Genomic DNA, 142308 nt, shown 5'->3' with positions numbered 1-142308 from the left:
GGGGCCGGCAGCTGGTCTACTGTGTGCCCAGCATCTGCCCTGGGCATGGAGCAGGGCTCGATGCTGTTTGCTGCACCAATGCTTGGACAAAGAAAGTGGGGGTAGGGGCAGGTGAGCCGCGGGATGACACCGCCTACACTGTCCACACGTCAGCCCTGAGAGCATCGACGAGAGACAATATACAGAAAGCCTACCATGAGTGGGGGCAGTATCTCACACACACACACTACGCGCACATAGCCACCATATACACACTTGACATACACATCACACACACACCCCCATACCCATAAACTCCCAATCGAGTACACATCCCACACACACCACACAATTGCACACACACTGCACCGACACACGACACCCATACCACATACACACTACACACACACACACACACACACACATTTCATTACATACTATATACACAACCCACACACACCACACCTCACCTACCACACACATAGAGGGCTGGGAAGGAGCCAGGAGGGCTGCCATGCCTGGCCATACCCTTTCCCACCCACAGCCCGGGAGATGGGCGCAGGAAGCCAGGCAGAGGAAGGCTTAGCCCAAGACCCCAAGGCTGTGCAGAGCCATCGGACTCCCTGTACCCACATCATCCCTGAAAGGCCTTCCATGCCCTCGGTCCTCCAGGAACCCCTCACACCCAGAGGTGGCAGGTCCCCAAGGAGGAAAAGGAGGAAGAGGTGGGAGCTACTGACACCTCCTCGCCTGCAGCCACACCTCGGCTTTGAGGATTGGAGCTGGAGATCAGGAACAAAACTAAGTAAATCTAGTAAGAAGCCAGGCATTGGGGCTCAAGCCTGTAATCCTAGCTACTCAGGAGGCTGAGATCTGAGGATCTCAGTTCAAAGCCAGCCCAGGGAGGAAAGTCCCTGAGACTCTTTTCTCCAATTAACCACCAGAAAACCGGAAGTGGTGCCGTGGCTCAAGCGGTAGAGTTCTCACCTCGAGCTGAAGAACTCAGGGACAGTGCCCAGGCCCAGAGTTCAAGCCCCATAACCAACCAAAAAAAAAAAAAATCCTAGTAAGAGCCCAAGGCTGGAGGCATCCCCCTTCCCCACCCCCAACCCAGAGGAACATGGAGAGGCTCAAGGTCACCAGCTGACCTGTTGCTGGGTTTATATCTTCCTGCATGGACACCAAAGTCCCCTAAGTTCTCACTCAACATGTATGCAGCCTCTGTCCTCAGACATACAGTGGAGCTGGACGAGGCACCCCTCTCCAGCTCAGCTATAGGCCTCACACATGGAAAGCACAGGTGGCCGAGGGCCTGGAAGCCAACTTCACCCCCCAGTCCCAATCCAGGAGCCCCCCAGAGCCATCTCAATGAAGCCGCCCAGCCAGCGCATGACCCAGTCCCTTACAACACATGCCACCCAATTCAGATACCAGAACCAGAGGACCCACAGGACCCTGGCACGATGCACTTCCAGCCAGGCATCTGCCCCCAGGGGATCTGGAGTCCAGGCAATGCCAGGGCTGAGCAGCAGCCGGGGGAAGCAGGCAGGCAGGCAGGCAGGCAGCTGGCGGTGGTGGGAAGAGCCTTCCCCCTGTCTTTGGCAAACCCAGATCCCAGTCTCCAAGCTGTGCTCCAGAGTCCTCCGGGCTGCGTCACCACCACCGCGCCCAGTCAGCCCACAGTGGGTGGGAGGAAAGGCCCATCTCCCTCCCTCCCCTCCTGCAGGGCCTCCCAGTGACAGAGGGCCATGGGAGCCAGGCAGCCATCAAGAGCGAGGACAGAAGGCGAGCCTGTTCTCCCCTGGGGTCCCCAAAGGCTGAGCCGGTAGAGGTTTGGGGAACACCATCTATTTCTACCGCCCCAAAGAGAGGGAGACCATGAACCCCAGAGAAAGGCAGGCATCAGTCTGAGACATCCCACCTACCACCCCAGAAGAAAGCCAGTACAATACCCCAAATACCCAGATTCCCATCCCCCATCGCCCGACAGCAGCAGAAAGAAAACTGTCAGTGAAGAAAGAAAACTATCTGAGCCCAGAGGTTGAGTGCTGGCCCCAGCCCCACCACCTGGGGTGCCCTCAGAGCAATCAGCATGTGCTCTGCAGCCCAGGACAGTGCCAAGTACACAGGTGACATTCAATGAATGCCTTGAGAAATCTCATGGTCTGTGCACATGCCCTGCTACCTGCCCCCTCCGACCTCTGGTCTCCCCCCCCCCTAAACCCCCCCTCCCCGAGCAACAGGGCTCCTTCAAGCCATTCCTGGGTCTGTCTCCAGGTCTGTGGCACTGTGCAGGAAGCACCCTGCCCTAAGACCCCCCAGAAGCACACACCTTGTCTTTCCCTCCCCAGTGGGTTGCCTGATGTGGCTACTTCTTGTCACCTCCTTGCATCCCTGGCAAGTTGAGAAATGGGCCAGGCCAGCTGACCAGAACTGTGTGCTATGTGAACAGGGCTGGAGAGAGGCTGTCCCCCCTAACATCCATGTGCTGGTGACCATGACCCACCCAGCTCGGGTGAGGCCTTGGGAGGGGCCAGCAGGTGTGGTTGCTGACAGTGGACAGGGTGCATGAGATGCTTTGAGCTGCTTGCTCAACCAGGCAGAGCTCCCCTCCTCTGCAACCCAGGGCATATGCCCTGGTGCTGCCATGTTTGACTTCCAAGAGCCTCACATCCACTCTCCATCCCCTCCACCACCACTGGCTGGTGAACAAACGAGAATACAGTGCTAAGGCAGGGTGCCTGAAGCAACTCTGATTCCTGGTACCACAGCTGCACCAGGTGTGTGGCCTTGGACAACTTTCTGCTTCTGGCCCAGTTTCCTCATCTGTAAAGTGGGACTAACAGATCAGGTGCTATGGGGACTGGAACAGAGGCCAGGCCTAAGTGCGTGGAGTCAGGGCTCAGTAAACAAGAAGGCCTAGCAGGATGTCTAGCCTGACTGAAGGTCTAGCATGCTTCCCTGAACACATGGATCAAAACTGTGCCCAGCAACAAGGCTATAACCATCATCATCATCAACAACAACACCATCGTCATCAGCAGCAGCAGGGATCCCCAAGCCTGGTTTTGCAACCAGCCCTGGTGAGGGGTGTAGCAAGATTCTCCAAACAAAATGTGCTTCCATTCATTTTGGGTTTTTGAAAAGGCCACGTCAGACAGCTCGGCGGGGAGGAGGCGGTTGCGAAACCCAGCACAGAAGGATCTGGGCTGCTCCTCAGCTCAGGAAGTGATGTGCTATCTGCAACAGAGGCCTCCACAGGACGGCTGCCCCTAGGACCCAGTGACTGGGGCTCCTGTACTGTGTGAGCTCATCCTCTGGCTCTGAGTGACCTTGGGCAGACCCTAACCTTTCTGAGTCTCAATTTCCCCATCTGTCAAATGGCAACAACATCCTTATCATTCCTATCCCCCAAGGGCTGGCTAGAAACAGCGAGCACTAAATGTGCTCCATGCACTATAGAGTGCTGAGCATACCCTAAGGGTTTCTGCCTTGGCCTCCGGGTCACTAACAGGAGACTGTGGAGAGGGTATGGGAACAGAATGGGCAACCCCAACTCCCACAGGCCATCACAAAGGAAAGCTAGTTATGTGACTCTTTTTTTTTTTTTTTTTTTGGTTGGTCGTGGGGCCTGAACTCTGGGCCTGGGCGCTGTCCCTCAGCTCTTCAGCTCTTCAGGTCAAGGCTAGCGCTCTACCACTTGAGCCTCAGCCCCACTTCTGGCTTTTTCTGCTTATGTGGTGCTAAGGAATCGAACCCAGGGCCTCATGCATGCAAGGCAAGCGCTCTACCCCTGAGCCACCTTCCCAGCCCCTCATGTGACTCTTGAAGCTCCCTCCAGCCTAGAGTCTGATGAAAGCCCCTCGGGGACAGCCTGTCCCAAAAGGTGCCCAGGGAGAATCTGTTTAACAGGATGCTTTCCACCTGGTCAACCTCTTAGCAGATGGGATCATCTATCTGTTAGAAGCTTCTGAGTTTATCGGCCCCCTGTGGATCCTGTGGGCACTTAAGACTCTGCATGTTGCCATCCAGGCCCACCTGGGCAATCCCGAGTCCCCTTCTGTGACAGCTGCCCTCAATATCCCCAGAGGTTTCCCTTTCTGGCTGGCAGAGTCACAAACTCCAGACAGTGGAAGCCAGGGATCCTTGAGCTCTCCAAAGCCCAGGATGGGAGCCCAAAGAGGGAACAGTTTCATCTATGGGTTCGCAGCAAGTCCCACGTGTTGTGGCACCACATGGCCACCCAACCAAAACTACACACTGCTCGCCACCAAGACCACCTTCCGTGACACATGTCCCCCCATCATTCTTGAGCCACTCAGCAGCCTTCCCACCTTTGTCCATATAGGGTCCTCGGCCAGCAGAGTCGTCCTCCATCCACCCAAATCTCCGAGGCCTCCAATCCACACCAAGTGCCCATCCTTCAGGATGCTCCTTCAGCACCAGGCAGCACTGGTCCCCCAGCACTAGGGAGGACCTGGCAGAGGGATGTAGTTTACAGAACAGCCCCCACCCCTCACTGGTTTGGCACTGTATCCCCAAGCCTGGCATAGGGCTGGAGAAAACACTTGTGGCACAAAGAAAGAATGGAGGAGGGAAACTGGAGAGAGAAAGAGCTAGACAGGGACCAGGCAAGCAAAGATCTGACGCGGGAGAGGTACTCGGCCAGACAGGCACAGACACATCCAAACATGCAGGGCCACCTGCAAGCTCCTCACCTTCTTGCAGAGCTTCTGGGGGTCCGAGAGATACCCGAGGATTCTCACTGATTCTGGCCAAAAGCCTCTTGGGCTTGCAAAGCCAGCTGAAGGCGGGAAGCCACAGGGACAGTCATGTGGGCTACTGGGCCTGGCAGAGACTTCACCGTGCGAGTGGTGCAGCGTTCATTCTGAATGTCCGCTGTAAGCCTGGGGGGTAAGGAACAGCAAGAGAGTGTGACCCTGGCTCTCTCACCTACCTCAACCATAACCGGGAGCCATACCTGGCACTGCAGGGGCAGAGAGAGGACCTGGCTGTGGAGAATGTGCCAGGGGCACAGCCCGGCCTGGGCAGCAAGGAAGGCTTTTTTTCTGGGGGGGGGGGATAATGCTTAGGTTGAGACCTGGCCCCAGAACAAGAGTTAAGCAGGCAACATAGGAGGAGGGACGGGGGTGATTTAGGCAGAGCACCCAGCATGTTCAAAGACCCTCAAGGCTGGAGGGAATATGAAAGAAGTCCTTTCCAGGAACTGAAAGCAGGCCCCAGCGACCAGAGCCAGAGAAGGAGGGGGTGGGGAGCAAGACACTAGCAAGGGAGTGGGGGTGGGGGACTCCCCCAGAGGAGGGGGGCATTGATTGAGTACCAACCATGTGCTTTCTAAAATCTGAAAATGTGAAGTTGAGGTTCCATTCATTCACATTTCAGAATGTTCAAGCAGGAGTCGTAGAATGTTGTTTTTTAACGTTTTTCTTTTTTGAACAAATGAACCTCTACCAGTTACAGATGTGTGGGAGCATACAGATCACCAGACCTGCTCTCTGTCCTGTACAGTGCCCCGGAACCATCCCTCGGTATGTAGAAACACTGACATTTAGGAAAGCCAGCAGCCCGTAAACTGCCAGAGAACCTAGCAATATGTCAGTGGGTACCCCCAGACAAACAGATACGTCACCGAGTCCTCTGGGAGCTCCGAAGTACATGTTATGTTCTGTCCCCTGTTTCTTAGTGCTACGCAACCATCCTTTTAAAAACACCAGCTCAGCTGCCAGGCGGCCTCCCGCCTCAGGCTCAGCCCTCAAACCTCCAGCTCGGTCTCCAGGCTGGCAGCGGCCGGATGCTTTCTGGGCTCCACATAACTCAGCCGTCAGGCCCTGTCTATCCTGTACTTTCTCTTCAGGCTGGGTCCTGCCCGGCTCCCAGCACCCAGCACTGCCTGGCCTGGCCTCTCGGATGGATGGAGGAAGGAGAGTACCATGGACACTACACATGGGCAGACTTGCCTAAGTTGACTGCCATTAAACCACCGCCTGGAGGCCCCAGAGCCTCCCCCACCCCTGCACACACACACACACACACACACACACACACAGAGGCACCGACGCCTGCCTGCCCCACGTGCACAGCCAGCACCTCCAGAAGCTCCGGGGGCACACTCGGAGCCTGCTGCGGAGTGGCTGCCAACCAACAGCCAGCTCTGGGGCCTGGTGGTGGTTTCCCAACGCTCCGGCCACTAACCGGCCAGGGCATCAGCTCCGCAGCCCCACCCAGGAGCCTGGCTCAGGCCACCCTGGGTCTACCGTGGGGACCCGGGGGTCCACAGTTCAGGGAAGGGAAGAGCGAGGTGACCACCGGAGGAAGGGACAGGATTCTGCCTCCTGCCGCCGCCTCCAGCCCGGCAGCAAACGCCGCCCGCTTCCACAAGTGAAGGCGGCCGGGACCCTCCCCCGGCCCAGCCCCCAGCGCGCCCCCGGCCCCGCGGCCGCGTCCCGGCCCCGCAGGTGGAGGTGCGGGGCGCCCCCTCCCCCCTCGGCTCGGCCCTCCGGGCTTCCCATCCTCCCCCCGACACACACACACAGCTGGCCTTCGCCAGCCCAACCACCCCTCCTCCTCCATTGCATTTTCCTTTTCCTCCACCACAGCAACAGTCGGTGACAACCCCGTCCCTGCAACACCCAGGCCGCGTGGAGGGAGGCGAGCGCCGGGGGTGGGGGGCGACGGATGGAGGGGCGGCCGGGGGCTCCCGCGCGCCCCGGGCGCACACGTCCCCTCCCAGCGGGCCCCGCACATCTGGACCCGGCCGGCCGCGGGGCCGCCGCACGCCGGAGCGCGAACCCCTTCCTTCCCCGCGGGCGCCGCACGTGGGGGCCGCCGCTGGCCATGTGAGCGAGCGCCCCGGCCCGGGAGCCCGGGTCAGCCCGGCCGCTCCGGGGCGCGCAGACGCGGAGGGGCGCCCGGGAGGGGGCAGGGCCGCCCCCGCCCCGGCGCCGGGTCCCGGGAAGAGCTCGGGGAGGGGGAGCCGGCGGCGCCCGGGGCTGGGAGGAGCAGCAGCCCGGCCGGCTGGCGGCGCGTCCGCGGGGCCGGGCTCCGGGCCGGCGGGCAGGGGAGGGGTCTGCCCGCGCCCCCCTCCCCGGCCGCCCTGCGGATGGAGGGCGGGCCTGAGAAGGGGGGCCGCCCCGCCCCGAAGCCCCCCGACGGGGGACAGCCGGGGAGCCCGGGGTCGGGGTCCGGTCTGGGCAGGGGCTCCAGGCCCCGGGCCGCCGCCCCCGGCCGAGGGTCCGGACGACGCGGATGGGGCGATGGCGCTCAGGCAAGGGGGGGGGGGGGGGGTCGGCGGCCGCCCCGCTGCCCCCGGGCCCGGCCGGGGGTGAGGAAGGCCCGGCCGGTGGGGGGGGGCTCCGTCCGAGGGGCCCAGCGCGCCCGCCCCGGATCGGGGGTCGGCGCCACGGCGCGCGCCCCCGCGTCCTCACCTGCGCTCCGCGCCCGCCGCCTCCGGCCGCTCCGCCGCGCGCCGCCCGGCCCGCTGCGCTGGCAGGTCCGCCCGCCTAGGCCCCGGCTCCGGCCCCGGCCCCAGCCCCGGCCCGCCGGCGCCCCATGCCGCTCCTCCGGCCGGCGCGGCGCCCCAGATGCGGCTGCGGGAGGAGGAGCCGCGCGGCCCCGGCTCCCCGAGAGCGGCGGGGAGGGGGCGGGGGGCGGGGAGACGCGCGCGGGGGAGGGGGCCGCGCGGCTGCGCCCAAAACCAGGCGTGGATCCGGCCCCGGGCCCGGGGCTGCGGCGGGGGGCGCGCGGGGGGTGCAGGGGGGCGGGGAGCGGGGAACGCGCGGATCCCTGCGCCCCGGCAACGCAGGGGCAGCGGGAGGGTCTCCGGGGCTGGCCAAGCTCGATCGCGAGCCGGAAGAGCGCTTGGGAATCTGCGGGAGGGGTCCAGAGAAGGCAGGCTACTGGAACAAGGTCACACAGCGCCCGCCGCGGGGCTGGCACGGGGACTTGGAACCCCAGGCTTTCAAGCGGGCCGGCGGGAAACTGAGGCGCAGGGATGATGAGCCTGGCCTAGGTCACACCGTGGAGTCAGCGGTCTCTGACCTCCTAGTGACCGGGTGGCCCCTCCCGATTCCTGCACAACCCTTCCCACCCACCCCCACCCGCCGGGACCCTCCTGCCTCAGGCCGCACTGGGGACCTGGGTGCCCGTCCTACCTCTCCGGGGACTCTGAGTGTGGCCTAGAGCCCACCTCTCTCTGAGCTCTGGTTCTGCCACCCACACAGTGGGGCGATGCGGGGTAGGGGAGCGCCTGGCTGGTGGCATCCGTGGGTGTCAGTGAACACCTCCTCCGGGCTCCCATCCCGCACAGCCTTTGGGGAATGCCACTTGAGCGCAGGAGAGTTGGAACAATGGGCAAAGGGGGCCAGTCAAGTCTCCTCACAGCTCCTTTTCCAATCTTTTCCACTGTCTGCCCTCCTCCCTCAAACTCAGATCCCCACCTGGAAACTGTTCCAGTGTCCAGCCGCTGCCTTTCCCTGTGCCCGCAGTGCCCTCCCACCATCTTCACCTGACAAACTCCTACTCATCCTTCAAAACCCAGAGCAATCACGCTGCCTACTAATCTTACTCCATGCATACCTCCTTCTCAAGATCAAGAACATCCGCCCCTGTGCCTGGCGTCTGTGTTGGGTTTGTCTCTGTCTTCCTGGGCTCTGACAGCTGGAAGAGAGAATGGCTCAGAAGAGATGATACCCGCAATATACTGGAGGCCTTCCTGGCGCAGCTTGGAAGGAGAAGTAGGGGATGAGAGACAGGTGTGTATCAGGGCCGGTGTGAGTGGATATGGGTTAGGGCAGGTTAGGGAGAAACAGCTGGAGGGATCTGGGCTGATCCAGGATTCAGGGAGCCAGCCAACCCAGGGAGCCAGGCTCTGGACAGCCACCAGGCTCTGGGTCCGGCTGGAAGGGGCTGCTCTTCCCCTCAGAGCAGGGGACCCCAAGACAGGTGCACTGGCTACTAGTTCACAACGGCACCTTTTATCAGAGTGAAAAGCTGGACACAGACAACCACCCATCTTCTGGAACCTGGATCGATACAAATGGATTTGGGCTGTAGGAGAAAAAAAAAGTCTTCCTGCCACTGTCCTCTGGCCAGCAGCATCCTTGAAGATACAGCTCAAAAATCACACTGCTGATGCCGAGTGTAGACATTCAGAGGTGTACACTAAGGATGTGTGCACCCTTTGTCCACATTTTATACTTCAATATATTAAAAAAAAGTAAGAAGTAGAGATCACTGAACTAGAAAGACACACTGCGGACAGTAAACACAGTTTGATGCCAGATGGATAAAGCTTGAAAACAACACAATACTATATATCATTTGAGGGACCTATGCGTTTGTAATACAAATGTAAAAACACTCCTGGGAGTGATAAATAGCAAATTCAGTGAACCAACCCCTCTGCCCCCACCCTGCGCCCCCTACCCCCCATGGGAAGGGGGCCTCAAATATAATTAAAATGGTTTATTTCTTAAGCTGGATGGTGGCTACCTGGGTATTTGTTTTGTCATGCTCTAGATTTTTTTTTTAATAAATGGACAATACTTATAGTCTGATAACAACCTGGAAAGGCGATGGGGAGCCATCACGGGGTCATGAGCAGAGGTATGACATGGCCAGTAGTCTGGAAGAGTCAGGACTAAAGAAGGTCAGAGAGGGTGGAATGGGCGTCCAGGGACGCGGGATGAAGGCATAAGTGGGAGGTAGGACAGGGTTTGGGGAAGAGGGAAACGTGGGAGAGATTCACAGGAATAAAGAGCAAGTAGGCGAGGGTCGCAGACCTCAGCACTGCCCGCAGGGCCTGCACAGGACATGAGCAGGAAGTTGCGGTGCCCGGGGCACAGCACCGAGGCTGCCGTGCGGGGAAGAGGGCTTCATGGTGCCACTCTTCTCATTTTTTTCCTAAGAGAAACCAGCAATTCAGACTTTGCAAAAAAAAAAAACAAAAAACAAACAAACCTAGGGGCACGGCTCAAGGAGTAGAACACCTGTCTAGCAAGTACAAGGTCCTAAATTCAAGCCCCCAAATGAATAAAAGGACAAGTAAATAAATGATCACAGAAATTTCCCAAAAAGTATTGCAACAAAACTAGAAACTTGTAAGCTGCTCAGTTCTGCCACATCCTCAGCAAGGGTGAGACTCCTAAATATGGAAATAAAATAAAATAAAAAGGGACAATGACACTGGGTTTTCCAGCCTGTGGGGCTCCCTCATAGCCTGAGGAGCAGTCCCGGGGCGCTTCCTGGAGGAAGGGGCAAGGGCAGTGAAGGAGAAGGCGCTTCTGGCTGAAAGAACAGCTTATGCGAAGGCAGGGATGAGTTGAGTGAAAGATAAAGAAGCAGAAAACAGAAGCTGGTGATTCATAGCAGAGGACAAATCCACAGCCAGTAAACTTGACCACCAAGCAACCAGAAACCAGAAATGGACATGATGTGACCCCATTGGAACAGCAAAAATGATGGAAATGTAGGTCCAGGCCAGGAGACTCTGCATTTCTAATGAGTTTCTGAGAAGCCAGGGCTGCCATCCCGCACCTCACAGGGCGCTGATAATGCTGCAGGGGAGAGTGTGGAAAACAATTCCGTTATCAATTGACAGGGGTATAAAGGGAGAAGTAAATCACAGTACAGTCACGCGTGGCGATTAGAAGAATTAAAGCACAATTACACAACCGCACAAATTCTCATCAACATACCACTGAGTTTTTAAAAAAAAAGGCCTGTATACAATATGGTAGCTTTTGACAAATTCAACAGACAGCACATTATTTAGGTATTCATATGCGTAATAAAACTAAAAGCAAGAAAACCAAGCAAAGATAACACCCAGAATCAACTGGGCATGGTAGCTCACACTTGTCATCCTAACTACTCAGGAGGTTGAGACCTGGAGGATCCTAGTTCAAAGCCAGCTTGGGAAGAAAAGCCCCTGAGATTCTTATCTCCCATTAACCAGAAAAAGCCAGAAGTGGAACTGTGGCTCCACTAGCACTAGTCTTGAGTAAAAAAGCTCAGGGACAGTGTCCAGGCCCTGAGTTCAAGCCCCAGGACTGGTACCAAAAATTAAAAATGAAAAAAAAAAAAAAAGAACATGAGTGACCTTTAGGAGAGTACTGTGGGGTGGGGGGCACCTGCTGGGTCCGTCTGTTGTAGCTTGTTGGGTGGGCAGAGCTCACAGGCATGCACATCTGTCATGGTCTATGTTGTACTGTGTTATATCAAACACTTTGGGCCATCCACAGAGTCCATCATGAATCAAGGGTTCTGTCCAGCTCAGTAGTGTGTAGCTGAGATCTGGAGATGGAGGCTCAAAGAGAAGAGAGGGCTGAGAGAGGTGGGAAGAGTGTGGTATGACAACAGGGAAAGGGTGTTAAACCTCAGCACTGCCCGGTGACCAGGGGCGATCAAGGTTCTTCCAGGAGGAGGAGACACAGCGGGAGCCAGAAGGCAGCAGGGAACCAGCGTGGTGGGAAAGAAACCACAGAGTCCTGGGCCTCCAACCAGTCTCCCACTCCTGCCAAGGGGCCTACAAGCGTCTACATGCTGGTGCCTGAGCTGTGGACTTCAGAAGGGGCCTGAGAAGATGGAGGAGTGGTTGGCCTGAATAGAAGTTTCCTAGTGGAGAAGCCCACTTGGCATCGGGTACCATCCAGCCTTGGTACTGCCCAATTCCAGGTGGCAATCTGGGTAATGAGGACACCAGGAGTAGAGAAGATGGAGACAGAGAGGGTGCCAGCCCCAGCTGGGTTTCCAGGTCAGAGAGACACCTGGACAGGGTGAGCCTGCCCCTCAGGCTCACAAGGAGGGAGGGGCCTCGCAGGGGTCCTCCCCCTGCCCCATGCATCTCTACGCCAGCCCCAGGAGAGCTTCCTGCGAACAGGCTGACTTCCCGCTCAGTCCTCCATTGGCCCCCTAGCACCTGAGGGAAAAGTCTGAACTTGGGCTGAAATTTAACGCCCTTGACTGGTTGGCTTGTGCAACCTTACCAAACTGAATCCCAGCAAAACCCAGGTCACTTTTCCTGGAAATTCCTCTTCCCCCATTGCACACTTGGTTTGTTGATGCTGTTGTTATTTGTTTGTTTGTGCCAGTCCTGGGGCTTGAACTCAGGACCTGGGCATTGCCCCTGAGCTTATTTTGCTCAAGGCTAGCACTCTACCCACTCGAACCACAGCTCCACTTCCAGCTTTTTGGTTTTTAATTAGAGCTAAGAATCTCATGGACTTTCCTGCCTAGGTTAGCTTTGAACTTTGATCCTCAGACTCAGCCTCCAGAGTAGCTAGGACTACAGGCATGAGCCACTGCAACCAAGGCTCTCCACCACACATTTGCTTTTCCAAGTTCAATTTTGATGTCACCTACCCAGAGAAAAGCTCCCCTTGACTTCCCTGTCGCACGCCATCCCCAGGTTTTCACCCCAGATGCTTTATGATAACAAAGATACACCAGGTCTCCAATACTAGGTAGCCTACATTGCTGGTGGCCACCTTCACTTCAGCTCCAAACACTGCCCAACACAAGAGCCACCAGATCATGTCACATTTCCCTGCTGGTGTTTCCTGAAGTTGCAAGAGCTACTCAGCCAGGCACAGGGCGGATGGGAGATGGATGCAGGAGAGTTAATGCCTCTGAGAAATCTTTCCCTCCCTCTCTCTCCCTCCCTCCTTCCTTCTATTCCTTGCAGTCCCAGAAGTCTTGGGTGGATGCCTAGCCTTCAGAAGCCAATTTGGGGGTGTTCCTACCATTGCTCAGAGGGCGGGCAGCGGGATGGAGTGCAGGGTCTCACAGCGGTCGCCTGCTCACCTGTGTACACTGTGCCAGCTTTGTCCTGTCTCAACCCTGGCCCTCTCTCTCTTCTTGCCTCTTTGAATCACCTCTTCAATGGGGCTATCACCTTTGGGGGACCCAAATATAAACGTACTGTTTCCTTCCATCTCTCCCACAACCTGGAGGGTCAGGGTCACTTGGAGCTCTTCTCAAATTGTGGTGCTCCACACATTGGGGTCCTTGTGTCTTTGTGCCCATAAGCTTGGCCAGAGCAAGCGGGAGATTCCCACATAGCCGGTGGGATCTGTCCTGGGGCACAGGGCTCCACGGGCAGGATTTACCCTCTCACTTCTTTTCTGTCCTTTCCAAATAGTGTGTTCAGGAACATTCTTCTGGCTTTTGTTTGGTTGGGTTGTTTTGTTTTCATAGAACGGAAGGAGTGGGGATTCTAGAGTGAAGAGGCCTAGATTTGAATCCTGGCTCCACCACAGCTGGGTTGTGACTGCTACCTGCTCCACTGGGCCTCAGTTTCCACCTGTGGGAAATGGACATGGACACAAACACCTACTCGAAATGGTGATTGTGGATTCCACAGTGGAAGCGTTTGGTAAACCATGAAGTGGGTTGCGAGGCTGAGCTATCTTATCCCTGGGCTGGCACCAGGCCTGGCATGGAGGAGGTGACTGAGAAATGTTTGCAGAACAAACTGAAGCCAGGAGTGGAAATCCCCGCGATCCTCCCTCATTCATGCACTCACGCGCTCATTCATCCACCAGGGCTCACGGAGGCCCATGGGCACAGAAGCACCTGGCATGTGGGATGAGGTGCAGTGCGAAATGGGCAGAATCTGGCCTGGACCACAGGGGAGGGCGGGGAGGCTGGGGAGGCTGGGGAGGACGGGGAGGACTGGGCGGACGGACCCTCACGAGGGAGTGCAGAGCTGGAGGCCAGGCTGGTCACGTGGGCCACAACCTGGAGCTCCTGAAGGCAAAGGCTGGAAGGTGGGCCGGGCTGGGTCATGTTGGCCTGGAGATCCTCTCCAGGAGTCAGAACACCTGTGGGGGGATGAGGACCTAGAGGAAATAGAGAGGACACTGGGAAAAAATCTTTTGCCTTTTAGTGTGCATTTGGGCAATTCAATTTGCCTTTAAGTGTTTTGGTTTCCTCATCTGTACAATGGTGGGGGGGGTGGGGGGGAAGATCCTACAACAAGGGTGGCCTGAGAAGGATGTGTATTTGCTGCTTAGTGGGGAAGGAGGCTCAGTGGACTGTGTTGAATGCAGAAGTGAACGATTAGGTGGATTTCTGCTGCTTGTGAGCACCCTGGGCCTTTGCTCAACTTGTTCTGTGGAGATCTGGGGCTCCCAGTCCCTGGTCCTCCCTGTTCCCTGCCCCCCTTTTGCATTAGGATCTCTCATGTGCCCACGGATCACCAAGCTAGAGGGCTGGCCCCTCTGCAGGGCCACCTGGGAGGCACATGGCCCCAGAGGCCCACCGCGGTCCCCGCTCTCTGTGATGTTAGAAGGTTTTCTCTCTGTCTGGAATTTCTCTGTGGCCTGGCTTTGGTGCTTGCTGGGATAGGGAGGTCTCCAGGTCCCCTCATCTCCTTCAAGGGCCAAAGCAGCCTGCCTCTGCCTCCCAGATGCCCGAGCCACCATCTGCTCCTCTCCAAGCCCTCGGCTCTTTCTTAAAATAATTCTTCCTGTTTCCTTGGAGACATCTCTCACATGGAAGAAAGGAAAGGGGGGAGGAGGGGGAAAAAACAGGACAGGTTGGGTGCTGGTTGTCGTACCCCTACTATGTGTCAGCCTGACCACATGCCCTCTGAGCTAGAGGTCGCGGTTCCGCTTTCAGATCTACCATTCCCTGTCTGCTATCTTAGCAAGTGACAGCAAGTGCAGGATCTGAACCCAGATCTGTAGGACTCAAAGACGAAGCCCAGGTGAGTGGGTGCAGGAAGGTGTTGGGGATGGTGAGGGAGGGTCCTTCCCTTCTCCCCAGGTCCCGGCATCCTGGCCTAGACACTGCCTCTTCTCTGCAGACTCTCCTGCTTTGAAGGAGTCCACGCGACAGCGATGAGTACAGCAGTATGTCAGGCCCTGGACAGGGGGGGATGGGAAAAGGGTCTCAGATTGGAATGAGATGAGGTCTCTCTCCTTCCTTGAGACACTCAGTGGGCAGTGGGAGGGTGAGGACAGGAGTGAGTGTAGCCGGGGTATTTCCTTCATAGCAACAAAGGCTATGGGGGACAATCTTGGCTGCTTCTTCCAGGGCCCCAGCTAGCTTTTAAGAAGTGAATTCATTTCTGGAAGGACACAGGAAGTAGTGGAGTCAGATTAAGCTAAAACGGGCAGAGGAGGACTCCCCGGAGTTGCCCTCTGAACTTTAGAAAGTGCTGTCATGGGGCAGGGGAGGGGATGGTAGCCACAGCTCGAGGACCCTTAGGTGGAGAGAGAGGACGGGGACAGATAGATGGCAGCGCTTCCTGGCCTCAGCTTCTCCTGCCAGATGAAAAGCCAGCATCACCCCAGTACTTGGCACCACCCAGCCAAGCAGAGGGACAACCAAATCCCGCTGGCTTGAATAGCGTATGAATTCCATCTCATAGTACACATGTGATCACCCCAAAGCCCACGCACCCTCTGGCTCCCCAGCCACCTTGCCTGGTCCAAATCTTACATTTAGAGCAGCTATCCCATTGTTTGACTGGGCCTAGGAGCCGAGTGCTTTTTCTTTTGCAAAGGTATTAAGTAGAGGAGGTGGGTTCGGCACACATCCACACGAGTGTGTGCTGTGAGTGTCTAGTTACACCAGGCTGCAGGGCCACGTGCCAATTCCTGTTAGTCTGGAGCGATCCTCAGCAGGCAGGGAAAGAAGGAAGGGAATGAATGAAAGGGAGAGGCGCAGGGTGCTCAGGAGGAGCCAGCAGCCTAGGTGCAGGTGCAGGAGTTGCTGCAGAGACCAGTTCTGTGCAGGGTTTTTTTAAAAATTTGTTTATTTGTTTTGTCATTTGTGGGGCTTGAACTCAGGGCTTGGGCACTGTCCCTGAGTTCATTTTTTTGGTTTGTTTGTTAGGCCAGTGCTTTACCACTTTGAGACAAAGCACCACTTCCGGTTTTCTGATAGTTAATTGGAGATAAGAGTCTCAGAGACTTTCCTGCCTGGGCTGGAGAGAGAGAGACAAGAAAACTACTAGCTGGGCATGAATTTAAAAAGAAAAAAGAAATCTGCCGAGCTGAGCTCTGAGGAGCAGCTAGCTTCAGGGTTGAGCAGCAGAGGCTGAAAGGGCATGGGCAGAGGAGGGGGCAAGCAGCGCGTGGGGCCACGGCCAGGGAGGACCAAGCTTCCAGGAGAATGTGTCCGGCGGCACTGTGACATGCGACTCTTGGGCCTCTCTTCCCTGGACATTGCAGGAAACTGCCTGATTCCGAGCACACAGTGAGCACACTAACTGGAAAGTGCTGGACAGAGGTCCCGGTGATTGCTCATGACTCCGCCACCCTTCCCCGGGACCATGGACAGATCTCTTCCTTCTCAGCTTCTGCCTATCTCCAGTCCAACAGGAGGACTCAGGTCCTGAGGGAAAATATTTAACTGATCTGACAGTGTGTGTGTGTGTGTGTGTGTGTGTGTGTGTGTGTGTGTGTGTGTGTGTGTGTGCTCTGTCCCTAAGCTTCTTTTGCTCGAGGTAAGCACTCTACTTGAGCCACAGTGCCACTTTTGGTAGTTTAGTAAAGGTAAGAGTTTCACAGCGTGGTACTACTGGTGTGGCTCACACCTGTAATCCTAGCTACTCAGGAAGCTGAGATTTGAGGATCATGGTTCAAAGCCAGTCCAGGCAGGAGGGTCCCTGAGAATCTTATCTCCAATAAACCACCAGAAAACATGAAGTGGTGCTGTGTCTCAAAGTAGAGCACTAGTCTTGAGCAAAAGAGCTCAGGGACAGCATCTAGGCCATGAGTTCAAGCACCACAACTGAAAAAAAGGAAAAAGAAAAAAAGGAAAAAGAAATGTCCTCTCATGCCAGAAACAAGGAAGGAATGTGGGAGGAGAGACAAGCCTGAGCTGCAAACGCCATGTGAGGCAAACCCAGTCTCTAGCCATGGAGACAGAGAGCCAAACACGTCGGAGATTAAATACGCAGAATTGGAGAAACTCTCATCTCCAATTAACCAGGAAAAGAAGCCCACATTTTTTTCCAACAACAAAAAAAATGTTGGAAGTAGATGTGTGGCTCAAGTGGCAGAGTGGCAGCCTTGACCAAAATAGCTAAGCAAAAGCTCAAGGTTCTGAGTTCAACAGAACTAGCACACACACACACACACACACACACACACACACACACACACACACACGCACACACGACTCAAGAAAGGCTATACTACTGATGAAAGGTATAAAATATTGTGCCCCACAGAGGTGTACATGTCTTTCCCAGGTTTGGATTTTGTGGAACAAAGAAAAATATTTTCTGGGCTGGGAAGGTGGCTCAGTGGTAGAGCGCTTGTCTTGCATGCATGAGGTTCTGGGTTCAATTCCTCAGCACCACATAAGCAGAAAAAGCCAGAAGGGGCGCTGTGGCTCAAGTGGCAGAACTCTAGCTTTGAGCTGAAGAGCTGAGGGACAGTGCTCAGGCCCAGAGTTCAGGCCCCACGACTGGCAAAAAAATATTTTTTTTTCTAAGAAATGATGGATTGCACTAGCCCTCAGATGGATTCAAGGCCTGAGGTATTTTTATTTCTTTTTTGTGCTGGCACTGGGGCCAGGCCTTGGGTGCTGTCCTTGAGCTTTTTTGTTCAAGGCTAGTATTCAACACCTCCATTTCCAGCTTTCTGGTGATTAATTGGAGATAAGGGTCTCATGGATTTTCCTGCCTAGGCTGGCTTTGAACACTGATCTTCTAAACCTCAGCTTCCTGAGTAGCTAGGAGTACAAACATGAGCCAGTGGTGCTTGGCTAAGGGCTGAGTTTTGAGTACTGATATGGCACCAAAATATTCAAGCTAAGAATTTCTATCAAAAATGGAGCTGAAAACACATAGAAAATAAAACAAAATGTACTTGAAAGTTAATGAAGATTGGTTCTGAAGATGGGCTGGGGTAGGAAGGAGGGGAAGAGAGAGAGACAAAGAAACAGAGACATAGACAGAGAGATTATAAATCTATCAAATGAAGGACATCCTTATAGCTGCTATAGACTTTTTTTTGTCAGTCATGGGGTCTGAACTCTGGGCCTGGTCGCTGTCCCTCAGCTCTTCAGCGCAAGGCTAGTGCTCTACCACTTGAGCCACAGCACCACTTCTGGCTTTTTCAGCTTATGTGGTGCTGAGGAATTGAACCCAGGGCCTCATGCATACAAGGCAAGCACTCTACCACTGAGCCACCTTCCCAGCTCTACTATAGACTTTTAAAAGGTAGTAAGAAAAATATAGCCAGGTGCTGATGGCTCTCACCTCTAATCCTAGCTACTCAGGAGGCTGAGATCTGGAGGATCACAGTCCAAGGCCAATGTAGGCAGGAAAGTTTACTAGATTCCATCTCCAATTAACCAACAAAAGATGGGGACTGGAGGGGTGGCTTAAGTAGAACACTAGCATGATACCCTGCGCTCAAATCCCAATACCACCAGAAAAAGAAAGTATTATGACTATTATAAGCATCTTTCTGCCAAATCTTGAAATTTTTAATGAAATGGACATATTCTTTTAGAATATTACTTACCAAAATAGATACAAGGATAAATTTTAAAAACTGAATAGTCCTGTATCTATTAAAGAAATTAAATTTGTAAATAAAAGCCTTCCTGCAAAAATAAAGCTCTTAATCCAGAAAACCTCACTGATGATTTCTCCCAAGCATTTAGAGAATAAAAATATGAATCCTGCAAATTTTTCTAAAGAATATAAAAGGAAGAAGTATTTTCTGAGTCAGTTTATAGATTCTGTCAAACTTTGTTATCAAGTTTTGAGAAGGAAATCATAAGAAAAGAAAATTATAAGCCTGCAGCCCTATGACTGAAAATGCAAAAATACTAAAGAGAATATTCACATAACAGATCCAGTGATATACAAAAAAGCAAGTAAAGTACATCATGGCCAAATGTGATTTATGTCATGAATGCAAAGCTTGTTTGCCATTCAAAAATCAATACAATTCATCACTTTAACAGAATGCTCTAAAAATGATAATTGCAAAAGATGTTGAAATTTTATTTGGTACATTCGACATCCATTCATGATTTTAAAAAATAATTCTCAGCACACTAGGAATTGAAGGAGTTTTTCTTAATCTTCAGGACATCTATAAAACCTTGCTGCTAGCATCATCCTTATCAGTGAAAAATGAAAAGCTCTTTTCTCTTTTCACTACTTCTGTCTTCACCTGACATGGAAGAAGAGCTCCCCTCCCCTGGACATGTACAGCATCTAGCCCTGGGGCCATACAAAGCCCACAAAGTCACTGGGTACATAATGGGACAGAGTCATGTGCTTTTGACTGGCTCTTGGCCATCTTCCTAGATTCTTAATTTTGTATGGCCTGCAAATGATGTTATAAATATCCAAGTGGCCTTTGGCTGACAAAGATTTTCTACTTCTGTGCCTAGTCAGTGCAAAAAAAGGGAAAGAACAGAAATTGGAAAAGAAGCAAAGGTATCATTATACACAGATGACATACTGTGCATGTGGAAAATTCAAAATAATCTATGATGAGCTATTAAAATAAATTTTAAGTAGCTGGGCGCCGGTGGCTCATGCCTGTAATCCTAGCTACTCAGAAGGCTAAGATCTGAGGATCACAGTTCAAAGCTAGCCTGGGCAGGAAATTCTGTGAGACTCTTTTTTTTTTTTTAAAACAGTTTTTTTTTTTTTTGGGGGGGGGGTCCAGTTGTGGGGCCTGAACTCTGAGCCTGGGCTCTGTCCCTCAGCTCTTCAGCTCAAGGCTAGCGCTCTACCACTTGAGCCACAGCGCCACTTCCGGCTTTTTTCTTTTTTGCTTATGTGGTGCTGGGAATCGAACCCAGGGCCTCAGGCATGCAAGGCAAGCGCTCTACCACTGAGCCACCTTCCCAGACCTCTGTGAGACTCTTATCTCCAATAAACCACCAGAAAACTGGAAGTGGCACTGTGGCCCAAGCTCACGTTGAACTGAAGAGCTCAGAGACAGTGCTCAAGTGCAGAGTTCAAACCCACAACGATGACCACCACCAACAACAAAAAAGTAAATTAAGTGCCAGGTACAGGGCATACTCCTGTAATCCCTGTACTCAGGAGGCTGAGGTAGCAGGATTAAGAGTTTGAGCCTTGGGCTGGAAATGTGGCTCCATGGTAGAGCGCTTGCCTAGCATGCAGGAAGCCCTGGGTTTGATTCTTCAGCACCATAGCCACAGAAAAAGCTAGAAGTGGCACTGTGGCTCAAGTGGTAGAGTGCTAGCCTTGAGCAAAAGAAGCCGAGGGACAGTGTCCAGGCCCTGAGTTCAAGCCCCACAACCAGAAAAAAAAAAATCAGTCCAGCCTACCTGAAACTACAAGTCTCAATCTCAATCAAACTTTCATAGGATTTTGGTAATTTTTTTCTAAAATGTACATGAAAATTCAAAGGATCCCCCTTCTACTCTATCTTTTCTCCCTGGGTCAGGTTCTCTCAATGTAGCCCAGCTTGAATGCTAGGATTGAAGGCATAGGCTACCACACCCGCTTCGAAGGACTTTTTTTTTTTTTTTTGACGGTCATGGGGCTTGAACTCTGGGCCTGGGCGCTGTCCCTCAGCTCTTCAGCTCAAGGCGAGTGCTCTACCACTTGAGCTACAGCGCCACTTCCGGTTTTCTGGTGGTTTTACTGGAGATAAGAGTCTCTCGGTCTCTCCTGCCCGGGCTGGCTTTGAACCGCGATCCTCAGATCTCAGCCTCCTGAGTAGCTAGGATTACAGGCATGAGCCACCAGCGCCCGGCTCCGCTTCGAAGGACTTTCAAGTGCAGAGACTCTATTGAAGAAGTGGCTGACAGCTATAGAACAGTAATACTATATTTAGGAATATATTTTAAAACCCCATTTAAAAAGCCCCATGACCAACAAAAAAAGATACATCTAATAAAGGACGTTTATCAACAAATAAAGAATTGGGAAGTATGGAAAGAGAAGAATGAAATGTCTTGGAGTTATATTAGAAAGAGGAGGGGCAAGGGAGAGTGATAGAAGGTGGGCGTTCATTGGAACACTATACATGCCTGGAAATGCTACAGTGAAGTTCCCCTCATCTAGTTAATAGATGCTAATACAAAAATCAACAGAACAGGACTGGAGGGGTAATTCAGAGGGCAGAGTGACTACCTAGCAAACCCAAGACCCTGAGTTCAAATTCCAGTACTTCCAAAAAATAAATAAAATAAAATATTTACTGTGCAGAAGATAAAGAAAGAACTCCTATCCTAGCTACTCAGAAAGATGAATGAGTTCAGGAACAGGAAAGTCAGTGAGACTCTAGTTCCCAGTTAAACACTAAAAAGCCAGAAGTGGATCTGTGACTCAAGTTGTGGAGCATCAGCCTTGAGTAATAAAACTGGGGCTTTTGAGTTCAAACCCCAGATCCGGAAAACAAAACACTGACAAAAAATAAATGCTCCTCAAACTCAACAACAATAAAAACTGATTTTTTTACTTAACAAGCAAAAGATCTTTACAGACCCTTAGTCAAAAATAAACAGATAGCCGGCACTGGTAGCTCATGCCTATAATCCTAGCTACTCATGAGGCTGAGATCTGAGGATCATGGTTCAAAGCCAACCTGGGCAGGAAAGTCTGCGAGACTCTTCAATTAACCACCAGAAAACCAGAAGTGGTACTGTGGCTCAAGTGGTAGAGTGCTAGCCTTGAGCTGAAGAGCTCAGGGATAGTGCTCAGGCCCAGAGTTCAAGCCCCATGACCGACAAACAAACAAACAAACAAACAAAACACAGATAGCAAGGAGGCATGATGCCAGATATCATGAAACTGGCACAGTGAAACCCACCAAACACTGAGCAGGGTCATGTCATGAAGCAAGGGTGCAGCCTGGGGAACCAGCCCTGAGCCATCTACAGTGGCAGATCTCAAGCTCAGCTCAGGGCTGGGGGAGGTCTTGATGAGCTATCTGCTCAGGTGGACATAGGATTTTCAGGAGAGGATCAGCCTAGGGCCTGAGCACTGCTGGCTAAAAAGTTAAACATGACCCTAATCTCTGACCTACCACTGTGAACACAGATCAACAAGGTAGAAAGAGGAGACACCTGGGTACTCAGCCATAGGGTGACTGCTACAGACTGTTCCTCTACACCAATCAGGGCTGACTGCCTCGTGATCTCCATATACCTGCAGTCCAGATATGAGGACAATTTAGTAGGCAGCTTTGAGATTGTCCAGGAGTATCTTTTTAAAAAAGGCAGAGTGGGGGCTGAGGGAGGGCTGGGAAGGTGGCTTAGTGGTAGAGTGCTTGCCTAGCATGCTTGAAGCCCTGGGTTCATTTCCTCAGTACCACATAAACAGAAAAGGCTGGAAGTGGTACTGGGGCTCAAGTGGTAGAGTGCTAACCTTGTACAAAAGAAGCTCAGAGACAGTACCCAGGCCTAGAGTTTAAGCCCCAAGATCGGCAGAAAAAAAAAAAAGCAGCTTCGCTTTTTACAGTCATATGAAGAAACTGAGGCAAAGAAGAATTTGCTATAACTTGAAACCAAAGAGCAGATTTTTGGTACAGATTTTGGGGATTTTGTTTTGTTTTTTGTTTTTTTTTTTTTTGGTTCTGGTTGTTGGGCTTGAACTCAGGGCCTGGATGCTGTCTCTGAGCTTTTATGTTTAAGGCTAGCACTCCACCAATAGGGACATAGCTCCACTTCTGGCTTTTTGGTGGTTTATTGGAGATAAAAAGCCTCACCAACTTTACTGCCCAGATTTTGAAGTGTGATCCTCAGATCTCAGCCTCCTGAATAGCGAGGATTACAGGAATGAATCTCCCAGGCCTGGCATAGTGGTACAGATTTGAATCTAGGCAGTTTCTATTCCAGAACCATGTATTGGAGAAAAGTCATGTGATTTCTGGGTTGACTGGTTCCAGAAGCCATGTTTTGAAAGACTGCGTTCTGCAGCAGTGTAAAATAAATCAAGGTGTCTATTTAGCGAAACGTTCCTTGAATTTTGGGCTATAGACTAGTTGAACTAGGTTACCTTGGCAAACATTTGTGTTTAGTGATTCCTACTATGCACTAAAGTTTGACAGGATTTCCTGGAACACCCCAAATCTGCAAGAAGGGGGACCCAAGCTGATACAGACCCCCCCATCTTTTCCACGCATGGCAAAAACCCAAGGAACCCTGTGAATGGAGAATTATTTTGCAGTTAATTGGTGGTTGACTCATTTGTGGGCAAAAATCTGACCTCAATGGATATGAGGCTGTTTTATACCAATTAATGTGAATATTTACATGTTTTGCTGCAGAACTATCAATTAGCTCCATTAGAGGTGCTGCCCCAGACTGGTTAGTATCCTGGACCCAATCCATGCTTAGGCTCATGGGAGTCATTTAAGACATATTCAAGGATGTTTTGAGCCTTTCAGTCGGTAGCTTCTGATTGGCTATGGCTGGAGTATTTATATCACAGAGATGAGAAACTGCTACAAATCAGATCCTTTTTAAATTTTTTTCTTTCTGAGAACCAGTTTGCCAGCACGCCACTGCCCTAGACTATGCCGGCAGTGCTGTAGAAGTAATGAACCGCTTCTCTTTTTCTGGCAAATTGCAATTAATTCTACTTTCAGGAAAAGGACTTGAACATATATCAAACAGGTCAAAATAGCTAATCGACATGAAAGGGTATTCCCTATCATTAACGATCAGGAAAATATGAAGTAAAACCACCATGAAATGCTATTACATCTGAATCCAAATGGCAAGAATTAAAGACTGGCAATGCTGAGTGCTGGTGAGGCTGTGAGCTGCTAGCGTGTGCAGGTGGGAGGGTCATCTGGCACAGCCAATGTTACCTGCATCCACAAAGCCACTCCTCCACGCATGCCCTCTCACTCCTAGGTACTTACATACCCAAAATAAGCAAGTGCTATGTTCAGCAAAAGTATTATAGAAGAATGCAGGGAAAAGTGAAGGAAGAGTTAATATTGTTCAAAAAAGAAATAGACTCATGACCTGACATAAAATGGTAACCCCTCTGTACAACACCTTAATACTAACAACAATAAAATTATATTAAAAATATTTCAGGGCTGGGAATGTGGCTTAGTGGTCGACTGCTTGCCTAGCAGGCATGAAGCCCTGGGTTCAATTCCTCAGGACCACATAAACAGAAAAGGCCAGAAGTGGTGCTGTGACTCAAGTGGTAGAGCACTAGCCTTGAGCAAAGAGGCTCAGGGACAGTGCCCAGGCCCTGAGCTCAAGCCCCGGAACTGGCAATATATATATGTATTTCATTGCCAGATGCTGGGGGCTCACACCTGTAATCCTAGCTACACAGGAGGCTGAGATCTGAGAATCGAGGTTCAAAGCTAGACCAGGCAGCAAAGTCTGTGAGACTCTCATTATCTCCCATTAATCACCAGAAAACTAGACGTGGAGCTGTGGCGCAGAGTGGTAGAACAGTAGCCTTGAGCACAAAGAGCTCCAGGACCATCCCCAGGCCCTGAGTTCAAGCCCCACAACAGACCAAAAAAAAAAAAAAAGATTTCATAAAATTGCCAAACTGAAATTATCCAAGTAACTTTCAATGAGAGAACATAGAAATGGACTGGGGTATCTCCATGCAAGAGGGTCCTATACGGAAACTAGAATGGACAAATTATCACCACACATGATTAAAAAAAACAAAAAGCATGAGGGAATCTTCTAGGATCTTCTAGATACACACCAGGCTAAGGATTCAATGTCTTCCATTTAGATAGCATTTTGCAACATTTGCAATATTTGAGCAACAGTTTCCTGTCCAGTAGAGATGATGGATGAGAACAGATAGAAACTCTCTATAGTGTCCAGAATGTTCTGAATCTCAATTCAGATGAAAATGTCCACCTAATATAAATGCATTTTATTATAGGTATGTTTCCCTCAAGTTGTGCTCTGAAGACTTAAGGACTTTACTCTCTATAAGATATAAAGATATAGGTGTAAAAAAAAAAAAGAACATTAAATCTGTGGTGCACCCAGGTACTCAACAGAAGCAAAATCAAATCTCCTGGGGAGGAAGCACCAAGGTGTAGCTTGGTTGGTAGAGCACTAACCAGTAAGCAAAAGTATCAGGTACTGAGTTTGAGTCCTGATCTCTCTCTCTCTCTCTTTTTTTTTTTTTTGTCACTCATGGGACTTGAACTCTGGGCCTGGTCACTATCCCTCAGCTCTTCAGCTCAAGGATAGCTCTCTACCACTTGAGCCACAGCGCCACTTCCGGTTTTCTGGTGGTTTATTGGAGATAATAGTTTCACGGACTTCCCTGCCCAGGCTGACTTTGAACTGTGATCCTCAGATCTCAGCCTCCTCCTAAGTAGCTAGGATTACAGGCGTGAGTACCAACGCCCAGCTAGAGCCCTGATCTCTTGGACCAAAAACAAAAAATAAATCTGCCAGGGGAGGGGAACAGATCTTCATTTCAGTCTTTACAATAAATTCCCACAGACACACGTCCAACTAGGGATTAAAATAAAACTCAAAGCACCCAAGAAATATGCTACCCACAGCTACACAGAAGAGACCAACAGACAACAGAGTTGAATCCCCCAGGAAATTAGATGTTTAGAGAAATATTAAAGGAAAATAAAGGAGTAGCAAGAGAGAATAGAAAGAACGGGCAGAGTTGAAGATAAAGTAAGCCAAAAAGGTAAACATAAGCCAGATTGCTCCCCCAATTCAACGCTGTTTCCCCTCGCCACTATGAGGCAGATGCTCATTCAAATAGTTGAATTTTGAAGGCAATGTCCACTAATGTCTTCAGTAGTTAATTGTGTTCATAGAAAATGATGTGGCCTAAGCCATCCAAGCAATAGCTCTCCTATCACAGTGGCGAGGTTGATGGCCATCTTACATTTGGGTCAGCTTGTGACTGCTGCAAAAAAAGATGCAAGGCTCTGTGAGTTCTAAGGCTAGGTCTTAAAAGGTGATATACTAGGACTAAAAATTTGGCTTAGTGGTAGAGTGATTGCCTAGTATGCATGAAGCCCTCGGTTCAATTCCTCAGTACTGTGTAAACAGAAAAAAGCTGGAAGTGGTACTGTGGCTCAAGTAGAGTGCTCTGAGTTCAAGCCCCAGGACTGGCAGGAAAAAAAAAAAAGGTGATATACTGAACTAGGCACTGATAGCTCACATCTGTAATCTGAGCTCTGAAGATGATGGTTCTAAGCCAGCCTGGGCAGGAAAGGCTTTGAGACTTATGTCCAATTAACCACCAGAAAACTGGAAGTGAGCCGGGCATCGGTGGCTCTTGCCTGTAATCCTAACTACTCAGGAGGCTGAGATCTGAGGATCGCGGTTCAAAGCCAGCCGAGGCAGCAAAGTCTGTGAGACTCTTATATCCAATAAACCACTAGAAAACCGGAAGTAGCGATGTGGCTCAAGTGGTAGAGCGCTCACCTTGAGCTGAAGAGCACAAGGACAGCACCCAGGCCCAGAGTTCAAGATCCACGACCGACCAAAAGAAAACTGGAAGTGGTGCTGTGGCTCCAAATGGTAGAGCACTAGCCTTGAGCAGAAAGAGATCAGGGACAGTGTCCAGGCCATGAGTTCAAGCCCCACAACCAACAATAAATAAATAGTGAGATATACTTTCCCTCAGTCCCCTTGCGATGCTTGCTGTAGGAATCCAGACGCCATGCTGTGAGGAAGCCCAAGAGAGCTTGCAGTATGGAGGGTCACACATGGTTTTAGGCTACCAGCCCAGCTGAGGCTCAGCACCATCAGCTGCCAGTCACTTAAGGGAAGAAACGCCAGGCAATTAGTTGCTGACTTACCCCCAGCTATTGAGCCTGCATAGGTGAGACTCCAGACATGATCAAACACACGTCCACAATATAACTTAAATGTGAGAATTCTTGACCCACAGTCTGTGAATATATTAAATGGTTATTTTAGACCATGAAACTTTAGGGTGACTTGAGGCGGGGGAGAGTCACAGGAACAAGAACGTCCTCTCATTATCGATCAAACCCTGCCTTGGCGACAGCTGGGGGGGGTGAACTCCAGCTCAGTCCACATCTGAGGCCAGGGGTAACAAGGAGCCAGCCCCACTTCCCTGGCTCTTCGGGGTGAAATGAGGTCAGTGCCAGGTGACCTGGATTCCCTATAGACAGGGTCCCAAGCCAGGCTGGACCCCTTCCAAGGAGGCAGGACCTGTGAGCAGGAGGTTGACCCCAGCAAAAGCTTGTTCTGGATCCATCTAAGCCTGGCCTGGTTTGCTTCCAGGTTTTTGTTCTTTTAAAAACTGGTTCACCCAGTGGGTATTTAAGACAAAAGCCACAGCCCTTGGTCTGATTCGAGGGGAAAAAATAGTATTGGGGGTTGGGAATGCCACAGATCTAGGTTGAGCCCAGGCCTGTCACTCACCATGCATGTGGTCTGGGCAGCTGGTGCCATCCTCTGGGTCTCGAAGACCTCACGGCATAGGGTCTTTCTGAGACCAGCAGAGGTAATCCATACAAAATGCCTACTCAGCCTGCTGTTCATGAGGACCTTAACAAGTGTCAGGTGTGGCCTTGGCTCTGCGTGTGTGTGTGTGTGTGTGTGTGTGTGTGTGTGTGTGTGTGTGTGTGTGTGCGCGTGTGTGTGTGTGTGTGTGTGCCAGCAGTGGGGCTTGAACTCAGGGTCCCTTACTCTCACTTGACTTTTCCACTCTAGGCTGGAACTCTTACCACTTGAGCTCCACCTCCACTTCCTGCTTCTTGGTGGTTAATTGGAAATAAGAGTCTCATGGATTTATCTGCCTGGGCTGGCTTGGAACTGGGGATCCTCAGATCTCAGCTTTCTGGGCAGCCAGGATCACAGGCATGAGCTGCCAGCATCTGGCGTACCTTTGCTCTTTTCTTAATAGAGTTTGATTATAACTTATCTCTCTTTATACACAATGCCTCGTATGCCATAAGTGCTTAATGAGTGCATCTGTAATGATGGATGACTGAGTCCTGTCCATTTCTGAGCACACCTCAGATCTCCATCCACATGTCGACACATCTCTCTTTCTCTCCAGGGCAAGCACGCTCACCCATGGCAAACCTTGTTCCTCAGCATACAGCGGGTCCTTCGTCAGTGCCTATTAAGATAAATCGATGTTTCCGCACATAGTCCTCAGCTTGGGGTTTGGTCTTCCCAGTTTCCTTCGGCTTCTGCTTCCAGGGTTGCCTGCTGACCAGCTTCTCGCTCAGCTAGGCTCCCCCATGTCGTCTGGGACCTCACAGTGCTGCAAGGTACTCCTGTAGCAGCTGACACTTCTGAGGAATGGCTGTCACTTGGAGCACTCATCGTCTAGGGAAGGGTCTTAGTTTGGGTTTCCTAAATGCAGGTCCTAGAGTGAGGACCTGGGTGCTGGTGGTTCATTGGAGCGAGGGGACTGAGCCAGGAAAGAGGGGGAGAAACATGTGAGTCACCACCGTGGGTGCCCATCCCTCCAGGGCCCTTGGCTGAGGGGGCTCTTGGGGCTTAAGCTGCTGGCACGCTTGTCTGAATGGGGCAGAGTTATAGAGGGCGCTGAGCAGGGTGGACAGACATGGCCTCGGGGGGAGTGGGGGAGCGGTGGACCCTTGCTGCCCTGTCCAAGGGGACTGTTGGCAGCCGTTAGTTTCTTTGCAGTGTGGGGCCCAGTTCTGTGAGCTGGGGAGTCTCTCCCTTTATCTTCTACTCCAGAATTCAAGTGTGTGAGGGGAGTACTGGAATCCACTCAAACGGATTATACTTAAAAGCAACTCATTTGGAGACTGTTAGGACTATGATAGGAAGTTCAGGTGTAAGAAATCTCGGAAGCCTGGCGCTGGTGGCTCACACCCTAAGGAGGTTTTTTTGTTTGTTTTTCTTTCTTGTGCCAGTCCTGGGGCTTGAACTCAGCACCTGAGAGCTGTCTCTCAGCTTTTTCCACTAAAAGCTGATGCTTTATTATTTCAGCCATAGCTCCATTCCTGCTTTGTGGTGGGTAGGTGGAGATAAGAGTTTCATGGACTTTCCTGCCTGGCCTGACTTTGAACTATGATCCTCATATCTAGTCTCTTCTAGAAAGAAAGAGGAAGAAAAACACAAGCACTCCCTCAGGGGAGCAGTCGTGTCAAGTCAGCATGTGCAAAACAGTAAGTGGTATGCGCATTGTCCCAGTCACTCTTCACAGCCATACTTTAAAGGCTTTTTTCTTAATGTACGGTTGAAGAAGCTGAGGCACAGAGAAGGTAAGCCATCTGCCTGAGGCCACACAGCTGATCACAGGCATGGCCGGAAATTTACGCCCAAAATGTTCCAAAATCCATGTGCTAAAAGCGGGCTGGCTCAAGCCAGTGTGGTCATCTGTGAAATGAGAACTGCCCCTCACTGCCACCCCCCTGCACTGTCCTGAGGATTACCCAGTAGCCTGGTGGAAACCTTGTACATGGCCAAGGGTGAGCTGCTGGCTCTGAGTTCTGGCTCAAGACCACCCAGTGGGTGGGTGGGTGGGTGCAGGCCTCTGGGTTCACAGGGAAGTTGTTCACCCTCAGCAGCTCACTGATGACAGTGCGGCTCTGTCTAAATCTATCTGATTTAATTACAGATGACTCAGGAGGCCCGGGCATGTGCGCTCCTCTGCTCCCGCAGACACACATGCATGTGTGGGGCCGGGGTGAGACCTCTGGCTTCTCTGCCTCTGATTGGCTGAAGCAAGTTGGACCATCCCCCTGGGGCTCCTCATCTCTCAGCCTGCACCTGGACCACGTCTCCCCTCACAGGCCTTACTTCCTGTCCCTCAGACTCCCAGGGCCTGTTTGCTCCCATCCCATCTTTCTACCACTTCCTTTCCTCCTTTCTTTTTCCTTCCTTCCTTCCTTCCTTTCCTTCTCTCTCTTTTCCTTTTTTTGAGCTCTTTTTGCTCAAAGCCTGTGTTCTACACCTTTGAGTCTCAGTATCACTTCCAGTTTTCTGGGGGTTAATTGGAGATAAGACTGGGGATAAGAATCTCTGGGACTTTCCTGCCCAGGCTGGCTTTGAGCCATGATCCTCAGATCTCAGCCTCCTGAGTAGCTAGGATTACAGGCGTGAGCCACCTGTGCCCGGCTACTGTTTCATTTTCAAACTTCACCCTAAACACCACCTCCTCCCGGAAGCCTTCCTTGATACCCTGCTGGCTCACTTTCTCTTCTTCCAAAAACTTGCACAAAAGTTGATCTAGCCTCATCTGAAGGCCCTGACCACCTCCTACCCTGAGATCTCCTCCGTTTTGGATAAGAGCTCCTTGAGAACAAGGCATGTGCCATGTGTCCCCAGAACCCAAATGAAGTTGGCCAAAGGAATGGACCCAGAGCCACAAGCCCAGCCCCCTTCAGTGCCCGGCTGTGCACTGCTGGCCCACAGCAAGGCTGTGCACACCCAGATGAGCCCAGTGGCCCTCTCTGAGAGACTGCATGGCTTCCTGGGGCATCTCCAGCTGTCCAGGCCAGCTTGAATGGAGCTTGGATCTGTTTGCTTTAACACACGCTGGGGAGAGATAGCCCCACCTCCTTCTCTACCAGGCCAGACCTGGTGCCATGCTAGACTTGCTTTCTCCCCCACGAATAGGACCCAAGGAAGTCTTGGCCAACGGTGCCTGTGATGGTGACAGACAGACAGATGTGAAGTGACCGCTGTGACTATTTACAACAAATACGTCAGCAGCTCCTCAAGTGACCCAGGGCAGAGGCCACACTGACCCCTTCGGCAACTGAGTCAGTGGGGCGGTGAAGTGGTTTCCTCAGTGATCGCAGGGAAGGGGTGAACTCCACTTTGGTTCCAGAGCCTTGGCCCTGTGACCCCCATCTCTACGCACTGCCTCGCTGGCCGGCTGTGGCCTGGGCGCCCGTGCAGCTGAGATCCACAGCCTGGGGCTCTGTCCACCACCGTCCACCCCACACCCCTGGCAGCATGAATGAACCCGCTCATGATTATGCAGGCGGACCCAGCGTGCTGAGCGCTTGGCTAAATCTGATCAAAATGCGGGATAAATTAAGCGGCAGGGTAAATGCATTAAAAATAACGGTCGGAGGAACATGCTGTTCAAGGACGGGTCTGGGGGAGGGGAGGCAGTTGTGGGTGGGGGGCTCTGCCAGCCGCCCCCAAGCAACCCCAGCTGAAGTTCCCTTCGCTGGGGGAGGCCCCCCCACCTCCCCAGCAGCACGCCCCCTCCCCCACCCCCGTTCCTATGGAGACAGAGCAGGTTTAGGAGGGAAAATGTGAGCAGGGAGGGACTGAGAACAGCAGGCAGGGCTAGGACTGGGGACAGGTATCAGCTGGGTCTCTTCCTAGATACAGGCTAAAAGAGGACCAGGCCCTCAGGATGCAGGGACACAGAGAGGAAAGGGGGAAAAAAAAAAGAAAAACCACTTCTGACCATGTCCAGGGTCAAACCCTCTGATGTCACCGAGTGATTTCACAACAGTTAAATAAGCACTGAGCACTTTGGTCTGTGCCACAGCGGGGAACTTGAAACTGAGGGAACTTGTCCAGAGTCACTTCAACGCTGCAAGCGCTTGCAGCACAAAGGACACCAGGATGGGCTTGGGGGGGAAGGGGGATGGAGGGCGGGGAAGGGGAGATGTTACCCTCAGAGAGAATGTTCCAGAAGCTCCCCACCAATACCTCTTCTGTCAGCCTATGGCACAGTTTAGGGAGTTCCAGAGGGCAGGCGAGGGAAGGAAAGGATTTGGAAAAGTAAAGATGGCTTGGCAAAACTTCTGTGATGTGAAGAAAGCCTGGTTAGAACTGGGGCTCTGTGTGACCATCACTAGCTCTAAATCCAGCTCTGCCCCCTGCTGGCTGTGCCGGGTAACTTCCTCCACCTCATTATCTCCATCTACAAAATGGGGTGATGGTGACACAGCTCCAGTAACTGGCGGTGAGAGGCCACCAAGTCACACAGGTATGGAGAATTCTCAGATAATCAGCTATTTATTTTTGTGCCTGTATTGGGGCTTGAACTCAGGGGTTGGGCATTCTCACTTAGCTTTTTCACTCAAAGTTGATGCTCTACTACTTGAGTCACAGCTCTACTTCTAGCTTCTTTGGTGATTAATTGGAAATCAGAATCTCATAGACCTTCTGGTCCAGGCTCTTTGAACCTCAATCCTCCGATTTCAGCCTGCTGAGAAGCTGGGATTACAGGTGTGAGCCACCAGCACCCAGACACAGCTAATTTTTATTATTACTGAAGTATTATATGCTCATTACAGAAAATGAGAAAAGTAATATAATTTTGCTTGTTATGATATTCTTTAAATGTGAAGCTTTTCACCACTAATTCCAGCCCCAGGAAGTTGTATGAAGGACTGTTTAGGAAGAGGACAAAGATGACACTACAAGAATGAAGAGGTCATGTGGGAAATGACACACAGCCATAGGGATTCACTGAATAAAGGATGGCAGAGTCCTGTGCAGGCTGCCAAGCAGCCTCTGAAAATCATGCAGTTGTTGCCAGAGAAAGATGTGTGTGACTATGATTGGAAGGAGAAGTCGGGCTTCAGAACACTATGTACAGAATCAGCCCTGGTCTAAAACATGTGTTTGGTCCAAAGACTGAAAGCTGATTGCGATATTTAAATAAAGTCAGGCACTGGTGGATCAGATCTGTAATCCTAGTTACTTAAGAGGCTAAGATCTGAGAATTACAGTTCAAAGTTTAAAGTTCGAAGCCAGTCTCAAATAAGATTCTTTCTTTCTTTCTTTATTTTTTTTGGTCCAGTCGTGGGCCTGAACTCTGGGCCTGGGCGCTGTCCCTCAGCTCTTCAGCTCAAGGCTAGCGCTCTACCACTTGAGCCACAGCGCCACTTCTGGCTTTTTTCTTTTTGCTTATGTGGTGCTGAGGAATCGAACCTAGGGCCTCAAGCATGCAAGGCAAGCGCTCTACCACTGAGCCACCTTCCCAGCCCCTCAAATAAGATTCTTGATCTCTACTTAACCAGCAAAAAGCTGAAAGTAGAGCTGTGGCTCAAGAAGTAGAGCACCACTAGCCTTGAGTGCAGAAAAAAGCTAAGGAACAGCTCCTGAGCCATGAGTTCAAACCTAAATATCAGAACCCCCCCTCCTACCTCCTCCCTCCAAAAAAAGTTTAGATTACATGGACTTACATCTTTATACTTTCCTATTATTTTACAATAAATATGTATTCATACTTTCATAAATTATTTTCTTAAGGAGAAATACTAATTAACCTATCCTACAAGGTCAGGTCATGGGAAGCAGGAACTGGCTCTCCTACTCCCCTCCAGGCTAGGGGAGGCCAAAGCACCCAGAGAGAGGTCCCGATGGGGGACGGGGCAGGCAGCCCCGCAGTGCCGCGCAGACTGCGTAAGCATGCGCCAGTCCGCACAGCACAGTCCCCACAGCGCCCCTCCCCACAGGCAGGCACTCTTTGCCATTCACCCTCTGGAATTAGCTCGCAGAGACGATTTTAGGAAGCCCGTGGGTGGAGGGAAGCGGCTTATGAGCAGAGCTGGAGGCCGCAAGGAGCTGCACAGAGTGAGTGCCCAGAAGAAAGCAGGCAGAGAATAAGAAGTCAGCGCTTTTCCTATTTTTCTTTTTCTTTTTTTTTCCCTTCCAAAAACAGTTCCTCAAAAAATCTTTGTTTGGGCCTAAACACTTCCCCCTCCACCTCCCATTTCCTCCAGGCCTCCATGGAGGATCTGAGGCAAAGCCTGGGAAGCCACGTTCTGGTCTCAGATTTGCCAATAACAACTTGGCACTTATCATTCACTCTTGAGCCTTGGTTTTCCCTCTCATGGAACTGGACTGGCGTGGTCTGCAAGTGTCACTCTTGAGGCTTTTGGGATTCCATCTCAGGAGCAAGGCAGCTGGGCCAGATGTCTCTAAGGCCTCTTTATAGCTCTGAGATTCCAGTATTTGTGCTTTGAGGCTTTGGGAGTCTCACACACACTGGCAAGAACTTGCTTTTGCATTCTGGGGCTCTAGAATGTAATGGTATTTAGTTGCTAAGATTCTAGGCCAGGGTGTAGCTAGCATCTGCTCACTGATCCATGTCAACTGAACATATTCAGAGTGTAATATGGCAGTATACACCTCTAATCTCAGAACTCAGGAGGCAGAAGCAGACTTGTACATTCAAGGCCAACCTGGGCAATTGAACAAGGCCCTTTTTCAAAATACCATTATCACCCAAACCAATCAAAACCATCAAAGGTTGGACCCTGCCTTTGACAGAGGGATGGGGCAGTCTCCATCAGCATAAACAGAGAGGCCTGTCGACCTGGGGCCATGAGGGGAGGGCCAGGCTTCAGAGGAAGATATGAAAAGGGCAGTTCACCAATATAGTGAGCTGCCAGGCACTGGTGGCTCACGCCTGTCATCCTAGCTACTCAGGAGGCTGAGATCTGAGGATCACAGTTCAAAGGCAGCCTGGGCAGGAAAGTCTATGAGACTCTTATCCCCAATTAACCACCAGAAAACCAGACGTGGTGCTGTGGCTCAAGTGGTAGAGGGCTAGCCTTGAGCTGAAGAGACGAGGGACAGCGCCCAGGCCCAGAGTTCAAGCCCCACGACCAACATCAACAAAAACAACAAACAAATATGGTAAGCTGATCACATGCCAGGCTGTGACATGTCTGTGGCCATTTGTCAGCAGCAAGCCTCTGTTTACTGAGTCCTACTAAGGGCCCAGGGGCCCGTGAGAGGATAGGGTGCAGGGGTGCTACTATGTTTATGTCTACTTTCTCCATGAAGAACTGAGGCTTCCTGAGGTCCAGTGGCTCACCCGAGTCACAGATCTAGAAGTCAGTGGAGCTAAAACCAGTGCCTGCTTAGCCGACCAGAGCCAGGCTGATCTGGCTCTGCTACCCTGAAAACGCCAGTCCCACTGATACTGATGGCCAGGACCACTTGTGGGGAGAGTAGGAAATGGCTTGCAGACAACCAGAACTTCCAGAACAAGGGGAGTGGCCCAATGCACCCACCTTGCATGGCTGAGCTGGGGGGAGAGGACTTTCGTTTGTGGCAGTATGGCTCCGAGGGTGTGGCTCTGTGTGGGTGTCTCTGCACATCACACGCTCATCTGTTGCCTGTGAGCGCGTTGCATGTGGGTGTGGATTGTGTGTGAGCTGGGTCTCTTCAGGAGCAGGTGAGAGAGACAGACGGAGCCCCACAGAGCCTGTGCTCTGCTTCCCCTCCCTTCCCATGGCTGGGTGGGGTAGAGGCCTTCCGAGTCACTGCCATTGGTCTCTATAGAGCCGCTTGCCCCTCGGCCATCGTTTACCTGGTTCTCGCTCTCACCCCAATTATCTAGGACGACTGTGGGAACCTTGTGGATGAGTTAAAGGACTCACTAGCCTTGGCCTTGGTCCCTGGAGGACTGGTAAGCCTCTGGGAGAAGGCAGCTGGGTTCCAGGATTCCTGATCCTGAGGATTGTTCAAAGCCAGCCCAGGCAGGAAAGTCCGTGAGACTCTTATCTCCTATTAACTACCAGAAAACTGGAAGAGGAGCTATGGCCCAAAATGGTAGAACACTAGCTTTGAACAAAGGAGCTCAAAGACAGTGCCCAGGCCCTGAATCCAAGCCCCATGACTAACATTAAAAAGAAAAAAAAAAAATAGCCGGGCGCCAGTGACTCACGCCTGTAATCCTAGCTACTCAGGAGGCTGAGATCTGAGGATCACGGTTCAAAGCCAGCTGGGGCAGGCAAGTCTGTGAGACTCTTATCTCCAATGAACCACCAGAACACCGGAAGTGGTGCTATGGCTCAAGTGGTAGAGCACTAGCCTTGTGCTGAAGAGCTGAGGGACAGCGCCCAGGCCCCGAGTTCAAGGCCCACAACCGACCAAAAAAAAGAAAAGAAAAAGAAAAAAAATTACCAGCCTCTATCTCCTGGACTCCCCCCTTTCTTCTTCCCTGAGTCAGGTCTGCTAATGCTATGACTGTCTTAGCAGTGGCTCAGGAAGAAAACCCTAGAAAGATCTGTGACCTAAGAACCAGAAGGAAATTTCAGTCTTTTAGTGAGCCCAGTAGGCTCCAGGTTTTACTTGCATACCTCTGAGAACAGAGAACTCACTAGTTGTAAAGAGCCCTTTCCATTCTGACTAGAAATTTTATTTTATCCTAAGGGTTAGACCTGCTCCCCCGTCTCTGGCATCCGTAAGGTTCAACCCTGACCATTCCTCCTGAGGTTGGGAAAGGTCAGCAAAATGCCTTGTGGGGATCCTACACAGATGCCAGGCTGAGGCTGGACCATCTGCTGGGGGGGAGGGGGTGGCCTTCTGACTGGAGCCCCCAGAACCTTTCAGGTCAAGGATGCCTGAGAGCCCCAGGGAAACCTAGGGGCTGATGGTCCTGGCTGGGCCAGGATGAGGGAGGGTTGACAATCAATGTGTGTAGATAAAGAGACAACAAGGAGGGTATGGCTCCCTCCTCAGCCCAGCGCTGTCACTGAGGTGAAGGATGACTCATGCCCACAGCCTGGTACGTGGAAGAGCCTGAGGGGGACGCTCCCTTAGGACTTACTCCTCCCGCCATTCGCTGCTTCTCCCAACCCGCCCCTGCAGTCCTGGACAGCTGTAGATAGGTATGGTTGCCTCCATCACTCAGTACACCAGGCGCACAGAAATGGCCTTGGGGACGACACAAGAGTCCCTTTAGAGACACTGAGGCTGTGTCCCAGGGCTGTGGCGGGCTCAGGCTCCCAACATGCTCGTGGGGCTGCGGCTTCCGGATGAGTGCAGGGTCCAGGTTCCCAGGCTGTGCCCCAAGCGCTTAGCTTGGCACAGGGTCCCTGGCCCCCTGGGTGCATACTCCAGGCCGATGCATGCTTGGCAGCGGTTGTGGTCTCGGTGTGGAATAGGTTGGATGGAAATGAGCATGCTGGCTGGTCTAAGCTAAAGCCTGTGCCCTCTTGGAACCTGGCTCACTTCGGAGGCAAGTACTTGATCAGGGTTGGGACGGGCATCAGATTGTCTGTCAGGGACAGCTCCATGCAGCTGGCCATGGCTACCTGGGGCATGGCACTGACACCGAAGGGCAGTGTGGGCATGCAGTAAGCATGTACACTGGCTGGGTCTTCCTGGCCCACTGGAGGCAGGAGACACATGGAGCCTCTTTTTGGGCTGAGCTAGCTCTGTCACCTTGGGTCTATCTCAGGCACACAGCATTTTGCTGGCAAGCTCCCCATCCCCTTCCCCCAGCTTCTGACAGAGGGCCAAGGCTCTGTGTGAGTAGAGGCAGAAAAGGCTGAACTGTAAGTGCAGAGCAGCGCCAGGCCTCCCTGCCTTCCTGGCTCTCAGCTGTGTCCAGAAGGAGAGGCAGCAAGCCCTGGCCTACTATGCACCCGGCCCACTGCGCGCCTTGCAGCCTACTTTCTGCATGGAGCTGGCTCATGATGCATGTCCTGAGCGCTGGCTACAAGCTTCCCTGCACAGAGGACGAAACGAAGGTCAGGGACTGTGACTCCCTGCTGCTAGCATCAGCACCTGGCAGCCCCTCCTCAGCCAATGGCCAGCAGCACTTCCCTGGGTCTCTATTCCCTCACCTGGGAAACTAGAAGTAGTCTCCCTCTATTCTCTGGGCACCACTGGCAGCAAGTGCCCTTCCTTCTGGTGTTCTGGCGCCTGAGGAACAGGCAGAAGTGGAGGAGTGCTAGGGTGGGGCAGGGGCGGGACCCCCAACCACATCAAGGTAGGTCTCCTCCACTGTGAACTGCAGCCCCTGCCTCCAGCCCCTCGAGGAGGGGGGGGGGAGTTGCAGTCCGCTGGCTGCGAACGTGGCTTTGGTTGGCTTGCACAGTTCTTAAAAAAAAAAGTCTAAATTGGTTGCCAACATTTAAAAATAGAGAAGTTTCACATAAAAACCCAGATTTCCGGCTCTTGGAAAACTGGAGGCTCCGAGACATCTGCCTTGAATGAGGAGCACAGGGTGCGGGAGGCCTCCCCCCCCCCCTCCCGGCCTGCCTGACCCTCCCTTCCTGCTCCTCCCCCCTTCCCGGCATGCCTGACCCTCCCTTCCTGCTCCCCCCACCCTCCAGGTCTGCCTGACCCTCCATGGCTGTCTCCCCTGTGCAGTGGCAAGCTGGACACCGGCAGCTCACGTCTGTAATCCTAACTACTCAGGGGGCTGAGGTGTGAGGATCGCAATTCAAAGCCGGCCCAGGCAGCAAAAGTCTGAGACTTTCATCTCCAACTCACCAGCAAAAAAACAAAAACAAAAACACAGAAGTGGAGCTATGGCCCAAGTGGTAGAGTGCTAGCTTTGACCAAAAGAAATCAGGGGCAGTGCCCAGGCCCCAAGTTCAAGCCCTAGCACCACCACCACCACCACCACAAAACTATGGACAAGAGTCAGGCTGACCTGGGTTAGTCCAAGTACATGATCAAATTGCTGTGCGACCACTGAAAAGTTCCCTAACTACCCTGGTCTGCTTCCTAGCTGGCAAATGGGATCCCCACAATCCCTGCTTCATATGGAGGCTGCAAAACTACAAAGAGTGAATGTAGCCCATAGTTCGGCTTGCTGCCTGGCATGTGCTCAGCAAGCTCCAGCCTGGTGTGGACCGCCATGGAGGCCAATAAGGCTGGGGAAGCAGCTGCCGCCACCCTGCTCTCTCCCATCCGAGTACTCCCTCAACTGCACACGCACCTCGATTGCTCCTACTCCAGCTACTATCCTGTCTGAGTGGCACAGCCAAAATCAACAGATCAATAGGACACCGAGCACTCCAGTGCCATCCCTGAGGTCTGCACAACTACCAGGGCTGCTGGCACCGAGTTCAAGCTCATTTTCTCTTGGATGGGGAACAACTCACCAGGGCACATTGGATGAGTTTTGTTCCTTCTTTCCTGGGAACTGGGTTTCACCAGCCCCAGGATGAGGCTGGTTTCAATCTGTCTCCTTAAATTTGGACACCTTAGGAGCTTGCAGGCAATGAGGGCCCAAGCCTTATGATACAGAAATGCATTATTTGTGTCTGCAGTGGTAGAAGACAAAAGGTACTATATTTGCTTCATATAGAGGCAGTCTGGGACTGTGGGCTGTAGGTAAGGATAGATCCAGTGCTCCAGCAATGCTGTCAGCTCAGCGTCCTTTGGTATTGGCCTCATGGTCTCCTCAGGTATAGGGTTTTCTGGGATGGAATGATGAGATCTGTATATGTGCTGTAACGCATTCTGTAGCTTGTAAAGTAAGTACCTCAGGGAAGAGGCCATGAAGCATGCTACCCTGGTGGTGGAAGGACAGGGTGTGATCAACACCCCCATCAGAGAGGACGTGGGGAAGAAAGTCTTCCCTACAGCCAAGGAGCCCTGACACGGGCAGAGTCAACTAGGATGAATGGTGCAGTCTGAGGCGGCAGCGGCCACTGGCCCTCACAGGCCTCAAAGGAGAGGCAGGGAGAGGAGGGGATTCTTCCAATCGATGAGGTTTTGCACATGTAGTTCTGCCTGGAGTCTGGGAGAAGATTCTGAGCAAATGATTCTGAGAAGCAGAGGGGAAACATCACACGTCCGCACTGTGGGTCCCAGGGCTGGCTGTGCGCAGCCCAGCTGTGCGAGCCGTGAGAGAACTGAGGCCGGGGAGAGGCCTTGGGTGGCTAAACGAAGGACAAGGCTAGAGACGTGAGGCAGTGTGTTCAGACTTAAAATGTGCACAGGAAAACCTGAAAAAGAATAGATCTGCAGTATGGAGGGAGCAGTGGAGCTTCAACAAGCAGAGGAAAACAGGAATTTGACCATGGGAAATTAAAAAAATGTAAAGAGAAATACCAGGAAAACTGGAACTGGGGTGGGAGGAGTATACCTTTCCTCTTGATTGGACTCCCCTGCCCCCCTAGTCCTGGGGCTTGAACTCAGGGCCTGGGCACTGTCCCTGAGCAGCTTTTGCTCAAGGCTAGTACGCTACCACTTGAGCCACAGCCCCACTTCTGGCTTTTTTTTTCTTCTGTGTATGTGGTACTGAGGAATCAAACCCAGGGCTTCATGCATGCTAGGTGAGCACTCTACCACTAAGCCACCTTCCCAGCCCTTGACTGAACTTTTAAGAATTAAAGTACAGGTCTGCAGAGCCACCTTAGTGAACTACACATTACACTGTGACCCATGCAGGCCTGAGATGAAATGCTTTTTGTTTAGTCTTCATTTTCTAGAAACCATTGATTCATATTATTGTTTCCTGAGATACTACTTAATAAGTCATCATTTTAGAGGTTTAAAAAAAGAAAGCAGCCGGGCACCGATAGATCACACCTATAATCCTAGCTACTCAGGGGGCTGAGATCTGAGAATCATGGTTCAAAGCCAGCCCATGCTGGAAACTCCATGAGACTCTTATCTCCAATAAACTACCAGAAAACCAGAAGTGGTGCTGTGGCTTAAGTGGTAGAGTGCTTGCCTTGAGCTGAAGAACGCAGGGACAGTGCCCAGGCCCAGAGTTCAAGCTCCATGACTGACAAAAGAAAAAAAAAAGCAATGGAAAAAAATTAGGTAAAAAAGAACAAGTGTGTCACATGTAACAGAAAAGTCAAACATACATTTCCAAACATCATAAAATTCAACGGCAAATGGCCAAGCTGGGAGAAGTACTTATACTATTTTTAAGAGATCTATAAGAACCAAGCAGTAATGGCTCACACCTGTAATCCTAGCTGCTCAAGAAGATGAGATCTGCAGGTCAGTTTGAAGCCAGCTTGGGAAGGAAAGCCTGTGAGATTCTGATCTCCAATTAACCACCAAAAAGTCAGAAGTGGAGCAGTGGCTCAAAGTGGTAGAGCAGGAAAGCCTGTGAGATTCTGATCTCCAACTAACCACCAAAAAGCCAGAAGTGGAGCAGTGGCCACACACACACACACACACACACACACACACACACACACACACACACACACACACACACACACACACACACACACACACACACACACACACACACACACACACACACACACACACACACACACACACACACACAGCAGCAGCAGCAGCAGCAGCAGCAGGCTCAAAGTGGTAGAGCAGCAGCCTTTACACACACACGGTATTGCTTTTCTGGGATTTTGGGGATCCTATCACTCTACTGGGGTTTGAACTCAGGGCTTTCACACTTGCTAGGCAGACACTCTGCCACTTGAGCCTCACCTCCAGTTCATAAGCCTTAGACAGCTGGGACCCACTGAAGCCTCTGATGTCCTCTACTACCACTTTGACCATGACATTCTTTACTATACTGACCCTTGGTAATCCTTTTTTAACATACCAGACATGCTTCTGCCCCAGGGCCTTTGCATTTGCTGCTCCTCTGCCTGGAATACTCTGCCAACCCCAGACAATGACAGGGCTCACTTGCTCACCTCTTTCAAATCTTTGGTCAAATACCACTCCCCTAGAATGGAAACTCCCAGGAGTAGGGATGTGCACCTGGTTGTGGCAAGCCCTCAAGGAAGACTAGGTGACCCATGGGGATGCCCTCCGCCTCTCTGTAACTTCTCCTTGCCCCCACCCTGCTCTGGGCATGCAGAGACCTCCTTCTGGGCAGAACGCCCCATCCTTTGGTGAAGTTCCTGCAGTTTTCTCTGGCACACTCTGATGGAATGCTATCAGCTTCCCTTAGAATGCGTAAACACCTGGGGAAGTGGTCAGAGGGGGAACAGACGTTTGGGAAGGAAAGAAGCTGAACAAAGACCCAAGGAAAGGGGACATGTAGTTTCTTACAGGCCACTGGTCATCAGGCAACTCCACAGAGAAACCTCTGACTTCTATATCCCCAGAGTAGCTTAAGAGACAGCCTGGCTACCCTGAGGTCTGCTCTCAGGAGAATCCAGAGTCTACCCAGCTGAGGGCCAGATTGGAAATGTGGTAGCAGGCCTGGCCAGGAGGGAAGGGTCTGAAGCACTTCTTCCCAAGCAGTGAACAGCTGGCTTGGTTTCTGACTCTCCTCCTGTATCCCAGAGGGAGGCCGGGCCTCGGCAGGAGCCCAGGGCTGGAGGGAGAACGCTCCAGCCCCAGAGGTGTGGAGGCTAGCAGAGACAAGTCCAATCAAAACCAAGCCTTCCCAGGCAAGACACAGGATCTGAGAGGAGGAAGTGCCATCTGCATTCAGCAGAGGACTAGAGAAAAAAAAGGCAGGATCTCATAGGCTCCCAGGACTCCAGGGTGGCTCAGGGGAGCAGCCCCACTCTTGTTCCACTTCCAGTTTGGTGGCTGTGACTCAGTGCTGGCTCTGACCGTGGAGTGTCTCTGCGTCTCCAGCCCCCGTTTCAGCAGGGGATGGCATCTTGGTCAAGCCAAAGTTTGATCAGCTAAGGAGAGCAGCATGTCACAGTGCCCTGGGAATATTAAATAATATTTACAAGGGATGACGCTAGGGACATAATTACTGACGGTAAGAGGCAATCAACGGCAGGGAACTCCTCCATTGCTCTAGTGGTGAGAAATTAGATACAGTGAGTCTCGGAGCTGTGAGGGTTTGTCACAGGGACAGCGGAAGGGGCTGGCAAGTCACTACCTCTGCTGATGCTGTTAATAGGATAAACCAGCCTTGCAAATAAGAGCCAGACCCCAGGAGGCCTGCATTTGAGGAGGCTTTTAAAACCAGGCCAGGTCCTGCCAATAGCTTCACTTTCAGACGCATTAGCACTAGAAGGGAGCTCAGAGAACAGCCACACTCACAGCTTGGCTTAGAGGGCTTCTGCCTTCCAAAAATACGGCAAGTGTTAAGTAATAATTAATTTGTTTTCACATTTCTTATTCATCAAAGGCATAGAGGACTGCCAACTGGGACAAGCAGAAGACCTGAAGTTATCACTTCCGCCTCAGATGGAGGAGCTATTGTTTTATGTCAACACATATTATCTTGCTTTCATACAGTTTCCCTTTTGAAAAACATCAGAAACCTCAAAGCCAAGCCAAATCCTTTTTTTTCCCCCCCTGGTCCTAGGGCTTGAACTCTGGGCCTGGACGCTGTCCCTGAGCTTTTCTGCTCAAGGCTAGCACTCTACCACTTCAGTCACAGCTCCACTTCTGTCTTTTTGTGTCGTCTTGATTTGTGTCTTTTACTTGACACATGGTTTTTAGGGTTCATCCACACTGTAGCTTGCCTCAGGACCTACACTTTTAACAAGCTCCCCAGGTAGTCCTCATGGGCGGGCTTTGGGGAGCTCCAGGGTACATGTGTCCCCAATACCTGCCCCTCCAGAGATGGAGGGCTGGGTGTCCCGAGCACTCTGCAGGGAAATGTGTATCCATAGACAGAAGGCTGGCTGCTCTCGGGACCGGGCGGATTAACTGCAAGAGAGACTCACAGAGAGGATTAGTTTCATCTCCAAGACTTTAATGCACACTATGCTCTTGGAAAAACATCTCCAAGGAAACAAGAGGAAATGAAGTCTTAACCAGCGGGACTCTCGTCCACAGACATGCTGAGAGCCCAGCCTTGGAGAAGGATGGCACCATTTTCAGGAGTGCCATACAAAGTGTGAGGCCAGAGTGGCAGGCCTATGTGCCCATCTAGAGACAACTCCACCCACATGGCGTGATGGGCAGGCCCTCAGGCCCCCAACGACGGCTAGTTCCGCAGCAGGGCAGGATTCTGGCTAATTAGGTCATCTCTGTGGCTTGGAACAGCAGGCACAAAACTTCCGCAGGGCCTAAGAAGCTTGCTTCCCGGGCAAGAACCTTCTGTCATATCTCAGTTATCCGAAACAGTTGTGGTGGGTCTGGTGAGAAACAGGACACGTGGGAGGGCTGCCGAGTCTCACTGCTGAGCAAGGCCTGGGATGGGATGGACAGGGTAGGAGGGGGATAGCACCTAAGGGAAAAGCACCTGAGGACTTACTGGCCCTGCTTTCTGTCATGGACACCCACCTAACAGGCAGGCACACGCTCTAGCTCTGCCTTCCACAACCCCGTATTTAACTGAAAAATTGGCCAACTAACTCTTCAGACTCCAGGGCATCTTTTTTTTTTTTTTAATCATACTATGGAATAAGTGACCAGTCCTCTTGGACTTGGGTTCAGTTTCTCATCAGCAGGAATCAGGCTGCTGAGGCAGGTCTCATCTGGGCCCTCTGAAGGAGAGAAATTTGGTTCCATGTGAGCCATAGCTGGCAGGATCTCTGGTCCCGGCACAGGTCAGGGTGAGTGGAGGGGCCTGGCTGCCGCTGTACAGGAAGGGGTTTCTCATGGCCTGAGCACCCCAGAATTAGCTGGTCTCCACCCCCTCAGGGAGCTCCACCACCACTGGGGCACAGTCCTCAGGCTCCGAGGCAAAATCCCATCGAAACTTCTTGGTCAGGTGGGCTTGGAACTTTTCAGCTTTCTTCCTCAGGGTGGCATCCACAGCAATGCTACAGGCAGAGGAAAAGAAAACCTACAAAGAACAGAAGGTAAGTCACTCCTGAGAACAGAGAGGCCAAGAAAGGTGTGGAAATTTCCTCCTGGTGTTCAGCTATCTAGGGTGCTGGATCAGCTGCTGTTGGCATAAACCCAGACACCTGCGGTGCCCCCCAAACCACAGAAGAAGGCCCAAACTCAGCTGAGACACTGGAACATGACTGGAATGGAAAATTACTATGCTGGGCAGAGAAGCCCCACAGAGAGTAGGTCCAGTGGGGCCACCACCACAGCCTTGCCCCTAGGGGGAAATCTACGAGGGACCTGGGCAGTTAACAGAGGAAGAGACAGTAACTAAACTAGTTAGGAACTAAGAAAGGTTTGAAGGGTGGCACACAAGCCCTTGTACCCTACAAGGTCCCAGAGCCCTTGCCAATGAGACTGAATTGCTGCTCTAGTCTTCTTTTCCCCTTACATATACACCTTAAAAGCTACCTCTGGTGTTCTTTTTTGGGATGTGTGTGCTGGTTGTGGGGCTTGAACTCAGGGCCTGTGTACTGTCCCCGAGCTTCTTTTGATCAAGGGTAGCACTCTACCACTTGAGCCACAGCTCAAACTTTCTTGGTAGTTTATTCGTGGACATTTCTGCCCAGGCTGGCTTTTTTTTTTTTAGTTGGTTGTGGGGCTTGAACTCTGGACCTGGGCGCTGTCCCTCAGCTCTTCAGCTCAAGGCTAGTGTTCTACCACTTGAGCCACAGTGGCTTTTTCCTTCTGTTTATATGGTGCTGAGGAATCGAACCCAGGGCCTCATGCATGAGAGACAAGCACTCTACCACTAAGCCACCTTCCCAGCCCCCCAGGCTGGCTTTAAACCACAATCCTCAGATCTCAGCATCCTCAGTAGCTGAATTCAAGGCACTAGCCACAGGCATCTGGCTGATGTTCATTTTTGGAATTGTGACAAAATATAAAACATTCTTACCATTTAATCCACTTTTTGGTGGGTAAGTTTTCAGGTTCTCGAGCTCTGCTTGGCTTTTTCAGTCATGCCTGGCACTCTAACTCTTGACCCACTCTTCTACTTCCAGTGCTCACTGGTTAATTGAAGAGTTTGGTGTATTTGTTCACTGGGGCTAGCTTGGAATTGCAACTCTCTTAGATCTCAGCCTCCTGAGTGGCTGAGATTACAGGCATGATCGTAGGCTGGGCTTTAATTCACTTTTAAATGTACAGCTAAGTGGCATAAAGTACATTCACACTGCTAAGGAACCATCACCACTATCTACTTCTAGACAGTTTTCTCTTCCCCAACTGATACTGTCCCCATAGAACACAATTTCCTCATACTTTCTTTCCCTCAGCCCCTGTCTCTATGAGTTTGACTGTGCTATGAATCTCATAGACAAGAATCATATACTATTTGTCATTTGTCAAGATTCATCCCCATTTGCCAGGTAGCTGCTGGTGGCTCACACCTGTAATCCTGTAATACTCAGATATGAGGATCACAGTTTGAAGCCAGCCTGGGCAGGAAACTCTGTGAGACTCTTATCTCCAATAAACTACTCAAAAAAGCCTGAAGTGGCACTGTGTCTCAAGTGGTAGAGCACTTGCCTTGAGCAAAAGAAGCTCAGGGACAGCGCCCGTGGGCTTAGAGTTCAAGCCCCAGAACTGGCCAAAAAAAAGATTCCTCCTTATTTTAACACATGCCAGAATGTCCTTCCTTTTCAGAAATGAACAGGCACACTCCTGTAATCTCAGCACTCAGGAGAAGGAGGCAGGAAGGTCCTGAGTCTGAGGCCAGCCTACGTTAACAAATAAACAACAAACCTGAATAATCTGCCACTGCATATACATGTCCCACGTTTTGTTTATCTGTTCATCTGTTGCTGGCCACTGGGGTTGTTTGTTCTTCTTAAATACTGCGAACACAGGAACAGGGCTTACAAATACTTGTTGCAGTCCCTGCTCTTAGTCCTTTTGTGTGTCAACTCAGCAGTGGAACTGCTCTGTGTGGTGGCTCTGTGTCATTGTTCAGGAGGTGCTGTGTGCTGCTTCACAGTACTCCACTGCAACGGCATCACCCTCTCCAGCATACGCAGGGCTCCTGCCACCACACCTTGATCACAAACATTGTAGTCTTCTGCTTTTGTAAACAACAGCCACTCAAGAAAATGTGACACGATTCCTGTTTATAGGCTTCATATGCATTTTCTCTGGCCAGGTGTCCGCTCCAGTCCATTGCCTACCCCCACTCCCTTTTCCTCAGGGGAATGGGGTCAAATCCAGAGCTTTATGTACACTAGGCACGCACTCTCCCACTCTTGGCCTGCTACTTAAGTTGGCTTGTTTTGCTGTTGACTTATAGCAGTTCTTTATAATCTAGACACTGATTCTTTGTTTTGTTTTTTGGTGCTCATCCTGGGACTTGAACTCAGGGCCTGGGCACTGTCCCTAAGCTTTTGTGCTGAAGACGAACACTATACCACTTGAGCCACAGCTCCACTTCCAACCTTTTTGGTGATTAATTAGAGAAAAGAGTCTTGTGGACTTTTCTGCCCAGGTTAACTTTGAACCATGATCCTCAGATCTCAGCCTCCTGAGTAGTTAGATGACAGGTGTAAGCACATCAGCACCTGGCTATCCTTTATTTTGATGTTCTCACATATTGTTTCATCTAATACAAACCTAGAGTGAGGAACAGAACAGCAATCTTCTCCACATCTGAAAGGCACTCCAGATTGTCCTAGTTCCCGACTCACTCTAAGAATAACAGCGCTGAAGAAGTTACACAGAGGATCCTCAGCATGCTCTGGGAAAATACGCCAGAATGTGTGTCTTACGGACATAGATAGAGGCTGAAAGGAGTTAAATGAATGCACTGAAGTTATCCAGAAGAGAAGGAACAGGTTTTCCCAGACTACCACCTGTTATCCTACAGGCCTGTCCCAAAAGATATAGGGTAGAGGGGCTGGGAAGGTGGCTCCGTGGTAGAGAGCTTGCCTTGCATGCCTAAGGCCCTGGGTTCGATTCCTCAGCACCACATAAGCAAAAAGAAAAAAAGCCGGAAGTGGCACTGTGGCTCAAGTGGTAGAGCGCTAGCCTTGAGCTGAAGAGCTGAGGGACAGCGCCCAGGCCCAGAGTTCAGGCCCCACGACCAGAACAAAAAAAAAAAAAAAAAAAAAGATATAGGGTAGAAGCAACTCTTTGGCCCACATTCCCCTCCGGCCATGCAGCAGACCTGTAAACCATGGAAAGGCCTGCCAGGGTTGCATGGAGGGACCCTAGTGAAGGCAAGAGGTTTCCTTTAGCAGCAGATTCCATGCACAATGCTCCTCCCACCCTGCTCTCCACGGTCCTAGTGCTGGCAGGAGGAGTGAGACACAGGCTCCTTTGCAGGGTCTGTGTGAAGCCATCCTGTCACAGCAGTAGCAGTGGCAGGAGGGACAGAGTCAGAGAGTGGGTGAGAGAGTGGGTATACAGAATTAGGGCTTCATTAACTGGGAATCGATTAAATACAGGAATGCAGCCATAATAGAATGCCAGATCAATAACTAATTAGAGGGGCTGTGTGATCTTCATGGCAAAAGGGTGGTGGGGAAAGCCAGGTTGTCCACAACTAATGAAGCCTGCCCTGGAGCACAACTGAACCCTGAATTGGCCTGTAACAAGCAGCAGAGACACCTCCTTCCCATTGCATTAGCTCCGGAAGCCCTAAGCACCGATGGGTCTGTCCTTACAAGTTGTAGGGAGCTTGCTGGGATGAATAAACAAAAGCAAAAAAAGCCTAGGGACAGCACCAATGCCCTGAGTTCAAGGCCCATGACTGACAAAAAATAAGCTTTTTTTTTGGGGGGGGGGGGGGGGCGTTGGTCGTGGGACTTGAACTCTGGGCCTGCATGCTGTCCCTCAGCTCTTCAGCTCAAGGATAGCACTCTACCACTTGAGCTACTTCCAGTCTTCTGGTGGTTTGTTGGAGATATGAGTCTCATGGACTTTCCTACACAGGCTGGCTTTGAATTGTAATCCTCAAATGTCAGCCTCCTGAGTAGCTAGGATTATAGGCATGAGCCACTGGTGCCTGGCAAAAAAAGCTTTCTTCTGTACCTTTTTTTACTCAATAAACTGAATACAATCCTTCTGCTCCAGCCACAATGAGCAGAGCTTCCCAAGCACAGAGGATACTCAACTGTCTCCTCTGATCACACATGCCTTTCTTTCTGCTTTAGACAACTTTCCACCTCCTGCTTTCTCCTCCATAACCCAGCCAACTTTTACCAGTGATTCAGGCTCAGCTCAGGCTCCTCAGACCAAGATGAGAAGGTGCTCCTCTGTGCTTCTCCTTGACCAGTGTTATCTGGCCATGGTCTCATACTCAGTTAGGTAAGAGGTCATTGAGGGCTGAGCTCACCCAAGAAAGAGGAAGCAACTCAAGGCAGTAATTCCCACACTCCTGGTAGTCTGACCTAACATGTTCAATCAACAGAAGACTAAAAAGAACCATAGGTCAAGGGAAATCTATTTTTTGTTCATTTGCACAGGCACTGCCTGCCACCAAATTACTGCTCAATAGCTATATGATGGTGCTGGGAGAAGAGACATATCCTGGGGAGGTGACTTGTACATGCTGCTGGCTCTCAGGCCACCCCTTGGGACAAGCCCTTGTTAAAGCCCAGGATGAAATGAACCTCTGATCCTCTAATGCCACACTAAGGCCTCCCTAAGGACTTCATACTGTGCCGGTACTGTAGTGGTCTACACCACAGAGAACCAGTCCAATTACCAATGGCTCGCCCAGGACTGGTATAGCGTTTGGGCCCACAAGAGGCTCACTGAGTTGGTAGGAACACGACAGAAGGGTGCCCTGTACTTGGTAACAGCCAGAGGTGAGAGGATGGGATAAGACAGATTCACCGTCATCACCCACTCCCCACCCACTCTCCAATATGCCTGAGAGTAAAATCAGAGGCAGGTCCAAAAGGAGCATTTGGTCTAAAAAATAAGGTTTCTAATTTGAAAAGTGCTTTATCTTCTTAAAAGTATCTGTCAACTGAATCTTTACTACAAACCTCACAGGTAGGACAGGAAATTACTACTCCCATTGTACAGACAAGGACACTGGGCATGCTGTACCACACAGGCAGAAATGCTGAGCAAGCTCCAGTACAAGGTATCTCAATTTAATTCCATTTCTCCACCAACACCAAAGTGTCCCACATACTTCATTTCCATCACCGCCTTGTGGGCACCGATAAGTACTTGTGGAGCTGTGACCTCTGTAGGACTCTAGAACCCAGGGCACAAGCCAGAATGGATTTTTTAAATTGATCAACTTTATCAGGGCACAATTTGAACACAAATTCAACCACTCTAAGTGTTTAATTCATTTGGACAAATGTACATAGCCACGTGACCATCCTGAGAGACATTTTCAATTTTTATTCTGGAACTCAGTTGCATGTATGGAAGCCCAGACCACCGTAAGGGCTTTGGGCAGTGCTGTCCTTTGGGTCGAACCTTCCCTCACTCCAGGAATCTATTTTTGACTCTCTTTCACAAAGTTGATATTTTTTAAAGCAAATCAGGAAAAATCTTTGAAGATTTGTACTTAGTTTTCAAGCAATAATTTATTCTGATTCTTTTATTTTCAGAGTAATTTTATGTCTTCTTTAGAAAATTTAGTAATGATCTGGCTATTTTATTCATTAAGGTGAAACCAAGTAAACATTTTCTAACATCACTGAGAAATGAATCATCTTCATTTTAGCAGATGAATCCTAGATATTTAAAAAAATACTTTTGAAAAAGGATGACCACATTTGGCAAACACATTTATCTAAAATAAAAACCATACCTACTGGTATTCTTAATATTAAATATTTTAAAAAGTACCAGCTATTAAGTCTATTATAAAAATTTAAATTAGTCATAAACGTGAAAGCTCTTTTTGTTTGTTTGTTTTTTAACCAAAGTTAAATAAATTGAGTAAGGTTACCTTGAAAAATTAGAAATATTCAGGTAGCGTCACTAAGTATCTCTATCTTATCCTATTTTTGGTTATATCAAAAAGAAGAAACTTCTCCATTCTTTCAATACCCAAATGGTTATTTGACTCAAAATCAAACTGGTCACTCAAAATCAAACTGGTCAGAAGTAGGCCATTTTATTTTTTTATTTTTTGTTGGTCATGGGGCTTGAACTCTGGGCCTGGGCTCTGTCCCTCGGCTCTTCAGGTCAAGGCCTGCATTCTACCACTGGAGCCACAGCACCACTTCCCGTTTTCTGGTGGTTTATTGAAGATAAGAGTCTCACAGACTTTCCTGCCTGGGCTGGCTTTGAACTGTGATCCTCAGATCTCAGCTTCCTGAGTAGCTAGGATTATAGGCATGAACCACCAGCACCTGGCTACAAAGGAATATTTCTTTTTTTCTTTTTTTTGTCATGTAGGCCATTTTATTACTAGAAAGTGGTACTAAAAGCAAGATGATCACTTTCCAGTACTAACAAACCAGCTAGGTGATAAGCAGATAAGCAGGGATTGTGAGATGATTCCCACAATCTTCTGAGGTCAGTTAGAGAATCTGGGATGGTTCATCTGGCGCTCTAGTCATATGGGGCGGCCCACACCAGCTTCAGAATCCAAAGTTCAGCCCTTCATCCACTAGCTCAGTAATTGCGGACAAAATAATGTAAACTCTCTGAGTCTCTTTCCTTACCTGTTCAGGGGATTATATACCCAACTTCCCACACTGCTGAGAGGGCTAAAAGAAAAAAGGCACACTGAACAAATACAGGGCACAGCTGATGGCAGAAGTCAGGTAAATGCACTAGTTTGTGCTGTGATAAAATAGCACAGAAATTATTGGCAGAGTCAATGTTTTCCTTAAAGTTAGAGATGGACACTAGCATCCAGCATACTGACAAGACAGGAAGCTAGAAAGCATCTATGGCCTACAGTGACTAGCAAAGAAACCAAGTTATATGACTATCTGAATAAATGCTATGTAATCAGCAGTAAGAATTCCTTTTTTTTTTTTTTTTCTGGTCCTGGAGCTTGAACTCAGGCCCTGGGAGCTATCCTTGAGCCTCAAGCTCAAGGCTGGTGCTCTACCACTTGATCCACAGCACCACTTCCAGCTGTTTTGAGTAATCTATTGGAGATAAGGGTCCTTACGGACCTCTCTGCCCAAGCTGGTTTCGAACTGTGATCCTCAGATCTGAGCCTCCTGAGTGACTAGGATTACAGGCATGAACCACCAGTGCCCAGCTAGCAGTAAGAATTCTTATTCTGTACATAACTCTAACATACTATTAAATTCAGATTATCCTATCATAGGCTTTAAACAAATTATGATGATTTAAGTTACTTTAAGTAGAAGAAAAAACTATAAATTTATAAAACAAAGAGTTTTTTCAAGTTAATTAGAGTTTTTATTCATGCTAAATCCAAAGGATTTGTAAAAATCAGTGACATCTACTCAAAAGTACCCCGTATAGGAAAGCTTGAAGAAAAAAAAAAAGGCCAAAGCCATTACAGGGCTGATTTTCCCCACGTGAATACGACAGTTTTTAATGTCTTTAAGTGCTTACCCATACAAACACAAAGCCCAGTCCGTAGGCAGTAGCCATTTTCACTCCTCAGTAAGGAAGCCAGCTGCACTTAGTTGACTACCTGGGGCCAGAGCACGAAGCTTTAAGGGCTCAATCATTCATTTACAAACACCCTGAGTGAATGCCTCTGGGAGGGGGTGGGAGTGGGGGAAAACTGGACTCTCTATCAGATGGCATCATGTAGCTCTCCATTTTAAAACAAAACAAAAAACACCTTTATAATATCCTTGTCCACACTATGCCTTTTGACACTTCAGTCACCCCTTAAGTTCATGGCCAAATGCCTCCCTTGACATAAGGCCTGTCCTAAATACCCTCAAATCTCAACCAGTCAGAATCCATTACTCCCGCTTTGGTGCTCCTAATATCGTTTGATGAGACTTCACAACTGACACTTAGCATACTCACATTGCCATATAACTATAAAATCTTTCCATCTGAAAACAACCAATAACACAAAGTGCGATAAGTGCTAGCCCTTAACAAGCTGTTGAAAATAACCAGATAAGCAAATAATTGTTCTTGTGTATAAAGAGCCCATAGTTCAATGGGCAAATCAGGGAGAAACTACATTAACTCAGGAAGCAAAACTGTTCAATATGCTAGTGGTGAGTACAAAGCAGGTAAGAGAAAAGAAGGTGGCATGAAAAAGCATGGCCTGTGTGCAACCCAACAGGGGGCTACCGACATTGACTCAATGGGATGAACAAGGGGAGGAAGGGAAGCTGGAGAAGAGGGTAAGAGCCAGGACGCTGAGGCCTTGGAACCAAATGTTTGGGCTTTTAAATCCTAGGCAATGGGAAGCCAAGAGAAAGGGTCAGAACCACATTTTGAAGCAACTCAGGTGGCAATGTGGGAGATGGATGGATGTGCTAAGGGCCTAAGTGTGGAGGCTGACAAATTCTGATGCCTTGTAAAGGAGGTGGAAACACCAGGGCCAGGGCAGGGACCATGCTGCCTTCTAAACATTTACTGCTCTCTGGAGTTATTTAGTTAATTCATTTGTTCACTTCCCCCTGTGGGGCCTCTGTATGACTTGCTCACAGTTTCTTTTCCACTTCTATAACACAGCCTTGCATACAGCTGGTGCTTAGTCAACAACAAATCCCTTGAGGGCAGAAACCCTAGTTAATTCTACATGCACTCCTTAACACTTTCAGAACATTCTATATAAATGATGCTCAACTTTTTGTTGATGTATTTTTTAAAGGCATGAGTTCTTAAGGTTTCTAAACATAGTATCAAATTTTCTTGGTGAAAAGCTCAAAAAGAATTTTTCTAACTACAAGCTTTGTACAATCCATCTGAGCACCTAGAAATCTGGCTGGGTCTTTCTGCTTTTAAAATCCCTGCTGGTAACAAAGAATCAGCAAAGAATGCTCAGGACAGTGGCCAGGATAACCATGGACAAGGTAGATCTCCTGTTTGTGTGACAGCACTCACTCCTTCTCTTCCTTAGGCTGTAGCCACTGACTGAGGCAAGTCAGGTGATGCTTCTCACACTACCCCACAACCCACAAACAGTATCTTTGTGGAAAGGTCTCACTGAGGAAGAATGAGGAGATTAAGTTTCTTTGTTCAATTAAGAATCAATTAAAGGGTAGTTTTATAACTCTTCTAGATTATGCCATGTTCAAGTCATTAGCTGATAGATTCATCATCACAATCTGTAAAAGTCTTTCTAGTGCCAGTTTCCAGCTAACTGCCTACTCAAAGGGACTCTTCCAACAGCAAGTTCATTTTAGAAAACTGCTTTGCACTTCTGAGAAACAGGCTACTGGTGGTGTCTCCATCCACTTCCACCAGGAATCCTTCCTGGGAGGTTCCTATATTCAGTATTTCAGGCCATCAGCACAAACACTCAATCAAATCTCAAGACTGTGTATGCTTAACAGACTGTGAGTTTAAGTAAATGACTTAACTTTCCTGAGTCTGTTTTTCCATTCGTAAATCCGGAACAATCTGCTCTGAGAACCCATATAGTGTGGTGAGCACAGTGTGTGAAACCGAACATCATTTACTGAATGCTACTGGTTGTGGGGGGGTGGGCGGGTGGGGAGGGGGGGATAAGGGAGGGGAAGGAACTACGTTGCATGGAGTAGGCCTCTGGGGTCTCTTACAGGGAAAGAAAGTTACAAAATGTAAGTGACAAAGGCTGTCCCAAGTACAGAAAGGGAACTAATCTGTTCGCAAAGGGAGGAAATAGCACAGGATGAAGAATCTAAGTTGTTTGAAGCTCCTTCCCTAATTACCACTCATAATGAAAATTTAATTGCTAAGTTAAAAGCAAATTTCACTTTTTCTGTCAGAGAATCTCTGTAGAAACTGGCACATTTTGTTTGAACAGGAAATCAAAGTTACTTTAATGCTTAAATGAGATCTAAGGAGCTGCAGATGTTTCTGTGGGAATAACAAGCTTCAAAATTCTGCTCTACTGGGTTGTAGCAGCTCAGAGAGGTGGAAGGGAGGGAAAAAGAGGGGGAAAGAAGGGGAGAGAGGGGGAGAGATGCTGCTTTGAGCTGAGGCTCTGGCTTGGTTGTGATCTGTTCCCCAAGGGTTCATGTACTAGAAGTTTTGTCCCCAGTGTGGTGATATTAAGAGGTGGAGCCTGGTGGGGGGTCCTTAGGCCACTGGGTGGTACCCCTGTAGAGGATTAATGTGGTTCTCACAGGACCTCTGTTAGCTCTACAAGGACTGAACTGGATTCCTGTATGCATCTCCTCCTGCAAAGATGCTCTTGGTACTAACCAAAGGCCAAACTGATTAGTCCACCTGACCTTGGACTTCCAGCATCCAGAACTGTGAAACTGCTTTTCACTATTAGTCTGTCTCATATTTGATTATGGTAATAAAAAAACGACAGGGGCTGGGGATGTGGGTTAGTGGTAGAGTGACAGCCTTGCAGGTATGAAGCCCTGGGTTTGATTCCTCAGTACCACATACACAGAAAAGGCTAGAACTAGAGTAGTGACTCAAGTGGGAGAGTGCTACCCTTAAGCAAAAGCAGTTCAGGGACAGTGCCCAAGCTCAGAGTTCAAGCCCCAGGACTGGCAAAAAACAAAAACAAAAACAAAAAAAACAAAAAACAAAACAAAAAAAAAAAACCCGACAATACTGAGTAACCCAAAGAAATAGAAAAGATGCAAATTCTAAGTCTCACAGTGCATGGGATGTCTGGGGAAAGAAGAGGAGAGGGCTTGCGACGGGCAGGGGGTGGCGTGGCAAGGGCTATCCCCCCAAAAGGCTCCTTGATAGAAACTTTCAACAAAGGAGAAAACAAGGAAACATCTCAAGATCAGGAACGGCAATCAAGAAACGTCAGGGTCTGGGGCGCTTTAAACCTTTGCTATCATTCTGACCCACCTGGGCATCAGCTAACAGAATGCTCACCTGTAATGTACTGGTGAGGAAGTTGTCTTGAGAGACAATGTCCACGAAGAAGTCAGCAGGGATCTCGCCAAGCTGGTGGTAGAGGATGGAGATAAGGTTGATGTAGAGTGTGTGGTGCTTCACCATAGCTGCTTCTGACCGGCACAGAAGGTTCAGGAGCCGCTTCCAGTGCTCAAATGCCTCATACACATTGCCCAGGAGGAAGCATACAAAGGCAAACTGGAGTTCACCTGCAAGATACAGAGGAGAGGTATGACCCCAAAGGCAAGAACTTCCAGTGGGCTTACATGGCTCAGAAGACCACCAGTTCCACTGACCTCAGCAATGGGAATGTCTGTCCTTGTCATTCTAGCATAGGCTAACATGGACTTTGGACCTAGCAGGTGCTTAGTTCATGTTTGTTAAACTGCCATAAATTCAAATTGTGGGGGTTCAAACTGTGGTTCTGGATTTATGTAAAGTCAGCCTGCAGAGGAGCAAGTCCTAGTATTTGTCTGGCACTTTAAAAGGTGGACACAAACTCGGCTATTCATCAGAATTACTGGAGAAGCTTGTTAGAAGTAGAAGCTTGCTTCAGTCTCAGAGATTTGGGTTGAGGAGAGATGATGGTTCGAGGATTTATAACCCTAATAAGCTCCCCAGGCGATTCGTTGCAGATGACCCACCTCAAGGTCAAGGAAACATTGCATTATACCACCACACAGCCCTCAACCCAACTCCCCAGTGAGACCACGGAAGGTGGTATTGACCCCCTTTTATAGAGGAGGTCAGGGGCTTGCTCGAGATTGCATATTTAATGCTTTGCAAGGTGAACGACGGGCAGGCAGAACAACTCCCTGCTGGGCAGAAACACTCCTAGAGCCTCCCAGAACAGGAAAATTCATGAGCTCTTATTTCAGGGCTAGCCTGTTTATTTAATCACAGGACTTTGATTTAATCTCTATGAGCAGCCTGGGGACTAAGAGCCTGAGCTCTGGAGCCAAACTACCTGGATTCAAATCTTAGCTCTACCACTTAGCAGCTGTGCAACCTTGGGCAAGTTGTATAATGAATTTATGCTTCCATTTTCTTATTTGAGAGTTGTACTGAAGATTATAGAACTGATACATAGCATGTAAAGCATTTAGAATAATACCTGGCATAAAGCAGCACTGAAAAACATTAGTTACTATTCCCAATTTCACTGAACGCCTGGCTCAAATGACAAGAAAACCTGATGACCCAGAAGCCACAATTCATTGGACAACCAAGTAGGTCTTGGCCTGCTACAGATATGCTAGGTGACTACAGACATTCTCACCTGACTTCAAAAGCAGCTATAAATTCAATGAAATGTACTATCACATGTGCTATAAAAAGAATGGATTAGCACAGCACCATATATCTCCTTAAATGTATGGCATTTGATCTTTCACCACCAGGGATCTGGGAAAACTAGTTCCCTGTCCTCAAACTTTTGGAACCAAGCCTGATTTGTGAGAATAGTCACCTGGCCCATGTATTTAGACACCTGACCAATCATTTCAAAATACAATCCAACTTTCTTTCTAAATGACTTATTTCTCAGGAAGGCTTTACCTAGTGAATTTCAGAAACTAAATATCACCCCATGTTTTGCATTTGGAATATGTACTTAAAATTTATGCACTTCTGACCTTGTCTGAAATTAAATTATAAGAAATAATTTCAAGGAGCCGTTATATAGATTCAGGTATTGGTGAACCCAGGGCCTTTTGAGCTTGACCCCAAGCTCCTATCAATTTTAAACACGTTTCAAGTGTTACTTAAAATACTATATAATACATTGAGATTTGCCTTTCAGCACAGGCATGGTGGCTCACCCCTATAATCCTAGCTACTCTGGAGATAGGAAGATTAGGAAGATCATGGTTTAAGGCCAGCCCAGGTAAAAGGTTATGGAAACCTTCAACTCAATGAGTGGGAATGGTGGAACAAACCTATCATACCAGCTAAGCAGGAGGCCACTGGTAAGAGGATCAAGGTCTAATGCCAGCTAGGCAAAAATTCTACCTCAAAAATAACTAAAGCAAGGTGTGAGGGGGTACGGCTCTGCTGGTAGAACACCTGCCTAGCAAGCCCTGAGTTCAAAGCCTTGTACTTCCAAGAAAAAAAGAGAAAAGGAAAGGAAAGGAAAAGGTTCCTGTACCCTTGTATCATCAGCTAAGCCAGCGATTTTTTTTAAATCTTATATTCAAATTTCTCACCAATCTTCCAATAGGAAGCTATACAAATTACTTGAACTACACAGAAACAAAACAAAGCAAAACAACCATTCACCACAAAAACAAAACCAATAGTTACTAAAGAGGTGACAAATGTTTGCTGTCTCTAGAATAAAAGAAATGTAAATAAAAATGAGATGCCTCTTTTCATCTAGTCAACTGAAGAGGCTCTAGCTAGGAAACCAAGCCTACTGCAGTAAAAGGGTAGGAAAGGGCTTCTACCAGTCATCAAGGATGAGCAAACCCTTCTGGCAACACAACCCAATTCAACAATTCTAAGCCTAAATGTCTGCACAAGTACACTCATGGATGCTCATGATATTTATAACGGGGAAAAGCAGGAACCTCTTTAAGGCCCAGAAAACTGGTTCAATAACTGAAAATGCTAAACAGCCACTAAAAATGGGGTGACCATTAGTGACACAGACATGTCTATATTAGAGAAGACTATAAAATAATATACTTTAGTCCTGTTTTTTTTAAAGTCAAATATACAACTAGACTCCTAACTGAATTCTTTTTTTTAAACATAACTGAATCCTTAAAAGATTAAAATAGAAAAGGTTGAAATAAAAAAATAAATTAAATTTAAAAAAGAAAAGAAAGTACACCAAAATATAAAAATGGTTATTTCCAGTTAATAGGATATGAAGTGGATTTATTTTTGTTTTCCCTATATAATGCATATATTTTATAACAAGAAGGGGAAAAAAACAAAATACTACAAAAACAAAATAAAAACCACTGTCCAAGCCGGGCGCCGGTGGCTCATGCCTGTAATCCTAGCTACTCAGGAGGCCGAGATCTGAGGATCACAGTTCAAAGCCAGCAAGGGCAGGAGTGAGACTCTTATCTCCAACAAACCACTAGAAAACCGGAAGTGGTGCTGTGACTCAAGCGGTAGAGCACTCGCCTTGAGCTGAAGAGCACAGGGACAGTGCCCAAGCCGAGTTCAAGCCCCACAACCGACAAAAAAAAAATCACTGCCCAGTCTAAAGTAGTAGAGACCAACACCTTGGGAAACCTAGGGATAAGCAGGTGGCAGGAATACTATTTGGCCAAAGCGAGCTCCGGGCTCTGGTCTCAGTTCAACCACTCTGTTGGCCAAATCCTTTCCCTCTATAGAGCTGGGCCACATCAGTGGTTCCCAAAAACAAGTTACCTGCACAGATTTACCTAGGATGCTTGATTATTACAAGATAGCCAGCCAAATTGCTGGAGCCCTGAAGCAGATCTCCTGATTCAAAACCTCTAGCATAAGGGTAAAAATATACCTGTATCTTTTACAAGTATACCGAATGACTCTACCTCCTACCAGGTTTAGGAAACTGAATTAGATAACCCAAGACGTGCCCCTTCTTCTAAAACACTCCTTTTAACATCATTCCCTTGGCCCACTCCCAAAGAGCCTTTTGCTTCTCACCAAGCACATCCTGGGGGCTGCTGGGGAACTGCTTGCTGAGCACAGTTCCCAGGGCATAGCTCAGGTCCATGCTGTGTCTAGTTATCTCTGCTGGTGTAGCTCCAGCTGGGAACATCTGAGTGGGCAACTCTGAGAAACGGATCTCTGTCCCAGCTCTGGGCTTCATCTCAGGCAGGCGGGCCAAGCCCTCTTGGTAGCTTTTGCACTCAGTGCCACAATGAGGCAGATTCTGCCCCACCCGGTCCTTGGTATGCTTCATGGAGAGTACAGGCAGCACGTCTGAGAAGGCACAGATCTGCCGGCTCTCGGGTTGCAACTTCTCCATTGTGGCCTCACTAATGAAGTTAGTGAGTGAGATCCATTTCTTGAGTGTATTATATGGGTAAGGTCCCAAAAACTGGTCCAGCTCTTGGAGATTGGCCCTCATGGCTTCTACTTCAGCTTCTGGTGCTGGGGACAAGTCTATCTCTTCCCGGATGGCGTTCCAGCGCAGGACTGTCAACCCTCGTTGCTGCAGGTTAAGGAAGAAGCCCATCCGAGGACCCACCTCTCTGGGATTAGCCTTGTCCACGCTGCTATAGTGGAGGAAATGGATGCCTGGTGGGATCATCTTCACACCTCGGAACTTGGGCCCCACTTCCCAGGAGTTGTAGTCGATGCCAAACTCAGTTCCCTTGGGCATGTTCAGAATGACCACAGTGGCCCCTTCAAAGAAGAGGTGCTTGGCCAGCTCAGGATCCATCTGCACGGCAGCCATGGGGCTAGTAGTTGGAACCCAAAAAGAGAACCCTTCTTGCTGACCTTCTACAATAGCTGCAGAAAAGAACAAGAGTTAAATAGACCTTGGGGAAAAGTGCTTTATGTGCTGAGCATTGTGTGTATGCAAGAAACTGAAATGACCCTTTCACAGAATTAGTCCCTTAATCCAAATCAACCCTGTTCTACAGAAGAAGAAAATCAGGGCCAGAGAAGACTTTTGTGTTTTGGGTTTTTTGGGTCAGTCATGGAGCTTGAACTCAGAGCCTGGGCACTGTCCCTCAGCTTTTTTTGCTCAATGCTAGAGCTCTACCACTTGGAAACAAGACTCTCACTTACTTTCCTGCCTGGGCTGGCCATGAACTGCAATCCTCAGATCTCATGCTCCTAAATAGCTAGGATTACAGGAGTGAGCCACCAGTGCCCAGCTGTGTTTTGGTTTAAAGAGCAACATTACTACACAGCCAGAAAGCCAAAGAAGAGTGTTTAGATCTGAGGTCACATGGGGGCCCAAATTAAAATCTGGGTTCTGGTGTCACAGGCTAGTGGTTTTTTCATTGCCCAGTCTTATCTGCTCTCAGTTGCATCTCTCCTAAGAGAGAAGAGGATAAGAAAACCTAATAACTATGTCAAGATCATCTTAAGCTATAATTCTGCCCCAAATCTGTTACTAGAGAATTCTAGATGCCTTGGAAAGGATGATTAAATCAAGTTATAACTGTACATACAATTTTCCATCAGCATCTAAAATTCACAAAAGGTCTGGGCACTGGAGAGCTTTTCAACCACTCCTTTTTAAAAAAAATCCTTCAGCGCTACAGACTGAACCCAAGCTACATCCCAGGCCTTCACTTTTCACTCTTTCACAAGCTGTAATCCTAGCTACTCAGAAGGCTGACATCTGAGGATTGTGGTTCAAAGCTAGCCCAGGAAGGAAAGTTCCTGAGACTCTATTTCCTATTAACCACCAGAAAACCGGAAGTGGCACTGTGGTTCAAGTGGTAGAGTGCTTGCTCACCTTGAGCTGAAGAGCTCAGGGACAGGGCCCAAGCCAGAGTTCAAGCCCCACAACTGACCCTTCCCCTCCAACCCCTCCCCCCCAAAAAAGCAAGCTTCAGGGAATGAAGCAACTTCCTGATGAGCCACCATCAGTTGCAGGTCTGGTTCACAATGGATTTTTAGGTGGCAGGGTTGGTTCTAAGTATTTGCAGGATGAAAAACTGTAAAATGCTTACTTTGCCGACCTCTAAACTTCCTATGAGAGCATACTGACAGGAAAACCTCTATAAGCAGGTACTACCTCTGTGGTATTTGTAAGAATGGTTGTAACATGAACTAACTCAAACCAGTTATCTTACCTTTTAATCCTAAATCATCTACCAATACAATTTAATAAATGTTCAGGGCTTGGAATGTGGCTCAGCAGTAGAGTACTTGCCTAGCATGCATGAAGCCCTGGGTTCCTCAGTACCACATAAGCAGAAAAAGCTGGAAGTGGTACTATAGCTCAAATGGTAGAGCATTAACTTTGAGCAAAAGAAGCAGGGACAGTGCCCAGGCCCTGAGTTCAAACCCTAGGACGGACAAAACAACAACAATAACAACAACAACAAATTCCGTTAATTATCTGCACTGTGCCAAGATCTATGCTGGGCCTCGAAAGAAACATCCACAGAGTAAGTCAAAGAGTAAATATTTACCTGGTAGCCCATACTTGTCATCCCAAGTACATGGGAAGCATAAAGAAGAGGATTGTAGACCAAAAAACACGATACCCTATTAAAATAGTGAAAGCAAAAAGGGCTAAAGACATAGCTCAAATGGTAGTGTGCCTACCTAGCAAGCACAAGATTCTGAGCTCTTATTACAGTTCTTAAAGAAAAAGAATTCATGCCGGGCGCTGGTGGCTCACGCCTGTAATCCTAGCTACTCAGGAGGCTGAGATCTGAGGATCGCGGTTCAAAGCCAGCCCCAGCAGGAGAGACCGTGAGACTCCTATCTCCAATAAAAACCACCAGAAAACCGGAAGTGGCGCTGTAGCTCAAGTGGTAGAGGGTTCGCCTTGAGCTGAAGAGCTGAGGGACAGCGCCCAGGCCCAGAGTTCAAGCCCCACGACCGACAAAAAAAAAAAAGAAAAAGAAAAAGAATTCACAAGCAGAAAAAAACAATTGCTGTTTAATTGTTTACTTCTTGCTTTTTTTTTTTTTTTTTTGGTGCTGGTCCTGGGGCCCTGTCCATAAACTCCTTTTTGCTCAAGGCTAGTATTCTACCATTTGAGCCACAGCACCACTTCTGGCTTTTTCTGGGCAGTTTATTGGAGATAAGAGTCTCACAAGCCAGAACCACTGATGGCTCATGCCTGTATTCCTAAATACTCAGGGAGCTGGTATTTGAGAATCATGGTTTGAAGCCAGCCTGGGCAGGAAAGTCCATGAGACTCAATCTCCAATTAACCACCAGAAAACCAGAAGTGGCATTGTGGCTCAAAGTGAAAGAGCACTAGCTCTGAGTGAAAAAGCTCAGGGACAGGGCTCAGGCCCTGTTCAAGTCCCACAACTGACAAAAAAGCCTCATGGGTTTTATTGCCCAGGCTAGCTTTGAGCTGTGACCCTCATATATTAGCCTCTGAGTAGTTAGGATTACAGGCATGAGCCAACAGTGCCTGGAATTACTTCTCACATTTTAACCAACCAAACAAACAAACCATAAAGTGTAGGAAGATCAGTCTTTTTACAAAAATTCAAAAGTATATTTTATTATTTGTACCTAAAAAAACACTACAAATGATTCTTATTCTGGGGCTGGGAATGTGGCTTAGTGATAGATTGCTTGCCTAGCATGCATGAAGCCCTGGGTTCAATTCCTCAGTACTACATATACAGAAAAAGCCCTAAGTGGTGCTATGGCTCAGTGGTAGAGTGCAAGCCTTGAGCAAAAAGAAGCTCAGGGAGAGTGCCCAGGCCTGGAGTTCAAGCTCCACACAAACACACACAAAGTTTGAAAGGCACTACTTGACATATTTATATCTTCCCCTTCCTAATCATAATCTAGAATTCAGAAAGTGCTTAATAGCTGTGGAATGAACAGAAATTCCATTTAGAGTAATTGCTCATCTATTAGCCATCTTCCCTGTGGCATTCCCTTCACTCTAATTCTGCCATCCTTCAATTCTCTTCATTGTATCTCCAGCAGCTGGCACACGGTCTGGCACAGAGCGGAGGCTGGGAAAGGTTTACTGAGTATGCACAGTACTCTGCAGCATACCAGCCTGACTGGCCTCAGGGTCTGTAAGTTCCTCACAGTCCTGGTGTACAACTATCTCCTTCCACTCTCCACTACCTCTCCAATCCATCCTCCCTTACACACAACGCTGGCTTGACCTTCAATCCTTTCTCCATCCAACCGCCAGAATGACCATTTCAAAATGCCTATCTTATACCATCCCACTCATTTGCCTTCTAGAGTGCCTCTAAGGTAACCACAAAGGCTGAACTACAAAGCCCCACGACACACACCCTTCAAGTCGGAGTGCACTCTCCCCACCGAGCACTCGGTCAAATCATTTTTTTTTTCTTCTGATCTCAGCTCAATATTCACTTCCAAGGTCAAGCTTCCTTGACCCTGGGATAGAACGGGGGAGCTGGACAGGGGAAGGAGTTGTGATTACACCTGGGAGCTTCCTGACTTTTCCACGACCACTTACACGGTTGTGATTTTGATTGAGAGCTGTCATCCCCACAAGATTTGAGTCCTTCGAAATCCCTAGCACCTGCCCGATGCTTAGAAAGCAGTTACTTAGTAAAATACAGTAGCCACTGTGCAGACCAGAAATAAAGGCTCGTTACTGGGGAGACTTCACCCCCCGGGTCGCGCAGAGTGAGTCGGGTACGACTAAGTTTCCTCGGCTGTGACTCGGTGCGCAGCAGGGCGCCGGGACGGCCACCACGCCCGCGGTCCCCGGGACGGCCTCGACGCCCGCGGTCCCCGGGACGGCCTCGACGCCCGCGGTCCCCGGGACGGCCTCGACGCCCGCGGTCCCCGGGACGGCCCACCGAGACGGTCCCCGGGACGGCCTCGACGCCCGCGGTCCCCGGGACGGCCCACCGAGACGGTCTCCGGGACGGCCTCGACGCCCGCGGTCCCCGGGACGGCCCACCGAGACGGTCCCCGGGACGGCCTCGACGCCCGCGGTCCCCGGGACGGCCTCGACGCCCGCGGTCCCCGGGACGGCCTCGACGCCCGCGGTCCCCGGGACGGCCACCACACCCGCGGTCCCCGGGACGGCCTCGACGCCCGCGGTCCCCGGGACGGCCCACCGAGACGGTCTCCGGGACGGCCTCGACGCCCGCGGTCCCCGGGACGGCCTCGACGCCCGCGGTCCCCGGGACGGCCCACCGAGACGGTCTCCGGGACACCCGCCGCGTTCCCACCCCGGCCCGCGGCCCGCACGCGGCCGCCCGGGCCACAGAGGCCTCGTTCGCCGCAACCCGCGGGCCCGAGTCGTGAGGAGCAGCGGCCTGCTCACACAGACCACGGAACGAGGAAAAAGAAAAGAAAAGAACGGCGGGAGACGCCACTCACCTTCCTCACTTCTCGCTCCCGTACCGCGGAAACGGACCGGAAGTTTGGCCGTTGGGGGGGCGGGGGAGGAAGCGCCCGGTGAGAGCGACGGAAAAAGCCGTCCGGCCGAGCGCTCGGTCACAGAAGGAAAGGCCCGGGGCCGCAGGTTCCGCCTGGTCAAGCAATGCATTTTAACTATTCCTAGGCTTTCGTTTTGCCTGAATTGTGGGATAACAACGTTTGTTACTAAACGATGCATAACATAGCCACTGCTTTGGTCTCAAGCAGTCAAGATCATTGAAGAACGGTCCCGGTCACGGCTCCCCAACAAGCTTCCACACTCAGATTCTCTTCAGCCAATCTGTCAGAGCTGGCCCATTGCCACCCAGTTTCCGCTTTGTAGTCACACTCAGCTCTAGGGGAGAGAGAGCCTCCGAAACTCAGGCCCTAGCCCAGGGAAAACCAGTCTCAGCAGCTGTGGTAGCCACTACATAAGCCACTGGTGGTCACCAAGTCTCCTGAAAGCCTAGCCTGACATTTCTGGTTGAGGAAGGAAATTTGCCTGTCTTATGCTACACTGTTTCCTTGGGTCCTAGGGCAAAGCTATTTCAAAACATGTGTTATGCACTTAATTAATAATGATACTAACTTGGTATCGGTGAGCAGCTTCTATTCATGAGTCTAGCCCTGTGCTAGGTGGTTTTATTCTTTGGGCTCCTCTAAAGAAGCAGAGTGGGCTGAGCACCAGTGGCTAATGCCTGTACTCCTATCTACTCAGGAAGCTGAGATCTGAGGATGGCCGTTAAAGGTATCTTGGGCAGGACAAGTACATGAGACTCTATCTTCAATTGACCACCAGAAAACTTGAAGTGGAGCTGTAGCTCAAAGTGGTAGAGTGAAAAAGCTCATGGACAGCCCTCCAGGCACTGAGTTCAAGACCCACGGCCCTCCCCCCCCCAAAAAAAAGAAAAAACAGAAAAAGAAAAAAGAGGCAGTGGATAGGAGATATATCTTAAGCAATTCATTACCAAGGAATTGGTTTATGTGATAGTGATGTTTGGCTATATAATGCCAGAATCATAGGGCAGGCTACTTGGATATTATTTCAAATCCTTACACTATTCCTTTTCACTTTTCAGTCAACAAGAGAGAAAATTGAAGTTCCAGAGAGGCAGAGTTAGGATGCAAATCACGGTCTAACTGGCTGTTCTCCACCTTGTGTTCCTGCTTTTTAGCTTGTCTGTCACACTTCCTCAGTGACAGCTAGACACATCAATGTGTCTCAGTAACAAGTCGTCTCTAAAGAGGATGCAGACTAGGCTGGCACTGCAATCATGCTAATCACAGTGGGCTCCTGCAGGGCTAACCAGAAGTGACCTCTGAAGTTAAGCACATCAATCTCAGCCTGTCAGTCCCATTTCCTGCCTGATGTAGCTCAGCTTCCCACTTCTAGTCTTAGTCTCACAGCTCCCTGTTATAGATGGGTTCACCATCACCTCAGAGACTCCAGAACACTTAACACTGGACATAAAAGAAGTAGCCTGATGGCCCAGGAAGCCCTGCCTTTGGCTTGCAATCTTTATTCAAATCAGGGTTTCTGATCCTTGGTATATTTGGGGCCAGATAATTCTTTGTTGTAGATAGCTGTCCTAAGTATTATAGGATGTAGTAGCAACCCAGAGCTGCGGCCTCACATGCCAGGAGCACCCCTCAGTTGGGACAACAAACGTCTCCAGGCAGTGCTCCATCATCCTCCCTCCAATCCTAGTTCAGAAACACTGATTTAGATGAACCAATCATTCCCAAGAAGCTGAGGCTGGTCATACAGATCCAGGGAGCATATGACCCTGAGTTGTGTGGGGACCCAGTGTTTGCAAACCAAGCCCTATTCCAGAATCTCAGTAGTGACCAATCATTAAAGGAAACCTACCGGGAAAATTCTGGGAAGAATTCACAAAGCACCTCACAGCAATTATCTTTAACAATAATGGGAATCCAGAGACAGCTGGAGAACTACTTTTTATCACACAGCCTTTGCATTATTTAGTAAATTACCTTTATAAGAAAATGATATTTAATATCTGAAATTATGAGTAAATGCTCTGGATAAAAGTATTTAGAACCAGGTTCTGGCTATCATCCTAGCTACTCAAAAGGCTGAGATCTGAGGATCACAGTTCAAAGTCCATGAGACTTTCCTGAAAACCAGAATGTACCTAGGGCTCAAGCGTTAGAACCCTAGCCTTGAGCAAGAGAAGTTCAAGGACAGCACCTAGATTCTGAATTCAAGCTTCAGGACTGGTTTAAAAAAATATTTTTAAAAATATGTAAAATGGTATGTACAACAAGGTTTCAACTCTGAAAAAAATACATATGTGTGGAATAAAAGACTCATTGGTTTGCTTTTGGGCAATATAGAAAGGTGGCCTGGGGCAAGTCACTGATAGAATAAAGGAGAAAATGTAGTATATGTACCTCAAATGGTCCAAGGAACGAGTCTAGATTTTATATGTTTGGGTTTTTTGGAGGTTTTTTTTTTGGTAATACCTTTGCATTCATTTTTATGGAGAGTCTTTCCTTTGGCAAATAACACTAATTTTTCATTTATGGAAACAGTAATAATATAGCTTCTTTTAAAACAATCATTCAAGTTAGCCAATTTAAAGAAAAAAAGGTCAATCATGGAGCAGGTGATAGGCTATGGCAACATGTATGAAGGTTATGGTCAAAGGCTGGAGTGGAGGCCTGAGTACCTGACTTATCCACAAGGCTCCCACTGTGGGGGAGGGGGTACAGGAGGGATAGCATGGTCTTCCCTCACCACATCCCTCCGGGCATTGGAACTAGTCTGCTTACTGCTCCTATGTGCTTGTTCTCACCCAAGTTTGTTACCTTACTTGATCTTTCTCTTCATTCAGCTCACACTACCTCCTCAGGGAGGCCCTTAACTGGCTGTTTTTTTTTTTTCCTGTTGGAGGGAGACATGCTGGGGATCAAACCTGAGACCTTACATATGCTAAGCACACATTCTACCAGTAAGCTGCCCTCTCAACCCTGACCACTTTGTTGAAGCACATCTCCCTCTCTGCATTTCTTTCCTGGTGCTGATCACTCTGTCATTGTCATTGCCTTTAAACAGGGAGCTGCCTGTTTGGTTGTTCATTTCTCTCAAGAGCCTCTCAGCTCCTGCACAGTAAGGACTTTTGCCCTATTTGCTGCTGACCTACTACAGAGCCCAGCCACTGTCTTGGGCTTCATTGGGAGTTCTGAACATTTGTTGAATAAAAGTATTCTAAGTTGGGAGGTTTCTAATCTAGTTTTATACCAACGTACCAGTAGCCAAGGTTCGAGAGAAGGAAAGACAGAGAGGGAGTGGGGAGGGAGGAGAGGGAGAGAGGGAGGCAGAGGAAGTCTGTGGTTCAGCATCAAACACATTTATTTCACTTTTATTGAGTATACAAGAACAGAGAGCACACGCATACAGCACGGAGCACTGAGGTGGGGAGCATGGGGACGAGAGAGGAGAGAGGGGTGTGAGTTAAAAAGAACAGGACAGCATTGCAGTTGGTTGGTAAGGTGCTTTTGAAAAAAATATATCTATTTAGAATGATGTTTCTCATGCAATTTCAGGCCAGTCTTGAAATGTGCTTGCAGGATTCAAAAACTGACACTTCTGACACTTCCCTTACCCTCAGATGGAAAAGATCCAGAGAGAGCAAAATAAGCAAAAATAAAAGTTGGTAAGATGGCACTGTGGGGAAAAAAAACAAAACAGAAACAAAATCCCTGGAGACCATCTCTTTTACTCTGCTCATTTTGAAGGCAGGGAAACTGAGGTCCAAAGAGAATGGGACTAGCCCAACTGTCACATACTGAGTTAGAGGCTGAGCCAGGAGCGTCACTCAGAACCCTGACCGCTCTCCAGGACATTTCCTGCTATGTTACCTGGCCTCCTGGATCATAGAGGCAGCACAGAGATGAGAAGCATTTGAAAAAAAGGAAAATAGGTTGAAGACAGACAAGACGAACGTCCCTATTCTCTATGGGGAGGGAACAGTGCCCCTGTATTTCAGCTTTGCAGGGCCCCTCCTCCCTGGTGGCATTGCCTGCCTCTCTGCAGAAGGTCAGAGCATCATCCAATGGGGTCGGGGTTGTTCCAAATCCTAGCAGCCCTCAAGCTAAGCTGGGATAGGTCATCTCTGTCCTAGAGCCACACCCCCAAGGTCTAGAGACAGGTGCAAAAGCCACAACAAAGATCCTCCCTCTTGCTCTGAAGTGTGTGTAGGGTGCTCAGGAAGGGTGGTGCCTGGGAAAGCCAGGGGCAGCTGAGCCAAATTCTTAGCAACCTAAAGAGGATCATGCCATTCCAGCTGTTGGCCCAGAATGGGTGGGAGATCTTACGTTGAGAAGGGCAGGAAGAAGGTTCTGTAGCTTTTTCAGCGTGATTATACATAGAACTTGGTGCAGGGAAAGTATGCTGCTGTACCCCAGTGTGTGTGTGTGTTTGTGTGTATGTGTGTGTGTGTGTGTGTGTGTGTGTGTGTGTGTGTGGTGGGACCATCAGTCTGTCATCTGACAACCCTGTTCTACTTCCCGTTTGCTTACCGAGATAAAAACTATTCTAGTTTCTTATCCTGCTTTAAGCCAGCACCATGGGAGTAGCTAAGGTGTATGGCAAGCAAAAATGGAGGCACATCTAGACGGGGGCCTTTGGGGTTATCCCCAAGCTAGGTCCAAAAAGTTGGAGGAGAGGAAGAAAGTTCTCAGATGAGCCAGCCATGGCTAGAGATACAAAGTGGCTTCTTAGATTCCTTCTCTCCCTTCACACTTCTCTTCAGCCTGACAATAATGCCTGGCACACACAGATACTCAACACATATTTGTTGAGTGAATTTATTAAGTGTTTAGAAGCAGGACTAGACTAAGAAAGTAAAAGGGCCACGGAGCGCTGTCTCTCAGAAAGGGCTATTCCTTGAGCGCAGGCAAGCTGGAGCAAGCCCAGCCCCTGTGTGCTTGTGACAGGGTTTTCTCCGAGGGCTCCTGTGGTTTAAGGCCATGTCTGGGACTCTGAGGGCGCAGACTCAGATGCTGACTGCCGCAGAGGCTCCCAAGCCGCGCTCTAAGGCAGAGACTGCCCCGTGAGTGACAGGGCCCTTCATTTTTCATTGTTCTGGGCAGGTGAGGCCTTTAGAAATGCAGTTTTGACCCATCAGAACCTGACATGCTCTGGTCTCTTTATTATGGCTATTTTGGCTCAGGAAGAAGAGAATGATTCCAAAATGGAAGAGGAGCAGGAGACTGAGCTGGACATTTTTGGGAAGCCCAATGAAAGCCACCATAGTCTACCTTGATCAGAGGCACCCTCTTCCCTTGGGTATGGCGCTAGTTACTACAGTGTGGTCAGAAAAGGGCAAGATGTGGCAAAAGTAATAATAAAATAAAGAGAGGACTAGAAAACAAGGCAAGCCCCTAAGGAGGTAGGAAGGGCGAGCCGGGGGACCTGTACTGTCAGTCTTGGTCCTGACTCCAGACTCTGTCTGCGCACAGACCAAGTCCTGGCTTCAACTGCTAGAGAAGGCATCTCAGACTGGCTTGCTGGGAACTATTTGTGTTGCTTCTCCCTTGCTGAACCCCCATCTCTCCTTGTAGGTGGGGGGCAACTCTCCCCACCAATCACCCAGTTACAAATACCACATACAGTTTTACTACACTGAACTGTCAGCCCATCAAGGGAACTGGCCACACTCAGGGTCCAGTCTCAGCTGGGCCAGTTCAGCAAGATCTAGGAACCTTGAGATACATCAATCACGTCAGATAATTATAACTTGAAAATGTCAGCATCATACTTACCAGCACTGTTTATTTTAATATGTTTCCTGCTATATATAATATACATAACTTAAAAGCACATCCATACAAATCTCCTACGAGCTGCACCTTTGTCATGAGAAACCAGAAACATACAATGTCTACTTCTCTTCCAGAGGCTTCTGTTTTCTGTTCTTGCTTTTTTTTCTCTCTCTCTCTCTCATTTCAAATAAATGTTATCTGCAGTGGCCCTCAGCAGGACCAGGACACAGAGAGGGAGGGGCCAGGGGCAGAGGGAAACAGACAACAAGACATGGGAGCTGAGGGGAAGGGAGGCAGAAGAAGGTAGATTTTGCAGCCCAGTGTCAAGACCCCAAAAAACAATAATCCAGTGTTCCTCTTCCTCTTTTCCAAATGGGAGGTCTTTCCTGCTTGCTTGCTTGCTTTCTCTCTCTTTCTTTTCTTTCTCTTCCTTCCTTCCTTTTCTTTCTTCCTCTTTCTTTCTTGCTTTTCTTTTCTTGTTTTCCTTGCTTTCTCAGAAAACAGATGACCTGTGTGTGTGTGTCTTGCCGCTGCGACCTCTCTTGCTTGGCTGTATGATCATTTTCCTTTGCACTCTAGGGGGCAGCAGACTGGAGAACACAGCGCTGTCCACTGAACTGGACCGTGTACACCCTGGGTTGAATGGGATTTCTACCATCATTGTGGTCTGCTTTTGTGGTTCAGCAGGGGAAAGGGGGAGCAAAGGGAGTATGGTTGCTATATATATATTTTTTTTCCTGAAAAACAAAACAAAAACAAAAACAAAACCCCACCAATTCTTCAATTTGTCTGCAAAGGAAATGTAGGTTGTGGCAGATGTTGGGTGATGCCGTCAGCTGACTGCTCCGCCAGCCCCAGCAGCAAGTGCAAGGACGCGGTGTTTCCTGTATATATATCTATATCTATATATATCTATATATATATGCTTTTCCCTTCCCAGTCTCTCATCTGTGACAGTATGTCGCAGCTGGGACAGCAGTGTTGTGTTGGAGAATCCAGAACGAAGGCCCCTTCTTAATGGTTCTCTGGCTTGGGTTGACCAAGACACACCAGCATCTCTTCACAGAGGTCAGGATTCCTGGGAGACACAGGGTAAAAGGGGATACAAAGGAAGGAGGGCAAGGAGAATTTAGTAGGTTTTGTTGTTTATATTTAAAGACATGTCAAGTTCTAGATACCCTTGACCGTATGCCCTTTATTGTGACTCAGAGAGACAGTGACCTATGCAAAGCCACACAGCTGGTGTGCAGCTAACTGGCCAGAGCCCAGAGCCCAGGTGTATTTGCTAGATTGTTTCCAGGGAGGTAATGTCTTTCCCTTCAGCCTGACATTTTATTAAAATACCCTCTAATACTGAGAAGCTAACATCTCAATTTACTTTTCCTTTTTGTTTTCCATGGGACTTCTGTGACCTGGGGAGTAAACTCGAGTTTAAGAAACTGGAGCTGAAGCCAAGTTTATGAGACTCTTATCTCCAATTAACACCAGAAAGCTATAAATGGCACTGTGGCTCAAGTGGTAGAGTGCTTGCCTTGAGCTGAAGAGCTCAGGGGCCCTGTCCAGGCCCAGAGTTCAAGCCCCACGACCAAAAAAAAAAATCTTATGGACACTTTTCTGTCCTGGTTGGCTTTGAACTGCAGTCCTCAGATCCCAGCCTCCTGAGTAGCTAGGATTACAGACACCCAGACCCCTGCATGAGACTCTGATCTCCGACTAACCACTCAAAAACTGGAAATGGTGTTGTGTCTTAATTGGTAGAGCGCTAGCCTTGAGCACAAAGAGGCTCAGGGATAGGCCCAAGCCCTGAGTTTAAACCCCACAATCAACAACAACAACAACAAAAACAACCCTGGAGGCTCAGATTGTATGCTAGTACTCAAAGTAAGGGGTGTGGCTCTGAAATCAGACTCTGAGTTTAAATCTCACTCCTTGGCCATCATTGCAATCATGGGCAGATTTCTTCACCTTTCTGAGCTTCCGTTTCTTCTAAAACATGGGTCTTGTCTCATGCAGTTATAGAGGAGTGTCAGCAAAGCCAGAATACAGGAAGTGCTGAGCAACAATCAGCTGTTATTATTACTGTGGTTGATGCTGATGATTTAACCACAGTTCTTGCCCTGATCTCTGAAGGGAAAGGTTGTTTTTCTGTTTTTGTTTTTTTTTGCTGGTCCTGGGGCTTGAATAGAGGGCCTAAGTGCTGTCCCTGAGCCTCTTTGTCCTCAAGGCTAGAACTCTACCACTTGAGCCACAGCAAAACTTTCGATTATTTTCTTATTAGTTTACTGGAGGTAAAAGTCTCACAGAGGCCAGACGCTGGTGGCTCACACCTGTAATCCTAGTTAATCAGGAGGCTGAGGTCTGGGATCATAGGTCAAAGCCAGCCCAAGAAGGAAAGTCCATGAGACTCTTATCTCCAATTAACAACCAGAAGAACAGAAGTGGTGCTGTGGCTCAAGTGGTAGAGTGCTCACTTGCCTTGAGCTGAAGAGCTCAGATACAGGGCCCAGGCCCAGTCCCAGAGTTCAAGCCCCATGACCAAAAAAAAAAAAAAAGTCTCACAGACTTTCCTGCCCAGGCTGACTTCTGACCATGATCCTTAGATTTCAGCCTCCTGAGAGGCTAAGTTTCCAGGCATGAATCACCAGTGCCCAGCAGAGTAAAGCCTTTTATCTATCACCAGCGCCCAACACTGTGCCTGCACTCAACAACTACTCAAAACCACTGAGCAGGGCTGGGAAGGTGGCTCAGTGGTAGAGCGCTTGCCTTGCATGCATGAAGCCCTGGGTCCGATTCCTCAGCACCACATAAGCAAAAAGAAAAAAGCAGGAAGTGGCGCTGTGGCTCAAGTGGTAGAGTGCTAGCCTTGAGCTGAAGAGCTGAGGGACAGTGCCCAGGCCCAGAGTTCAGGCCCCATGACCGGACCCAAAAACAAAAAACAAAAACAAAAACCACTGAGCATATGGACTACCGGCCTTCTGCTTTTCATAGGTCAAGTATTAAGGACATTCCTAGAAATGGGTGCTTCTTGTTCCTTTGACAGATGGGAAAACTGAGGCCCGGGAGATTTGACGATTTACCAAGTTATAGCAGAAGTAAGACTAGAATCCAAGGTTCCTGTTCTGGAATAGGTAAATTTTCTCTATGTAGTTAAACGTTTGAAGGGAAGGAAGCTCAAAGAAGCTGGGCAAGTACCTCCCTCTTGCTGACAGTGTATGGAAAATACCTTCACTTAGAGGAGGGAGGGGGAGGGGGTTCATCCCAACAATACTGTACTACAATGTATTTGTCTCAGCTTATTAAGGCAAAGTCTCTGTGTACCATTTGATTGCTCACTTTGAGTAAGCAAAGTATTATATCTTTCTAGAAGACATTGATGTTGTTTATTCAAGGAAAAAAATGCAAAACAGGGGACCAGCTACTATTTATGGAGTCTCTGAGGCAAATTTTTTTTTATTGTATGAAGTATGATATATGTACCATTTCTCACTAAGAGCTTGATAGGTTGTGTGTGTGTGTGTGTGTGTGTGTGTGTGTGTGTGTGTGTGTGTGTGTGTGTTTGTCAGTTGTGGAGCTTGAACTCTGGGCTTGGGCACTGTCCCTGAGCTCTTCAGTTCAAGATGAGCACTCTACCACTTGAATCACAGCTCCACTTCCATTTCTCTGGTTAATTGGAGATAAGAATCTCAGGGACTTTCCTGCCCAGGCTGGCTTTGAACTGAGATCCTCAGATCTCAGCCTCCTTAGTAGCTAGGATTACAGGTGTGAGCCACTGGCACCTGCAAGAGCTCAATAGTTTTTTGTTTGTTTGTTTTTTTCCCTTTTGGTGCTGAGGATTGAACCTGGAGCCTCACACTCGCTAAGCATGGACCTCTACCATTGAGTCACATCCCCATCCAGGGATGGAGAGAATGATAAAAAGGGTGACGCTGATCAAAATGCACTGCACTCATACAACTACTTAAAGATAATAATAATAGAAAGAAAGAAAGAAACTGAGGAGCTAGTCTTCCTTTCTCTCCTCCCTCAGACTCATGTCTGGAGGAGCTCCCTGACTTCCCTGAACCATAAACCAGGTAGGTGAGGGGTCAACACTGTAATAGGATTAACCCACTTGGGTGCTGAGGTAGAAATGGCTCTTCCCCTACTCCTACCTCCCCTTCCTGGCTGCTGAACCTCAGAGCCTTACCTGTGGCTTCTTGTCCCTCTCCTCTGGGGATGGGTCTGTTTCTCTGTATACGACAGCTTTGGTTACCAGCATGTCAGGATGCTGCAGCTTGGCCTCTTTGATGGCCAATGCCAGAGCCTGGAGGGTAGAGCAGCAAAGTGAGGCACCATAGAACATGAGAGCATAGACTGAGGCTGGGGGCAGAACCAAAGTCAAATGGTCAGAGGGAGAAACTAGAAACTCTGGCCTCTGCTCAATGCCCCTCCCTTGGAGTTTCTTATTTGCTCAAGGTCAGCAAGAAATGGATACCTTCTCTGCCCAGAACGTACTATCTGTGGGTCACCCATTATAGGAAGGGCTAGAGACTGGACAGTGCCATGGGGAATAACCTTTCCTCTTTCTGTACCTGGTCTTGATCAACATCTTCATCGCCAGTAATGATGATTCGCTTCTCAATCCTGGTCTCAGAAAACCCTCCCTTCACAGTCTGCAGAGGGAGAGAGAGAACGAGAGGGAGAGGGAGAGGGAGGAGGGAGAGAGAGAGAGAGAGAAGGAGAGGGGGGGAGATGAGCTTTCTCTTGGGTCTGCTGGGACAGTAGCCACAATAGGGCACCTACTCTAAACACCTTTCAAGAGCAAGTATGAGGACCCTCTTCTCTTGCCTTTTGCAGTTTTCCTTCCATTTTCTCATTTTGGATCTTCAGATAGCAGATCTTGCTTGGCCGCTACCATCCGTACCTTAGCTGGCAAGGATTCAAGGCCATTCTAAGAGGACAGAGCTGCAGATCTCTCCTAATTCTGGGTTTCTGCTTGGCGCTGACCTTCTGCGTCTGCATGTGATCTTGCTCACCCAGTCAGACTTGGAATTCTCGAGGGTAGGGCCTGTATTTCATTCATCTCTGTAGCTCCTCCTCCCCCATTCCCTTGCCCAATCTGACCAGGGCAGTGCTGAATGCAGATTTTGTTGAATGAACACATGAATGAAATGTGAATGGTGACAAGGTTCTACCTGAAATGACTTCAAACAATATTACAAGAGTAGATCATACTGATGAAGCTTAGTGCCCCTACTGTTTTCTCAAGGCACAGGATCTGGGTGCAAGTTTAGAAGTAGAAGATAGGGCAGGACCTAATTGGTTGCCATATTTAAGGAGGGAGTGGTGGAAGGAAATCCCAAGTAAAGCCAGGAAGGGTGGAAAGAAAAGAAGAGGCCTAGGCCAACAATAGCACAGGACAAAATGCACAGCACTCTAGAAACTAGGGTTCTATTTGCCTTACAGATTGAGAAATCAAAGTTGAGCTGTGGTCATGGCCTTCCCGCCTGCAGCCCCCTGGGGCCCGGGCGCCTGCTGCTACTCACTTTGGTGACATGAGTGGTGGTGGAGGTTGAGAGGGTCTCCGCGGTGGCGCCGTAGGTGCTGGTGAGGACATCTTTCCCGATGATCTGCAGAATAAACCACCCCCACCCTGGGTGTCAGGTCAGGACTTGTGCTCTGCAGGGCAGGCAGGGTCGGGGAGACCCAGGGATGACTAGCAGGGACCCCATAAAGGTGAAGCTTAGAAGCCAAGATGCATTGAACCACTAAGAATTCAAGAATACTTCAACTTTCTAAAATCTGGACCCATAAACACTCTCAAACCCAGGAATCTCAGATTCCTGAGCTCCAAAATGTTACTGCCACCTAGAGTCTAAAAATCCTGGAATCTGAAAAGAGCAAGTAGTGGGGATGGATTCTTCCTGATTCCCTCATCCTGTCATGGTCAGGAACATGCACTCTCCAGGGCTAGATGATAAGAACAATGGGCAGAGAATCAAAGAGCTGGAAGAGACAGTGACAGACCCTGTCTTGAGTGGGGCAACCATCCACAAAGCCAGGCCCAGAGTTCAAGTCTCTGGACTCCTAGTTCATCAGTGTTCCTGGTCAGTAGGAGGGGTGAATGTAACAAGGGAGTCTGTTTACCCCCAGGTTGCCAATGCTCTGCTTGCACGAGAAGGGCACACAGGGAATGGAGGAGAGCCGGGTAGGCACCAGGAAGCCTGTGGGTATTGGAAAACGATCCTGTTTCCTGGCTTTACACTTCAAAGGGCACCTTCTGAGCTCATCGCTGCATTTACTGTGTGCTACATGCAGGCCTGTGCCCACATTCTTAGCAGGAAGACCCCTAGTCTGTGCTGGCCCTGCCCACTTACCGGAGAAAGAGAACGGATTTCCGTGGCCACCGTCTGTGGGCCTGGGATCATGGCAGCTGCCCCCTTCCCGGACTTGAGACTGTTCTCCTGGGGAAACAATAGCGCTCAGATGGCCAGGTCTCAGGTGGGCAGGGCCCAGGATGGCTGGGACATGTGGCCATATGGCCCTCATGGCTACAAGGTTAAGGAGTGGCACTGAAGCAGAGAGCTGAAGGTACCATTCACTTCAGTCTCCTCCTTAGGCATTTGCACACACACATGCCCACTCACTCACTCAGCATACTCATTCAACACACTGATCATCCATCCAACATTTACTGAGTGCCTGGTGGTAGGGACACTGTGGTGAACAAGGTATGGTACCAGAGGGGTGGGGACACTCAGGTTCTTGTCCTGGCCCTGCTCCATTCTAGTCATGTGACTTAGGGAAGCGCCACGTCTTCCTCTATGGACTTTGTAGATTCCTCTCTAAAAAATGAATCCTGCCTGCTCTCATGGAGATCTTAGGAAATGGTGTGTGGCGGGGGGAGGAGAAGGAAAGGGGGAGAGAAGGATTTTGCAAATCAAAAATGTAGTATAAGTGTGGGAACCAGGCTGGTGATGAGTCATATACTAGCTATCGCTTCCCAAGGACTTGCTGTGGGCTAGGTAAGAAACTCAGCAGGTGATATGCATGATCAGATTTAATCTTCTCAATGACCATAGGAAAGTTGTTCTCACATTCCTGTTTTACAGCTGAGATACAAGAGGGCAAAAGCATACTGAGTGGCTTCTTCAAGTCCCTCAGCAAGTTGGTCAGGCCAGAAGGTAACTCCACACCAGGCCACTTCCAAGACAAACAGGTAGGTACTCAGGTGTGAACTACCACTCTACCCTTGGACCTTTTGCCTTTTCCTACCTCCCTCACACCCATATACAGCAACAGCTGTTAGTGACCCGGTCATTTGACAGGTCATCACAAGGTACTTTCTCAGACGCATCCTGGATCCCAGAATAAGGTCTCAGCGTTTTCTTCTTCTGTGTTAGGGAACAACCAGTGATGATGGGGATCGTTCAGGCCATTCTTCCAGAAACAGCCTTGATCCCTGTCTCTTGGGGCAAGCTTTACCTCTACCTTCACACTTCTAAATAGACACAAGTTGTTGAATCTGCAGGGGCTGTCTGTTCCTGCCTACCCCGGCTGTATCTTCAGGTAGAGCCCTTTCTTATCTCAAAAAGTAGTGTGTCCTCTCCCTGGCCAAGGCCATCCTGCCATCCTTCCTCCTCCACACTTTCTCCCTCGCCACTCTCTGCCAATCCATGGCTTCGTCGGCCTCACTGAGCCAGAAGGGAGGTCTCCCATCCCTTTACTATAGCCTAGATCTTTCTTGAACTCTATATCTTTAAAGCCAGTTGTCTCCTTGTCCTTTGCCTAGAAATGTCACTGCTGGCCCCCTCTCAGCTGAAGGGTGGACTGGAATTTCCCTTTGTCACTTTGGCACCTGGGACCATGCTGTGACTAGGGAAGTGTCCCCGGTCCACCCTAAATTCTGTCTCCTGAGCCTTCCCCTAGTGACCGTACCCTGTACTTTCCTCTCCCACACCTAACTAACCCGAGCTCTCCTCTAGTCCCAGCCATACTCCAGCTGGACACCCATCTTCTCTCCGTGTCTTCCCAGAGTGGGTCCCCAAGCTCCGGAGGTCGCCTTCTCCAGTGCTGGCTTCACAGTGTCTGGCACAACACTTCACACATGTGGGCGTTCAATAAATATTATTGAAAGGAGGAAGGAAGCAGGAAGATGGGAGGATGCAGGGAGAAGGGAAGGCATTTTTGCTCTAACCACACTCCATATTGCTAATCTTTTTTTTTTTTTTTTGGTTGGTAGAGGAGCCTGAACTCTGGGCCTGGGCGCTGTCCCTCAGCTCTTCAGCTCAAGGTTAGTACTCTACCACTTGAGCCATAGCACTACTTCTGGCTTTTTCTGCTTATGTGGTCCTGAGGAATAAAACCTAGGGCTTCATGCACGTGAGGCAAGCACTCTACCACTGAGCCACCTTCCCAGTGCCTGCTAATCTCTTCTCTCTCTCTCTCTCTCTTTTTGCTGGTCGTGGGACTTGAACTTTGGGCCTGGGTGCTGTCCCTCAGCTCTTCAGCTCAAGGCTAGTGCTCTACCACTTGAGCCACAGTGCCACTTTCAGTTTTCTGGTGGTTAATTGGAGATAAGAGCTTCATGGCTTTTGCTGCCAGGGCTGGCTTTGAACCCTCCTGAGTAGCTAGGATTACAGGCATGAGCCTCCAGCACCCGACATTGCTAATACTTTTTTAAAAACACAGAAACAGAACTGATATCATTCTCCTGCTCTCAAAATGTAAATAATCCTCCATTTTCTCCAGGATAAAGTTTGAACTCTGTGTATGACACCAGACATTGTTCAAGTTCTGCCTCCATCCTTTCCAACATTCACCCTCTGCCTGCTACTGACACCTGCCTGCTCTGATCACAGAACTTTCTGGATGTTTTGCTAGTTGATGTTCCCACCTTTTTTTTTTTTTTTTTTTCTGGTTGGTCTAGGGCATGAACTCAGGGTCTGTGCATTGTCCCTGAGCTCTTTGGCTCAAGGCTACCATTTTGAGCCACAGCACTACTTCCAGTTTTCTGGTGGTTGACTGGAGATGAGTCTCATGGACTTTCCTACCTCGGCTGACTTTGAACCACAATCTTCAGATCTCAGCCTCCTGAGTAGTAAGATTACAGGCATGAACCACCAGTGCCTGGCTATGTTCCTACCTTTATACTTGCTCTTCCCACCACCTACAATCCTTTCCCTTACCTTGGGTTATCCTTAACACAGTTCAATCGACCGTGCTTAGATGGCACCTTCCCTAGCTCATCCTGGCAGAGATGGCACCAGGAACTACCCTCCTGGTATTCCCTAAGCCAGCTTTATTGCATTGTTTCCTACGGGTAGGAAAGATAACAGCAGCAGCTCAAACCTACAGACCCCTTACAATATGGCTTTGCATAGATTATTCCTCAAATAAACCTTTTGAGATATGTGCCATTATTGCCTCCACCCCCTTTTACAGAAGTTGAAACCGAGGCTTGGAGAGGTAGAGGAGACTTTCCATAAGTCATCAGCCAAGAAGAAGGAGGGCCTTGTTCACCACTGTGTGCCCAGAACCTACATATAGGGCACAGCACCTTCCAGATGCTCATGATGATGACTGAACAAAGGAATCCTAGAAGGTAGTGTATTTCTTTCATTTCTGTGTCCCTGTACCAGGCAGACAGTAGAGACTCATCAGGGTTTTGGGAACAAATGGATGGATGGATGGAAGGAAGGATGGATGAATGGATGGATACATGGATGCATGGACAGATAGATGGGTCAATGAATGATATAAATGCCTATTTACCATAAAGAGAAATTTAAATCCAGCCCCACAAGCATCCCAATGCCCCACAGTGATGCGCTGGGGGAGAGGAAGAGTTGGGAAACCAGAGAAAAGTGGGCAAAATGGTAACTTGTTTTGGGCTTATTGATCCTAAAGCCTTGTTTGCATAAAACCTACCTGCTGGGGAGATTAGATTAATGGAGTTCTCTTCTCATGTCAGAGGTTTGGCAACAAAGAGAATTTGAAAACAGACCTCAATATCTTAGGAAATATCTGGATTCGGCATTGCTAACTTCAGCCCCATGGGCTGACTTTTACACAGGTCGGGACACCAGGGGTGAAGCAGAGTGGTAGATATTGAAACCCAGGCTTCCAGTGTCAGAATGTCTGGCATGAACCCATCACTTCCACTTATTTATTCCATGTGGGACCTCTCCCACTCTGAATGAGTTTCCTTGACTGTATAGGAGCCCTCACCGCTTTATATTCTGGCCAAGGTTCTCAGCATGTTCCCCTGGCACATAACCTATGTGCAAGAGCTGCCTGCTCTTCTTGTGATTAAAGGCTCTAAAGTTCTCTTAGGACCTGTGATCTAGGCAGATGAGGATACCTAAGGCCGAGAACACTTCTTCATAGGTTAGACAGCAAATAGGTAGCAGAACCCCAAGGTCCCTCGTTATGGATCTAAAAATCGTGTTTCCAGCTGGATGCTGGTGGCTCATGCTTGTAATCCTAGCTACTTGGGAGGCTGAGAACTGAGGATCGCAGTTCAAAGCCAGCCCAGGCAGAAAAAGTCAGATTCTTACCATCAACTAACCAGCAAAAAGCCGGAAATAGAGCTGTGCCCCAAGTGGTAGAGTGCTAGCTTTGAGCATAAAAGCTCAGAAACAGTGCCCAGGCCCTGAATTCAAGCCACAAGACAGGCACCCCAAAACAAATAAGTAAACAAACAAATAAATAAAATCCTGGGCTGGGAATGTGGCTTAGTGGTAGATTGCTTGCCTAGCATGCATGAAGCCCTGTTTTCAATTCTTCAGTACCACATAAACAGAAAAGATTGGAAGTAGTACTGTGGCTCTAGTAGTAGAGTGCTACCCTTGAGAAAAAAAAAAAAAAAGAAGAAGCTCAGGGACAGTGCTCAGGCTCTGAGTTCAAACCCCAGGACTAGCAAATAAAATAAAATAATTAATTAATTAAAATCCTGTTTTCAACTCTGGTTCAATACTGCCCTCTATTGCCCACAGCCAGGAAGTGGCCTGAGACAGGAAAAAAAAAATATGCAGCCACCCAGAGGATGAGCTATGAAAGGACTCTCAGGTTTACTTTCAGCAAGGGAAACCTGAAGAGGAGATTCACCCATGGCACAAATCAAATCATCCCATCGTCCTTCGGCCCCTACGTGGCTGAGATGGTTTAGATTACAGAGACTCGGAGATTCAATTTAGAAAGCCGAGGTCTGACAGTGTCCAAAGTACCAGACAACGGAGATCGGATGGTGTGTCCTGTCAATACAATGCATTCCACACATGATCTGGCTGCTTTTGGGGGTGGGGGAGGTTAGAGAGAAGGGCCTCCGGGTCCCACTTACCATGGTGGTCGATATGGTCTCCGTGGTAATGGAGGGGGGAGCTGTCATGAAGTCTTTCCCCAGTACAGCACTCCCATCAGCCTGCTGGGCAGAGGAGGAGTTAAGAGATGGGAAAAGCTAGACATACTTGCAGCATCTGTTACCTGGGCTGGGGCACAGCCAGTAACAAAGTGGTAAGCTAATGACAGAGGGGCTGCCCAGGCCCTCCCCTTCACTCCAGCCATTCTACTAGACAAAGGAAACAATAACCCAACACAAGTTGACAGATTCTATCTAAATTTCATTTGACCTAGGAATCCACAGGAATTTATACTTTGGATATAAATTTTGCAAAGTCTACTAAGAAATAGGTCCAGGGAAGTTCACTGCAGTATTGATTATTAGGAGACAAAAACTAGTGGGGTGCTGGTGGTTGACATCTGTAATCCTAGCTACTTAGGAGGCTGAGATGTAAGGATCAAGATTCAAAGCCAGGCTGGGCAGAAAAATGTGTGAGATTATTATCTCCAATTAATCACCAATGGCCAGAAGTAGAGCCACATGTGGCTCAAGTGGTAAGAGTATCAGGTAAGGGACAGTGCCCAAGCCTTGAGTCAAGTCATAGTGCTGACACTAAATAAATAGTAGAGGATAAAAACTACCACTAAAGAAATAGAACAAAATAGCTGGGCACCAGTGGCTCACGCCTGTAATCCTAGCTACTCAGGAGGCTGAGACCTGAGGATCACGGTTCAAAGCCAGGCCAGGCAGGAAAGTCTGTGAGACTCTTATCTCTAATTAACCACTAGAAAACTGGAAGTGGCGCTGTGGCTCAAGTGGTAGAGTGCTTGTCTTGAGCTGAAAAGCTCAGGGACAGCGCCCAGGCCAAGTTCAAGCTCCATGACTGACAAAAAAGAAAAAAGAAAAAAAAAAGAGAAAGAAATAGAATAAAGTAAATAAGGAATTGCTTCCTACATGGGGTCAAGGACAGAGTACGGTGTTGCACAGGTGAAAAAAAAATGTGTGATCTAAAACACTTGCTAAGGAAGAAAGGTAAAGTGTGAAAGATAATGACCACCTCAATGTAAATATTTTAAGCCTATTGGGATGTAGGTATATACATTGGCATGTGCATAATTTTTTCCCAGGAGGCAGCATAAGAAAAAATTCATTTGGTTCTGTTTGAGTTTTATAATGGAAACTTTTTGTTGTGTTGTTTTGATGTCAGTAAGAAGAGTTAGTGAGTTATAGAATTTAGGCTTTTGTTGTTGTTTTCTTTTGGTGTTTTTTGACTTTTTTTTTTTTTCTTTTTTGGTACTGGGGATCAAACCCAGGACGTTGCACTTGCTAGGTAAGCGCTTTGCCACTGAGCTACATCCCAGCCCGGTGTTTTTTAAAAATACTTTTCATTAATGAAAATAAAATAAACTACAAATCACTGATACAGCCTGAAGCCAATGGCTCACACCTATATCCTAGCTACTCAGGAGGCTGAGATTTGAGGATTACGGTTCAAAGCCAGCCTGGGCATAAACATCCATGAGACTCTTATCTCCAATTATTCACCAGAAGACCGGAAGTGGTGCTGTAGTTCAAGCTCTTCAGCCTTGAGCTGAGGAACTCAGGGACAGTGCCCAGGCCCAGAATTCAAGCCCCACAACAGACAAAAGAAGAAGAAGGAGGAGGAGAAGGAGAAGAAGAAGAAGGAGAAGGAGAAGGAGAAGGAGGAGAAGGGGAAGGAGAAGGAGAAGAGAAGGAGGAAAAAAGAATTCATGGAAACAAAAAAGGTCAGAGAAGAAAAGAAGCTTGCTAGGGGTCACACAACTCATTAGAAGTCAAGAATCTTGATTGGACCAGGCAGCCTCATAACTCTCCAGTGTCCTTGAAAAAAATGAGAGAGAAAATGAAGGAAATGAGGCAGCTGCCCATCTGGTTTGTCTAGGTCTTATTTTAGGCTTGTATATGTGTGTGTGCACTTGTGTGCACACATGCTGGGGATCAAACGTAGAGTTGTGAACATACTAGGCAAACACTCTATACGGAGCCACAACCGTACAAGTGGCCCTTATTTCAGTTTTTTTTTCTTCCCCTGATTGTGGGGCTTGAACTCAGGGCCTGGGCGCTGTCCCTGAGCTCTTTTGCTCAAGGCTAGTGCTCTACCACTGTGAGCCACAGCTCCTCTCTTACTTCAGTTTTTGAAACAAAGACTGGTCGCCAGGACACGAAAGCCCCAAACACTGCAGCTCTCTGGCCACAAGTTTAAAGCCCTTGAATGGAGCGTGGAAAGAGCACAGGACGCAGCACACCTGTGCACCTGTGTGTTTCTGGATGCCACACATGCTTCATCTTGCCAAGACAACTTTTAGTCTCACCCTCACCCCACTGCTAATTTATCTTGTTAATCTACTGTGGAGCTCCCACGTATGATGGATGACCAAACGGGGACTAGGATTTTTCCCTCTGAGCTCCCTTCGGGCAAGATCTCTTCAATCCCTAGCAGTGGTCTGAAAGCCAGAGCACCAGTCTACCATCCACTATTCCTGGCAACATTCCAGGAGAATGGAGGAAGCTGGACCACTCCCATTTTCTAGATGGAGAAATTCAGACTTTTAGAATTGTGGTCTGTTCCTTTCCCTCCAGTCCTAGCGTTCAGGGCAGACACTGAGACTCAAGAGGATCAAGATTAAAATGAGGGCTCTAGGGAAGGCAAAATGTAGTTGGCCAAGGGGCTTGGCCATAGCAGTGGGGCCCCCCAGGCTCAATACAGTAGAAGGCTACCTGGGCACTATCCATAGTGGAGACTCTGCTCTGAAGTACGGCCTCTGGCTCGATCTTCTTTCTGATGGCCAAACTGCTGACAGTCATAGTTTCTGCTTTTACAGGCTGTGGGAGATGAAAGGAAAGCACTTGGAAACTCCAGTTCCCACACACCTCCTACCCCCCGTAGCTGGCCAGACCTCTGGAAAGGTAGGCAGGTCAGAACTGACATCAGAAGCAATGTCAAAATAGCCCAAGGAACGTCAGAGCCCCTGTCGGTATCAGGAAGGCCCACCCCCTATCCCTGGTACCACACCAGGGGGTCAGGTGGGGTGCTGTGTGTCTTTTTATACTACTGATACCACTTATTACCAATATACGCTGTACCAGGCCCCACACTAAGAGTTTTCCTTATATATAAAATGCTGTGGAATCCATCAGCACACCAATGGTTAACCCTCCACTTGCTGGTTGCTTCAGAGGAAGATTTTATCTGTGGTCTTCAGGGGTCAGGTAGGGAATGGGAACGGGGAGGGTAGGCTGAGGGGTGGGGCAGGTGGAGAACCTGTAGGATTCAAGTTGGGTCTGGTCCATCTTTTAGCATTGGCTCTGAGAAGGGACTTTGTTTTTTGTTTTTGTTTTTGGCAGTACTGGGGTTTAAACTCAGAGCCTCACATTTGCTAGGCAGGTACTTGACCACTGAACAATACCTCCCATCCTAGTACAGTGATGGTTATTTTTAAGAGAGAGTCTTGCTTCCTGCCTAAACTTCGCATCATAGCTGACATGAGTGGCTCATGTTACCATATCCAGTTTCCGTTGAGATGGAATCTAATGGACTTTACTGCTTGGGCTGGCCTGGAACCCAAATCGTCTTGATCTCAAGTTTCTCACGTAGCTGGGAGACAGGCACAGATGAGCCACTACTGGCACCCTGCCTGCTTGTTTATTTATTTTTTTATTGACCTAAGAGTCTATCATCAGATCTTATATTCAGTGTCATAATTTTTTTTTAAGTCAAAGAAAAGGTCTGCTGGCCAGATCGAGCAGAGGCCATTAGTTTCCAACAACCTCTGCTCTAGCAGGCTAAAGCTACATGATCAGTTTCTCCATGAGGCCTAGCACATGGCTGTACCCACTGTCACATATGTGAACTGAATGGTACAAGCTTGTCATCTAGTTGAGGGGGAGAGGGCAGGGGAGAAGGCACGAGGGGAGGGGTGTGTCTCTTGTAGATGGCTGTAACCCCAAAATCTAGCCATTCACTTAATCATCTCGTGGTGCTAAGTATGTGCCGGGTTTAGAGGGGCTGCCACATGGTGGGTGTGTATGGGGGGAGTGTGTGAGCAGACTTTGCAGCTGCTGCCCTGGCTGATGCTGGAGTGGAGCTATCAAAGCAGGCCAGGGTACGCAGGGCCAATACCCAGGGTAGCCAGGAGAGTGCTTGTAAGGGCATAGCTTATAGGGGCATAGCTATCTGAGCTCTGCTCTGGACCATCACGGTAAGTTTGTAAGGCACAGAGGAAACAGCATGCAGTGAGAGCCCAGCACAGACAAACTGGTCTGTCACACTGTGGGTCACAAAAGGTGAGAGGCAAAGGCAGAATGTGGCATGGTTTACAGGTAAGCCACAAAGCAGAGGCCCAGAGTTTCTCCCCAAGTACTCCTTAATGTCTATATTTCTTGTTCTACAGGAGTTTCCACGACCAGCCTGAGACCCCAGAACCTGATGGATTGTTCCTTCTCCTAGGGAGCCCAGACCCCAGGGAGAAGAGTCTGGGCTTGGATCAAAAAACAAAACAAAACAAAAAGATTTGAAGCTGGGCACCAGTGGCTCACACCTGTAATCTTAGTTATTCAGGAGGCTAAGATCTGAGGATCTCAGTTCAAAGCCAGTCCAGGCAGGAAAGTCCATGAGAATTTTATCTCCAATTAACCACCAGAAAACCAGAAATGGTGTTGTGACTCAAAGTGTAGAATGCTAGCCTTGAGCAAAAAAAGCTCAGGGACAGCACCCAGGCCCTAAGTTCAAGCTCCAGGACCACAGAAAACATTTGAGTTGCAGATGAGACTGTGGGAGCCCTGGAAGTCCACGGGTACATGCTGTCAGCACGTGCTAGGCAACACAGGCAGGGAGACAAGGAGTTGAGAAAGATCATACTTCTATCATCACCTGACCTCAGCAAGCGATGGGGTCCCAGGGTTAAAACAGCAGGATCTAGTGTTAGGGGGAAACTGAGACAGAGCAAACATGCGGACCTAGAACCATGCTGTTCTACAGATGGGCAGTCATGCAACGTGACACAGGCTGCAGGCTGCAGCTGGCTGCTGTGTCTTCCCCCACATGGCCCAGGGCCCTCTGAGCATGCAGTGCTTGGGTAGGCCGAGTCTCCACAACGCTCCACTATACCTCAAACTGGGGCATTTCAGGGGTGGAAGAGGTCCCTCGATCTGGGCTGTCCTCGATGCCCCCAGACTCCTCATCTTGGCTTGAGGGCCCCTTAAGATCCCGAGAGAACACCAGTCCCTCGGTTTCGGAGTCGCTTTTGTCGCGGTCCAGCTCGGGCAGGCTGCGGGAGAAGTCTTCGAAGGCGCTGCCGTGGTAGTCGCCAATAACTGTGAAGTCCACCTCAGCCTCCAGGCTGGATGCAGAGCTGACCGTGATGCTGGAGCACTTGCGCTCAATGGTCAGATGGTTATCCTTCAGGAACACGGGGTCCCTCTCCTGGTCCTGGTCCTCATCTCCAGTGTCACTCTCTGGGGCCCGAGGACGTGGAGGTTTGGCTTTCTCTTCCGAGCCCTCCCTCAGCCCCGCTCTCTATGGCCAGATAAAATCAGGGGAACGGGAATGCAGGAGGGGCGGGGGGGAGAGAGAACAATAGAGAGAGAGAGAGAGATAAAGATGGTAAATGTCGGAAATCTTGGGGCTGTGTTGATGTCCCCTGAATGGAAGCGCAGGTCAGGAAATGAAAAACAACCCCAGGTAAGGTTCTTTGAAATTATAACAAGGTTCAAATGAAATTTAAAAAAAGATTCTCAAGGTTGAGGCTGCTCCTTTGGAGGGTCTCACGCTGATGGCCAAAAGCAAGTACAAAGCAAAACATCCTGCTGGCAAATCCTGGACAGGAGGCCCCCATCCAAGGCCTGGATCCCGGAGCCCATCAGAAGCGGTATTATGCGAAAGGCAGGGATGGAAGCCTGGACCCCAGGCCCATCCGTGCAGGTGGCGTCTAGAGACAAACTATGGAAAGAGGCTGGGGATTGAGGGAAACCCAGGAGAGGAGGCAGAGAGGCTAGAGCCAAGAGCTTTGAGGCACACACAGGAAGCCAGCACAGCCTGTCAATTTCACTGAGTCTCTGTGGGAGGGGTGGGCATTAACCTGACAGAAAAGCCTAAGAGGTCAAGCCCTCAGGCACTGGTTTTCCGGGAGCTGGGGGGCTCCCAGGAGGGGAGGTTCTGATCAGTGTAATTGACAACAGTGCTCTTGCTGACTTACAAACCTCTCAACTGGCCTGTCAGGGATTAAACACCACACACATTTTCAGCTGGTTTGTGACATTTTTTTTTAAAAATAAAGACCAATCTAACACAACATATTATTTTTAAAGAATTCAGCTTCAGGTTGTGGAGGTTCAGTGTGCTTAGAGATTCACTTGCTAAATGGCCTTGGGCCTCTGTGTAGCGGGATTCTGGAGGACGGAACCAGAAGTGTGAGGAATATATTCCAGACAAGCCAGAGTTGAGCAGCCACAGGGAGTCGCTGCTAGAGCAAGTGGGAATCTAAAGAGCGATGCATCCTGGCCAGGTGAACATGACCCAGGTCATCGGGGTCAGGGAATAAAGGAGCTGCAGAGACCTGAGGACTCGGGGGGCTGGCGAATCTCAGGCGCCCCCCCTTCCCAGGGGCGTTCGCTGCTAAGCTGGTCGCGTGCTTCTCTTCCCTGACTGCATCTCCGGATTTGTTCTAGATTAGAGAAGACAAGTTAGTCTTAAAGAAGTAGAGAGAAACCTGAGAGGGAAACCAGAGTGGAGGATGGAAACTTCTGGACTGTCAACTTCTACAAGGCAGGAAACCCGGGATGGGAAAGGATGAAGAAAGATCACTGGATAAGCCAAGCAAGACAGGAAGGGATCTAGCAAGAGCGGACAGCAAGGCAAAGCAAATAGGTAATCTGCTGGTGGTGATGGCCCCTTGTCTATGGGACTTGGGTGAACTTCTGGGCATGGGGTCACATCAAAAGTTGAGGATCTTTGTGGCCAAGCTAATACGGGCTGAGCAGATGAGCCCATCCTTCGGTCTGGGCTATTCTTGGGCACCATAGGGGGAAGAGACCTCACAGGGATGGACAGCAGCCTTGGATTGCGAGAATGACGAGGGCATCACTGAAGCATGCTTCTAAAGAGCTACGCAACATGCGGCCAGACCCCTGGGTGGGGGGTCGCAGTGGGAGCGGGGGGGCTCACGTGGCCAGTTACCCCAGTAGCTTCCTCCAACGTGGTTTCACAGCCTGAATCGGGAGACACAAGCTCCAGCTCGGAGCATCTTTCCTGGTGGGATGAAGCGGAAATACCCTCCCAGAAGGGCCGGGTAGCCAGAGGCATGGCAGAGGAATGCGTGTCTTTGGGGCTGGCGGAGTCACCTGGGGGCTGGAGTTGGACAAACCCCAGGTCTAGAAGCTTATTCCGCTGGAGCTCTACCTGTCCCATGGAGGCCTCCGAAGTCAGCTCATTTGGAAGGGCCCTTGTTTCACCCTGACTGGCTCGGTGAGGTTCAGCTCCGTGCGTCTCAAATATCCGAATCTTGTTGGCCACTGAAGTCTTGCTAATATCTTCCAGGGATCCCACCTGATCCTCAGCCTGGAACGGAGTCATTTCTTTTTGCTTCCCCAAAGGGAACGTCACCCCTAGGGGTACAACTCCCTCAGCTTCTTCAGAGACAATCCGAGGCTTTTTGCTGACAACTGGCGGTGCCCTGCGCTCCCCTTTTGTGTCAGGAGACACCATTAACCCAAGCTGGTCCTTGGACTCTGAACTCTCTTTAGGAAGATAGACAGGTTTGAGAAATACAGGGAACTGCTCTCCAAAGGGATCCCTCGGTTGTGGCCCAGCAGGGCCTGGGTGTGGAGAAACTTCCTCCAGAGCCTCAGTATGATCCGGGGAAGCTGGGAGCGGGATGATCAGCTCCATGTGATGAACCTCTGAGGCCTGTCGGTCCCCTGTTGCAAGTTCTCTGGTTTCTGTGGGAACCACTCCCGGGTCTCTGGACAGGAAGTTGCCTCTGTCTGGTCTGGCGGGCCTTCTAACATGGGAAGGGATGGTCTGCAGAAGAGCGCAGGCCTGGGGGTCCAGACGCACCACCCCTCCTCTGTTAGGGGAGTGCTTGTCCCGTCTCGCGGCGGGATTTTCTTCCTCCGGTCCCATCAAAGCTCCCCTCACAGGGGCCTCTTTCTTTCCAGACACACTGGTGGGGGGGTGAGTACACCCTCCTTCTATCCCCCGCTGCCCTTCCTCCCTGTCCTCAGCAAACAGCTGTCCTGGAGAAGGTCCCTGCAGGTCATCAGAGCTTCCCTGGATCCTGGGGAGCCTGGCCTCTTGGTCTGGGGGAGCTGAGCAGGCAGCATCCTTGTTCCTGCCCGAAGCTGTGACGGAGCCCCTCAGGACCAAGGAATTGAGCTCCCAAGTCTCCGAGAGCTCTCCCAACAGCTCTAGGCTGCTCTTGCCTCCAGGAAGGCCATCCAGGTCTCTATCCTCTGGGGGTGGCGGGAGGCCTTGGTCTCCAGAGTCTTTCTCTCCATAGTTTAGATAGAAGCTCCTCTCTGCACAGGAGGTATCCGTCTCGTCACTTGAGTCAGCTCTGGCTTCTGCATGAGCTGGGTCCAATAGAAAGGACTGGAGTCCTCCCTTGTCAGAGGCGGGAGAAGGAATGTCCACTTCCGCTCGCATGGCTTCTGCAGCTGTGCGTCTTCCATCTGTCCTCAGTCCCTTCCTCAGCTCCATCTGGCCCTCTAGCTGACCATCTGAGACATGGTAGTTGCTGACCTCTGCCTCACCGATGCCTGCCCTAAGCTCAGAGCCCTTGTCTGATGACACACAGCCTGCAGCCCGGGCAGACCCTGCGGAGTCTCCCCTGATCCAGGGGCCTTCCTCCCACGCTGACGCAAAGTCTTCTGGACTTGCAATTATCCTGCCTTTCTGCTGGGTGCTGGGTCTTCTGACTCCTACCATTTCTTCTGTGGCCACTTCAACTTTGAACTTGTCCACCAGAACGTCTACCTTGGAGAGTCTGCCATCAGCAAGAATGCCAAGGCCAGCCTCCCTTTCTTCCCGATGTGTGGTGGCCAGTGTAAGAAGACCCAGGTCTTCGGGTCTAGCGTACTCTCTTTCTATAAATACCCAATGCTCCGAACCCTGCATTTCAATTGGAGCAAGAAGAGTTAACATGAAAGAGCGGGCACCTGAGGGGCAGGTCACTTTTCCCTCTGTGAGAAAGGGACCAATCTACCTCTGAAACTGATCCTGGGACCACGTGACCCAGAAATGGTCAGGGGAAGGAATGAGGAGTCATCCTTATCATGGCTGTGTTTGTTTGTTTGTTTTCCCATTGAGGCCCCAATAAAGTATTGACCAGCCCTCCTCAACCAGTGCCCCCAACTCGGATAAAAGGGGAGTCCTCCTCATGTTAACAGTGAGGAAACAAATCCATAGAGGGGCCAGGACTCATCCTCTCCTAAAACAAATGAAATTGTCACTGTCAAAAGTACTTGCATCACAAGGGGTCACTGACCGTTAGAGCTGAGAGAACTATGACGATGTCTGGTATATGTCTTGTCATTGTACAAGATGGGGAAACTGAGGCATAGAGCAGGTCAATGACTTGGCTATTGTTGGTTGATAGTAAGAGTCAGGAAAAGAATGCCTGTTTATTTTGGATGCTTGAGATCTTTGCTGACTGAGATCAGAAGCTTGGAACACAGGTACCAACTGCATCTGAGAGAAGCTGAGGGGAAACACTGGATTGAGTTCCACACGCGACAGCCTGAAATGTGACCTTCCCAAGAGCATGGGGAAGGAAACAGATTCGTAGCAAAGATGCCAAATGGCCAGATTCATAACCATCAATGCTTAAACACTGTGGGGTTCAATCCCAAAGAAACAAATATCGAGACCCGTCCTTGGAGAATTCTAACAAAATCCTCAGACAAGGTAACAAAGGATGGACCAGAACACAATCATAAAGGAAAAAATCATTACCACAGCACCAAAGGACCAGAATGTGGCCTGTCTACAGAATGGTTTTTACCTCCCACACCCAAGAGCTCTTCAAAGAGGGGGAATGACGGGAATATAATCTTGGGGGTGACATCATATTTTCTTTCCACACAACTTTAATGAGAATCCATCTCATGTATAACTCCATCACTGGGTTACCCTGGCGAAGCTGGGAGTCTGGGCTGCCCTAACAAGGAAATTAATTTCTATATGTAGGCCTAGGGAAGGAAAGATTCTCCCCTGAGGTCCCAGAAGCCTGCAGCAAAGGCAAACAAACCATATGTGTCGAGAACCAGCCCCAGACTCTAAGTTTGGGGAAGTACATTCTTCTCACTCCTATCAGGACCTCTCCAGATATTACTTGTCAGAAACTGCTCCCGGGAATAAAAGAGGGTTTGTATGACCTTGGGCTCTCGTGCAGGTTATGGCATGGTGAGGAATCTGTCCAGCCTACAAGATCTGAAGGAGTTTGAAGGATCAAGGGAACACTGCAAACCCTTTTCCTTGACTCCACTTTAGCAAATTATGTCTCTACCACGACCAAGGAGTCAGATCTCATTAAGAGAATTCTGCCAAGAAAAAAGAGATAAAAGGAAGATGGAGGCCCAGACAAGCTGTCCTAGGTTTCTGAGATGTTCTTTCAGGTCATTGGGGCTATAGGACCAAAGCCAGACCTCATCTCTTTGGGAAGCAGGCTCCTATAGCTGCTCCCATTTCAGCTTGTACTCACATTATCAGCCTGGCAAGGGAGGACAGAGCTGTTGACCTCTTCTGGAATGTTTCCCTGCCCCAACTCGAACTAGCAACCAGTCTACATGAGCAATTGTGCATAGTGTGAGGGAGGAGATGGTGAGGAATGGAAAGAAACTTTCTTTCTGAAGGCCGAAGAGACACATGTGGTAAGAGCTGGTTACAGATGCCAAGCAAGGTTAGCCCTTTGTGCTAGGAAACGTGATCAGACTGGCAGTATAAAGCAGGCATCATTATTTTTATTTCAGAAGGGGAGACTGAGGCTCTCAGGGTGGGAGAGGACTTGCATAAGACGACAGAGTGAGCAGTGAGGGAACAAAGTATGGGTTCTGCTTCTAACCAGCAAAAGTAGGTTTGTTGGATCCTGAGGTGGTGGGAGGGTGGGGGGGGGGGCGGAAAGACTAGAGGGAAAAGTGAAAACTTTGTTATCATCAGTGTACTAGGAGAGACATACCTGGCCCAATCACCAAACAAGGCAGCCCTAGATGATGCGAGTGCTCAGCCAATCTCATTCCTGAGCCCTTTCACCTTCATGACTTTGCTTAGAGCTCCCCCTGCAGTGTGCTGGGGGCACTGCAGGCACTCCAGCCACAGAACTGGGAACAGAGAGGCTGGTTCTGCTCCCACACAAGACACAGACAAAAGTCTCCAGAGGGATTGGTTTTACTGACCCGGAGCTGTTCAGGCCCTACCTGAAGCTTGGGCCTTATCCTTTATGGGAGGAGGAGGAGGAGGAGGTCTGGAACATGAGGCCTTCTAGACACCACTTCATGGGAGAAGCTGCAGTAGGGACGTCTAGGGAAGGGGAAGTTTTCAACCCGCTTAGGAAGTCTTTGGCAGATTACAGAGCAGGCCGATGGGCACCAGAGGGCAGCAGGATGTCCTCAGGCTGCCGATTTGGATGGACAGATTGAAATGAACACAACTCTGGCTAACTGGGGAGGAGACGATGGGCTGCTGTCAAGGTTAGAAAGAGTCCCTCTGTGGAGGATGATGAAGGGTGCCCACCGGGAACTTCGCCCCCGACAGGGACACATCCTTGGTTCTAGAAGCATCTGTAGACTCCAAGGAATCATTGTCCCTGACCTTTGCACTTAGGATGCTGTTGACTCCAATCCTCCTTCCCTCAAGAGAGAATGCTTATCATTTTTATCTTATATGGAGAAGAAATCCATGGCGAATTCTCGTTTATGTTTCATCACATCTGGAGCTTAATCATGACTTTTCCTAAAGTTTCAGTACATTGAACGAGAGCTATAGAATCTTGTTTTATGCCAACAGAGGAGGTCGTCTGAAAGCCCAGCAGGGCAGGATATGGCCCCTGCTGGCAGGGCCTGGATCCCACACCCAGCACTCACACAGAACCACAGGAAATCCCCAGAGCCCTGGGAACAGAAGCCATGCTTTCCTTGTTCAGAATGTTTGTGTGCTTGAGCTCACTGCAGCCCAAGAATTCTCCTGGAGAAAGACGTCCATGATCATCTACCAGGAGACCCATTTTCATCTCCTGGACACCCAGACAGACCCATGCCCTAGAGGAGTTTAAATAACTGGAGGCAGGGGATAGATGGGATGTCATGCCCTAACTAGCCACTGATAGACCCCACCTGGGCTTCTGAACAAAGAGAAGACTAAGGAGACATGACCTCTAGCCCTAAGCTTCGAGATCAGAGCCCGCACCAGGGTCCCCTGCTCTGAGATAGCATGTCTCCTCTCCTTTAAAGCTAGATATTCAGCTGTTTGGTCTTTCCAAGATGGTTTCAGTCCTGTCCTCTCTGAGAAACAATGAATGAGGAGGGCTGGCCCTTTATGGATCCCTCGGCTTGCTGGTCATAGCATGGGAATAGCATAGCCACCCATTGCTGCTTTCTGCAGGGGTCTAGACCCTCACCCCAGAGGATGGGTTTTCTTAAGACCCTGGAAGGTAGACTGGCATGGGTGGGTGGCCCCAGGAGGCAGGGACCAGGGAAGGGAAAGGCAGTAACCTCAGGTGACGCTGCGAGGCTTTTCTGAGTGAACACTTCCACGCTTGGGGCTGTTCCAGGTACCAAGTCCTGCTGAGAGGTGTCCTGGGTCCTCTGGGACTGCAGGGGTAGGCCCAAGGCCAGAGGAAAAGAGAGAGGGAGGGAAGAAGCAAAAGAGTGACAGAGACAGGAAGAGAGGGAGAGAGCAGGAGAGACACACAGAGTGAAAACAGCCCAGTACAGTAAGTCCCCCATCCTTTGGAATCACAAATTCAGTCTGGAGGAGCCACTCTGTGTGGGAGGTAGAGAGGGACACCTTTCTGAGCCATTGAAGGAAGGAGGCCCACGGTCACTGACTTTGTCCTGTAATTAGGATCATGACTCCCCCCTCCCCCCCCCCCCCCGCTTTTTTTGTTTTTATACAAGTCTTGGGGCTTGAATTCATCCCTGAGATTTTTTTTAGCTCAGAGCTAGTGCTCTACCACTTGAGCCACAGCTCTACTGCTGCCTTTTTGATGGTTAATTGTAGACAAGAGTCCCATGATTTGAGCTGAAGAGCTGAAGGACAGTGCCCGGGGCCCAGAGTTCAAGCCCCACGACCGACCAAAAACAAAACAAACAAACAAAAAGAGTCTCATGGACGGTCCTGTCCTGGATGGTTTCGGACCACAATCCTCTGAGCTCAGCCTCCTAAGCAGCTAGGATTACAGGTATGAACCTGTAAATTACCTTTTGAGAGACAGGCATCTGGCTCCACATCCCTTTTTAAAAGTTAAACTAAAGCCTGGGTTTTGCAAACAGGAATGGCTCAGGTTCCACTTGCTTCTCCTCTTTGCCTAGATGGGGCCTCAAAATCTGAGGCAGCTCTTAGGAATGCTGGGTAATATGTCCCTGCAGGGCCCCACAGAGCCCAGCCTCAGGTCAGGGATTCTAGTTGCCATCAGCTAAGACCCTGTGACCTTCCAGAACATCCCAGTGGACAGATATGGTGCTGCACTATTTCAGTCAATGTGACCGAGAATCTCCTTATGGAAGGCAGTTTTGGTCCTCCTTCAGGTGGACTTGGCAATGGGGCTCAGAGAGGTGATGCCACTCACCCTAGGGGCCAGTCTTTGCCTTGGGCTTCCAAATTTTCAAGAGTTCCCTAAATTGCAGGGGGTAGGCAATAAGCCAGTTCCAAGATGGGCTCCTGGACTGTAATTCTTTCTAGTACTGGAGATTATAGCTCTTGCAGCCAAGAAGGTAAGGTGGTGCTGGACGGGATTACCTTTTGTGAGACCCATCCTCTAGCAGTTCTAGATCTCACCAGCAGGTGGGGCACATCCATAAACCAGGCTGCTCTGAAGCTCCAGAGCTCCAACCCCAGCTCAGCTCATCAGCACCCAACCTTCTCTTCTGGGTTAGTCTGACTAGCTTCTGCATCCCATCTCACCCTCAGCCAGGCCCCCTTCAGGATGGATTCTAGCCCCATCTGGGCAAGTCTCTCTCTAGGGAGGAGGCAGGGATGGAGGACTGCAATTAGTGAAACCACTAAAGCAGGCTCTGAGACCTAGTCCAGGATCTTGGTTACACTGGGGAACACAGAATCCCTTAGATGCAAAGGTTTGTTCCCCACCCCATCCCCGCCCCCACCTTCCATAGCACGTGCCACAAAAGCCCCCTTTAAGCATCCCTAATTTTGTGAATTGGCAGACTGGGAATCCAAAAGGTTCTGTCTGAGCTTATGCCTCACTGAGCAAAGCTCTCTGCTATCTGGCCAGCTCAGACAGTGGCTAGTGCTGATTCAATCAAATACTCAGTAAATTAGATCATGGCGGTATCACCAGTTTTCAAAGCATTAGAGGAAAGCACATACACAATTGACTCTATACCTGGTTTTCACATCATTTTCTCTTGCTCCAGGGCAACTGGAGTTTAATGGCAAATACAAGAAAAGCAGCTATGGACCCCGCTTCTGTGAGCTAGGAAGCAGAATCATCCTTCTTTCCAGGTCTCAGAGCTCCTATCTATAAAAGGAGGACCTTGAACCAAGAGCGTTCCAGGGATCCTTTCCAGCTTTGATTTGAAGTTAACCTTCTATACAAAAGAGTCCCAAGACTCTCAACATGAAACAATAAGTAACTCCTATCCGACACCGCGCCACTGTGCTGGTCCCTTTCCGTGCATTCGCATCTAATCTTCACGAATATCTCCACCTAATGGGGCCTCAGAGAAATTAAGTAACAAGCCCAGAGCCATCCAGCTGGCAGGCAGCAGAGCCACGATTCAAACCCAGGCAGCCTTAAGTCTAGACCACAATCAAGTTTGCAGCCCATGAACGGTGGCCCTAGAGAGAAAATACTTAGGTACAAACTGGGATAAATAGTGCCAAAGATTTAGCAAATGCTAAAAAGAATGGGTTGGAATTGTAAATAGAAGAATTCCCCCAATTCTATCACCTTCTCTTTGTCAATTAAGAAAACACCCGTCTTTTTCCATGTGCAAGGGAGGCTTTTTGGGTCCTTTGTGGAAACCTCTGGAGGAGGTCTGGTGTATGTGTGTGTGGGGGGAGGGGGGTCTCTGTCTCTTCTGGTGTGTCCCAAGGATCCTTCCAGGAGAAACAACACCCCCAGCACATCTTCACCCTCAGCTGTCAGGCCTAAATGCTGGATCAGGCTGCCAGGATTCTCAAAGGAGAGTGTATAAGAGAACCACCTAGGACTTTTGTTTGCATACTGCCCTAGGGCTCCACCACCAAATCTCTGATTCAGCAGAGAGGGCCTTGCTGGATTTCTAGCAAGCACTTCTTCCCACAATACTCTAGCTGGTGGAATGGAGTGTCTTATGGGTCCCAGGATTCCAAGAGTTAGTGGATTTTTCTCCCCCCCCTCCGCCCCCCAGCTCCACACACAGGTATTGATGGAGAAGATCATTAAGTCAGTACATTGCAACTCCCCACCCCCATGGCTCTTTACCCAAGGCCCGGATTGAGGGCTTCAGGGTGAGAGACCTACCTCATTGGCTTTCTCAGGGGTGCCTTTGGGGGAGGGAGAGGCAGGCGAGGAGGGCAGCCTGCGCTCCCGCTCCCAATCACGATCCCGGTGGATCAGTTTACTGTTGGGCTCCTTCAGGGTCCTCTTGAGCTCATTGATGCTAGCCTGGTGCTTCAGCAGGACATCCTCTGGCTTGTCCAAGAACTAGGGATGGGTAGAGAAGGAGGTTGTGTTAGGGAAACAGCTCTGAGCGGGCAAGGCAGGGTGCAGGGATGATGGCAGCAGTTGCCATGGTGATAGGATTCCCCACCCCCAACCTGGCTTGCTCAGTGGGTCTCAGGGACCCAGTAGGCCAAGGAGCCCAACTGGGGTCCAGGGTTCTTGAAATGACAAACAGGAAAAGTCACCTTCTCTTTCCCCCTGCCTGGCTCCCTAATCTCTGAATACCCAACTCAATTGAAACCCAGTAGGTCTGGGTGCGGCAAGCCCAGCAAGAGTCAGGCATGGAGATGACTTTTCTCTGGTGACAACCAAGACACAGCAGGCAGCATCTGCCAGAGTGAGAACTCCCTGGTGCGTTCTCGGGGCTGCGCTTTCCTCCCAGGTTCCTCCTGGACCCTGGTTCTTACCTTTGGGGGAGCCCTGGAACACTGTGCTTAGCAGGGCATCTAATCTAGGCCCCTCCAAGCCCAACACACGCAGCTGCCCAAACCCTGTGGATGTCTTTAGTGTAGACAGGGTCATCCAGAAAAATGGGACCAAGGTAAGACTGCAGCCCTGATCACAGGGCTGTGAGCCAGCACCATCCCTACCACCTAGAATCTTCCAGATGCCTTTGAGCTCCTGATCTACCAAGAACAGATGGGATGAAACAGACAGAAAGAGCAGGATGCTGCAGGGTAGGAAGAAGAAGGGCAAATCCTAAAGCCTGGTGCAAGAACAAGCCAGATATGGCTGGAGTCACAGGTATGATCCCCTCTCCACATTGAGCTGCCAAGGCTGAGCTCATGCCAGTGCGGTGATCTACCTAGGTCCTGAAAGGCTGAGCCATAGGAACCTTCCAAGCTGTTTATCTGCCTGCTTCTGGGACAGAGCAGACAGGCTGATACCCAAAGACCTTATCTGTAAGGCTGTTTGGGGACTCTTGGGGACTCTATTAAGGGCAAGAAATGGAGAATTTCAGTTTATTAGATTCAGATCAGACAGAGGCTTCTTCTGCTTTCCCTTCAGCCCCTTCTTGAGGCTGAGCTGCCTGCAGAATGGTGTATCTGAGAAGCTTCACCTGATGGAGTTTGTGCAAAGTTGGGTTTGGGGCAGCAATGGCTAATGAGTCACAACCGAGACGATCCCAAACTGGCCTGCTGGCAGCAAGGAGCACAGGGGTCCTGGGAACCTTGAGGTTAAAGATCATATTTCAGACAGGGTACTGGTGGCTCCCACCTGTAATCCCAGCTACTCAGGAAGCTGAGATCTAAGGATCACATTCCCAAGCCAGCCCAGGCATCAAAATCCATAAGACTCATCTCCAAATAGCCACCAGAATTGGAGCTGACTCAAAGTGGTAGAACATTAGCCAGAGTGGGCTTTCCTGAGACCCTCTCTGTCAGTGACAGACTGTATTGAAACCCAGATCTCAGGACATCAAGGCCAGGCTCTGGCTATGACCCAGTCTTGGGCCTCTCCCTGGCATAAAGTCCAGGCATAAAGTCTGTTCTCTTGTGGCTAAGGTTCCAATAAAGAATAGACAACTGGGGGCTGGGACTGTTGTCTAGCATGCATGAAGCCCTGGGTTTGATTCCTCAGTAACATATACACAGAAAAAGCTGGAGTGGCGCTGTGACTCAAGTGGTAGAGTGCTAGCCTTGAACAAAAGAAGCTCAGGGATTAGTGCCCAAGCCCTGAGTTCAAGCCTGAAGAAGAAGAAGAAGAAGAAGAAGAAGAGGAGGAGGAGGAGGAGGAGGAGGAGGAGGAGGAGGAGGAGGAGGAGGAGGAGGAGGAAGGAGGAGGAAGGAGGAGGAAGAAGGAGGAAGAAGGAGGAAGAAGGAGGAAGAAGGAGGAAGAAGGAGGAAGAAGAAGACTGAAAGGGAAGGAAGTGTGTGAAGTCAGGAGGAAGAAGTTGAAGGAAGCAATAAATAAGAGAGGGGAGAGAAGGAGAAAAGGTTTCGACAGAGCTGATACACCACAGCCAACCTGCCAGGGAGGTGAGCTGGAGTAGAGCAGCCACATTTATTTCAGAGAAGATATTCCTCCCTTCTACCCCCTTCACCCCCCCCCCCCCCCGCCAATCTGATTGCCAAGGGATGCCAATTCCCATGAGGATACTGATGAGATGGAGGAGAGACTGAACAGTGCGGTGGGGGAGGGAGAAATGGGAGAGGGGAGTTCAATGGAAGCACAAAATGACCTGGAAGAGTTGGGTGGACACAGAGATACAGGTCAGGTGCTCAGCAGGTTTAAAGCAAGCATGGAATACTTGGTTTCAGTCGGGAGGGTGGCAGGGTGAGGAGGGAGGGAGAGATGGCTGAGAGACGATGAAGTCTGAAAAGATGAGCTCAATGCGGGGGAGAAGGGGTGAGTGGAGAGGGGTATGACAGGGAGGAGGATGGCAGGGCAGACAGAGATGGTGCTGGGGCCATGAGTCCAGGATAGACATGCTGACAAATGAGGGAGGGGACCTGATGGCTGGGCAGGGAAGGGCAGGTGCCATGCAGTACCTCCTGCTTGTGTCTCGGCGTGGTTTCCTGCTCCGGCTAGCGGGATATACGAGGAGGGAAAGGAACCAGCAGGGTCAGTACAGCAAACAGACTAGAGACACCACGGCTGGCTGCCCCAGCAAAGGCCTAGTGCATGCACCCTCCTCCACGTAGTGCTGTCTAGGGAGCTGCTGGCCACCCCTCCCCACAGCAAGGGGAGGCAGCCTCAAGGTGCAGAGTAGGAAGCAGGGATCCGGGGAAAGGTAAAGAAGAGTCCTGGGAGACTGAGGCAAAGTGGGCAGAGCCACACTCTGTGGGGCAGGGCCTGAGTGTGTGTGTGAGGTTTCATGCTTCTTGTTGCAGTGGGGGTGTGTTCAGAGGCCTGTGCTCCTACAGCAGAACTGCATGATGGGGGGAAAAACTGCTTAGCAACTCCATGAAGGAGAAGCCGTGCCTGGCACATGTGCACCGGCCTGTGTGTGAACGTGCTATTTGTGTGTCTGTGTGCATGAAATATGAGGTGTGCTTTGTATATGCTTGAGATGAATGCACACAAGGCTGAGGCTGTGCATTCCTGAAGTGTGTACGTACATGGTATGTGAGTGCGCATGGGCATATGTCTGTGGGGGGCGGGGCATGCACGCTGAATTCCAACAGCAGAAGGGGACACAACTCAGTGACACCTGATTATGCTGGAGGGGAGGAAGAGGAGGTAATATGGAGCCAGATTATAGTTAAAGGCAGACTAAGAGTGAGCACCAGGAGGTTTGAGGAGACCTACACCCCCACCCCCTCCCTGGGCAGGGGGAAGCTGAATAACAGGAGTGAAGTGTACAGGGCTGGCAGGGGCAGTATGCCTACTCCTCCCAGGACGCCCGGGTGTGGTGAACACCCAGAGGGCAAGGTCCCATCTCTATGTGTCCTAGGGCAAGGTTGGATGGTCTCAGCTGGGGATGTGGGGCCAGGTTGGGGAGCCTAGACCTCCATCAGCCATCCAGGCTCCTACCTTTAGCTCCTTGATCTTGGTGGGAGTTCTGACCTCTCCTTCTTCTGCCTCTGACCGCCGCCCTCCAGACTCAGCATCTTCATCCCGCTTGTCACTGTCTGGCCCTGTGTCGTGGTTCTCACTGACCGAGGCTGGGCGGGAGAACTCTGCTGAAATAGGCAGAGATGTCCAGGTGACCGTGGGAGTCACTGCCACAGGTGTGACAGGAAGCCTGCCCCGCTGCCACCCAGCCACGTCTCTTCCATAGCCCAACCTGCTGACCACCCCATTACATGGCCAATGAGGGGGGGGGGGGGAAATGGCAAGAGGGGCCTCCTAGTCCAGGGCTCCCTCCTGCTTTCTACAGCACCAGAAACTGGGTTCAGGTCTTAAATTCATGTTAAAAAACTCCATCTTAAAACCATTGCTGGCTGTGTGGCCTTGGGCAAGTTACATAGTCTCTCTGGGCCTCCATTTCCTCATCCTTACGTGGTATCTATTTGAGAAAGTGGAAGTGAGGGACAAACAAGTGAACACGGACAAGCATTCAGTAAAGTGGCACAGAATGCTGGCCCATGAATGGCACTGCTTTGGCTTTGTGTTACTGTTGGCAGCTAAGGTCCTACAGACTGTGAATGCTTTCTTTTGTTTTCTTTTTGTGCTGTGCTGGTCCTGGGGCTTGAACTCAGGGCCTGGTGCTGTCCCTGAGCTTTTGTGCTTAAGGCTAGCACTATACCACTTGATCCACAGCTCCCCTTCCAGTCTTTGTGTGTGTGTGTGTGTGTGTGTGTGTGTGTGTGTGTGTGTGTGTGTGTTAATTGGTGATAAGAATCTCATTCATGGATGTTCCTGCCCGGGTGGCTTTAAACTGCAATCCTTAGATCTCATCCTTCTGAGAAGCTAGGTTTACAGGTGCCTGGATATTTTACTAATTAGAATTTAATAAAAAAAAATCTAGCTGGGCGCTGGTGGCTCACGCCTGTAATCTTAGCTACTCAGGAGGCTGATATCTGAGGATCATGGTTCAAAGCCAGCCCTGATAGGAAAAGTCTGAGACTCTTATCTCTAATTAACCACCAGAAAAACCAGAAGTGGCACTGTGGCTCAAGTGGTAAAGCACTTGCCTTGAGCTGAAGAGCTCAGGGACAGCGCCCAGGTGCAGACTTCAAGCCCCACAACCAACAAAAAGAAAAAAAAATAACATCTAGCCGGTGCTGGTGGCTCATATCTGTATCCTAGCTACTCAAGAAGGTTGAGATCTGAGGATCATGGTTCAAAGCAAGCCTGGACAGAAAAGTCCTCATGAGACTCTTGCCTCTAATTAAACACTCAAAAACTGGAAGTGGCACTGTAGTTCAAAGTGCCTTGAGCCAAAAGAGCTCAGGGACAATGCCTAGGTCCTCAATTCAAGCCCCATGACTGACAAAAATAAACAAATAAATAAATAACATCTATCTTACTCACAGCTACTCCAAAATACTTTTCTGAATGGGAAAAAGTAGAGTGAGAAGCTTTGCACCAGCCTCTGGGTGTAACCCGATTAAGCCTATAAATTGAGTCCTGGTGGGAAACACTGAGTTAAACCAACCAGAACACAGATTACCCCCAATAAACTAGAGAAGAATTTCCCCCCGCTAGCCATAGATGCTCAATGTGCAAAGTATTGGGCACATCATTTGATTTGAGTCCTACAATACTCTCTTGGTGGTGAGCAGGGAAATCACTGTATTCATCTTAGAAGAATAAACTGAAGCCAAGTGCTCATACTTGTAATCAATCCTAGCATACTCAGGAGGCTGAGATCTGAGGATTGAGGTTCGAAGGCAAGAAAATCTGTGAGACTTTTACCTCCAATTAACCATTTAAAAAAATGGAAGTGGTACTGTGGCTTGAAGAAGTAGAATACTAGCCTTGAGCAAAAGAACTCAAGGACAGTACCCAGGCCATGAGTTGAAGCCCCATGACCAACACACGCACGTACACGCACACACACACAAGAATAAGTTTAAGCCCCATGACCAACACACACACACACACACACACACACACACACACATACACACACACACACACACACACACACACACACACACACACACACACACGAATAAACTGAGAGGGAAGAAGGGCCAACCATTGGGATAAGAGCCTGACCTCCTGGCTTAGAAACCAGGCTTCTGTCCCTTCCCTACAAACTTCTCCAGCTCTTGGCTAACACCTGCTACAACCAGATCTAGGTTTCATTCAGCACCTGGCTTAGGAATGGAGACTTCAGGGGAGAGACAGAGAGATGCGCATCACCTTTGCATCACCCACAGTCTACCATCCTCTTGACACGACGCCCACCTGTGCACCCTGAGCTTGTCAGGCAGGGGGATGGAACACTACGTGGCTGACCTTGGAATCCCACAGGACTCGTGACTCCAGGAAGTCTCAACAACAGCAGGTGGCATCCCAGCGGCAGTGAGCCCTAGGGGGTCCCAGCTGCCCACCAAGTGCTGCCTGGGTGTTGGTGGTATTTCTGGGCTGCCACGTGTGGTGCAACTAAAGTTAGGATGCGTCCACTGCTGTCCCTGCGCGTTATGCCAGGACCTGGGGTGCCCGCTCCCCTACTGCCCTGGGAGAAGCCTCTTCCCCACCTCCAGCCCGGGCCCTACCTCCGTCTAGGCTGCGGGACATGGTGTACCGCTTGCTGGAGGAGCGCTCGAAGAAAGGTGCGGGCCTGTCGATGAGGGCACTGGCCTGGCGGGTCTGGGCCTGGGTCCTCCCGCTGTACCGGAACTTGGAGCCCATCACCAGGAAGCCCTTGGGTGGGGGCTCTGGAGACACCAGCCTGCACGGGAGGGATGGAGGTGAGGAGGGAGGGTTTGGACCAGCAAGGAGAGTCTTTTGTCCTAGTGTCCCACCAGCAACAACACCTCAAAGTAGCCCAGAAAGGAGACTCGGGGAAAGACGAAGCTTTCCTGGGGTCCCCACTAACTCCTGCTCCCCTGTACCCTCACCTCCTCTGCCTCTTCCCCATTACCTGCCCAGGTCGGCTCACCGGAAGAACGTGTGGTGCTCGATGCAGACCTTCCACAGCCTCTTGGCTGACCGGTGGTTTGGGAGCTTGAAGCCAATGGTGCTCTCAAACTGCTCATACTGGGAAACGGAGAAGGGGGGTGGGGTGAGTGGCAGAGCCTGGGCCCCACGCTCACCACCAGCCCATCCTTTCTCAGCCTTTTCCCAGCCATGTGGCTTTGACACGTTTATGTAATCATTAGTCAGGAAGACCTGGTCCTGTGACAGGCCCAGTGATAAACATCAGACACACCATGGGGACCAACAGAGAAGATTTCAGGTGATCAGGTCTGATCTCTACACAGGTAAGTTTTGAGCTAAGATCTGACAGATGGGGGCATGCTATAGTTTGAATCTCAAATGTCCCCCAAAGGTCCCTACATGGAAGGTTTTGCCCTGGAGTGGTATACTGGAAGGAGGTGGAAATCCATTAGAGTTAGGGCCTGGTGGGAGGTTTTAGGTCACTGGCAATGCACCTGTGGAAGTGAGTATGGACACAGGTGTCTTCCTCTTTTTTACACCCCAGCCATGAGGCGAACACTCTGCTCCTCCACATGCTCCTGCCAGGATGCGTTGCCTCACCACAGGCCAAATGTACTGGAACTCATTAGGGATAAAAAAAACCTCCAAGGTAGCTGGGAATGTGGCTTAGAGGTAGAGTGCTTGCCTAGCATGAATGAAGCCCTGGGTTCGATTCCTCAGTATCACCGACACAGAAAAAGCTGGAAGTAGTGCTGTGTTTTAAGTGGTAGAGTGTTAGCCTTGAGCAAAAGCAGCTCAGGGACAGTGCCCAGGCCCTGAGTTCAAACCTCAGGACTGGGAAAAAAAAACAAAAAACCTTCCAAAGGTGATTGTCTTGGATGCTTTGTTACAGTAATGGAAAGCTGACTAACAGGAAGAAGGAACCAGCATCATATGCTAAAGATTCAGGGCAGGAATGAAACTTAATTGGTTCAAAAATTGCAGGGAAGGCCAGAGAGACCGGGGCATCGTGTGTATGGGCCAGTGTAACAAGGAAGAGGTGGAAAAGGTAGGTGGTCCTGGGACCTGAACTCCGACCCAAGACCTAAAGAACTCCTAGAAGGCTTAGACAAGGAGATGTGTGGATGGGGTGAATGGGAGCTTCGCAGGATCTGAATTATGGAAACAAAGACAGGGAGTCCAGTGACATGGGTGACAGGAGGCAGCTGTTGGTGGCAGGTGGTCCCAGGTACTCCAGCAAGACAGCCAAAAGGATTTTTGATGGATGTGATGTGTACTTAAAGAAAAAGAGGTGTGGACATGTTTGTACATGCATGCTATGTTGTCAGCATGTGCCCGGCTGTGTCTCAATATGTGTACATGTTGGAGTACTACATATAAGCAAACACATGCACAGACATGTACTACTTGTGTAATGTGAGTGCATATGGCTAGCATTGTATTTTACTCATGTATATATGTGCGTGCGTGCGTACGTGCGTGCGTGCGTGCGTGCGTGCGTGCGTGCGTGTGTGTGTGTGTGTGTGTGTGCTCTATGCAAAGATCCATGAGGAACCAGTTCTTCTGTCCATGTACTCTGGATATGAAAAGCCCAAATCTCTGTTGGGTCTACCTATTTTGGTCACCCCATGGGAGCAGAGCTCTGAGGGCCAGCTCACCTCCCCAGGTCGAATCTTGATATAGAAGTTACTCCTCTTGTAGGAAATCTTCAGGATCTTGGGCCAGGCGAAGCGGTTGATCCTCAGCCGGTCCCGGTAGATGAGCAGGCCATTGGCACAGACACCTAGCATGATGTCGATGCCCTCGGAGTCCTGCACAAGAGCCCGGAGAATGGAGAGGCCTGGGCTTCAGGCCCAGGGCCCATGCCACCCACCTTAAACCCTCTCCTGAGTCTCAGGAGTTTAGTGAGAGACTCTGTGCTGGAGTCCCAAGACTAATCTCTCCCACAATCATCTTGTCTTTCCTTCCCTCACTCATTTGTCTACACAGCCCTTCACTCCTCGCTTCTTCCATCACTGGCTTTGTCATTCAATCATACATTACCTCAGCAAACATGCAGGTAGATACACAATGCTAGGCCATGTGCTCTCCATCTCATGGTGATACACAGGTTCATAAAGAAATGGAACGCGAGGAAATGGCCAAGATGAAGGGGAACTAAAGCCATGAACTTGGAGGAATGAGAAATATGACCAGAAAAGATTCTGAGCTGGCGGTAACACAGGTCTGGCACCCCAAGCGCTCTAGAGGGGCATAATAATTTTTTTTGGGGGGGGGGGCAACACCCAGTGGTGAGGGGGCTGGGCTCAGCAGTACCTTGGCATGGTGCAGATCAACTCCATACATGGAAAGCTTCTTGGCATTCTCTAGGAAGTGGATCTCAGCTTCTCCTGGGGTCATGCCCCTGAGAAAAGAATGTCATCACTCAAGACTGGCCCTATGGGGCTGGGAAGGTGGCTCAGTGGTAGAGTGCTTGCCTTGCATGCATGAGGCCCTGGGTTCCATTCCTCAGCACAACATAAGCAGAAAAAGCCGGTGGTGTGGCTCAAGTGGTAGAGCACTGGCCTTGAGCTGAAGAGCTGAGGGACAGCACCCAGGCCCAGAGTTCAGGACCCACGACTGACAAAAAGGGAAAAGACTGGTCCTGCTGGCTACGAGTGGTCACCACCAGAGCCTGTCATTCCAGGAAGAGAGGTGGCAGAGTCTCATCCAGCTCTTCCCTTTGCCCTTAGGGCAGGATGGACCCAGCATCCATCTACCCAACCCTGTCTTCTGCACAGCTCAGGTCCCATCTTGTTTCCTCCTAGAAGCAGACAAGGCAAGGGCTAGGCTAGGAGTCATGATTTTTTGCCTCAATGGTCACCAAGTTAAATGAGCTAAATGTCCTGCATCTCTATAACCAAGGAACCAGTGTTGAAGATGATCGCCACTGTAATCACCCAAAGGTGACTACCCACAGAAGCCATTGCCCTCAGAATTTATTGTCAGCAGCCACTGAATACTCTCTGAGGCACAGGTGCACAAATTCCCTTCCTGAAAAGAAGACTTAGGATGGGAATCCATTAAGATCCGGATCATCTTGAGCCCCCAGACCAGTGCTTTGATTTACAAACACTCTTGCCTCGCCCTCTCTTCTTGACTGACTATAACTCTTTGGGCGGGTGACAGACCAGGGCTTTGAACATGAGACACTTCACTTTACTCCCTCCCTTATGCCAACCGTGGCCCGTTTCACAAGTTTTCTATGTCCCATCATTACTTACTTTCATACCAGCCCCCACCAGACAAATCTAGTGTCCACTTAGACTCACAACAACTACCCCAGCCTGTGAGCAAGGAGTCAGTCTCTAGCTCTGACCGGAGGGTCTCCTCTGCAAGTTTTGTCCCCAATAAACCTATGCTGGCGTTAGCTGTTTCTTTGCCTACTTTCCAGACCTTTTAAAACTAACAGCATTAAGGCCCTTAGCTTTTCAGGAAACTCAGACTACATTTGACTCTTGTTGAAAGGAAACTTCTATCAGTGTCTATGTGCTCATGTTTGTTTCATATACAAGCTCAAGAAGAGGTTTCGGGTTTTTTTTCTTTTTTCTTTTGTGCCAGTCCTGGGGCTTAAACTCAGAGTCTGAGTGCTGTCCTTGAACTCTTTTGCTCAAGGCTAAGTTCTCTACCACTTTGGGCCACAGCTCCACTTCCAGTTTTCTGGTGGTTAATTGGAGATAAGAGTCTCACAGAGATTTTTGCCAGTCCTGGGGCTTAAACTCAGGGTCTGGGCATTGTCCCTGGCTTCTTTTGCTCAAGGCTAGCACTCTACCACTTGAGCCACAGTGCCACTTCCGGCTTTTTTTTGTTTGTTACTGAGGAATTGAACCCAGGGCTTCATGCATGCTAGGCAAGCACTGTACCACTAAGCCACATTCCCAGCTCCTGAAGAGATTCTGATACAGACAATGTGGCTCCTGAACTTGTGCTTCCACGCACTCATCATATATCGCGCTCTCTCTCTCACACATCCTCTGGGCCTCCTTGATTTGTGCTCTCTTCACCTCTGAGCTGCCTGCTGTGGGGGATGTATGACACTAAATGTCAATGAACATTAGGTTCAGAGAACTTTGAGAATCACCATTAGCATCTGTCAAGTCTATATTGATCTTAATGTCCTTCAATGAATTATTAAAATTCTTGTGTATCTCTAAAGTACCTTGTTATCTAGTATGATGATGGTAGATAGAGGGCAGGCAGGCTGCCCTAGACCTGTGTCCAGATGCCCATGGCTATCAGTTGTAGCCTTACTCAACACAAATCATACTAGTCAGTACTAACCAAGTAGCAGTGGTATATGAGTCTGAGAGGCAGCATTTGCTGCTCTGGACCTAGTGTTCATCATCATACCCCAGCAGAGTCTTCTCCACATCAGGTCCTAGCCTTCCACTCCAGATGTAGCCCAAAGCACACCACCCTCCACCCTGCATAGTAATGAGATCCCTGTCACCATAGGACAACCTGCAGACACAGAGCTTTGTCATTTACAATGGATCCACTTTCACATCATTTGTCCCAAGAGGTTTCCAAAATAACCTTGAACTTGGAGCCCAAAGCATGACCAGCTTAAAAGGCCCCTATGGATTCCTCCCTGGGTGGGTGGGGTTAGTAACCCTGCAGGACAAACATTTGGAAATGGCAGAAAGGGGAGCATCTGGGTTGACATAGCAACTGAAGGGAGATTGGGGTCCATAATGCCTGGGATCCAGGTGGGAATTATACTGCACTGGATACCGACAGTTGAGAAACAATGATCATCTAAGGCTATGCATTAGCAGGTAAAAGAAGTGGGAATTCCAGAGGTTAAATAGCCTGTGCTCACACATCTGGTTACTAACCTTCTCACTCCTGAAAGAAGGAACACACTTGACTGTTCACAGATAGCCACAGTCATGGCCAACATGCAGTGTGTCTTTAGTAGTGCCACATGGCCTCCCAACAACCCTGCAGGGTGGGTTTGAACAGACCAAAGCATGGGAAAATGAAGTGACCTGCCAAGCCCTCCTGGTTAGAAAGCAACAGAACCAGATGGTGAACCCAAGCATTTGAACTTTATGCCAAGATCTAGACATTAGCTCATTCACACGGAGGCACACAATTAGTTATCACCTCCACGTGGCAGATAAAGAAAAATCCTCATAGGTCAAGGGCAGAGAATTATAATACCCATATAGAAACTTAAGAAATTTAAAAGGTCTCAGCTAGACACCAGTGGCTCATACCTGTAATCCCAGCTACATAGGAGGCTGAGATCTGCAAATCTAGGTCTGAAGCCAACCTGAGCAGGATAGTCTATGAGATTCCTTTCTCCAAAGCCTGAAGTGGAGCTGTGGCTCAAGTGGCAGAGCACTGGCCTTGAGCAAAAAAGCGAAGAGATAACACCTAGGGCCTGAGTTCAAGCACTAGTTCTAGCACAAAAAAATGAAACAAAAAACCCTGAGGTCCCAAGAGATCACTTATGGTCACACAGCTAGTCTGTTATTCCTATCTGATGGCAACTGTTCTCAGCCATCTTGGGTTTGGAGTAGAGCCAGGTAGCTCACAGACAGTACAACATCAGGGCCTAGGACCTTCAGATCCTGCAAGGAAGAGCTCCAACCAACTAGTCAGCAGACCCACTCACCTGTATGTCTTGTGCAGCTCCATGATCCTCTCCTCTAGCTCCCGGGTCTGGTTAGGGGCGAAGCGGAGCTCACTGACATAGTTGCCCACATGTTCCTCTGCATCATAGTCACCCAGCTCAGCCTGCACAGCATAGGAGCCCAGCAGAGCATGTGTGACAAAGGAGCAGGGCAGCCGGCCTGTGATGATGTCTGCCCGCAGCTGCAGGCACAGGTAGTACCTGGAGAGGGGAGAGAGGGCGTGGGCTCGGGCCTAGGCCTGGAGATGTATGAACCGACTGATACCTTCAGATTCCCCGACTTCCCCCTACTCTCTCCCCCACCTCACTCAGCACCCCCGCCCTCCCTCCACAAGCCTTAGGGCTGTTTTTTCCTGGCACATGTGACTCTGCCTCATTCATTTTCATTTCTGGACTGCCTCTCCTAGCCCAGATGGACTTTCTTCTCCAAACTTTTTATTTTGCCTCCAGCTCTAAGTAAATTGTCTGAAAAACAAATTGGCTTCAAGAAACATTTCCAACCACCAGGCCATGGTTTATTTGTTTTTGTTTTATTTATTTTTTTTGGTTGGTCATGGGGCTTGAACTCTGGGCTTGGGTACTGTCCTTGCACTCTTCAGCTCAAGGCAAACACTCTACCGCTTGAGCCACAGCGCCACTTCTGATTTTCTAGTGCTTTATTGGAGATAAGAGTCTCACTGAGTTTTCTGCCAGGGCTGGCTTTGAACTGTGATCCTCAGATCTCAGCCTCCTGAGTAGCTAGGATTATAGGTGTGAGCCACCGGCGCGTGGCTCACTTTTCTTTTCCTTTTTTTATAAGTTATATGCACAGTTGGATGACTTGACAATTTTTAGAACCATTTAAAACCATTTTGTTATTGCTTTATCAGTTATTGTGTATTGAAAATACAGACACTGTGTTTCAGTTCATTTTCAACCAGTGACGTCTCCCCTGCCCTTTTTGCTATGTGTTGTAATTTTTTTCCAATCGTCTATTTCTCTTCCTTTAAAGGGGCTTTTACTTAGTGTAAATTTTAGAATTCCATGACATTATTTGAGTCAAAACTGAAGCCTGGGTAAAAGGCACATATAGGTCGGGCGCTGGTGGCTCATGCCCTAATCCTAGCTACTCAGGAGGCTGAGATCTGAGGATCAAGGTTCAAAACCAGCCCAGGCAGGAAAAAGTCCGTGAGACTCTTATCTCCAATGATTTACCAGAAAACAAGAAGTAGTGCTTGTGGCTCTAAGTGGTAAAGCACTAGCCTTGATCAAAAAGACCTCATGGACAGTGCCCAGGCCTTGAGTTTCAAGCCCCACAATGGACAAAAAAAAAAAAAAAAAAAATTCAGTCCAAGTGTGTGCTCACAGCCATAGCACAGGCTCAGAACCAGCAGGGCTCAGATGGTCCCGACACTGAGCAGGGGCCTGCAGGATGGTCCAGACACTGAGCATGGGCTTGTGACATTTTGTTCAAAAGCTAAAAAATTCAGGAATTACTGCCAGACACTCTGACCAATCTTTCATTGCAATCAATTTGTCATTTTGACCGGCTTATTTTAGGCCTCACTATTTTTGACTTAATCAGCTGCTCCTACCACTCTACCTCCTGTGGCCATCTGGGCTGGACAGGGCTAACTTTCCCCCTGGTGTCTCTCGAAGCCCAATGCCTAGAGTCCTGCACTGAGAGGAGAGGGTCCAGGGCAAGACTGGAAGGGTGAAGGGAGTGGGGTACTGGATTCTAGCTCTGGAGTTTAGATCTGCCTGTAGCCGTTTTGGTTTCAAGGTGACCTCAGGGCTCAAGAAGAGGTAAATGAGGCCAAGACTGGAAGCTTACCTATTTCAGGACATGTCTTTTTTTTTTTTTAATCCCGGTGGCAGTCCTGGGGTTAAACTTTGGGCCTTTTCACTCCAGGCTGGTGCTCTATCACTTAAGCCACAGTTCTACTTCCAGGTTGTTTTTCTGTTGTTATTGTTGTTTTGTTTTTGGTGTTTAATTGGAAATAAGAATCTCATGGACTTTCCTGCTCAGGCTGGCTTCAAACCTCAATCCTCAGATTTCAGCCTCCTGAGGCCACCAAGGCCTCGCTAGAACATCTGTTTTATTCCCCAAGGCCAGAGTTGGTGTCTTAACATTGGACTACTGCTTGTAAACAGGGAGCAGGCATTAAGAAGGGACCAAATGGGAGAGAGAAGGTGGCTTAACAGCCCCTCACACTGAGAATTTATTGTGGGGTTTAGGACCCATCACTTGGATGACACAGCCCCAATCTATCCTGCAGTGATCTCATCTCTCTGGACCAGGCTTAGAGACAGAGAAGGGCCTCTCCCTGCATTAGTTTGCAGGCACATGATGAGAGCATGAGGTTACCATTGGAAGAATGCTTTGCACCCCCTTTCAATCTCAGGCCACCTGATCTATGGCGCAGAACTGCACACATCGGCTGTGTTCACCCCAGTAGCCCAGGCAGCCTCTGCCTGATCTGATCTCCATGTGCTCGTACAGAGCACACGCTGGGCCCAATCCTACATATAAAGCAGCTCTGGCATTTTACTCCCTCCTATCAGGCCTCACGTGGGCTGTATTTGTCCCAGAGATGGCCCACACGAGGTTCATACACTGTGTGCCTGAGTTTGTCAATACATAAAATGTGTGGTTTCCACTCTCAGATCTCTAGCTTTATTCCAACAATCAGGGGCCCAGTTCCCAGGGGCCAATGATTGCCCAGTGCTGAAGAGCAACTTTTCCCACAACAACTGTCCTCTTAAGTGCATAATAGGTCCAACAGGCCCCTGGATCACCTTCTCCTCTTCTGAAGTTAAGGGTCAGGTGCAACTCACATCTGTATTTCTGTCCTTAGATTTTTTGGGGGGATGGGGGAGGGGTTGGTCATAGGGCTTGAACTCTGGGCCTGGGTGCTGTCCCTCAGCTCTTCAGCTCAGGACAAGCACACTACCACTTGAGCCATAGTGCCACTTCCAAATGGATTTTTTTTTCTAATAGGGTCTTCCAGGCTGACTTTTCAAATCCACTATGTAGTTTAAGTTGTCTTTGGTCTCCTAATCCTCCTGCCTCAACTTTCTGTGTAATGGAATTATAAGCAGAAACCACAAGGACCAGCCTCATCTGTCTGTTTCACTACTTCCTAGCCATGCTTAGTCTGTGCCTCTCAGTCTAGGAACCCTTATTCATAGTCCCACAGGGCTATATGCCTGGCCCTCCATCCACAGTCCTCACCTAGTGATATCTTCTGTCAGCTGAGCAGGGTCAGGGGGGTAGAACTTGACTGTGAAGGCAAAATTCCAGGGGCTGCCTGAGAGGAGAAGAGGAGGAGAGATTAGAGAGGCCCTATCATCTCAATGGACAGCCTGGATATGCCAGCCAATCATAAGTTTTCAGTTTTCTATCTCTAATCTCATGGCAATGGAACCAGGAAGCCTGAAACATGATTCTCGGTTGAGCAATGAGAAAACCAAGACTCGGGTTAAGAGACTTGTGAGCAATGAGAAGGAAGTAGAAAGAAAACTCAGTGCTGTGTGCCAGGTACTCACACCACATACACCCTGCTTTGCAAACTTCACTTTACCAAGCTTCAAAACAACCCCACAAAGTCCTGTGATTAGCCCTATTTTGCAGATGCGGACACCTAGCCCGGCAAGAAGTGAGCTAGGTTCATGCACAGGTAGTAAGTTAATCTCCATAATTACCCTGAGGTATAATTGTTATTATTATTATTACTATTATTGCTATTTTGCAAAGCTGAGGTGCAACTTAAAGCCTTGTATAAGAGTTCTGCCCCTGAGCTATATCCCCAGCCTGCGTCCCCCCCCCCTTTTTTTTGTTGGTCATGGGGCCTGAACTCTGGGCCTGGGTGCTGTCCCTCAGCTCTTCAGCTCAAGGTTAGTGCTCTACCACTTGAGCCACAGCGCCACTTCCAGCTTTTTCTGTTTATGTGGTGCTGAGGAATCGAACCCCGGGCCTTATGCATGCAAGGCAAGCATGAGCCACCTTCCCAGCTGAGTTTCCCTTTTATAGGGGAAGACTCTGAGACTAAGTCACTTTCCTCAGTCACTCGTCTAATTGGTGGCAGAGAATAGGGGTCCAAAATCTATCATCTGACCTCAGAGCCCAGGCTCCAGACCATAAGGATTCTTGGAGAAAAGCAATCTCAAGGTGATATGAACACACACTCTCTCAAGAAAAATAACAGTAATAGTAAGTAATAGCCAGAGCGTTGGGCACTAGTGGCTCAAGCCTGTAATCCTACCTACACAGGATGCTGAGATATTAGGATCACAGTCCAAAGCCAGCCAGGGCAAGAAGGTCTGTGAGACTCTTACCTCCAATTAACCACCATAAAACCATAAGTGGAGCTGTGGCTCAAACTAGTAGAGTGCTAGCCTTGAGCAAAAGATCTCAAGGATAGAACCCAGGCCCTGAGTTCAAGCCCTACTACTGACAAAAAAATTGTAACATCCAGAGGTAATACATCCAGATAGGCTGGTATATATTAATTATAGGTGCAGACATTGTCATTGGTATCATACACATGACAACTCATTTCTTCTCACAATTCTAAAGCTAAATACTATCATGATCCCACTTTATAGGTGAAGAAACTGAGGCACAGATCAGTTATCTAACACAAGAGGGAGTGATAGACCAGGACTCAAATCCAGATGGTCTGGCCCTAGTGTCTGTCCATATGCTATAGAAAAGCTCAAATGAAACAGCCACTGAGCACCTGTTCTTGGCTGAGTGCTGTCCATGCATTTGTCAATTTAACTGTCACCCTCATCTCACAAGATAGGAATGGCTAGTCCACTTGCTAAGGAGAGGCAGTAGGCTCTATAGGACCTTCCCCAGGTACCCAAGGTGATGGTCACTGAGGCTTGAGAGATGACACTCCTATGGGATAGGAGTTTGGGGAGCTACTTCCAGAAGCTGAGGGGTCATCATAAAGGACTGGAGGGAGGCAAAATTGTATCCCTGGGATCCCATGGGGAAGGATGAGGATGAATAGCTAGAAGTTTCTGGAGTGGGGCAGAGCCTTGGCTTCTATTAGGGGAAGTACTTGCTAAGGACCAAGACTGCATCTTTGGCTTGAGGTACCACCAGTGGCAACATCCACATGCCAAGCTGGGCTGGCAAGGGGCCGCACACACATTCTGGGGAACCACGCTGAGGCCTAAGGATTTGGCCTGGTTGCCTCTCTTTTCCAGGCTCCTGATCTTTACTAAAGACTGCACATTTGGCTGCCCATATGGGTTTTCTTCCCATAGGAGACAGCCCTCTCAGGCAGGCTGGAGCTACCAGAGGACAGCCGGAAGCTCGGGCCTAGGATGCTGTCAGCCTCAGAGGAGCATGCTCTGCTGCATGCTCTGCCTCTTTGTCTCCAACTGACAGAAACCTACAGGAAGATCTCCTCAAGGCCCCTCCCGCAGAGTCAGGCTGGCATCCCTGGGCCCAGCTGCTTGCTGTCATGGCAACTGGCTCAGCTACAGCTTTCCAGCCAGGGGACCAGGGAGTCCAACCCTGGAGAGACCAAGCATAGTCAGGAGGAGGGGCCTTGAGTAGAGGCCTCTCTGCCTCCAGGCTCCAGGTCTCCACTTCCTGCAGGGTACCTTGCTGGGACCACAGAACTCCCCCTTCTGCCATTTGAAAGCTGCCCCACCCCTCCCAACAGGCCTTGTCTCAATGTGCCAAAAAAAAAAAAAAAGACAGGTTGTCAGCCTGCTCATCTGCCTTCTCCTCAGGCCTTGAAAAGAGCACCGGATGAAAGGCCAGGACTCAAGAGTGGTTCAGGCAATATTTGGCTCTGTGAGCTTGGGTAAGTACCTGCCTCTCTCTGGGCTTCTGGTCATTGGTGACTACCCTAACTCTGCCAACTTGCTTGTAACTCTGCATGATCCATTCTCTGGACCCCAGACCCATCATCTATAAAACCATGTCCACCCTGCCTTCCCCAAAACCTGCCATGTAGAACCAAGGAGCTCACTGTATGATAGTCCCATCTTTAACCCCCCCCCTCCACACAGCTGCCACTCACTCCGGGTCTGCTTCTTGATTTCCTTGGAGGGATCCAGCCAGTTCTGAAACAGAACAGAGTTATATGGAGGAGAGGCCCAATGGGGCTTGGAGAGTAGGATCCTGTAATGGCCAATTGACAGCACCTATTGGGAAACACCCCTGGGACCCTTTCCCTTGGGACTGGGAGGTGGGGGTTGGGAAACCCAGCACCCAGGGTTGGCATTGCCATAGTGACTGGGTATTATAGCCCCACATCCCCCAGGGGACCCTCAGTTCTTGCAAGCAACCCATATAGTCACAATGGAGCTCTCTAGATACCATCTAGGGACCAGGGGCAAGAAGTGGAGACAGAGAACTGAGGGTGAACAGAAGTTGCTGGTCCTTGAGGGTGGACAAGTAGAAGGTACCTGGGAAATGATGGAAGCCAGGGGGTGTGGCCAGGGCAGGGAGGCCTAAGAGGAAAGGCTTCCCCCTCTCCACCCACTCCCCAGCCTGCTGCAGCAGGCCTCACCCAGCCAGGTACCTTCTGACTGTCAGCATCGCAGAAGGTCAGGCCGAAGTAGTCCTTCTCCAGGAGGTTGAGGTGTTCACAGACCAGGTCAAACAGTACCTGGCCGCGGCCGTGCTTCTGAAGGGAGAGCAGAGCTGCTGTAGGGCTTCGTGTACTTTAGACTGGGGCCAAGAGCTCCCCTGGGCTTCATTCGGATGACTGGAGAGCCCCCAAGAGCCCCCTGTGTCTAGACTCCTGTAACCTGGCTTTCCTCTCTGAGTCTTTTTTTAGGGTGGGGGTTCAGTCATGGGGCTTGAACTCAGAGTCTGGGGGCTGTCCCTGAGCTCTTTTGTTCAAGTGCTGTACAAATTTTTTTTTTTTTTGGGTTGGTCATGGGGTGTGAACTCTGGGCCTGGGCACTGTCCCTCAGCTTGTCAGCTCAAAGTGAGGGCTCTACCACTTGAGCCATAGCACCACGTCTGGTTTTCTGAGTGGTTTATTGGAGATAAGAGTCTCACAGACTTTCCTGCTGGCTTTGAATCTCGATCCTCTGATCTCAGTTTCCTGAATAGCTAGGATTACAGGCGTGAGCCACCAGCACCTGGCTTTGTTCTACCACTTTGAACCACAGTGCCACTTCGGTTTTCTGGTGGCTAATTGGAGGTAAGAGTTTCATGGACTTTCCTGCCCAGACTGGCTTTGAACTGTGATCCTCAGATCTCAGCCTCCTGCATAGTGAAATTACAGGCATGAGCCACTGGTGCCTGGCCCTCTGACTGTTAAGTTCTGAGGGAAGGGTTGGGAGGGAGAATAGGAGAAAAATGAGGGAAGAGGTAACAAGTTTGACAAGAAATGTACTTGTTACCTTACTTATATAACTGTAATTCCTCTGTACATCACCTTGACAATAAAAAAAAAGAAGTTCTGAGGTGAAAACATCCAGCTCACCTAGGCCTCCTCAGAGTCTACTGGGTGTCTCTCTAGACAATGACCTTGCTTAGGGCCAGTTGGGGTATAGTGGGGAGTGACTGATTTCTCCTTCTTTACAGCCATCAGTGGGAGCAACACACCAAAATTCTAAGCTTTGGGGGTAGGAGGAGAAGAAGAGCCCCTTGAGAAATGAGGGATGTGGGCAGGGCAGCAGGGGACGGGGTGGGATTTGAACCATAGACTGTTATTGTCCTTTCCTGGCTGGTCCTGATGTGGGTAGCAGGTGAGGTGGTAGAAAGAGCCATGGGTCTGAATCAGCCTCCACCCGAAGCAGCATGGTCAGAGTTACCTTCTCCCCAGTGCTCTCATGAAACAAGGTCCAGCCCAGCCCAAGGACTGAGCATAACTAAGCTAAGGGAATGGGAGGCAGTCACCACTTGAAAAGGTAGGGGACTTGAGGGAAAGAATGAGGGCTCTCCAGGGTCGGGCTGGTCCCTGGGGACCAGGGATCAGGACCAGGCCTGGCAAGGAATTCCTGAGACTGGAGGAGTCTGCGTGAGGAAGCACATCTGGCCTGGACCAAAGCCCCTACGGACTTCTAGGTCAGACTAAAGCAACATCTTGGGACACACACACAGGCAAGCAAGAAGAAGAAAGTAACCCTTTACTTTGTTCAAGCACAGGTAAGGTACCCACCCTAAAACCCTTCTACAGAAATACACCTAAAAACCAAACTAGCTGGGCACCAGTGGCTCCTTGTAATCCTAGCTGCTCAGGAAGCTGAGATCTGAGGATCACAGTTCAAGCAAGCTGGGTCAAGAAAGTCCATGAGACACTTATCTCTAAGTAATCATCAAAAAGCTGGAAGTAGATGGATGCAGGTAGCTTATGCCTATAATCTTAGCTACTCAGGAAGCTGAGATCTAAGTATTAAGATCCAAAGTCAGTCTGGGCAGAAAAGTCCTTGTAAGACTCTTATCTCCAATTAACCACTCAAAAACCAGAAGTGGTGCTGTGGCTCAAAATGGCACAGTGCTAGCCTTGAGCTGAAGAGCTGAGGGACAGTGCCCAGGCCCAGAGTTCAGGATCTACTACCAACCAAAAAAAAAAAAAAAACAAACAAAAAACAGGGCATGGGGAGAAGGAAAAGTACTCCAAAGTACTCCTGGCTGTCTTGGTAGTGGGGCCACTGAACTCTTTTGTGCTTGTGGAGAAGGGCCTGGTATGATACTGGACCAAAGCAGAACTCCTAAGGGAGGAAGGGTTAGATGGGGGTGGGAAGGTATGAATGAAGAGTCCCCTGTGAGGGCGGATCTGAGCTTATTTAAGACAGGAGACATTAAATGCCACTGCCAAGAGGCAGGGCCATGCTGCAGGCACTTCTACACAGATGAAACTCATCCTTCCCTTGGACCACCTAGGCCTGTGTGGACCTACTGTATGGACCTACTTGACACAGAATCCTGAGAAGATAAGTTTTGTTCTGGAGACTAGAGGCAGGACCTTGGACAGGGCTGTTCACAAGGATGAAAGGACCCCTCTCACTACCTATCATACAAAAGAAACAAGAAAAAAACAAAAAAAAAGCTGGGCGCTGGTGGCTCACGCCTGTAATTAGCTACTCAGGAGGCTGAGATCTGAGGATCATGGTTCAAAGCCAGCCCAGGCAGGAAAAGTCTGAGAGACTCTTATCTCCAATTAACCACCAGAAAAAAACAAACTAACAAAAAAAAACGTGAAGTGATGCTGTGGCTCAAGTGGTAGAATGCTTGCCTTGAGCTGAAGAGCTCAGGGACAGTACCCAAACCCCATAAATAAATAAATATTAAAGCCGGGTGCCAGTGGCTCATGCTTATAATTCTAGCTACTCAGGAATCTGGAGATCCAGGTTTAAAGCCAGTCCTGGCAGGAAAGTCTATGAGAGTCTCATCTTCATCAAAATGCCAGACGTAGAGCTACAGCTCAACTGGTAGAGCACTAGCCTTAATCAAAAAAGCTAAGGGATGAGGCTGGGAATGTGGTTTAGTGGCAGAGTGCTTGCTTAGCATACATGAAGCCCTGGGTTCAATTCCTCAGTACCACATAAACAGAAAAAACCGGAAGTGGCACTGTGGCTTAAGTGGTAGAGTGCTAGCCTTGAGCAAAAGAAACTCAAGGACAGTGCCCAGGACCTGAGTTCAATACCCAAGACTGGTACCAAAAAAAAATAAAATTAAATTAAAAATGAAAGTAAAAATAAAAAGATTCTAGTTTCATTGATAACGCTGGTGGCTGAGACAGAAGAGCTGTTTCTGGGCCTGCAGGGTTCAAATCTAGGGGTCAGACAGTGATAGAACTGCCCTGAGGATCCTTTCCTGATGCCTGCCCTGCACTGAGTCTAATATTATGTTCAACCACAATTGACCTTTCTGGCCTTGTTGCTACCATCTGTACAAAGGAAGACTGGGCCAGGTCATCTCTCTGGACACTGTAGCCGGTCCAGGACCCCTCTGGTCTGGCTCAGGTTGAGGACACACAGGAGCCTCGGTTGCTCTGAGGCTGGCTGGCCAGGGATAGGGCATATGGCACTTAGTGCTCCCCTACCTCCACCTCACACTCATACTCAGAGGCATCAAGCAGAGTGACTCGGCAGATGGCACTCTTGAACTTCTTGGCAATCTTCTGGGGTGATTTCTGGGCCTTGCTGGGCGTGGTCCTCTCTGACAGGCCATCAGCCTCACAGAAGTCTTTGTCCTCCATGTCTAGGCTCTGTGGGTCCAACCAAGGAAGGGTTTGGTCAGTAGGTTTGAAATCACAGTCTTTCACACAAGCAGGAAGTAATCAGGAGGAAGCGACGTCCAAGATGGATCTCAAAACAAGGGCCACTGCCTTGTAAGTCAAGAGCATCTCACAGAACTGAACCTGTGGCCAGAGCTGTCCTATCTCTCTAGAACAATGCACAAACCATCCAGGCAACCATCTGGACTTGCCTATCACTGGGAGCTGTTAAAGGTCTACTGGAGGCAGGACCAGAGCCTGGCCTCTTCCTGTGATCAATCCTACACTCTCCCTGGGCCTATGGTGAAGGAAGGAAGGGAGATGTGAATTTGAGAACTAGATGATTCCTCTAATCCCTGGTAGTTGTACTGGGATAAGTTTTGCTCCAGAGTCACACTGAACTTGTCAAGCTCAAATGGAAAGGCTCATAGGTAGGAAAACAAAGGTAAAAGAACTATTTTTGAAATCACTTCTAGATCTGACTTTCACTTCTGTCACTTTAGGGCAGTGTGACTCTGGGTAACTAACTGGCTTCATCCCACTGAGCCACAGTTTCTCCAAGTGTAAAATGAGGAAATTAGCAGCTTCCCTCTAAGGTTTAAGAGAATTAAATATAAAAATGACCACAAAGCCCCCAGCATACAGCTCAGTATGCAATGAGTCAGGAATAAGTCTTACTTTCCCTCTTTCTTTCCTGCTGAGAAAATACTGGAGTCCAAAGCCCTGAACCCAGAGGACTGGCTGGGTGGGAAGACGGATGCCCTGGGCCCTCAGGTACACACCTGTTCAGCAGGCCGAGTGTCCGGCTGGAATGGTTGCTTCTCATTGGAGTTGGCCTCTGGGTGGCCGTGGCCTGCGGGGGTGACCGGGGTGGTCACAGCAGCTGCAGCCACGGCCTCAGGCTGCTGTGGGGCCTCCTCCTGAGCTTTCTTCACCTCAGAATCGGGACCTGCCTCTGTTGTCATGGTGACCAGCACGCCTGCATTGGCACGGAGAGGGACAGCAATAGTGTGACAGAGTGAGGGAACAGGAACCACACATGGAGAGAGACAGATGGTGACAAATGGACAAAGAGCCAGAGAGAAGGAAGGCAGGAGAGAAGGAGGAAAGGACAGAGCAAATGGGGAGGGAGGACATGAAAAGTGAGGGGTTAATAGTGGTAGTAGAGGTCACAGGCCCTTCTCCCTGCCCCCAAACCCCCACCATACTGTGTGTCATAGTTCATCAGTGATCCCAATCTCTTGACCCTGGGTCCTTTCTAGGGGTGACAGGGTTCTTTCCAGGCAGCCCCATTCTGCCAGGAGCATAGGAAGCAGTGACCAGCTCCAGGCAAGACCCTAGCCAGGCTGTCTCCCACCCATACCTGAACCATGGTAGCCCTTCAATAAACACTGGACGTGCTGACCTCAACCAAGACAGCTCTGGGTTTCAGGCCCATAGGGTCCTGAATCTTGGCAAGCTTCATTATGCCCAGCCTGCAATAATTCCCACATCTACACCTCCAGTGAGGCTTCACATAGGTGCTGGAGAATAAGCCTACATAAAACTCAGGAATGGGGCTGGAGATCAAGTCTGACACAAATATACCAATCACCTGACCTCTCTGGGACTCAGCCACAAAGTGAAGAACTTAGGGGACAGGCTCTTCTTAGGATTTTCCCCTTGGAATATTAAATGAGGTCATTCCAGAGAGAATCCAGGATGACACTCACTGTCCAGGTACTCTGTTAGAATGAGCCCATTGCAGAGAGAGAAGAATGGCAAAATAAAAGCCTCAACATCTATGTGTGTGTGTGTGTGTGTGTACATCAGAAAAATTTATATATTTATTTATCATTTATTTATTTATTTTGTGCTGGTCTTGGGGCTTGAACTCAGGGCCTGGGCAGGGTCCCTGAGCTTTTTTTGTTTTGTTTTTTTCTTTTTCTCAAGGCTGGTGCTCTACCACTTGAGCCACAGCTCTATTTGTTTTTTGTTGTTGTTTTGTTAATTGGAGATAAAAATCTTACAGACTTTCCTCCCCAGGCTGGCTTTGAACCACAATCCTCAGATCTCAGCCTCCTGAATAGCTAGGATTACAAGCATGAGCCACCAGCACCTGATTAAAAATTTATTTTTTAGGGCTGGGAAGGTGGCTCAGTGGTAGAGTGCTTGCCTTGCATGCATGAGGCCCTGGGTTCGATTCCCCAGCACCACATAAGCAAAAAGAAAAAAGCCGGAAGTGGCACTGTGGCTCAAGTGGTAGAGCGCTAGCCTTGAGCTGAAGAGCTGAGGGACAGCGCCCAGGCCCAGAGTTCAGGCGCCAACACCGGACTAAAAAAACAAAATAAATAAAGAAAAATTTATTTTTTAACCTCTAGTTTTCAAAGCCCTCATTTAAATTGCTGAGCACAGTGGTATTTTCTTGTAGTCCCAACTGCTTGGGAGACTGAGGCAGGAGACTTCTTGAACCTACGAGCTTGAGACCAGCTGGTCTTGTATAACAGAGTGAGACTGTGTCTTTAAATAAGTGAACAAATAAATACATTCATAAATCATTCAAAGAATCTCCAAGTGTAATAGGTAACAAATCAAGAGCTACAGTTAAATAGAAGAGAAAAACAACAACCTATTTCCACTGCTTAGAAGTAACTACAGCTATTACTTTGATAAATTTTTCTGTATAGATGCTGCTTGATTTTTCATGAGTTTACATACTGGCAAACCCACATATACTGAAAATATTCTAAGTCAAAAATGTATTTCAGCTGGGTGACATACACCTGTAATCCCAGCTACTCAGTAAGCTGAGATCTGAGGATCACAGTTCAAAGCCAGCTTGGATAGGAAAGTCTGTGAGATTCTTTATCTCTAAAAAGCCAGAAGTGGAGCTTTGGCTCAAGTGTAGAGTGTTAGCCTTGAGCAAAAAAACCTTAGGGACCCAAGGCCCAGATTTCAAGCCCCCAGACTAGGGCATGCATGAACGTACACACACCCACACCCATACAAATGCATTTCATATCCTAATGTATCAAACAGCTTAGTTGAGCCTCACTGATCTTTAACACACCCAGGACACTGACATCACCCTACGGTTGGGGAAAATCATTCAACATCAAGCCTATTTAATAAACCTTGACTAGCACATAAAAATTATTGAATAAAGTACTGACAGGGAAAGACAGAATGGTTGTAGGGGTATGCTTTCACACCATCATGAAGTCAAAAAATTGTAAGTCAGACTATTGTAAATTGAGGAGCATCTGGGCCTGTGTAATCATTAAAATACAGTCTGTACACATTTCCATGTCCCATGCTACTTCACTCAAACATTCTCATGCTTTTTCTATCCCCATTTCTTTTGCTGTCTGAGAGGATGAATCATCATCTACTCAACACCCTTGGTACTTGGCCTGAGCCTAAGCGCATCCTTCTTTGCAGCTATATTGTTGGGGTTTGTGGAGAGAGCCAAGTTTGAGGGAGAGAAAATAGACTTAGACTAAAAATCTGGGGAGTCAGGGGGGCTGGTGGACAAGCTTGGTCTCTTGCTCTCCAAGTCTTCCTATGAAAGAAGAGGAGTGAACTGAATTATCTCAGAAGGTGTCCTGGTCCTATTATCTGTGTCTCTTGACTAATGGCAGGCTTTGCTAGAGACCTGGGAAAGGAAGAACTAGGATGTTGACTTAAGATTGCTTTTCTTAGCCAGGTGCCAGTGGCTCACGCCTGTAATCTTATCTACTTGGGAAGCTGAGATCTGAGGATCCTGGTTAGAAGCCAGCCCAGGTAGAAAAGTCCCTGTAAGACTCTTTATCTCCAAATAACCACTCAAAAACCAGAAGCGGAGCTGTGGCTCAACATGGTAGAGTGCTAGTCTTGAGCAAAAAAGCTCAGGGACAGTGCTCAAGCCCTGAGTTCAAGCCCCTTGACTACAAAAAAAAAAAAAAGATTGCTTTCCTGTCTACTTCCAAGAAGATTTAAACTGGGGGAAAAGCTCTGGGGCTGGGGCTGAAGCTAGACCAAAGTCTAGTTTGATTTCTCATGTGCAGAAATCCAGTAGATTTCCGGGAACATAGCAAACTTGGCGTGAGGGCTCTGCTTATTTCTTGGTTCCCCCAGTTTAGCTCTAACATTATTTTTGTTGAGGCTGGGATCGGGAATGGGTACTTTTGCCCCTAAACAACAATTTTTAAAAAACAAACAAACAAACAAAAAGTTGGTTGGCTGATCATCTACATAACCTTCTATGTCTGTATCTCTACATTAAAAAGATTAAATATTAAAAGGCAAAGTTTTCTATCCCATCGCATTCCCATAAGCCTCTTTCATTTTTCCTTTAACCTATCTTCACAGCATGGCAAGGGGCCTTCCAGATCTTTCCTAAATATAAAGCACAAAGCCAAAGCCAAAGCCAAGCGCCAATGGCTCTCTCCTGTAATCCTAGCTACTCAGGAGGCAGAGAACTGAGGATCACGGTGCAAAACCAGCCCAGGCAGTAAAGTCCATGAGACTCTTATCTCAAATTATCCACCAAAAAAAAGCTAAAAGTGGAGGTTTGGCTCAAGTAGCAGAGTGGAAAAGCTGAGAGACGGTGCCCAGACACCATCCTGAGGTGAAGGCTCAGGACCGGATAAGAGGAGATACATAAAACCTGTTTAATTTTTTTAATTTATGAATTAAAAGGAAAAATAACAGTATATATTTTTAAGCCTTATAAGGCAATCTTTCTTTTTTTCTTTCCTTTTTTTTTTGACAAGTCCAAGAATAACAGCATGGTCTCTCTTTAGGCTGCAGAAAGAAACCCGAAGCTGGCCCTGGCTTCCGCCCCAGCAGCATGTGCTTACAGTTCAGTCCAGCCCAGGTCAGCTGACTGAGAGAGCCTACTGGGTAGCCAGGCACTGTGGAGACCCTAAGGGAAGCACGTGCTACTTCCCTTGGAGCAAGCTGCAACTAAAGATGGTGTTCTCTTAGGAGAGGGCTGGATGGGATTTAGATCAGCCAGTGTATGCTTCAGCCTCTCAGAGGAGCCCCAAAGAGTCAGTTCCCAAAGGTTTCTAGAATAGGGAGCAAAGATACAGTTAGAAGCCTTTAGACAGATGGCAGGGACAGCATTTGATTTGAGTCACCATGCAGGCAAAGGCCCAGGTGAGATCAAGGGCCTGTGCGGGGAACAGGATACCTTGGCATTCTGACACTTCAAGAAAATTGTACAGGGGAGTGCCAGACAGCCTGGCAGGAGGGACAGGCTGTACCTAGGGAGAGGTACAGAGGCTGAAGTGGTGCTAGCAGCCTTATAAGAGTTAGAAGTGTTGCCAGGCACTGATGGCTCACACCTGTAATCTTAGTTGCTCAGGAGGCTGAGATCTAAGGATTGCAGTTTGAAGCCAGCCTGGGCAGGAAAGTCTGTAAGACCCTTATCTCCAATGAACCACCTGAAAACTGGAAGTAGAGCTGTGGCTCAAAGTGGTAGATGCTAGTCTTGAGCAAAAAAATCTCAGGAACAGAACCCAGGCCCTGAATTCAAGCTCCACGAGCACTAAAAATAATTAAGAGTTCAAAGTGTTGACTTCCACCACTAAACACTACTTGGTGTCCAGGATCAAGCCATAGACTTCACTCAGTCATTCATAGATCCTGCAGGCAGCAGAGCAGGACTGAAAGCCCTGCATCTCAATGGTCAAAAGCACAGGCTTAGCTGGACGCTAGGGCTCATGCCTGTGATCCTAACTATACACGAGGCTGAAGTATAAGGATTGCAATCCAAAGCTAGCCCAGGCAGGAAAGTCTGTGAGACTCTTATCTCCAATTAACCACCAAAACAAAACAAAAACAAAAACAAAAACCCCATAGAACTGGAACTATGGCTCAAATGGATAGAAGTGCTAGCTTTGAGTGAAAAAACTAAGAGACAATGCCCAGACCTGAGTTCAAGCCCCAATACTAGCATTAGCTTTAGAGTTAGGTACTTAGAGACTGAAAGCTCAGCTCCAGCACCTGCTTTTATCTGTGACCTTGGGTATGTGACCTCCTTTTCTATAAAACAGAGATACCCCCCTCCTCTCAGGGTGATGGTGAAGATTCAGAAAAGAGAGAGAAAAACACTTACCATTATGTACACCCAGTAAAACAAGCCTATGAAGTGGGCCTACAATTTCAAGCAGTATTGGAAAGCTGCTGTTCTCAGGACTGGCCTGAGAACAGAAGTGCCCCTCCAGAATGAATGCAGAACGAGAATGTTCTATGAGATAAGAGGCCAAAGGGCCAGACTGATGACACCATCAGAGAGGAGAGGCTGAATGCACAGGATTAGAAAAGAGAAAGGTCAGCCAGAGAAGGGAACGCTGACAGCACCCACACCAGCCCTGTCTGGGGCTGAGGAGAGGGGCACCAATGTGGCTGGGATGCTCGCCTGCCCTGGGCGAGGGCCAGCCCAGAAGACTGCCTGCATCTGGGGCTCTGCCACTGTCTGGCTCCCTGGCTTGCCTTCCAGGGGCACTAATCAACCATCTCGTGCTGCGGCCGTCCATCTGGGTAGCCTGCAGGGAGAGGATGTCCCAGCCAGCCAAGGCAATAGCCACTGGTCCTGGAGTGATACCACGCCATAAAAATGAATCACCTGGCATCAGTTAACCTTTTAATCAGCATTAGTGTGAGTCAGCATCTCTGAGGCCAGTCATTCACATTTGTCCTTTTCCCCTTTCCACAAGCTACCACCCAGGTCCAGGGCACAACCAACTCCAGCCAGGATCGATGTCCAGGCTGCTCCATGACTCTCTATGTTCACGCCTAGAGTTTATACTCCATAGGAAAGCCACAAGGGTCTTTGTACAACTTTGAGTTAGATGCCCTTTTTAAAACCTCCAATGGAAGCCAGACACTGGTGGTTCATGCCTATAATCCTAGCTACTCAGGAGGCTGAGATCTGAGAATCGAGGTTCAAAGCCAGCAGGAGCAAGAAAGTCCATGAGACTCATCTCCAATTAACCCACTAAAAAGTTGCAAGTCAGGTGTGGCTCAGATGGTGGAGTGCTAGCCTTGAGCACAAAAGCAAAGGGACAGTGCCCAGGCTTTGAGTTCAAGCCCAGGACCAGCACACAAATACAAAAAAAACATAAAACAAAAAACAAAATTCCAGCCAGGCTTGAGCTGACTCAAGGGAACTGCATTAAGGGAACTGGGGGAAAGCGAAGGGGTAACATGTCCAAAAAAGAATCATGATCATTATCTGACTTATGAAATGGTAACTTCTCTGTACAACATCCTAATAATAACAATAAAGTTATACTAAAAAACAACAACAACACACAAACTAAGGGACAGGGCCAGGCCCTGAGTTCAAGCCCCAGTATAAGCACATGCATGCACGTGCACACACACACAAAATTAAAAATAAAAAACTCCAATAGCTTCCCACAAAATTAACACACAAACTCTTTTTTTTTTTTGGTCAGTCATGGGGCTTGAACTCTGGGCTTGGGCACTGTCCCTCAGCTCTTCAGCTTAAGGCGAGCGCTCTACCGCTTGAGCCACAACGCCACTTCTGACACAAACACTTTATCAAGCAATAGGCTTCTGCTTACAGCCCTGACCACCTTTGCAGCATCAGCTCCCACCTCAACCAGTCTCCTACTGACTTCTGACTCTACCCCTGCCACTGTGTGCATGATGTACTGACCCTAAGTCTGTTCTTCAACCATGCCAGCCTTATCCCTGCACTGGGACTCTGTCCTTAATGCGCCCTCTGCATGGACAGTGAGCCTGTCCCTTTCCCTTGGTACTACATTTTCCACACCCCCCCCCCAACTTGCCAGTGCAGAGATCAACCCCAGAGTCTCAGACCTGCTGAGGCAAGTGAGCTGCAACCATAGGTCTTGGTTTATAAAGACAGGGTTATAGCCAGACACTGGTGATTCATGCTTGTAATACTAGCTACTCAGTAGGATGAGATTTGAGGATCAAAGTTCAAATCCACCCTGGGAAGGAAAGTCTGTGAGATGCTTATCTTCAATTAACCACCAGAAAACCAGAAGTGGAATTGTACCTCAAATGCTAGAGTGCTAGCCTTGAGCAAAAGAACTCAGGAACAGGGCCCAGGCCCTGAGTTTAAGCCCCATTGCGGGGGGGGGGGGGGGGGGGGGACACACAGGCTCTTGCTTCTAGACTAAGCTAGCCTCAAAATCTCAATCTTAGCTCCACCTCTTTTTTTTGGTGGTGGGGAGGTCCGTCGTGGGGCCTGAACTCTGGGCCTGGGCGCTGTCCCTCAGCTCTTCAGCTCAAGGCTAGCACTCTACCACTTGAGCCACAGAGCCACTTCCAGCTTTTTCTTTTTGCTTATGTGGTGCTGAGGAATCGAACCCAGGGCCTCATGCATGCAAGGCAAGCGCTCTACCACTGAGCTACCTTCCCGGTCCCGTAGCTCCACCTCTTAAATGTCAGTATTACAAACCCACACCACATTTACCAGATCATAAATCTATGTGTCCCTTGTCAACCCCATCTAAACTGGTCCCTCTTTCTTTGGGGAAGCACTGGATATGTGAAGCTGTTTCTTTGTCTTTGTTTTTCACATTTTTAACAATTTTTAAAGTTTCAGCAAGGATTTATTTTAGCATAATAGGATTAAAGAAGGGAGAAACAGAAGAGAGACAAACATTTCCTGGTCCCAAGCAGAAAATGGAAGTTAAAGACTTCTATGTTAAACTGTATTAAAGTGCAGCAATTCAGGGGCGTAAATGACATTCAACAATAGCCACTCTCTATTTCTAAAAAGTTTTTATCTCCCTAAACAGAAAAAAAAAATGTTTCTACTAAGCAAGAATGCTCCATTTGTTTTCAAAGTAATCATCCCAAACTGAATTTATATTTTGTGATTGATTTACTTAGGTGTTTCTATTCCTCCTCTAGAATATAAACCCTATAATAAAAAAAAAAAAAACCTGTCTTGTTTGCCAATCTCCAGGGATTAGTGCAGTTTTTGATAAATAATAGAAAAGTTAACATTTAGTCAGGCACTATAGAGCATGTTTAAAATTCCAGCTATTTTAAAGCAAGAGGATTGTTTGAGCCCAGGACTTCAAGACTAGCCTAGGAAACATAGTAAGACTGTCTCAAAATAAAACAAAGCAAGCAAAACACATCAATAGTCTAGAACATTAACTCTTATAGTTTTCTATCTTCCAGGCACTGATCTAAGTATTTGACAAGAACTAGTTCATCTAATCTACACAATAACCTATAATACATATTCTTTTTTTTTTTTGGTCCGGTCATGGGGCCTGAACTCTGGGCCTGGGCGCTGTCCCTCAGCTCTTCAGCTCAAGGCTAGCGCTCTACCACTTGAGCCACAGCGCCACTTCCGGCTTTTTTCTTTTTGCTTATGTGGTGCTGAGGAATTGAACCCAGGGCCTCTGGCATGCAAGGCATGTGCTCTACCACTGAGCCACCTTCCCAGCCCCTTATCATACATATTCTTATCATCTCTATTTTACAAAAGAAGAAACTGACCAGGCACTGGTGGCTCATGCCCAGCTACTCGGGAGGCTAAGATCTGAGGATTATAGTTCAAAGCCAGTCTGAGTAGAAAAGTCTGTGAGACTCTTATCTCCAACTAACCACTAAAAAGCCCAAAGTGGAGCTATGGCTCAAATAGTAGAGTACTAGCTCTGAGCAAAAAAGCTAGCTGGACACCAGTGGCTCACACTGTAATCCTAGCTATTTAGGAGGCTGAGAACTGAGGATCATGGTTTAAAGCCAGCCCAGACAGAAAAGTCCCTGCAAGATTCTTGTCTCCAATTAACCACTCAAAAACCAGAAGTGGCATTGTGGCTCAAAGTGGTAGAGAGTTAGCCTTGAGCAAAAGAGCTCAGAGACAGTGCCCAGACCCTGAGTTCAATTCCTACAACCAACAACAACAACAAAAAAAGGCTAAGAGAAAATGCCCAGGCCCAGGCTGAGTTCAAGCTCTCGTATCAGCACAAAAGAGAAAAAAGAAAAAAGTAACTGAGGCAAAGAAGTTACCAGACCTGCCCATGTTAGTACATGACAATGTACTAACAGTTAGTACATGACAGTTAGTACATGACAATGCCAGAGCCACAATTTCTGGGCTGCATTCATTCACCTCAATTGTATTGGTGGCCTGTGGCCTGTCAGCCTCTCTTGGTAACTTACCAGACCTCAAGCACTTGATTTTTCCATCCAGATTCCTGATTTTATCTTCCATATTGTGCTGATCAGAACACACAGGCTCAAAGAAGCAAACTCATTTGACCAAGGTCAAAAGGCTGTGCCAGCTCCCTACTACACCGAAGTCCTTTCTGCTACATGTTACTGTAGAGCCATGGCGGGTAGGGGAGGACCCGAAACCCGCTGGCCAAGAGAAGTATCTCAGGACTGAAAACCAAATGCACTGCACTGGGAACTGCCGAACTGAGAATCAGGAGCTGCTTCATGTGTCAGGGCTGCCTCTTCCTATCTGTCCTATCTGATGGGCCTTGGTCAGTTGCTTCCTCTTTCTGCCTCCCCATCACAGTAACACCAGGGTAATAGCGATTATGATAGCGAATGAAGGGACTTGGAGATCCCACACTTAACATCCCACTGTGTACAGAGCAGAGAACAATAGTGGTGTCTATACCATGTATCCAAAAGGCATAGCTTCACACACATGCTTACAACCATGGCTACCTACAGCCACATGAAGCTGTGGGCATGAACCATCATGGACTCTTCAAAATCTTCACACACTGATGGCACCAAAGACATTGGAAAATTCTGACCTAAGTAAGAGTAGCAGTAGTGGTACATGGGGAGGGGAGGGAGACAGAGAGACAGAGAACAGTGCAGGAGAGACATCAAGACACAAAAAGAATGCCAGGCAGGAAAAAAAAAAAAGCCAACTCTACTTTTGATGTTTTCAATAACCACAGTTACCAAGACAACTCTTCTTTCTTTTGGGCGAGTGAGGGGGCAAAGCCTTCCCCACCCCCTGGCAACAACGCCTCCAGGACTTGTATCTCTATTTACACCCCCAGATCCATGCTATGCTTGAAGGAGTGGGAAGCCAATCCCCTGAAATGCCCCTTGAGCTCACTACCTGCTGTTTCCAGTTGGATTTGTCCAATAGTAGACACAGGCTGGAGGGCAGGGGATGGGGGGGGGGGGGGTCAGGAGATATAGCTCGTGGCCTGCTCCAGCTACCCACCATGGCACAGTTCCCTCAGTGCTGTCATTACTAGTGTGAGGTTACCAGGACATCCCATGGGTTCCCATAATCCAGCTCACACCTGCATTAATATCCCCATGCTGGAGCTCCCCCAGGGCTCCAGTGGCTTCTGTCAATGTCTGATGAATCAACCGCCTGGCACTAAGTATACATGTACACTGGGGTCCAGGAGAAGAGCCTGGGAGACAGCAGCATGGTTTCAGTAGCTGAGGATGACAAAGAGAAAATAAGAGACCTGCAGCAGGTCCCTTTAATCCCCTGTGCCACTGTTTCTTCACCTGTAAAGTCATGAGGACAACTCTGCCATCGTCCCAAGTTTTCTATAGCAATGGAATGGCCATGCGTATAACGTACTCAGGATGCCAGACCCACAATGAGTGGGTTTGAGATATTAGCTCTTTTCATCTTTATTATGAAATCCAAAGACTGGCATATGAACACATTCCCCCAGAGAAGAGAGTAGAGGACTTTTCCCTCTTTCTCCTCACGGTTCCATTTTTCTTCTATGAGCGTGTATTACTTTAGAAAGAGAGAGAGAGAGAGAGAGAGAGAGGTCCATAAAGACTTATTCTTCCTTTCTCGGTGGCTGGGGAGGATCTTACCTCCCTCAGGGGTTTCCTCAGCATGGAACATCCGCTTCCTCATGTCTGTCCCATTGGGAACAGACACGGATGAAATGACAGGAGCATGTAGGATGTGTTGCTCCCTCCCAGCCAGGCCCTGAAGGGTCTAAAAGAGAGCTGAGCCCATAGCCATCCTCAGCAGGGGCTGCTCAACTCTGGGTGTGGCACAGGGAAGAGGGCAATTTGTCAGAGGTCTGCAGTGCCCATAGGTACCGCATTAAATAAAGCCGAGCAATGTGAGCGAAGCTACCACCCGCAAGCCCTGGCTTCTTGCCCAAAAGTTTCACATGCTATCACAGAGTCACAGACTGATGTGCAGTTGTGGGCCGGAGACCACGTGACAACTTTGATCTGCAAAGTAACAACATCAAAAAAGAGCTGCCTCCCACTTGGACCACGTTGACAATTGCAGGAGACAAGCACACCTCCCTTTGGCAGGGCATCCTCTGAGAGCCAGCACCGTGCTGACTGCCTTCCGGCCTTTATCTCACTTGAGCTGTGCAAAGGCCATACAGAGCAGGAGGAGGGGTCATTTCCCAGGCTAGCTTAGCTAGCCAAGGTCACACAGCTAGTCAACTTGAATACAGCCAGGACTCCAACCCAGGTCTGCTGGCTCCCAGCCCAGTGCTCTTCCCTCAATCCTGCTACAGCCCACAACCTCCAACTTGCTATAAACCACATAACCAAAGCTACTGATGTTCTGGATATAGAAATAATAACAGCAGTATAAATCCCTCCCATGTGCAGGGTGCTTTATAATTTAAATCATTATCATTGGTGAGATCCTTGGGCTTCACTAATCAGCCATTTGAGAGGGCTCATGGAACAGTAGTCACAAAAATGGCAGAGCCAATGTGGTATATATACACAATGAAATTCTATGCCTCCATCAGAAAGAATGATATTGCCCCATTTGTTAGGAAATGGAAAGACTTGGAAAAAATTATATTAAGTGAAGTAATCCAGGCCCAAAGAAACTTATGTCCCATGGTTTCCCTTATTTGCAATAACTAGTATATGTCTGAGTCAAGCAGAAAAGGTCAGATCATTTGTTGTTAGGGAAATGAACCCTAAGATATGTATTCAAATGTTTTTTTTCTTTCAGGTGATTGTTTCTAACACATTTATAAGATTATTTCTTTGTTGCTTTGTATGTCCCTCCCCCATGGTATAACCCCTGCTTTCACTGTATTTGAGGTTGGTATAATTTGTGGAGGGGAAGGGAAAAAACAAATCGTTTAAATAGGGATACAGGTGGATCCATTGCAACAATGAGATGTATAAGTCGTTATGTGGAAAAATGAACTTTACAACTTTGGTGGGGGGGGAGGAGGATTGGGTGGAGGGGCAGGGGGGGGAGGATGGGAAGGGATGGGAAGGGGAAACAAAGGAGGACGCTACAATGCTTGATAAGAAATGTACTCATTATCTTGACCATGTAATTGTAACCCTCTGTACAGTATTTTCACAATTAAAAAAAAAAAAAAATGGCAGAGCCAGGGCTGGCATCCTGACTCCACAGGCTCGGTCACCTTGGGCATGTTACTTAACCTCCTTGAGAACCAATATAAGCAGGTAAAGTGAGAATAATACTCCCCATACTGCTAAGGCCTATAGGAAAAATCAAAGAAGGCAATGCACAGCAAGCTTGCTTTGGCCTAGTACTTGACATTATGGCAGATACTCAGCAGGGCACAAGGATTGCTCCTATCAGTAAAGCCTCACTACCACACAGATGGGCAAACTAGGGTCCAGAGGAAGTACAGAATTTGCTCAGAGCTGGGTGTCAGTGGATCATGCCTGTAATCCTAGCTACTCAAGAGGCTGAGATCTGAGGATTGTGGTTGGAAGGCAGGCAAATCCCAGAGACTCTCATCTCCAATTAACCTGCAAAAAACAAAAGTAGAAGCTTGGCTTAAGTAGTAGAGTGCTAGCTTTGAGTGAAGAAGCTTAGAGGTACAAGATCCTGAGTGCAAGCCTCAGCACTGGCACAAAACAAGAGAAGAAGAAAGGAGGCGGAGGAGGAGGAGGCGGAGGAGGAGGAGGAGGAGAAGGAGGAGGAGGAGGCGGAGGAGGAGGAGGAGGAGGAGGAGGAGGAGGAGGAGGAACAGAAAAAAAACATCCAAGGGCACTGACGACTAAGCAACAACATGACCCTGGCAACAGCTTAACAGCACCCTAAGAAAATGTAAAAATTCCTGAGGTGAGCTCACAGTGAGTAAGTGGAAGAGGGGTCTACTTGGGCCAGTCCTACCTTTTGAGAGTGACAGTGTCTTCCAAGCAGGCCTCTCCACTGGGGAAAGTAGGAAGAGAGGTAATAGGAAGCAGCAGCAAACCTTCCAGGGCAACTCTCACAGACTCATCATTTTCTATTTTTTTTTCCTCTCATATGATTTTCATCAATTGTTCACACACCACTAGAGTTCATTGCCAGTGTCATTTCAAATACAGTAAAATTAGAAACAACTTTTAATGCTCACACCAACAAGCTAGGACTTATCCATTAAAAATTAGTTATAAGCCAGGTACCAGTGGTTCATGCCTGTAATCCTAACTACTCAGGAGGATGAGATCTGAGGATCACAGTTGAAGCCAGCTGGGGCAAGAAAGCCCATGAGACTCTTATCTCCAACTACCAAAAGGAGCTGTGGCTCAAAGTGATAAAGTGTTTGCCTTGAGCCAAAAAGCTTAGGGACAGTGCCCAGACCCTGAGTTCAGGCCCAAAAAATGGAATTAAAAAATTATTATAAAAATATTACATAGAGGCCGAGAATGTGGCTTAGTGGTAGAGTGCTTGCTTAGCATGCATGAAGTCCTGGGTTCGATTCCTCAGTACCACATACACAGAAAAAGCCAGAAGTGGTTCTGTGGCTCAAGTGGTAGAGTGCTAGCCTTGAGCAAAAAAGAAGCTCAGGGACAGTGCCCAAGACCTGAGTTCAAGCCCCAAGACTGGCAAAAAAAAAAAAAAAAAAGTATTACACAGTCCAAGTGCCAGTAGCTAATACCTGTAATCCTAGCTAATTAGGAGGCTAAACACTGAGGATCTTTTCTTTTTTTTTTTTTGCCAGTCATGGGGCCTGAACTCTGGGCCTGGGCACTGTCCCTCAGCTCTTCAGATCAAGGCTAGCACTCTACCACTTGAGCCACAGTGCCACTTCTGGCTTTTTCTGCTTATGTGGTGCTTAGGAATCGAACCCAGGGCCTCATGCATGCAAGGCAAGCACTCTACCACTAAGCCACCTTCCCAGCCCTGAGGATCATGTTTTGAAGCCAGCCCCGGCAAGAAAGTCCATGAGACTTTTATCTCCAACAAATTACAGAAAAAGCCAGAAGTAGAGCTGTGGCTCAAGAGGTAGAGTGCTAGCCTTGAGCAAAAGAAGCTCAGGGACAGTGCCCAGGCCGAGTTCAAGCTCCAGGCCTGGGGGAAAAAAAAAGTATTACATAGTTACTGTGATTTTTCTTACAATTCTAAGGGATGGAACTGAGTATTTGCATATGCTGGGGAAACACTACACTAAGCTATGTCCTAACCATGGACAATTTTTAGACAGAATTTATATGTAATGACATAAAAAGATGTCAATATGCACTTAAAGGGAAAATGCACATTGTAAAACCATGTAGCTGGGCATCAGTGGCTCATGCATATAATCCTAGCTACTCAGAAGGCTGAGATCTGAGGAATAAGGTTAAAAGCCAAATTGAGAAAGAAAGTTCTGAGATTCTTACCTCCAATTAACCACCAGAAAACCAAAGTGGCACTGTGGCTCAAGTGGTAGAGCGCTTACCTTGAGCTGAAGAGCTCAGGGACAGTGCCTAGGCCCAGGGTTCAAGCCCCATACTGACCAAATACAAAACAAAACATGTAATTCATGATCCTGTTCTGGTTTACCTGTTGATTTTGGTAAAGAAAGTATTCTGGAAGTTGCATACTGCAAATGGCTACTTCAGGCAAATAGGCCTTACTGTCATTGGCTACTTTGGAGGGTGAGACTTTCTGTTATTTATTACTTCTGGAGAGTAGGATTACTCTCATTGGTAACTTTGGTAGGGTTGAACTTTTGTGGGGGAGGTAAGGAGAGAATGTACTGAATGATAAGAATTCTTCACAATTTTTGTTATTGTTATTGTTGCCAGTCCTGGGACTTAAACTCAGGGCCTGGGCACTGTCCCTGAGCTTTTGTGCCTAAGACAAACACTCTACTGCTTGAGCCACAGCCCCACTTCTGGCTTTTTGCTGGTTAATTGGCGATAAGAGTCTCGTAAGCTTTCCTGCCCAGGCTGGCTTTGAACCACAATCATTAGATCTCAGCCAGCCTCCTCCTGAGTAGCTAGGATTATAGATGTGAGCCACTGGCACTCAGCTCTCTTCACAATTTTTTAAAATTGAAAAAAAAAAGTGAATTTTATACTAGATTTAAAGTAAAAAAGGGGGGGGGAAGCATATAATTAAAGAAATATTTTTTTGGTCCCTCTTGTCTCATTAACTTCTATTATACTTGCTATAACTTTATTAGCGCCTATTTTCTACCAATGTGTCTCTGGTCAAACTTAATAAACACTCATAAAATTATGAGTTTCAACACTGTAACCTCAACACTCATAATTTTGTAGGTTTTCCCTTTTCTATGTATCAAAAATATTTCCACATTATGACATAACCATCTTTACCACAGCTAAAACTCACGGATGCTTTATTACATGCTAGTTGCTATGTCAAGAGTTTTACCTGCCTTAACTAATGTAGTCTTCATGTAGAAGCCAGGTACATAGACAGTCTGTATTACAGATGGGGAACCTGGAGCTCTAAGAGATTAACTGATCTGCAAGGCCAACCTGCAGGTAAATATAGAAGTAAGACCTAAGTCCTAGACTGTGTGAGCCCCTTGTCTTTGCTGAGGAACTTTCCATTGGATAAAACAGATGGTCTACAACATTTTTTTACTTGATTTTCTTACTTTACAGTAATATAAAAGCAATATTCATTCAGGAAAGGCACACTTTGAATGCTGATCTTTCTCTAGGCTAACAATTTCCACAGGATACTCTCCAGGGATGCTGAGCAAGCCACAGCTACCAGTCAGCTGCTTGATCACGAGGGAGAACAACCCATCCACTACCACATGCCATGGAGCTGGGTGAGGATGTTTAGTCATTTACGTATATTCAAGGCATTCGTGTGTGTGTGTGTGTGTGTGTGTGTATGTACTGGGGCTAAAGCTCAAGGCCTGGGTACTGTCCCTGAGGTTTGTTCCTCAAGGCTAGCACTCTACCACTTGAGCTACAGCACCCCCTTCCAGCTTTTTGGTGGCTAATTGGAAATAGTCTCAGGAACTTTCCCTGTCTGAGCTGGCTGCTTTGAACCCATGATCCTCAAATCTCAGCCTCCTGAGTAGCTAGGTATTCAGGGAATTCTTAATTATTTTCAAATGGTAATAGTCTTACTGGAAGGCAACTCCATCTTTACAGAGTAGGAACAATGTAGCAAAAATATGTCAGTAGCCGGGCACCAAAGGTCACACCTGTAATTCTAGCTACTCAGGAGGCTGAGATCTGAGGATCATGGTTCAAACCCAGCCTAGGAAGTAAAGTCCATGAGAGTCTTATCTCCGGTTAACCACTAGAAAACCATAAGTGGTGCTGTGACTCAAGTGGTAGAGCATAGAGCACCAGCCTTGAGCTGAAGAGCTGAGGGACAGTGCCCAGGCCCAGAGTTCAAACCCCATGAATGACAACAACTAAAAAAAGAATGTGTCAGTGACTGATTGGGCCCTGCAACCTGTATGACCTTGAACAAGTCACTTCCCCTCTGCTTAGTTCACTCCATCATTCTTTCACTGGACAAGCATTTGCTGATCACAGAGCGATACACTCATGATAGAACAATGAATAAAACATAAACCCCGCCCCGAAGGAGAAGAGAGGCTAGTCTCAATCTGTTCTTGCCCAGAAAAGATGTAACTCTCCCCACCATGGCCACCAGGCAGGCATGAATATGAAATAAAGGATGAAAAGAAGCTCAGTAACACACAGCTTCACACTCTGCGAGGATTTCTGCGGCTGTTCTCCACTGCCGATTACTTTATCCAGTGGATGTTCTAAAACGTTCTCAATCATCTTCCTATTGTTGGACATCCAGTCCCAATTTGCTGCTATTATAGAGAAGCACTGATGGGAATTTATCCAAAGGAAATAATTCGAATGAAAAAAAAAAAAAAAAAGAAGAAGAAAAGAAAAAAAAAAAAGCCAGATGCTCAAAGAAAATGCCACCCAATCTTCTAAATGACGGATGGGAGACTAACCCTTGTTCTCAACTCACCAAGCCTCAAGACCAAATTCCCAACCCCCCTGCGGAACTTCCTTACCCAGAGCTGCTTTTCCCCTAATGTGGCACATCACCTGCCACCACCACCACCGGGGAACACGGCAGTGCAGCTACCACGTTCCACCTTTCCCAGCCCTCCCAGCGTCCAAGACCAGCCTTCCTACTCAGTCACAGTCTGCCCCCTTGTAGGGGTCAGACAGACATTGCCAAAGAGGCCTTCTCAGAACATAGCTCTGTCATGTGCCTCTGCAGACAGAAACCCTGAAAAGGTCCTCAGAGCCCTCCAGCTTACGTCAAGCCCAAACACCTGGGCCTGACGTTTAAGAGATGGAAGGGGAGAGAAGGAATGGTTCCCAGGGTTCTGCTATGTGCCACCACTGTGAATATAACAATAACTATTGCAATGCGGTCCCTGTGAGGTAGGTGTGTTTATCGCCTTTGACAGATGATGAAACTGAGGCTCAGACCAGCTAAGTGGATGCGCCCCAGGCTGCATAATTAGTGCACAGCAGGAGCCTGGCTCTAGTGAGTTCTATACCTTAGTGGGAAACTTACACCCAAACTGATTTTCTGGGTTACCTGCTTCCTCTCCTCTCCTGCTCCCACTTCTTCTCTCCTGGACTGTCTAGATCATTTTCACCATGCCACCCACTCTCCTTCAAAGGTATGCCTACTTCTTTGCCCTCTGCCCTGAGCCAGTGGAGCACTTGGCCCCCAAAGGCTCACGTCCAGCAAAGCCCCCATCTTCCTGAGCCTCCCTAAATACCAAACATGCTGAGCTGACCCAATGGCACCATCTCTCCCTTTGTTCTGGCACATCTGTGTCTCTCCTATCCAGGCTTGAGACCACTCAGGAGAACACGGAACGGAACAGTCTGACCTCTGACAAGGTGCACCATGCCTGCCATGGCCTCTGGGACAGTGACCCTGAGCAACTGTCTTTCCCGCAGTAAGCCTCAGTTTCTGCAATCTGCAAAGAGGGAAGAAGAGGACATGCTACCTTACAGGATTGGGGGAGGACTGTAGGAGTTGTACATGTAAGACCTTAAAACAGTGCCTGGCACGTAGTAAGTGCTCAATAGACTTAGCTGTTACTATTCCTATCCACAAGCCTCCTGCCCACAAAGAAAGCAGAGCCAGCTTGCTACCACCCTCATCATCCATCCACCCAGGCATCAGGCCCTGCCAACAGAGACACAGTCCTGGCTGGTGACCTGGCATTCCCATTGGTGTGCCCTGGCCATAGGAGCCCCCAAATTTGGTAGGAGGCAAGTGGTAGAGCCAGCCAATCTCCCCTGGTAACCTATGGGAGCAGTCAGTCTGAAGCTTCTCCGCGCTTAGGAGGAAGCCAGAAAGCAGAGCATTAAGGTTGACCCTAGAACTTTGGCAGTATTCAAGTTACAGAACCATCCCCTGCCTAGCAAAACCCAAATCCCTCTACCCGTACCAAACCTGATCTACCACGTAATTACCCAGCTTTACTGCCACCAACCTGGGGGTACCCAGACACTGTCCCAGGAATAATGTCATGGCAAAAGGGAGGGGTTCTGGACTTCCCAGGCACATACCATAAAACCTGAGTCTGTTTCTCATCCATTAAAACACACACACACACACACACACAGATAATAATAGCAGCTCTCTGATAGATACTATAAGAGGATGCAAAGAAAGCAGTGCAGGGCAAACAGTAAGTGCTCAATAACTGCCATCATTTTCTGTAATCATTGGTATCACTCCAGAGAGATTATCCTTCCTTTTTTCATAAATGGGGCAGAGAAATCAGAAAAAGGCCCACAAAGAAACTGGAACTAAGAGACAATCCCATGTTGGCCCATCTGGTCTAGAGACAGACCCTGTCCACTGCCCTCTGGTGCCCAGGACATCTCTGGGCAGCCAGTACTCTCTGCTCTCTACACTCCAAGAGGAACCCGGGCCACCAGCTCCCTTTCTCTGAGTCCTGGCCTCTCTGGCTCACTCCATGGGAAAAACAATGGGGACGCCAAGGTAAAGCCTGTGCTGAGGGAGAGCCTTAGTCTCCAGGCTTGATGGCTGCCCTGTCAGCGGGCTGCCTCTGGATCTGCCACAGCAGCAGAACAGCAGGCCTTTGGGCTGGGAGAATCTCATACCAAAAGAAAAAGGACCTGGGAACACTCAGTACTGACTCTTCCACTCTGCAGCTGAATGACCTTGGACAAGTCATTCTTCCTCTCCTGGGAGGAGATCCACTTTTTAATATTTACCCCAGGAGAAGGACTAGAGACCCGGCACCATTCTTATGGGGTTCTCTAAGAAGCAACTAGAGCTGGACCCAGGCAACTGCCACATAGTTCAGTAAGGATTTTAACAGGAATAGAACCTTCTTACATTCACCCCCACCCCCCACCCCTCCAGAACTGCCTTGAGGAATCCCTGAGATCCCAAGGACAATGGTCTGTAAGACACAAATGTTGTGCATGGGCTTCTAGGCAGGCAGGACCTCAGGCTGGCCAGCAGAAGCCAGCTCCAAGCCTGTACTGGCTGGCAGGGCCTCACTGGTCCACAGGAGCTGCGAGAGGAGGCTGGCACAGGCTGCCTCTGCTGCAGGCTCCATCTGGAGGCACGGGTGGGCAGCAGGCACACAGCGCCTCTATTCTCCATCCCCTTGCCTGGGACAGGAGCTTCTCAGGGCACTGTCTCAGGCTCCAGCTTCCCACCTGCCCAAGTACTGCAGATCCTGGGGGAAGGATGCAGATGGAGCAAGCTGGACCTAGGGCAGCCGCAGAAAGGTCCTAAATGCATTCTTCCTACGCTCCTACCTCGGGGTGCAGAGGAGATGACACGCAGAGCCGGAGTGGAGGGAACACGTGGTAGTAGTGAGTCTCAGATCTCCGGGGCAAAGCAAGAACCACGGCTGGGAACCAAGAGAGGCCAGCACACCCAAGGTCCTTTTTAGTCCTTATCTTGCTTCTCACCGTCCCGAGGGCCCATACTACTGCACCCTGGCAGATGCAGTCTCTTGGCCTTCCCTCCCCCCAACCTTCTCCAAGTCTTGGAGACTCTGGACCTCCCCAAGTATGCGGGTGCCATAAACGACTGTGACACAAGTCATCAACCCTAAGTCAGTGGGGACAACCCCTGGCCAGGATGACAGCAGACCAGAGACACAGAGGATCTAGGACTGAGATCCAGCACCCCAGCTCTGGGAGTGCTCTGGAGAGGAGGTGGGATAGGAAGCCAGTGGAAAGTGGGGAAGGGTCTGTGACCGGAGGGGGAGGGGGAGAGGAGAGGGGGAGGAGGGCGCGCTCTGCAACCTCCAGCTTTCCAGCCAAGATGTGGTCCTGCAGCACCCCAGATCCACACAGCCCTGGGCCTCACGGAAGGAGCAGCGGGGCCAACCCGCTGGAACCCAGCACCACAGAAGGCACCAGCCCATCCATCTTGGGGAGCGGGGCGGGTAGGGGGACCAGCAAGGAGTCCCCCATGTCCGGCCGACGGACTGGCCAGGGAGCCCACAGCCCGCAACTCAGTTCCCGGGCTCGCTCCCCATTCCTCTCTCAGGGCTGGAGGCTGGGCCTAGATGTAGCGGCCCCCCACCGTGCCCCCACCCCCGGCCCGCCCGCCCGCCCCGTGCCACCTGATCCCCACGTCCCCACATGCCTACCTGGGCCTGGGGGTCCCCATCTCGGGCCGGCTGGACGAGGGGCGGCCCCTCTGCTCCTCGGGCCCCACAGGCCGCGGGGCGGGGCAGCTCTGCGGAGCAGCCGCGCGCGATACCCCGCCCGCCGTGGATGCTGACTGCGGCGGCGGCGGCGGCAGCGATCGGCGTGCGCCGGGGGCTGGGCACCGTGCCCACAGCCCCGGGCCTGGCGCCCGACGTGCGCCCGCCCCCGCCGCGGCCTCCGCGCCCAGCCTCGGGGCGGCCGCTCTGCCCCCTCCCCTCCCTCCCCTCCCCCTTCTCTCCCTCCCCCTCCCTCCTCCTCTTCCTCCTCTTCCTCCTCCTCCTTGCTGGTGGTTGCCCTGCCTCTGCCTCCGCCTCCTCTGCCTCCTCCCCCTTCTCCTCCTCCTCAGCCTTCCTCTCCCCTTCAGCCGCTCAGAGCGCAGCCACCTCCTCCAGCTCCCCCCCCTACACACACACATACACCAGACCAGACCACCGCGGGGACAGGGTAGATGTCCCCACCCAGGCACTAGCCAGCCCGCCTCCCTGCCCAGCCAGACCCCTCTGGGGGCTGGGGAAAGACAGAGAGGGAGGGAGGGGGAGGATCCTTGACTCACAGGGTGACTCAGCCTCAGTGGGCCTCCCATCCCACCTCAGCCCGATACCCTCATTCCACTGCTGTAACCCGCCTGGGACTCTGGGAAGGGCCATGGCACAGCCTCCTGGGAACCCTCTAGGTGCCTGTGTGTGTGTGTGTGTATGTGTACCTCATCTACTTGTGACAATGACCACAAGTGAACAGCCCGCAGGGACGGAGGAGGGCCTTGGCCTGTGTACACGTGTGTACACAGCGTCAACA

General features: G+C 49.2%; 2 protein-coding genes across 9 annotated transcripts; both read right to left on the bottom strand.

Annotated features, from left to right (window-relative positions):
* Positions 1-43210: 43210 nt before the first annotated feature.
* On the bottom strand, positions 43211-64277 carry Aar2 (AAR2 splicing factor). Its single transcript, XM_042694694.1, has 4 exons — positions 64237-64277; positions 58900-59712; positions 55234-55463; positions 43211-44269 (listed from the first exon to the last, which is right to left on the bottom strand). Exons 2-4 carry the CDS (start codon positions 59654-59656, stop codon positions 44102-44104), a joined length of 1155 nt encoding a protein of 384 aa, XP_042550628.1. The 5' UTR covers positions 59657-59712; positions 64237-64277; the 3' UTR covers positions 43211-44101.
* A 6242-nt stretch (positions 64278-70519) lies between these two features.
* Epb41l1 (erythrocyte membrane protein band 4.1 like 1) lies at positions 70520-141585 on the bottom strand. 8 transcript variants are annotated; one of them, XM_042694345.1, is made up of 20 exons: positions 141453-141585; positions 119488-119652; positions 116008-116112; positions 115504-115546; positions 112692-112767; positions 109460-109678; positions 106114-106201; positions 105456-105608; positions 103799-103896; positions 103413-103588; positions 100777-100925; positions 97099-97281; positions 86532-86939; positions 84143-84247; positions 81386-81469; positions 76422-76508; positions 75591-75674; positions 74637-74717; positions 74252-74368; positions 70520-71143 (listed from the first exon to the last, which is right to left on the bottom strand). In XM_042694345.1, exons 2-20 carry the CDS (start codon positions 119641-119643, stop codon positions 71135-71137), a joined length of 2421 nt encoding a protein of 806 aa, XP_042550279.1. In that variant the 5' UTR covers positions 119644-119652; positions 141453-141585; the 3' UTR covers positions 70520-71134. The 8 variants fall into 8 exon arrangements, with proteins under 8 accessions (XP_042550279.1, XP_042550274.1, XP_042550275.1 ...); XM_042694340.1 differs by lacking the exon at positions 141453-141585 and adding an exon at positions 120444-120640; XM_042694341.1 differs by lacking the exon at positions 141453-141585 and adding an exon at positions 120444-120640 and having other exon boundaries at positions 81386-81466.
* Positions 141586-142308: the final 723 nt, after the last annotated feature.

The sequence above is a fragment of the Dipodomys spectabilis genome, unplaced genomic scaffold (genome assembly GCF_019054845.1).
Source record: "Dipodomys spectabilis isolate Male_0828 unplaced genomic scaffold, ASM1905484v1 ptg000175l, whole genome shotgun sequence".
Lineage (NCBI taxonomy): Eukaryota > Metazoa > Chordata > Mammalia > Rodentia > Heteromyidae > Dipodomys > Dipodomys spectabilis.
Note: the sequence above shows the minus strand (reverse complement) of the source record. Positions and strands in the feature narration are given on the sequence as shown.

Excerpts from the sequence above, each read along its gene's own strand:
- Aar2 (XM_042694694.1), bottom strand. The coding sequence starts at position 59,656 with ATGGCTGCCGTGCAGATGGATCCTGAGCTGGCCAAGCACCTCTTCTTT. Across the intron at positions 55,464-58,899 it reads CAGCCCCCAGGATGTGCTTG|GTGAACTCCAGTTTGCCTTT; the intron begins GTGAGAAGCAAA and ends TGTATCTTGCAG. Across the intron at positions 44,270-55,233 it reads TCCTCACCAGTACATTACAG|GTTTTCTTTTCCTCTGCCTG; the intron begins GTGAGCATTCTG and ends TGTTCTTTGTAG.
- Epb41l1 (XM_042694340.1), bottom strand. The coding sequence starts at position 120,626 with ATGACAACAGAGGCAGGTCCCGATTCTGAGGTGAAGAAAGCTCAGGAG. Across the intron at positions 97,282-100,776 it reads CCAAGATCAAGGAGCTAAAG|TTCTTGGACAAGCCAGAGGA; the intron begins GTAGGAGCCTGG and ends ACCCATCCCTAG. Across the intron at positions 75,675-76,421 it reads AAATCCGTTCTCTTTCTCCG|ATCATCGGGAAAGATGTCCT; the intron begins GTAAGTGGGCAG and ends TTTATTCTGCAG.